Source organism: Amphibalanus amphitrite, unplaced genomic scaffold (assembly GCF_019059575.1).
Source record: "Amphibalanus amphitrite isolate SeventyFive unplaced genomic scaffold, NRLGWU_Aamphi_draft 000170F_arrow, whole genome shotgun sequence".
Classification (NCBI taxonomy): Eukaryota; Metazoa; Arthropoda; class Thecostraca; order Balanomorpha; family Balanidae; genus Amphibalanus; species Amphibalanus amphitrite.
Window position 1 is genome coordinate 45409 of NW_024881665.1, and position 139353 is coordinate 184761.

The window sequence follows — 139353 nt, forward strand, 5'->3', positions numbered from 1 at the left end:
GGGGGGTCGTAACAACCCCCCCCCCCCTGGTCGTTCGTGTTATGAGAAATGGCCTGGTCGTGCGAGGGTTAAAATTGTTGGAGCTATGCTTATGATGGTTTGTAGGTCATAGGCTGTTATAGCGTGATGCGTTCAACTGACTCACAAACAATCTGGGTATTTTATCGCTCAAGTAACCTTGTCTACTTATCCAAAACATTATCAATATCGCATCTTCGTATGGGAATTAGGGGAAGTTGAAGAACAGCTATATATGTACCTACTCAAACATCTCCCATCGCAGCTTCATAGATGGATGCCCATAGCCAGTATCGGACACATATCTCCGACCAAGCTTGATGCGCATCACATATTCATACCCCTTGGAAATTAGCTGACCACGCCGATCTTCGTTTCAGAGGAGCCCACTACCACCACGCGCAAGCCGGCCACCACAACGACAACCACGCAGGCACCGAATCCAGCCTTCCAGTGTCCGACCGGGGATGGCCTCTTCCCCAACCCAGCAGACTGCCACACCTTCTACCACTGCTCCAACGGACATGCCTACCTGAAGGATTGTCCGTCTGACCTCGAGTTCAACCCTGTCCTTCTAGTCTGCGACTGGCCCCAGAGCGCTGGATGCTCCGTCAAGCCCACTCCTGCGCCCCAGCCTAAACCTACCTCTCCCGCGGGTTTCGACTGTCCGACCAGTAATGGCCTCTTCCCCAACCCAGCAGACTGCCACTCCTTCTACCACTGCTCCAACGGACACGCCTATCTGAAGGATTGTCCGTCTGACCTCGAGTTCAACCCTGTCCTTCTAGTCTGCGACTGGCCCCAGAGCGCTGGATGCTCCGTCAAGCCCACTCCTGCGCCCAAGCCTAAACCTACCTCTCCCGCGGGTTTCGACTGTCCGACCAGTAATGGCCTCTTCCCCAACCCAGCAGACTGCCACTCCTTCTACCACTGCTCCAACGGGCACGCCTACCTGAAGGATTGTCCGTCTGACCTCGAGTTCAACCCGGTCCTTCTAGTCTGCGACTGGCCCCAGAGCGCTGGATGCTCCGTCAAGCCCACTCCTGCGCCCAAACCTAAACCGACCTCTCCCTCGGGTTTTGATTGCCCGACCAGTAATGGTCTTTTTCCTAACCCTACTGACTGCCACAGTTTTTACCAGTGCTCCAATGGAGATGAGTATTTGATGGATTGTCCCGCCAACCTCGAGTTCAATCCGGTCCTTCTGGTCTGTGACTGGCCCGAGAATGCCGGCTGTTCCATCAAGCCCACTCCTGCGCCCAAACCTAAGCCTACCTCACCCTCAGGTTTCGATTGTCCATCTGACAACGGCCTATTCCCCAACCCTGCCGATTGCCATTCCTTCTACCAGTGCTCCAACGGACATGAGTATCTGATGGATTGTCCCGCCAACCTGGAGTTCAATCCTGTCCTGCTGGTCTGCGACTGGCCTGAGAATGCCGGCTGCGGTAAAAAGCCAGCGCCCTCGCCTGTGCCGACGACTCCGAAGCCCAATCCGAAGCCTGATGGCATCTGCCCGAATGAGACGTGCGCCTGCAGGTTCGTATAGCTTGTGGACATATAAAAATTAAAGGCTTCCTCTGCGGTGTGTAATCAAAGTCGATATTACTAGCAATTAGCAAATAACTATGGAACAGAAGCATCGCAGTAGCAAATCTATTTTAACACCGATAGACAGTAGCAATAATGTCTGATGATTGTATGCATTGTTGCAGGGTTCCGGACCCCAAAGACTGCAACAAGTACTACCAGTGCAAGGACGGCAAGGCCTACCCCGAGTCCTGCCCTGCCGGCCTGGTCTTCAACCCCGAGACGGAGATGTGCGACTATCCTGAGGATGTTCCCGGCTGCCAGAACCCGACAACGCTGAAACCCACCACCAAACCGACCACGAGGCCGACGCCGAAACCCACCACCAGGCCCACGACGCCTAAACCCACCACCAAGCCGACGACTAAACCAACAACTAGGCCCACGACCAAGCCCACAACGAAACCTACCCCGAAGCCAACAACCAGGCCCACACCCAAACCCACAACAAAGCCCACCCCAAAGCCAACCACGAAACCGACGCCCAAGCCGACACCCAAGCCCAAGCCTCCCAAGCCGGACTCATCGAGCAGTGAAGAGTCGGATAGCAGCGAGAGTGGATCCAAATCCAAGCACAGCGGATCCAAATCTAAGCACAGCGGATCCAAGTCTAAACACAGCGGTTCGAAGTCCAAGCACAGCGGTTCGAAGTCCAAGCACAGCGGCTCGAAATCGAAGCACCACGACTCGAAGTCAAAACACAGTGGTTCCAAGTCAAAGCACCACAAGCACTCGTCCGAGCTGATGCAGTCTTCGGCACCGGCGAACTCTCGCCTGTACCGCAACCCGGACCAGGGCCGGATCGAGGACGACGACGGATTCCTGGGTGAGTGAAACATGCTTGATATTTGTGAAACAGTCAGTAGATGCGAGCCGAGCAGGCTGCTGAGCTGTTTTGATAGCTGTTGTTTCACAATTGTGTGCACGTTGAATGATACATAATACGTATAAAATAATTTTCACAAGTTGTGTCCTACTTTGAGCGTTTATCCATTTTCTTTTAAGCTCCTTAATCGACGCAATGCCTCACTTACTAATTACCTACATGAAACGTTCATTATCAATCGCTGCCCTTGACCGTGCCTCTGACCTCCAACAGAGGCGCAGTTCTGCCCGCGACCGACGGGCAAGTTCCCGTCCAGCCGGTGCCACTACTACTACCACTGCGTCGACGGCGTGCCCACGCTGAAGCGCTGTCTCCACGGCACGCGCTTCTACGCGCCCGATCAGCGCTGCATCCTGGGATCCTGCTGAGAGGCGCCACCGGCCGGCTCCAACGCCATCAGGACGAGCGTGTTTGTTGGGGTGTTGAATGGGGACATCCCATAGCAGAAACGATGTGGACTTCTCATTGTTAGCGTGTCTACCTTCCTGTGACTTCTGTATGACCTGAATACAAATGTTGTGCATGAATAAAGTATCTTACTCATACTTTCTGCACATGTTTTTCAAAGCACGGGGAGCCAGAGGCAACTCAGGAGGTTTCCAGGATACGATCAGACGACTATACTCGTTGGCAATGATTCGGCCCACATTGGCAGCCAATGAAGGACAGCTGCAGCAAAATATAAAACTGCTGACGGTTAACTATTTCCTCCATTTGAAACGTGTAGGCAATCGATGGACATGGGTCACGCTTTTTATAGATTCCGTGCTAGATAATATTTTAGTACGAGTCAACACATTTTTTTTTCTTTTCCGCTCACTTTTCAGATCTTTTTTATCATTAAATTTATAGGAAAAAGAAATAACTCGTACACATTGCCAGCGAAGCGCGCCACACTCAGCATTATAATGGCATGAGAATATTGAATCCATTACTTTCACCAAGTAAACGGACATTGACCTACAGCCATGCATTTTCGGTATTTGGTATAGCATAGACTTACCATTGACTTACTGGGACCACTTTCACTCTTGTTCTTGTGCATATATTATGCTTACCTACTTTGCAGAAATTTTGCTAATCAGGCAACCTTTTTAATGAATTTTAAAGATTGACAAAGACAAGTGGCCTATACCATGGTGTACCGAGCAGCAGAGGCAAAAACCATTCAAGTCCGAACTAAAATGACGTAAACTTACCTGATAATATTTTTCTTCAAACGCTACATAGACGACACAAATAAATTCATGATATACCTACCAACAATTATTTGATGTAAAAGAGATTTGGTTACATTTGTAAAGTGACATGAATTCGCCTGATAACTCGTCATAAAACGGCTAATAATTCCTATTGACTTCTCAAACACGCTCAGTGGAGGGATTCCGAGAACTGAGCGTGTGAGAACGCCAAGTGGAAGGGAGGGGGGACGAATGTCGCTCCCCCCTCTAAGATATCAGCTCCTATACGGAAGCTCAAAAGACGAAAATTGGAGGGTTGGTGCCGGGGCGGTGGGGAACACTTACTAACTAATGTGTGTTCATTTCATGATACTAGGTCAACATCTTCAAAGTCAAATGAGGTCAAATAGCGTCAACTTTGTCAAATGAGGATCTATTTTTAGTTCACACATCCTTACCTCAAAAAGTTACCCGCCAATTTTCGTATTTCTTTTATTATGCGGCGGCACATACACTTCTGAGATACCTATATTGAGAATCTCTAGTTAATCCAGCCATAAAATGCCAATAATAACGAGGCGGGCAACAGCTGACGCGGAAAGCGTGCTATTCCACACTCGTAGCTCAAAATGTTACCGGCTGATTTTCGTATTTATTTCACCGTAAGGCTACCACTGCATTGTTAACTCTTCACAGAGATTTTGACGCGAATCGATCATTAGCAGCGGTAAGCATCGCAATGCAAAGACGGAGCCATCCGGCGCTGGCCGCCGCGCAAAGAAGAGCTATTAATATTCTCCTTTTCAGGCTCCGGCAGTGGCGAGAGCCCGCCTTGCTCTTGGAGGCGCAGCTGGTGACGACGGTCCGAGGAACGGGCGGCACCGGAACTCGAATCCGGGTCCTCCCGAATTCCGAGACCACTTCGTATCAACTGCGTTACGAAAGCCGTTACGTTACGGCTTGCGTTACGGCTGGTGATTGGGTAAAGTTCAATACGAATTGCGCAATCAATTTGCATTGTGCAAGCTTTGCACATGAGAGTGGCACAATGGTTTCTGTAATATGGGCTCGAGTTGGAACGGGGAACAGGGAACCCTCCATTGAATAATGTTGAAGGAAGCTGCGCTGTCCATCTTGTCATTTTTTCGTTGCTTCGTCATAAATAGCCTTCTGCAACACAAAATTGTGCGACTAATGGGTACATTTTTGTGTTGAGCTGTTAGTGCGCTGTCATTTCCTCTGTTCCGCTCTCATCTTTTGCAGAGTCTCAGTAATTTGCATTACTCCGCGCCGTGCTGGTGGCCTGAGTTTTCGGTGACGTGCTGGGGGGAGCGTTTGCATGCCCCCCCCCCCACATCTAACTCGGCTCCTGGCCCACGTAGCGACACGCGGTAAGCGGCAATCGAAAGAGCGTCAAAAAGTAATGACAGGAACACAGAGGTCATCAAAGGTCGAATTAAGTCCATTTCAACAGTTTTTGGAAACTGCCAACGGCTAACTTGGGAACCAATAGAGCTACAGAGCCGCAAAAAGGGCATTCAATAGCCCTTTTACGGAGCTTTTTAAATATTGTTCTCCGATTTGACCTGAGGTCAACGGTTAAGCCTGCAGAGGGCAAAACTCTATACAAAATGGCCGTTTTCACGAAATATGTTTTTCAGTAAAAACTTTTGACTCAAGAAAGCCACTATATTAGGATCGTATTCCTCTCGCCGAGACGCGTCGAATAAACTATGCGTTGACCTTGAAGGACATTTGGAAAACTTGACCTCAGGTCAAGATCATGACCTGACCGGAAAGGGTCATATTGCATCAGTCGATCCGTATCGTCGACCTGAACACATCTGACGTGTTTTCACCGCTCTAGCACGTCTCTATCAAACGTTATGGAAAAAACTGCTGGTGATCTTTCATGAACTGAGGTGACCTCAGCAGCACACAGAGGGGTCACAGGTGCATTTTCCGATTCAGTGTGTCATGTTTATCTGCGAACCGATGTTTGAGAGGGTTTAAAACGGCATTCGTCTAAAAGAGGCGCATTTTAATCTCTCCCATTGACATGATGAAGAGGTCGCAAAATTGACCTGACCTTAGGTATTATAACAGATAATAAAATCCGAGATATACATTTTATGCATACTAGCCGTTTTCACGACGGGCTATCCGGCGAATGCACCTGACTTGACCAAATCTGCACCTAATTTCTTTTACAGCAAATATCTTCATTTTATGAAATTATTTCAGTGTTTTAATCGATGATGCTCTCTGATAATACGACAAAGCAAGCATATAAGCAATTAGTGCAACCCTAGCTGATAGCTGGGGCATTCCACGTCAAATCAAACACCGAAATCCGTCATCCCCTTCGATTTTTCTGAAAATTTGTAGGCAGACTGGGCATGGTTCAAAACTGAGTTACGTATAATATTTTCGAAATTTGATAACGTATCGCTGAGATATAGGTCATCGAATATAGCGAAAAATGCCACACATCAATTTTTTAAATGGCTATAACTCTGGTTCCTTTTCTGGTATCAAAATGATATTAACAGGGTCTTATAGGCAATTAATAAGACTTTGATTTTTAATTATAAAATTAAATTGAACTGACCTTGAAATGCATTTGACCTTGAATTAAAACAGAAAAATTTAAATAGCAAAAAACACGTCACCTTCGATTTGGGTAATTTTTACATATTATGTCCGTCACAATGTTGTTAACCATCTGTGAAAAAATTGGAGTGGGCCATTCATAACTTTCGCGGCAAACGCCGTTTTCATGCATCAACATCACGCAACCGCGCGTGACCTTGAAAGACAGAGTCAAGACATGCTTGCTTGTGTACACTTTCTGAAATGAATGATTGCTGATTAGTGATATCCCAAACTCTGCGAGAATGGAAATGCATAGTCATCGTAGTCAAGCATTCACGTTCCATAGTAAAAGTGTCTCAGGCAAACGGTATTTTGCGGTGAATTTTGAGCCATGTGGAAATGCATCATGAAGTAAATTCAACGAAAACATTATCACCCATCGATATCTTCACGTCTTTTGATCTTCACTATACGAAAGAACATACATTTTTTAAAGTATGTATGGGGAATTTCTAGTTAATCCAATAATAAATATGGCAGTTAGAGGCCTGCTAAGAGTAACATGTCGCCGGCTGAGGCGGGCTCGGCCGATGCGGGAAACGCAGCAATCACAATTTTGTGTTTACACGTTCATATTTCAATTGTTTACCAACCGATTTTCAAAATTCTTTCACCATAAGATTGCCTGTACATTTCTTAGTCTTCTCACAAAGGTTGACGCGAATCGAACGTAATCAGCGGTAGGGAGCGCGATGTAAAGACGGAACCGTTCCGTTCCGTCCCGGCACAGTCTACAATTCAGGCGGCGCGTAGCGGTCGGCGCCGGCTGCCGAGTCGCCGCGTCGCTGCGGCGACAGGATGTTCACTTTACACCGCTATTACTAGAACAGTTGTGAACCGATTTTCTTATTGCTTGCACGATTAGATGTCCAATTCAATTCTTGACAGGTAGCCATAATTAATTTCGCATTAATCTTATGAGATATTGGCGAAAAACAGGAGGGGTGGGCGAAATTCGCTCTTCCCCCTCCACTGCGCGTGCTAACATACGTTTGCATATGTACAATTTTCTTCAAAACTTATGAATGGCCCACTCTAATTTTTTCACAGGTTGTTAAGAATATGGTAGGCAATAAAATATATGAAAATGAGCCAAATCGAAGGTGACGTGTTTTTTGCTATTTCAATATTTGTGCTTAAGAACAGAGTTAAGCAAATTTCAAGGTCATATATTTAAGTAGGTGCAATTCTAAACAAATGCTTAAGAAATTACCTAAACAGTAAGGTTTATTTCATTCAAATCAAACAAGTACAACCAAAGTTATGGTCGTTCAAAAATATAAAGATGCAACATTTTGTAAAAATTTGATGCCCTATATTTAGAAGACCTGTGGTCAGAATGTGCAAAAAACATCAATGTAATGTCCGGGGCCACACAGGAACTCGCTCACAAATTTATAATGAAATCGCTGATGGTAAGGTGCAAAACAGCCGATTTTTGTTCGATTTGACGTGGAATGCCCCAGCTGCTAAGAGACTCACTGAACCTAATTTGACCAAATGTGCACCTAATCTGTACAGATGTGCACCAAATGTGTACCAGATGGCCGTCGTGAAAACGGCTACTGTAACTCTTATCAATCGCTGAAAGTTTGAAAGTAATCCTCCAGTCGGTGTAGCTACAGCGAGCCTTTGAACTTTTCTGAGGTTAGGTCACTTGACGTGACCCGACTTTAAACGACCGGGGTCTAAATTTTCATCATGTGTGCAAAAATGTATAACAGGTCTACCAAAAATGGCGGCGCTGCACGCCGCCGTTTTGGAGATATTTATGAAAAACCTGAAAGAGGGCGTCTCTTCTCTCCCCCCCCCCCCCCCCCCAGCACGGTGCGGGTAAAACAAAAATGTGGGAAGATTATAGTTTGATTTTTTAGCCTGTCTTATCGTTTAAAGCGTTCTAATGAAAATCACTCGTGAAACCTCCATACCTTTAGCGCTATTTAGCTGAAAATGTCATCTTTTTTTTTCTCGACCCCCTACTCATGGTAACAGCTCAACTCGTGCCTCACTTGTTTGTGCACATAAAGCGATCAGACAGGCTTAAAATCGGACTATACCCTCCATCGTGCGAGAGAGGGCCATTCGAAACGTTCCCGTCAAATTAATCGTAACTGCCTATTGATAAACTATCCAACATGCGCATCGCTAATATATTCAACAACAAATGGATCAGCAAAGCAGTTCATCAACAAAGACACAACTTACACTGCAGAATGGTGACAGAAATGAAAGGCGAGGTGAGAGGCTGTAACATCCATCTCGAAAAATACATCGCAAAGTAGCGAGGATCAGTCTTAGAGGGGTCAAAACGGTAGTAAGTTTTATATTCTGGCATTTACACCGAACGGCAGGGCAGCGAGTCCGCTCGAGCTCAGCAGGATCCCAGGATGCAGCGCTGGTCGGGCGCGTAGAAGCGCGTGCCGTGGAGACAGCGCTTCAGCGTGGGCACGCCGTCGACGCAGTGGTAGTAGTAGTGGCACCGGCTGGACGGGAACTTGCCCGTCGGTCGCGGGCAGAACTGCGCCTCTGTTGGAGGTGGGAGACACGGTCATGTCAGAAGTGTGTTGACAAACAACGACACGGTTTGCGTTGAGTTTCGATGTAGAGTCTGAGAGGAGCAGCGGTGACGCATATACCAGTTCATCTAAAAAAAACATTTAATATCATTTTATACCCAAGGTTATCGAATATGCCAAATATCGGCAGCTTTTGTCCTGAAGATACAAAAAAAAAACTTGCGAGACTTGTCCTTCTAATCCTATTAGACCAAGTAGCGCCCACTCACCCAGGAATCCGTCGTCGTCCTCGATCCGGCCCTGGTCCGGGTTGCGGTACAGGCGAGAGTTCGCCGGCGCCGACGACTGCACCGGCTCGGCCGAGCGCTTGAGGTGCTGCGACTTGGAACCACTGTGCTTCGATTTGGAGTCGTGGTGCTTCGACTTGGAGTCGTGGTGCTTCGATTTCGAGCCACTGTGCTTGGACTTCGAGCCGCTGTGCTTCGACTTCGACCCACTATGCTTGGACTTGGACCCACTATGCTTGGACTTGGACCCGCTCTTCTTGGATTTGGATCCGCTGTGCTTTGATTTGGATCCACTGTGCTTTGACTTGGATCCACTGTGCTTCGACTTGGATCCGCTCTCGTCGCTGTCACTGTCGCTGCTGTCGGATCCACTGCCGGACTCTTCGCTGCTCTCTGAATCGGGCTTAGGGGGCTTGGTCGGCTTGGGGGTGGGTTTTGTGGTGGGCTTGGGGGTAGTGGGTTTCGGAGTGGTGGGTTTCGGAGTGGTGGGGCTTGGGGCGGTGGGTCTGCAAGCTGGCACGTTTTCAGCGAAGTCGCACACCTCGGTGGCGGGGTTGAAGACCAGGCCGCCAGGGCAGGAGTCGGGGAAGGCCTTGCCGTCCTTGCACTGATAGAACTTGTTACAGTCAGTTGAGTCCGGAACCCTGCAAGAAACAAAGATAATGTCTCAGCCCCTAGGCACAATTAAAACCGGTGACAATACTGTTTTATGATAAAGTGTTTCATGCAGGAAATATTGCAGACATACAATTACCTTGAACTATGTAGGTAAGATTTTCATGTTTCATTCTGTCACAACCTTCGTGAGGTGTTGTTTACGGAAAAAGGCCTCGAGAAATGTTGGCCAAATGCATACGGCCGCTACCCTTCCTTTGGTTCTCAACCAAGCAAATAAAAAATCCTTATATACTGTCTCGTCCTAATTGTAACTAATCAATTATCACTTATCATCACTCATCATCAATTATCTCACCTGCAGGCACACGTGTCGTTCGGACAGATGACATCCGGGTTGGGCGTGGGCTTCGGCGTGGGACTGGACGTCGGCTTCGGAGGAGGCGTGGGCTTTCCACCGCAGCCGGCATCCTCGGGCCAGTCGCAGACCAACAGTGTGGGATTGAACTCCAGGTTGGCGGGACAATCCTTCAGGTAGGCGTGTCCGTTGGAGCAGTGGTAGAAGGTGTGGCAGTCGGCGGGGTTGGGGAAGAGTCCGTTGTCGGTCGGACAGTCGAAGTCAGACGGAGCCGGCTGTGTCGGCGCGGGAGCCGGTGGCTTCGTGGTGGGCCTCTGAGTCGTCGGTCGCGGGGTGGTGGGCTTGCAGCCCGGCACGTTTTCAGCCAAGTCGCACACCTCGGTGGCGGGGTTGAAGACCAGGCCGGCAGGGCAGGAGTCGGGGTAGGCCTTGCCGTCCTTGCACTGGTAGTACTTGTTGCAGTCGGTGGAGTCCGGAACCCTGGGGGCAGACACCTTACACTGCTTTAAACTTGTAGCATTATGGAGCAGGATGATTGCGGTTCATGAAATTCAGATCTTACCTCATTCGCAAATTGTGCCTTGAGTAAGCGGACACGGGCTTTTTATCTCTTTTGTTTGCACATTTTGGGTATTCGGTGGGCAAGACTTGAGAAATGCTAATTCAATATGAACAATATATACCTAAACGCAACAAGTTTCCACTTCTTACCAGACTGGTGAGCAAGACCCAGCGACTTTCAGTCTCCATCCATGAGCCAGCCCCCCGGTGTTCTTGCTCATCTTTAACTTTAAGAGCTGCTCTTGGTCGGGGAATGCTGATGCGGGACCTGCACACCGCACAAGTGCTGACAATTGTCTTTCATGATATGAAATATGAAGTTCGCTTCTAAATTAACAGTAGGTATTTAGAAGGGTACCTTACCGGGCCAAAATGTCCCCCCCCATCAGGGCGCGGGTTAAGGGAATCCTTTCGATACTAATGATGGTAAAAAGCATTCATTATTCACGTATAAGTCTCCAAACAACTCTTCACAATGGCTATCTACATAGCGTCCACAATAGTCACCTTCCGACAGTGCTCCCGAAGTTTCCCAGGAAAAAAGTGATGAAAGAAAAGGGAAAATTGAAAAATTGTTTCTATATAGTTGCCAAAAGTTTGCCGAGAGGAAAGCAGGAAGTTGAAAAGAAATAAAGAGACCAAAGTGTGTCAGCCACATTTCACGAAACGACAGATGTAGATGGAGTAGATTCTGAAAAGAGTGTCCAGAAAGTTGAGTTCAAACTTCTGGAACCTCACGACAGAAGAGTGTCGCCAAAAGCAGTGACGATGATAAGCCTCCCAAGCGAATAAATACAGCTGCTGATGGTAGAAGGCACATTTCACTGACCTATCTGCCGCATCCGTGTATGTAAGTACGCAGCAAGTAGTCGGTGCAGTTTCGTTGTCAAAAGGCTAGGGGATGGATGTTGTAGGATTTGTGTCGGTGGATGTGGTTTACAGTATGTCAATGGGTGAGCTAAAAAAGCTAAACATAGCACATGGATCAGTATATGTTCCTGTGTAAATAATGTAAATTACTCATAAGACATCATGTAACAAGTGGCGATGAACTAACGTAGTGTTGGCGGTATCTGGTCAAGTTCGGCGGAAGGTCGTGAGGGAGGCCGTGAGGGAGGCTGGGGCTCAGTGAGTTAGAGCTCACAGCACCCGGCCGTCTCAGGCGCATCGCAGGAGTTGGTGCCCGTGTTGAAGTGTTTATCGGACGGGCAGTAGCGGATGGTGGCCTGGCCGCCGGTGCACTCGAAATAGGTGCCGCAGTTGAGTGGGTTCCCGTATTGGCCGTCACTCTTGGTGCAAGGGAACGTGCAGGTCGGAGCCTCAGTGGGTGTGGGCTTTTGCGTGGTGGTGACTGGTGCCGGGACGGTAGTGGTAGTGGAGGGAGGCGCCGGGGTGACTGGGTCGCAGTCCACATTCTCGGGAAGGTCGCAGACTTCGGTGTCTTTGTTAAAGTGCAGGCCCGGCGAGCAGCACTCTTTGTAGGCATCGCCCCTCTGGCATTGATAGAAGCAGGCGCAGTCCTTGGGATCCGGCACCCTACGCAAACACGGCTGGTAAGCGACCCTAGAACATGCTAACCCGATTCGTGCGGTAACAACAGTGTCTAACTTGCTTGCAGTTGATATAAACACTTTAAAATTTCCTCCCAGTGGATTGCATTAATAAACTTTTTCAGTATGGCGCGTATTTCTGCATCATCCTTAGCATTATAACATTACATAGTTAGAAGCGATATTCTGACATGGAATGCCTGTGCCGCACTTATTTGTAAATAATCACGGAAACATATTTGGCCAACAAGACTCCTAAATGCAGCTCTTTTCAATGATCTCTTGAACTCTCTGGAATGGCAAATGCACTTAACTGAGTTTGACCTTTCATTTGTTACAGGTTATAGAGCTACAGGGTTAATTGCAATGTGAGAGTGACTTCTACATGTCAACGTCAATTTCTCTGCAAATAAGTAATGGATGCCTTTTTACGTACTTACGTAATAAATGATCCACACGAGGTGACGTCTTACCTGCAGACACAAGTCTCGTTCGGGCAAATGATGTCAGGGTTCGGCGTGGGCTTCGGCGTGGGACCTGAAGTCGGCTTCGGAGGAAGCGTCGTCTTTCCACCACAGCCAGCATTATCGGGCCAGTCGCAGACCAGCAGGTTAGGGTTGAACTCGAGGTTGGCGGGACAATCCTTCAGGTAGGCGTGTCCGTTGGAGCAGTGATAGAAGGTGTGGCAGTCGGCAGGATTGGGGAAGAGGCCATCGCTGGGACAATCAAAGTCCGGACCTGGCTTGGGCGTTGTGGGCTTTGCCGTCGTGGGCTTCAAGGTCGTCTTTCCACCACAGCCGGCATGTTCTGGCCAGTCGCAAACCAGCAGCGTAGGGTTAAACTCAAGGTTGGCGGGACAGTTCATCAGGTACGCATGTCCGTTGGAGCACTGGTAGAAGGAGTGGCAGTCGGCGGGGTTGGGGAAGAGGCCATTGTCGGTCGGACAATCGAAACCGGAGGGAGTGGTAGATTTAGGCTTGGGCGAAGAAGTAGGCTGGACGGAACATCCAGCGTCCTTGGGCCAGTCACAGACCAGAAGTTTCGGATTGAACTCCAGATTAGCTGGGCAGTCCTTCAGGTAAGAGTAACCGTTGGAACAGTGGTAGAAGGTATGACAGTCCAGGGGATTGGGGAACAGTCCGTTGCTGGTTGGGCAGTCGAAATCTGAAGGAGTAGGATTGGTAGGAGCAGGCTGTGGCGAAGTAGTCGGCTTTCCGTTACACCCGGAATTCTCGGGCCAGTCACAGACCAGCAGGGTAGGGTTGAACTCGAGGTTGGCGGGACAGTCCTTCAGGTAGGCGTGTCCGTTGGAGCAGTGATAGAAGGTATGGCAGTCGGCAGGATTGGGGAAGAGTCCATTGCTAGTCGGACAATCGAAACCGGAGGGAGTGGTAGATTTAGGCTTGGGCGAAGAAGTAGGCTGGACGGAACATCCAGCGTCCTTGGGCCAGTCACAGACCAGAAGTTTCGGATTGAACTCCAGATTAGCTGGGCAGTCCTTCAGGTAAGAGTAGCCGTTGGAACAGTGGTAGAAGGTATGGCAGTCCAGGGGATTGGGGAACAGTCCGTTGCTGGTTGGGCAGTCGAAATCTGAAGGAGTAGGATTGGTAGGAGCAGGCTGTGGCGAAGTAGTCGGCTTTCCGTTACAGCCGGAATTCTCGGGCCAGTCACAGACCAGCAGGGTAGGGTTGAACTCGAGGTTGGCGGGACAGTCCTTCAGGTAGGCGTGTCCGTTGGAGCAGTGGTAGAAGGTATGGCAGTCGGCAGGATTGGGGAAGAGTCCATTGCTAGTCGGACAATCGAAACCGGAGGGAGTGGTAGATTTAGGCTTGGGCGAAGAAGTAGGCTGGACGGAACATCCAGCGTCCTTGGGCCAGTCACAGACCAGAAGTTTCGGATTGAACTCCAGATTAGCTGGGCAGTCCTTCAGGTAAGAGTAGCCGTTGGAACAGTGGTAGAAGGTATGACAGTCCAGGGGATTGGGGAACAATCCGTTGCTGGTTGGGCAGTCGAAATCTGAAGGAGTAGGATTGGTAGGAGCAGGCGGCTGTGGCGAAGCAGTCGGCTTTCCGTTGCAGCCGGCATTCTCGGGCCAGTCGCAGACCAGCAGGGTAGGGTTGAACTCGAGGTTGGCGGGACAATCCTTCAGGTAGGCGTGTCCGTTGGAGCAGTGGTAGAAGGTGTGGCAGTCGGCAGGATTGGGGAAGAGTCCGTTGCTGGTCGGACAGTCGAAGTCGGGCTTGGGTGCGACGGTGGTAGTGGTGGTGGTGGTAGTGGTGGTGGTAGTGGTGGTGGTCGGCTTCGGGGTTGTCGGAGCCTTCGTAGTGACCGGCTTGGGCGTAGTGGATTTCACTTCTGAAAAGGGGAAGACAAGCATGATGACACAAGTGTGTCATGACATCGGAACAAAGCGGAAACAAAACCAAAAACGTTATCAGCTAGATGGATGCACCACTCTACTGGTTCCGGGAGTTCCTCAAGACGCCAAGGCTTTGGACGCCAAGGCGACATCTAAAAGTAGGAGTTCATTATTCAAGCATTTTGTGATTTCCGAAGGCAGATAAGGTTTCATAACTTTTCATCCAAATTGAACTTACCACACTTGTAGTTGGAAGCCAGATCGCAGTTATCAATGTTGGGGTTGAACACCAGACCTTGGGCACAGGAAGCCTTCCAGGCTTTGCCATCCTGGGGAAGAGAAGTGACTCTCTTACCATGGAATGCATGTCCATATGCATGCATGTAGTTTCCAAACTCTTGTGTAGTATGCCCTGGGGTGAAGTGCAAAAGTCTCAAGTGTTTCCAGATTTTGCATTGTTGAAATATTTGGACTATTGGAAAAGAGACTCAGGAAGTCCGCTGTTTTCCGTTCTACTGACCCATGCAACTCGATTGATGAATTTCCCCTCAAAGTGTTCACCCATGAACCAAAGCGCCGGATGCACTCCCGCTGTGCGAGTGACTGCCTGCTGGACCACCGCACCAGCACGCACCATGGTTACCGGACCCGGGACCAGCGCATCAGCACACACCTTGCAGATGTAGTAGGTGGTGCAGTCGTCGGCGTTGGGCTCCAGACAGCACTCGCAGTCGCACTCCATGCCCGGCTCGGGGTCGGTGTCAGGCGGCGGCGGGTCGGTGGGCGCGCCCCCCGTGCAGCCGGCGTTCTCGGGCCAGTCGCACACCTGGAGACGCGGGCCGCACCAAACGGCCGGGCGGGTCAGCGGGGACTTGGGCAACACCGGTACTGATGACCAGTGTGGAAGATTTACTGACTCTTACTGACCATGAGAGATGTTCCACGTGGAGCTATTTGATGTGACATGTTATAAAATCCATGCCGTGCGTTGGAAAGAGTAATATCTTAGTCCCTTCTGTGGAATTGATTTACCCTCAGTGGTGATTTTATCTCCGCGCATGGAAGCACTGAACGTAAATTTGTGTGCGCGATTTGAATAAGATTTTGTGCTGTAAATATTTCAAATTCAAGTGACCCAAAATAACGGAAATAACGCAGAAAAGCCAAGAAATTGATAATAGAAACAGAAATGTGAAAGGGAAAGAAGAGATAAATAACAGCAAGAAGAATTGATTGAAAAGAAGAGGAACATGAAGAAATGAAGTTGTAGTGATGAGAACATATACCGAGACAAGACGAGACAATTCACTCGAACGAAACAAACGAAGCGAAACGAATGAAAAGAACCAAACAAAATTGAGTTGAATCCCGCCACACCGAAACTGTAACGTCGAAAACTGTTCTTAACCATTATTGTTTGTTATTACTGCGAATATATTACTTAAATGCGTGAAGAAGTTTTCACTTAACTGACCTGTAATTTTGGCTGTGGCGACAGTTAAGAACAGTTCGAAAACCATGGAAGAACAGAAGATTGCAAAAATCAAGAAAATAAGAGGAAGGCATCGTGGTACTTTGACTCGGCTACGCAACCAGGCCCTTGCTATCATTGAAGGCAACGGTAACCACACGAAGCTCCTGAATCTGGTTGAAGAATCGGACAAGGCGCTACGATCTTTAATCGAGGTGAGTGACGAGTATGCGCTTTTGATCGGTGATGATGCGAGTTGTGAGATTGAAAGGTATATGGAGGAGGAGGAGACAAAGCATGTTGAGACAGTGATGCAAATACGAGAATATCTAAAGAGCCGACGAACCGCAGTTGAGCCCAGTAATGCTATTGATCATGAACCAGAGACCGAGACAGAAGTTGTCCAAGAACGATTCTGCAATTCTAAAGAAGCCGAGATTCAGGCGAAACTCAAGGAGCTACGGCTTCAACAGCTGGAACGCCAATTGGCGGAGCAGAGGAAAGAGCAAGAATTAGCACACCAGAGAAAACTGCAAGAAGCTAGAGACGCTGCACAGTTGGCTAGAATGGAGGCAGATTGGAGAAAGCAAGCTGACGGATCTGAATGTGACCATTCTGACTTCGGGACGCCTGTAGAACAGGCGGAATTACATGATTTACCGTCTTGGCCGAAGGCGTTGGGCGCAGAGGCGCAACAGACGAACAGAGGTAAGACCGAATATGAATCTGTCTCTAATTCTTTACATAAATTCGATCAGCATCGTGCATTGCCAGACATTGATGAACGGCAGGTAGAGGAGAATGAGCTCCACAGCACTTCCAAACCGGTTGATAGTGGAGCACTTGACCATTCGGGCCACAAAGCTACTAGCCATTCGCGTACTAGTGGTCATCTGCTACCTAACAGTATTCCTCGTTTGACCCTTCCTGTATTTGATGGCAATCCACTTGAATGGCCGCGATGGTTTAGCCTTTTCAAGCATCTAATAGACGACCAGCCAGATTTATCAAACACAGAAAAGATGGTTCATTTGCAGTCGGTTGTACAAGGGAGCGCAAAGCAAGCAATATCGGGACTCATTTTCGATCCTGAACTATATCCCCAGGCTATAGACGTGCTAAAGGCAAGATTTGGCAGGGAGCAGGACATAGTACAATCACATTTAGATGCAATGCTGTCGGCCCCCCCACCAACGTTGTTTGGTACAGCTGGCATGGAGCAGTTCTGCGGAGTTATTAACAACACGGTGACTGTGCTACAGAAGCTCGGTTTCGTTGGTGACCTCGAGAGTTACGAAAACCTTCGGCGAATGGTTGACAGATTACCGAGAGAGTTGCGACGGGAGTGGGGTAGGCATGTTGTTGAAAGGAACATTGATCGACCCACGCTCGTTGATTTCAATGCGTGGCTAGGAAAACAACTCAAAATAGCATTGAGCTGTTCTTCAAAGGGACAGGCAGTAAGACGAACAAATTTGGTGACAAACACATGGACTAGAGAATGTCCGTGTTGTGGAGATACCCATGACCTTCAGTCATGTGAATCGTATCAGCAGAAGACACCAGACGAGCGACTCCTATTTCTGACAGAAAATCGAATGTGCTTTGGATGTTTGCGCAGAAATCACCTGGCTCGAGATTGCCGGACAGCAAGAGTTTGCGGAATCGACGGATGCAGATTCAAACATCATGAAAGCCTGCACGGGGCACAAGTGAAAAGGAGCGAGTCAGCACCCGACCGAGAAGAAAGTCGGCAGGGCAAAACTGCACATCGTACGATAGCAACATCAGTTCAGGATCGTGCGGGAGCCGTTACGTTGCTGCAGATCGTTCCTATACGAGTCCATGGAGTCGGTGGGAGATTTAGAGACACGTATGGTTTGCTGGATCCTGGTTCAGAAACATCGCTTATCTCTGAAGATCTCATGCACTACTTGGGATTAAAGGGCCCTGAGCGAATACTACGCATTGATAACGTAGAAAGCAGTGGAGTTCCCCAAACATCAACTCGAGTTGCTTTCGATGTTAGCTCACGAACAGCTTCAGGCACAAAGGAATTGATACAGGTGCCTGAAGCTTTTGGTATCCCACGGATAAACGTTAACGCTCATCACATCTCAGAGGAGCAGCGAAACTCATGGACCCATCTCAACGGTCTGGACATTCCCCGCTGTGATGGCGACATTGAGGTGCTGTTAGGTGCCAATGTCGTAGAAGCGGTTCTACACCAAGACGTTCGAGTCGGTCGATCTGGTCAGCCAGTGGTGTTGAGGACGGCCTTTGGATGGACGCTGACCGGTTCAGTGAATGGGCTACCACGAGGCGCCAGACGGGTCATGTATGTCCACAACGCCTCCGCCGATGAAGAATCCAATGTTCTGTTGCAAGAATGGTGGACGACAGAGGCTTTTGGGACAAAATTTGACTACACACAACCGATATCACAGGAAGATAAAAGGGCAATCGAAATCATGGAAAACTCAACAAGAAAGATCGGATCTAGATACGAGACCGGCCTGTTATGGAAGAATGACTGTGTATCATTACCGGATAACAAGGGAATGGCATTACGTCGCCTAGAATCGCTTGAGAGAAGCTTGCTACAGAAACCAGAGAAGGCGGAGGCCTACCAGAAAATACTGAACGGGTATATTGAAAAGGGACATGCCAGGAAGGTAGACCAAGGAGAGGAGAATCGTCACGGCCCAAGGACGTGGTATTTACCACATCATGCGGTTATCCACCCCCACAAGCCTGGGAAGCTACGGGTCGTTTTTGATGCTGCTGCCCAATTCGCCGGAGTATCATTGAATAGCTACTTGCTCACTGGACCAGATCTACTACGAAATCTCACAGGGGTGCTTTTAAGGTTTAGACAGCAGGCTATAGCTATAACTGCAGACATAGAGGAAATGTATCATCAAGTTAAAGTCCGTGCCGAAGATCAAGAGGCTCTGCGATTTCTTTGGAGAGGTTTAGATTTACGAAAGAAACCAGAAGTCTATCAAATGACGGCTACGATTTTTGGGGCCAAGTGCAGCCCGGCGTCTGCCAACTTTGTGCTCCGACGCACTGGGGAAGACTATGCTGGAAGTCACCAACAAGGACGAGCAATGACAGAAGCTATCCGCAACAACTTTTACATGGACGATTTTTTGTATTCGTGTAGAAACGTTCACGAAGCAAAGACTATGCAAAATAACATCACACATCTGCTGGCAAAGGGAGGATTCCGCTTGACAAAGTGGAAGAGCAACAGCCCGGTCGTATTGGAAGCAATTCATCCTACAGAGCGCGCCCAAAAGGAAATCAACTTTACAGATGAAAGCGTTCTAGGCTGCATGTGGAACACATCTGTTGACACGCTAAGCCTTCGCCAGGTTGAAACATCTCCGCTGGAATCCAAACGAGGCATTGTTCAGGTAGTGGCCAGACTATTTGATCCTTTGGGGATGGCTCTACCGTTCGTGCTACAAGCTAAGCTGCTTGTACAGCGTCTCTGGCTACGGAAGTGCGCATGGGATGATCCGCTCCTCCAGGGAGAAAAGGGTGAATGGCGTGAATGGCTGAGCGGTTTGATGATCATACCAAGTTTGCAGATACCCCGAAACATCAAGCTCGGCACAGTCGCAGACGAATTCCATGAGCTACACGTATTCTGCGATGCATCGGAAACGGCGTTTGCGGCGGTGGTGTATCTACGCCTGGCCCAGGAGAACGGCACCGGCGAGTGTAACTTCTTGATGGCAAGGTCTAAAGTCGCGCCACTGCGACAACTCACTGTAGTTCGACTTGAACTGCAGGCGGCAGTACTGGCAATTCGTCTAGTGAGCACGATCAAGAAAGAACTAAACTGCTTGAATTCCGTGAAGACCACATTCTGGAGCGATAGCAAAGTCATTTTGCACTACATTCGAAACGATGAGAAAAGATTTCACACATTTGTAGCGAATCGAATTGCTGAGATCAGATGCTCTTCATCACCTGAACAGTGGCGATACGTACCGAGCGGACTGAATCCCGCCGATCTTGGCTCTCGCGGAACCTCAGCTGCAAATCTGTTGAAAAGGACGGACTGGCTCAGCGGCCCAGAATTTCTGAAGCAGCAAGAAGCTGGCTGGCCTCCGAACTCAATCACACAACAAGAAGATAGAGATGACCCAGAGGTCAGGGCGACCTTCCTCACACAGCGAGATACCACCGGCGGCCTGTCAGTGCTCCCTTCGCCAGAGAGATTCTCATCTTGGACACGGTACCGACGGATTGTTGCTTGGATGTTGAGATTCATACACAATCTGCAGTCAAGGAAGGTAGCAAACAGGCCATCTAGTTCTCGATCAGGCAACTTGACAGCGGACGAAATACACGGCGCGGAATTGAGCATTGTGAAAGATGCCCAGAAGCGGGCGTTTGCCGAAGAACTAGCCGCCCTCGAGGCCAATAAGCCAGTGGCACCAGACAGCAAGCTGCGGCCATTCTCGCCGTTCATTGATGACAGTGGCGTTATACGAGTGGGCGGCCGGATCGATCGTGCCCCAGTGTCCTACGATGTGAGACATCCAGTAGCGTTATCATCGGATGATGACGTCACAAGGCTCATCATCGTTTACTCTCACCACAGAGTGCTGCACTCTGGCATGGAGCGGACCCTGACTGACGTCAGACGGCAGTACTGGATACCGAAAGGAAGATCCCGTGTGAAACGAGTCATTCACAGTTGTCCGGTGTGTCGCAAGAGAAGAGCTCGCCCCACACCTCCGTACATGTCAGATCTTCCAGTAGAGCGCTTTGACATGACGCGGGCTTTCGCTACGGCTGGAATAGACTACTTTGGGCCACTGCTTGTGAAGAAAAACAGAAAAACAGAGAAGAGATACGGACTCCTAATCACATGCATGGCGACAAGAGCGGTCCACATTGAAGTTTCCCACGCTCTGGACACAGATAGTTTTATAATGGCGCTACGGCGTTTCATTGCAAGACGAGGGAAACCAGCGACGATCATGAGTGACAATGGTTCAAACTTCATTGGAGCGGAAAGAGAACTCAGAGAAGCAATGGCTGCGTGGAATCAAGCCCACATCCAAGATGAGTTGAGCCAGGACAACATTATCTGGAAGTTTTTGCCACCTACAGCCAGCCATATGGGCGGAGTATGGGAAAGGTTGGTAGGTACAGTAAAACGGGCCCTGAAGATCGTCATAGGAACACAGACATTGACAGATGAAGTTCTGCTCACTGCGCTTGTTGAAGTCGAAGGAATGGTCAACGGACGACCACTGACGTACGTCAGCTCAGATTCCGGTGATATGGAGCCGCTCACACCAAACCACCTTCTCCTCGGCTGCTCGCAGGTGCTGCTTTCTCCTGGTCAGTTTCAAGATCGGGAAATAAACAGTCGCCGTCGTTGGCGCCAAGCACAGGTCCTCGCTGACCAATTTTGGAAACGTTGGAGGAAGGAATATCTTCCCACCCTCATGAAGAGATGCAAGTGGCTGCAGGACCCGGCCAATCTCGAAGTCGGCCAAGTAGTCCTTATCGTCGATGACACAGCACCCAGAGGTTATTGGCCACTGGCACGGGTGACCAAGACATTTCCAGGACAAGACGGTCGAGTGCGCTCGGTGGAGGTGCAGGCAGCCGCTGGAGGCACCTATCAGCGACCAGTCACCAAGATATGCGGTTTAGAAGAATGTCCATGAAGACGTACCGCATGGTAGCAACAACCAGCAAGGACATGTTGTGCTGGCCGAGACATGATTGCGCGTGCAAGCCCCAATGCGCGGGGGGAGGGTGTGGAATTGATTTACCCTCAGTGGTGATTTTATCTCCGCGCATGGAAGCACTGAACGTAAATTTGTGTGCGCGATTTGAATAAGATTTTGTGCTGTAAATATTTCAAATTCAAGTGACCCAAAATAACGGAAATAACACAGAAAAGCCAAGAAATTGATAATAGAAACAGAAATGTGAATGGGAAAGAAGAGATAAATAACAGCAAGAAGAATTGATTGAAAAGAAGAGGAACATGAAGAAATGAAGTTGTAGTGATGAGAACATATACCGAGACAAGACGAGACAATTCACTCGAACGAAACAAACGAAGCGAAACGAATGAAAAGAACCAAACAAAATTGAGTTGAATCCCGCCACACCGAAACTGTAACGTCGAAAACTGTTCTTAACCATTATTGTTTGTTATTACTGCGAATATATTACTTAAATGCGTGAAGAAGTTTTCACTTAACTGACCTGTAATTTTGGCTGTGGCGACACCTTCAAAGGATAAAAGGCTCCTTGACCGAAGCATAAATCGAATATCCGAAACAGCCTGCAAGATGCCGATTTTTCGATAGCCCATAAATCGAATCTGTGACAAATTATTAAGTGACTCACCATCAGCTTGGCGTTAAAGTGGAGGTTGGCGGGGCACTCTTTGACGTAGGGGTGGTCATGGTCGCAGTGCAGGAACAGGTGGCAGTCGGTGGGGTGTGAGAACAGTCCCTGGGACCGCGGGCAGCTGAGACCGGCCTCCGGACGCTCAGGCGCCGCCAGCAGGCCTGCAACAATACAATACACACACGCAGTCAACGGACTGGATCAAGACTAATAGCCAATGACATCGGTCAAGCAGCTATCATATATAGATGTAATTCAGATGTTTTCCAGATGTCCAGGAATAAGAAAACAACATCACATACCGAATTTTCACGATGACATTGTGTCCAAATCATAACGAGACGGTAGCGATTGCATTATTGCAGCTTCACCCTAGGCTAGCCTACAGAGGAAGAATTTAAACAAGGTTGTATTTCGCAAACGATTCAATCGGTGTTCAGCCTCAAGTGCGGCGCCCATCGAGTACTCATATATGTACGTGGCGACATGCCGGACGTCGCAGAGTAGCGGTATCGGCATCTTAATCCGAGCCCACATCGGACTGACTCTTGACCCCGACGCCCCGACACGACGGCCCGACGCCCAGCGGCCGGGCGTGTGACCCCGGAGACGGGCCGCTATCAGCAGATCGCACACTATCCAGAACACGAAACGGTAGCGACCGCAGGACAATCGATAGCAGGCTGGCCTTGGTACGCATTTGTCAACGTTCGTTGGGAGGGTCTGGCGCGGAAGCCAAATGTCGTCTCCGTAACACTTGACAATGCCCAATCGGTACTTAACAGGGCCAATGAATGACACAATGCCGTTCAATTTTGGACTGGTATGCATAATGCATAAGCTTATAAGCATCTATCATGCAAGTCCGCCTTGCATCACGAACCAGACAGCCCAAGTTATGGCAATTCTTATCGAGTGTGATCCGGGCAATCCCATGGAAATATCCGAGATATTATCCGCCTCTACTGCAAAATATGACAAGTTTGTTTAGCGAAACATCCTCTTTATTTCAATTTTTAGTTTGCTATTTTCATTGGTCTTAATTATTTTGTGAAACTCTGCTTCTAAACGCTCTACCTGAAATGCCATTCGTGATAATTTGACTTCATCCAAACAAAAGTTTTCCATTCCACGCGCCTGGGAATGTTGAGCATGATGATGCCCAAGTTGTTTTTTTTGCGACCATTTGTTTACGAGCCTATTTTCACAAAAAACAAACCCCTACTTTGGGGTACTTGACCTGACCTCAGCGATCATCGGTTGACCTGAGACCTTACACTCGGGTACCAGTCACCTCGTCTCGTACTACGGCGTAGACGCTCGTTTTTCGGAGAGAAGCGCGGGCGATTAGGGGGCGAACTCACCAATCCCTAGGCAGGGTCGCATGTGGAAAACCGATAGGTTCGGCGAGAGGTAAAGCTGATTCGATAACGGTAATGGGAATGATCACGAAAACCGGACTGGGTTCTTGAAGAATCAATGACATGTAGGATGTCTTCTAACCATGCAGTTTTCACTCAAGGCCTTGCTAGTTGCCGACCAATTTGTCAACTAACTAGTTAGATCTTGCATTGCAAACTGTGCTATGCGTCGCAGCTTATCAGTGGACAGTGGAGCCGTGTGATAATTTATAAAAGTAAATTAGCATTTGACGGCTGGGGCTGAAAGGAGACTTATTTCAACTCCTTTGAAAGTTTTATTTGTGTGTGCAGAAAAGAAGATATGCTGCACAATGTGCATTAAGCATAGGTATCTCAAATGGGAGACTCGACTCATCAGCTTCTGAAAAACCATCGGGATCCGCCTGGACGCCACGAATAAAATGCCACCTTCAGGTGGCAGCATTTGGACTTACCGGTGGCCAGGCAGGCGAGAGTGACGAGGCGGGTCCACATGGCGAGGGCCTTCAATCGGCACAGTGTCGCCTACCTGCCGCTCCCACCGATTTATAGGGCGGCCATCAGCGGCAGATTACGAGTGCGAGTCAGTGCCGGCCGATAGCGAATCAGTGCAATAAGGCGACGACATGATTTGGAGAACGATCCGGTGAAATCTAGACGAAGCATGGTATTATGTTTATGGTAGCTGTAATTGTTTCTGATTGTGAAAGGCGCAAAAGATAGGAGCTCTCATTTAAGACATTTTCATTTCCATTTATGACATCTTATCGTCTTTGGCTTCAGCAACAGCAGGGCTTTAACCCGGCCGGGCCCGGGGGTAATCCCAACCACCGCAGCCCGGGGCCTGTCTAACTCCGTAAACAAGGGAGCTACGGAAACAAAAGCGATACCAAACGAAAGGTCCTTACGAGACAATTCTAAAGCACCTAAAATTTTTGACCTCAGGTCAATTTTCAAGGTCAGAGATCAAGGTCAAAGGCAAAAACCGGCACATGTGTACTGTGTAGTGATCTCAAAGTAAGCTTTCTATAGGACGGCAGGCTGCATCAAACCGGCAAAATTGGGTGTCAAACGAAAGAAGAGAATCTGAGGATTCCGAAAATGTGCTCAAAATCAAAGATCAAGGTCAAGGTCACGCTCAAAATTGACCTCAAACTTGGCACTTTTTCGCACATCTTACGTGCTAACTTCCAAGATGTTTTGAAATGTTTTGAGGCTTATCAGTTCCCTATTTGTGGTTCGTCTTACGATACAAGGCTGCGCAGAGGTCAAGGTCACAGAAGAGTATCCCTGCTAGAGGCTATTTCACTGATTCAAGTTAGTAATAATCAGGGCTGCGGAGTCGATGGATTTTAGGATGACATGACTCCGACTCCGACTCCGACTCCGGCTCCGGCTTCAAAAATTGACTCCGACTCCAACTCCAACTCCGACTCCGACTCCGGACGGTTGTATTAAAATCCATATCGTGATATTGAAGTTCATAACGGAGACGTTTTTATCTTGCCTGCAACGATCCCTTGCGCGTTCCAAGGCTTTGCGTTGCAAATAGGCTTTACAAATAACATGCAGAATTAAAAAGCAGGCTCTGGGGAATTCACAGTCTTCTGCTTCTTTCGCTGAAAACGTTTGTCCAAAACAGCAACATGGCCTTTTTTCGACAAAATCTCATTTCGAGCGCAGTATCGTCAATCAGAAAGGTGCAGTGCATTACGTTGAGACATGCAGCGTTAACTCCAACTACGGAGTCGGAGTCGGTAAGATTTTGGCGACTCCGACTCCGACTCCGACTCCGAGCAGAACTGTCGACTCCGACCGGCTCCAACTCCGACTCCGACTCCGACTCCGCAGCCCTGATTATAGGTATGTGCATTCCCATATTTTTAGATGAACATTCTCAGAAAAGGCACGAGCCTGAAAAATGATAAAATTCAAGCGATCCTCATTTTCATTATTCCTTGATTATTCCGGTTATATGGCCTTGGATTCTTTCCATTCCTTCTCAACGTTCCCAACAACGCTGCGCGCTTGAAGTTGACAATAATGACGGCATATGGTGCTGAATGATTTTCTAGCAATTTAAAAAAGCTTGTTTCGCATCGCAGTAATTCTTACCCCTTCATGGTGTCAATTTGGACGATGATTCGAAGGCGCAGCAGTGGACGGGCCATCCTGATATTTCTTCTTTTGGTATCGGTTGACAGAGCTGTACAAAGCCAGAGTCGAGTCAGAAAGAATGTAGGTGAAGAGAGCAGCCTCACAACAGACCAGCCTGAATCAGCTATTACTACGAAAGCGGAAGAAAAGCGAGTTACATGGGACCCGAATAACCCGGCCGACGGCACTGACCGACACTCTCGGGACCACCTGCACGACTTCGACCACTATGAGAAGGCACACGGACACGCAAAAGACCACGAGGGCCAGAGCATCATATACGATCATCCGCACCACGACGACGAGGAGGGCCACGACGACCTACACCATATGCCCTGGGTGATTACAAAGCCCGGCTACGACATCCGCCACCGGCCCGACAACGACGAGCCGACTAAAATCAACATCAGCCTGTTTCACGACTTCATAGAGTATGTTGACGAGCTCGGCGGTGAGATGGTGATAAAGTTATTCGTCGTGGCCTACTGGAAGGATCACCGAATGCGAAATGTGGATGAAGTTCTAAACGAGGTGGGTGGGACGAAGGAGTCTCGCTCTCTGCCGCTGCCGAGTGAGATGAAGTACCGGCTGTGGGTGCCGGACCTGTACCTGCCGATGGCCAGGCGGGTGCGTGTGCCGACAATCCACCAGCCGGCAGAGAGCGTCACACTCAAGGAGAACGGCACCATGAAGTACTCGTCCTTCTTCGTCATATCCTTCAAGTGCGAGATGCACTACCACAACTACCCGATGGACGTACAGCAGTGCGACCTGGACATTTTCAGCTACAAGTACGCCAGCAGCCATCTGCAGCTGCTCTGGCAGCGCCCCTACGGATTGGTGGGCGCGCTGCGCATCAACACCAAACATTTTGACGTCCGCGTCATGCGACCGAAAGGCAAGAGCTGGTTTCTGCTGCATGGGCCGGGCGGGAGCACCAAGGACGTGCTACGGATCACGTACGTGATGCGGCGGCACCTGTCGTTCCACCTGCTGCAGACCTACCTGCCGTCCATCATGCTGGTCTTCATCGGCTGGCTGTCGCTGCTGGTGCCACTCGACTTTGCCTACGGCCGCATGGTGCTGTCGGTCACCACGCTGCTGGTGCTGGTGTCGTTCTTCGTCACCACCAGCCAGACCACGCCGGGCACCAACGAGGTATGTACGTGCCTCACATGGCTACTCCTTTTGATTACCCGGAATATTTGTATCGGAAAGCAGAGATCAGGACCTAGGCAATGAGCTCTGCTAACCGTGTGCTCCGCAGACTGATCGTGTGTTTTCACCGACGCATTCGAATTAAATTCGAAAATTATGTACATTTAAACAATCATGAAAGAGGGCGACGGACACATATCATAATGTCGAGCCACTTTCATATAAAGAGCAACTCACGGGCTCTTTATATGAAGGTGGCTCGACAGTTATGTATTTTACCGTGTGCCTCAGGTGAAGGCGCTGGACATCTGGCTGTTCATCTGCATCTTCTTCGTGTTCTCTGCCATCGTGGACTGCATTGCCGATCTGCGCTTCCTCTCGATGGTGGAGAAGGAGTCGCAGATCGCCGGCGAGGAGGGCGTCCAGTCGGAGATGCCGCCGGTGGTGGACGAGCGCGTGCGCCGGCTCAGCCGGCCCGACGACGGCGGCCAGACGGCGGGGGAGGACTCGGACCGCGCCGACGCCACGCACAATGTCCAGTTCTTCGGCGACAACACGCCGTTTCAAGTAAGACGAGATGATCGACGGCGACAACACGCCATTCCATTGGCACAGACCGGCGCAGCCCACACATATCGGTCAACTTACCAGCAGGCTATCGGTCTACTTACCAACACCCATGTTTGTCACAGCTTGTAAATTGTATGCACCGCACTAACAAAAGCTAGAATTTCGACCGTTGCTCATCGAAGGTCACTGGTTACCAGGTCCTCCAAATGACCTCCTCTCAGGAAAACGGGGAAAAGGTCCCCAAGTTCCACGACTCGTCACTGGAGATTACTTTCCAAACTTTCAGCGATTGATAAGAGTTCCTTTATAATATAGTTATGTGTATAATAAAGGTCTCGGAGTTGCTTACCGGTAGACGGTTGTCAGGTTAATTTAGTGAACTTTTCATTGCTTACGTATATTTAGGTCAAAGGAGGGACATAAAATCTCGCATCTTTGCGATGACAGTCATTCTAAGCATGCCGAACACTCAACAACATCGTTTATTAGGTTTATGGATATTAAACAGCGCATGACTGGTCGCATGACGTTTTTCAGCAATATCTTCCAAACCGTTTGACGGATCAACACGAAACTTGCGGTACCCTCAGCTGCATCAATTTGACACCTTGTGCCCGGGGGTAATCCCAACCACCGCAGCCCTGGGGGGGGGCGTTTTTCGCCCCCCCCCCGTCTAACTCCGTAAATAAGGGAGCTACGGAAACAAAAGCAATACCAAACGAAAGGTCTTTACGAGACGATTCTAAAGCAACTAAAATGTTTGACCTCAGGTCAATTTTCAAGGTCAGAGGTTAAGGTCAAAGGCAAAAACCGGCACATGTGTAGTGATCTCAAAATAAGCGTTCTAGATGACGGCAGGATGCATACAACCGACAAAATTGTGTGTTAAACGAAAGAAGAGAATCTGAGGATTCCGAAAATGTGCTCAACATTAAAGGTCAAGGTCAAGGTCATGCTCAAATTGACCTCGAACTTTGCACTTTTTCGTGCATCTTGCGTGCTAACTTCCAAGATGTTTTGGTATGTTTTGAGGCTTATCAGGTCCCTATTTGTGGTTCATCTTACGATACAAGGCTGCTCAAAGGTCAAGGTCACAGAAGAGTATCCTTGCTAGAGGCTATTTCACCGATTCAAGTTAGTAATAGGTAATAAATAAGACAATTTTGTCATCCGGAGGCTCTGAATGAAGGATTAGAGGAAAATGGATGCCAGATTCGTGATCAGCGGGTACGAATCCATCTTAAACGACCTTTCATGTGTCAAAGTCAACCAAAGGTCATTCGAGGTCACATGAGGTCAACATAAGACTTGACCTTTTCCAAACAAAATATATATCATTCGACGCGGTTTGACAAGGCGAATGCGATGGTACCACTGCCATAGCTCTAGGGACATTTTTGTCGAAGTGATTTGCGAAAAACTAATATCACATTTCGGGGTCGTTGACCTGACCTCTGACCTCAGGTCACCAAAAATATTTTTTCTACTTTTCTCTAGGTCAAACGCTACACAACCGTGCTCGTAATTTGTATTTATCTCTAAAACTCTATTTTTAGCAGCTATTTGAAGTTCGCGTCTGTGACACCGAAGTTTGCCGTGCAGGGGTCTAGAAAAATCTATCCTGTGACGTCATCAAGGGGCTAGGTCCAAATTTTTTACTTCAGAAGATGTCAAATTGATGGGAGAAAAGGTACTGAAAGTTTCGTTTTCCTATCCCTAGGCGTTCGGGAGCTATCACAAATATTCGCCAGGGGGGGGGGGGCAAAAACGCCCCGGGGCCCGCGACGGTTAACCCACGCCCTGCTGGGGGGTGTTCGAACATCCGCGCAGTTTTTCGCGGATATCTCAAAAACGGCATGATACATATTTTCTGCAGATCCTATGAAAATTTCAGATCAAGATCACTCAAGGTTAGGTCATCAGGTCACGCCAAGTGCCCTCACCTCATAAAAAGTTTCAATGCCTGCCATAGGCATGTATGTATATATGTACATCGAGTGACCGATCATTTTGAAACGTTCAGAAATTGATAAAAGCAACAGTATGCATGTATGTATGCCTCATAGTTTTGATATCGGTGACCTAAGGTCAGGTCAATTTTGCGGCCTCACTATTAGAAGTCAATGGGAGAAAATTGAGAGGCGTCTGTTTTGGACGAAGGACATTTTAAACACTTTCAAACATCGAATTACAAGTAGACACACTGAACCGGAAAATGGCACCCGTGCCCTTGCCCGTGCCCCTCGTTATGTCCCTGAGGTCATCTTAGGTCTCAGGTCATCAACAGTTTTTCGCTAATGACTTTTGATAAAGACACGCTAGAGCGACGGTCGAAAACGCCTTAGATGTGTTCGGCTCGACGATACGGATCGACTGATATGCAACATGACCTTTTCCGGTCTGGTCATCACCTTGACCTGATATCAAATTTTCACGTAAGCCTTTCAAGGTCAAATTATAACTTATGCCATGCGTATAGTAAGCTCGTGCATGTTTTGGGTCAAAAGTTATTGCGGAAAAACTGCTCCGGCAAAAAAAACGTCTGTTTTGGTAGTTTGTGCCCCCTGGAGGCTACACCGTTGACCTTAGGTCAAATCTGAGATATTCAGAAAGACCGTTAAAAGAGCTATCGAATGTCCTTTCCGCGGCGCTGTAGCTCTATCCGTTCTAGCTATGCGCCGGTCGGTCGAAAATTATCGAACTTTGTCCTAACTCCTAATAGTGGCGAAATTTTATGTTCGGTGACCTGTGGTGACCTGGCCCAAAAGGTAACCAAAGTAAATTCTTCATTATTTTCGACGCGCTCCATTACCTAGGGGTTACACTGACCCTCCCCTGCGGTCCCCTCAGGCTGACAAGGAGGTGCTGATTGCCACGCCCAGTGTGATCAAGTGGCTTCGCCTGGCCGTGCTGCTGGAGCGCGGCATGACGGTGGCCTACCCGGCGCTGTTTGTCCTCTTCACGGCCGTCTACTGGGCCGTCTACATCACGGCGCGCAGCTCGCACATTGAGCCAGAGAGCGACGATTGATCGGCGCCGGGTTGTAGCTCGCAAATCGAGCCAGAGAGCGACGACTGAACGGAGCCGAGCTACAGCTCGCATATTGAGCCAGAGAGCGACGATTGAGCCCATAGCGGGAACACATCGAGCCAGAGGATGACGACTAAGGCGGACATACAGAGCCAGTGAGCGACGACTGAGACGAGACGGAGACATACAGAGCCAGAGTGACGATTGGACGACACAAAGAGCCAGAGAGTGACGACTGAGACGGACATATTGCACTCTCTGCAGATAGCAACAACTGAGACGGACATACAGAGCCAGAGCGACGACTGATCGGCACTAGCCACTCTCAGTAGCCCTGCCTCATGATGTGCATGTGAATATGACCTTTGTTCATCGGTTACGTAATAGTACTCGGCATACAGATTAGTGTACAGTAATGATGTGTGAAAACATGTTTTAACAAAAAAGTTCTTACTGGTTTTCAGTCATAACCCGTTGGGAAGTCCGAATGGGACATGAGCCTACATATGGCTGCATGCATAAACTTCCGAAATCGATGCTTAAAAAATGTCATTATCCAAGTAGATGAACGTAAACATGGCCCAGCCATGCGTGGGACACGTGGATAATACACGTTTCGGCCGATCCACGCATTCGCGTAAAAAAGACATAGGTATATGAGAAACGTTTATTGCGAAAATAGCAGACGCATCAACAACGAAAGCTTAGTGAGACTAGATTAGTACACAGTTGGTGACTGCTCGGCCGCGCAGTGCACAGAGCCTACGAGCCAGTGCGCCGGGCCCACACGCGGCTCCGCGTCACAGTGGCTGCACGTCAGCTACACTCAGAACGAGCCAGTGCGCCGGGCCCACACGCGGCTCCGCGTCACAGTGGCCGCACGTCAGCTACACTCAGATCTGGCCGCAGACCTATACAGACCGGTCTGTGATCTGGCACAAAGGCATACTGTTAGAACAGGAACTTCTCGTATCAGTACACATCAGCTACCGCGGCTCTTGGCCAACATATTTTAACGCCTACATCAAATACAGCCAAACGGTTCTGGCCTGGTTAGAAAGCTGTTATGATCACGCTTAACTCACGTATAATGCGTATCGACTGGGAATATCGTGAAACTAGCTGTGATAATTCCACTTTCAGCCTGTAATACAGCTGCCCAGCTATCGGGAAAAGGCAGTACAGGCACACGAAGGCTGAGCATCACTAAATGCAGCGAACTATCACATAGGGTCAGCCGTCCGGTAGTCCGCTATAATACTTGGCGACTACCCATCCCGCTCCCCTCCTTGCGTCACAAAGACCATGGGGGCTGCCTCCTACCTCCCCAGATCTCTCATCCCGGCGGTTACTTGGCTGGACGACGCGACACCGTCCGGGCTCTCATAGACCGGGCCGAATTCGGGCTGTCCAGGACGACCCCGGCCGGCCAAGGGTATCGTCTTCACCGGTGGCTTTCTCATGGGTATTCGGTACAGCCTCTCTTAACACAGTAGTTTTGCATAGAGTGTTCCACTGCAGCAGCTGAGGCAACCGGCACTGCCCGGCTCGGGGTCGGTTAGAATTCTGTATATCCCACGATCTAGCATGCTCACCTATCACCGCAGACTACACTGAGCCACCCCTAAACGGCAGCCAGTGTAGCGGAGATTCAGCCAGAGTGAGCGTCACACTGCGTCACCTTCCGAGCGTCACACGGACACCCTCACGGGCGTTACGCTGGTCACTAGGACCGTGACGAGGCCACGCTGCCGGAGCGGACGCTGGCGCTCTCCTCATCTGTGGAGAGCAGGACGCGCACCAGGTGGCAACCGCGGCTCGACTCCTGCTTCAGAAAGTCCTCCAGAATCTGACAGAGAATGGTACAGCGTCAGGAATTGTAGAGTGGGCCAGATAGCGTTATACATAGAACACCAGAAATAAAAATGGAAGAAGTTACGAATGTTAGAGAGCGTCAGAAAACTCAAGAAAAAAATATCCGAGGACAGAATGAGAAGGAGTCAGGGCCGAAAAGGAATAACTGCTTACGAACCACGGCAACCGGACTATCGGCGAGTTGGAAAGGAGTCTGCATAGCCCGGATACGGTGGGCACGTTGTGATATTGTTACAGCAGTGCATTACATATCATTAGAGCCAGAGTAAAAACGCCCCACGGTATGTAACAGCTTGAACCGGGTATGTTAATCTGTGTGCGCCGACCAGTACTACCGCCCCGTCCCCGGTACGGAAGGAGCGCCTCCCTGACCCTGAGCCGCCGCTATCGTCCTGTTTGGACAGCAGTGGTATGCGCTGCGAGCAGAGTGGACGCTCGCTTCCGATAATCGGCGGACACCGGGCGACTATCTGCGGTGGCGCCCGAGGGTGGGCGGAGCTGCCGGAAGGCGCCAAGTGCCACACAAACAGCAAATGACATAGGAAATCTTAGATACATCCTAGTCAACAAATATTTGTAAAGCACAATGTGAAAATAAAGAAGTGTGTGAAATGTGGTTTTCAAACTGAATGGGATCAAACTGAAATGGGAGATGACTAAATAACAGCATAATGATTTAAGGATATGAGTGATAATCGACAACACATGATAAGCAAAAAGCAAACAAGTTAACCTCTGTTTACAAAAAAATGACGTCAATGATATGTCAACGTAGAATCTACAATCATGCAATACACCACCGCAAGTTCAATACCTAACAATATTACAGGTTCTGTTCCCTGAATCACACAAAACATTCGAGATAGGAACACTGCAAACTGACCGCCCCACATGGCAGTGTGAAATCGGCGAGACTTCACCGATTAAAGTGATACGCTGGCGACAGTCTGCTCGGTTTCAGATGAAGGTGCCGACCACAGACCACAAAGCCAGCAAAGCATCGACGAAAGCAACAGCAAAGGATTTACACCTTCTGGGGATGTATGGTGACGAATATCAGGGCGGTCAGAGTCCCATCAGAGTAGTAACACATGTCATGACTACCTCTTTCATAGCTCGCCTTGAATAACTACAGCCGTCTCCCTACTTCACAGTTCACACCCAATTGTGTATTGCGTTTCTTTCTGCCTTTTAGAATAATTTTCTGTCACCGACAACAGAATATACCTCAACATAGACAGGGCAATTGGTAAAGCCATCCCCCGTCGTTGCCAGTCACATCGCTGCCAGACGCCACAGCCTTTTAGTCGTCACTTCAGCAAGGGATCCACCCGCCTCTCTAGACCGCCCCTGGTCCCATCGTCCTTGCTCGTCACTTTAGGGCGTCCTCGTCCCTTTAAGTCGCCCTTGTTCTACCGGCCGCCCCCGCCCCTTTTGACCAACCCTGTCCTTAAGTCCACCCTTGCCCCTCCGTCGTCGCCGTTACCTGGTAGCTGAGCTCCTGGTCGAGAATGGCGCGCGTCTGGGCGTTGTCCATGCAGCAGGCCAGCAGTGTGGGGAACAACACCACCGTCAGCTGCGGGTCGCTGAAGTGCGCGAACGGCAGCGTCAGCAGCTGCTGCAGCACCGTGGGCATGTTGCCCTTCTGCAGCACCATCTGTGACAGGAGAGACGGAGCGGCGCGTCAGCAGCTGCTGCAGCACCGTGGGCATGTTGCCCTTCTGCAGCACCATCTGTGACAGGAGAGACGGAGCGGCGCGTCAGCAGCTGCTGCAGCACCGTGGGCATGTTGCCCTTCTGCAGCACCATCTGTGACAGGAGAGACGGAGCGGGGTGTCAGCAGCTGCTGCAGCACCGTGGGCATGTTGCCCTTCTGCAGCACCATCTGTGACAGGAGAGACGGAGCGGCGCGTCAGCAGCTGCTGCAGCACCGTGGGCATGTTGCCCTTCTGCAGCACCATCTGTGTGAGGGAAGGCGTGTCAGAAAACAGACTGGGTATCGGGCTGAAACGGAACGGGAAGTGGACGATGATATTGGCCGGTCATGAGGACCAAGTACACTGTACTACTGGACCAAGTACTCCGATTATTTTCACTGAGTTTTGCAAGCGAACAACTGAGCCTAAAGCACGTGCCTTCTGCTCGGCGCCGATCGCGGCCCCACCACGTGCACACCGCTGAACCCACACCCTCGAAAATTTAATACGACAAATGAGTGCACACGTCCGACTTGGCGTGAAAATTTCACCCCAGTAGCCCTTACCGTTCCCGAGCAATAGCCTGTTGCCGATTCTAGTGTAAACCCTATGGCACACCACGTGAGCACGCGCCACGGGCGCACCCCCGGCCGCATCGTGCCCAAAATGTTTAACGACCTGTTGAATCACGTGACCCACGAGTCGTCAAAAGTTCACCCTCGTGCGTCAATCGACGGCGCCGCAATAAGCGTTTTAGGGCGTAACCCCGACGGCGGCGGACTTTTTAGAATTTATAACGCGCCGTCCACGCGTGGACCCGAGCAGTGTTACCCGAGCAGCCGCGCCGGCGGCCGCTCGTACCTTGTGGTAATTATGCTGGTTACTTGGGCATTACCATTCCGTCGACTGCAAGTCCATCTGGTGATCGTTGAGTTAGCTAGGCGGCATTTGGGATAATGCTCAACCAATATGTGGTTTCTCTTCAACAAACTTCAACAAACATGCATTTTTCTTCAAATTATGGCCTTCCGAGCAAGTCCCCTGCACTTACTCACGTCTGAAGGTAGCAGTCGTATTTCATTAACGTAAGTAAATGTTCTATATGTACAGAAGCACCAAAACAATATCTCAATACGACAGGCTTATCCCATCGATACGTATTCAAATTAATAAATGGCCCTTCAGATAAGAGTCATTACTTATCAGATCAATACGCATACGCATAATCTTCAGATTATACGTAATCCTAGCCAACAAGGACTTTTTGCAGCAGACCCTTGAGAGGTAGGTGTGAGATCTAAGTGCAGACGATCACCAATCAATTTCAATATATAGTTAGTGAGTACTACACTCACCCTAATATCGACGCTCAAGGGTACTCGTCATACCCATTGATTTGCCATTGATTGATATAGCGCACATGTCAACCCTCATTCACAGGTTCTGACCACACGACCACATAAGCGAAGGTAGCGTAGTGTGGCGGTCACAGTCTCCACTGGGAAGCTCCGACTGCACCCCAGCAGTGTCGTATGGGACAGAACGCCGGTCAATGGATAGTATAGCCCTCGTAGGGTTGTTCAACGCACTTCAAATGCACAATGGGGCTGATACGGGCGGGGGGGAGGGGGTCAACCGACCGTCTGGCCTACTCCACAGCAGTGACCAGCGCACTCAGTCTACGAACTCAGCGTCCCGCCGCTTCCCAGGGCTGACCGACATGCGGGTGCAAACACAGACTTTCGCAACAGAAAAGTTACATATCGGAACAGTTTTCAGAAGCACATTGGAGAGTATAGTATCAGTTGACACCAGATAACGTCAAACACAAAAATAAGGCTTTGCTGATTGACGATTGACAATTCTTGCAAAGATTTTCCGACGTCAAGTGACACGCGATTTCGTATTTGACAGCACGCATCGACGAGCATATTTGCGTTGTCGTCATCTTATTTCGACCGGGAAAAGACATCACGAGCCAATCAATGCGTGTGATAATATGTACATTAGTGAGCTCACACGACTGCATTTCAAACGAAACCATTGACGTCAAACTGAGCACCCCCAGGGCGTCAATCCTGACACCTCCACAGTCGAGTCCGAGTGTCGGAATGCGGCCATTTCCGCGATTGCACCACTCGAAGGCACCTATCCGCCGCCGGGGGACATTGCAGGGCCGGGGCCGGGGTGATAGCCAGAGCGACATGCAACAACTCCTATCAACGTGTCACACTATCGGTCTTTAATCCCGTCGGAGACAGACCAGGGGCGGGGGCGGGGGCGGGCCACTCAGGATGCATGTTATGGTGAGCACCGTCGTATCACACAATCAAGTGATCAGTCAATACAAGTGGTGGATCAAATGTGACAGGTTACAACGTACGGAAATCATTGGCGATGAAGTAATCGCATTGCGAAAAAGATATTGTAAAATTTGACTGAAGTGTGACAATGAATTAGGAAACAGAATGGTACATCTACCCGAAGAAAATATTGGAAAACAAAACTGGTGCAATTAATTCCGAAACCTTTAAATGACCCTGAAAGGTCAGCAACATACCATTGTTTACGTATGTAATTAGCACAGTGACTGATCAGTGATGAATGTTGTGTTGTGTCGAGGGCGTACAATTGTGGCCATAAGACGATGGGGTCAGCTGGTGAAGCCTGATGTGCGATATAGGTATTGATGAGGGCTGATGCCTCTGTCTAGTTAGCGGGGTCGGAATACCTGCCTGTATGTGTCAAACATGGACCCACCTTCCTGCCTTTTTGTCCAACAGGGACCACAGCTGTCTGGCTGTGTACAGCAAGGACCCGTTTGTCTGTCTGCCTATCAGTCTGAGCAGGAGCCTGCTCTGAATGTGGCTGTCTGTCCGTCTATCCGCTGTGACCGCTCTGGCTGGGACCTCACCTGGTTGTCGTAGCAACGTGCGGCGAAGTAGCCGGCCGTCTGGATGACCAGGCGCAGCAGGTTGGGCTGCTCGTGGTGCGAGCAGTACCACAGCAGGTAGCTGGTGACGTGACGAAACTCCACCGAGCGGCCCTCGAAGCCCAGACATAGCTGGAACAGAGGCATATACACATTATAACCATCAAACCCCAGACAAACCCAAAACAGATAGACAGACATACAGACACGGTCCCCGAATCCCAAGCACAGCTGAAACATACAGATATGCATAGAGACAGACAGATACGGCAGGAACAAACAGACAGGTAGACATAACACAAACACTGCCCTCGAAATCCATCAGCTTATCAAACACATCCTCATGACACATCACATAAAAATCCGACTTTTTGCATCTACGAGTATAGTCTACACGCTCGGAGCACAGTACCCGTCCCCCCTCCCGTACACCCACTCTCCGTGCAATGTCTGATCCCTACCCTGCCTCCCTTGTCTCACACGGTCCCTCTCCCTTACCGGGACTCTAACTTTCCCTCCCTACGTCCCGGCTAGCCTCTGACCTGTACTCATCCCTCTGCTCAGTTATTCCACCAGCTTCTGTCGAACCCTTCTCCTGCCAATCCCTCGCCTAGTCTCTCGTTTCATCTTAAGCTCCATTTCTTCACGAAGAAGTCGTTCTGCCAATGCTCACACCTCGTTCGTCCCGTCCGCCCCTACCCAGTCCCGCCCGTCCCTGTTCCGTCCTCTGTTCCCACCGTCCCCCCTCCCTCCCCCGCTCGTTACCGCACCTGGAACATGTGCAGGTCGAGCTGCGCCAGCTGCAGCAGAGTGGACAGCGCCTCGGCGGCCAGCAGCACGGTGGCCTGGTCCAGCGGCGGCGGCGGCGTGCTGCGCCGCTGCGCCGGCGAGTGGTGGCGCAGCAGCGCGTCGTACAGCAGAGACACCACCCCGCACAGCTGGGTCACCTGCAGTGTGGCGATCAGACCGGTCCGGTCCAGCGGCTCCTTGCTCTGTGTGCTCTGTGGGTGTCTGGGGGAGGAGAGGGGAAGGTTAGAGAGACCGGGGAGAAGGGGAGGCAGGGAGAAAGGGAGGTTTGATATACCTGGGAAAGAGGAGGGAAGAGGAGAGGCTCTCAGTCTGCCTTATTTTGGTCTACATGATTTTTTGTTGCGTTCTTCGGTAGGCAAGATGGGGTCGGGTGTTTCCGTGAAAAGGCAGGCTGAAGCAGCGCAGCAGTGCGCACTTTGTTCGGTAAATTGCCCAATATAACTGAATTCTCATAACTGATCCGGGATCCCATAAACTAATCCCCGCTGCCGGTGGGCCCGCCCCATGGCCACCAGTGTTGACGACGGTCAGATCATGCTCCGATAGGGACGCCTCATAAAACGGACTGGCTTGCGAAACGATTAGCAAGCCCTATCAACCAACTTATCCACGACTTTGATCTAATGGTAAACACTCAGACTGCAACGTCTGGGGCACTGAAATGATGAAATACAGAAAAGTCAGATGTGACACACAGACAGAATTATATTGCAATGAGCTCTAATTTAGATAGTGAAATTGGACGGAATTTAAATTCTAAGCGCTAAAGCTTCAATGATTTTCGTGAAGAGTTTGGCCGTAAACATGAGAAGGTTGCGCTTTATTTACATTCAAAAGAAAAGAGAGGAATAAAATTCATTAGTGCTACTGTAAAATCTGTTGCTCATGTTAATCACATGTTAGCATAACATCCGATTGATATGCAAGGTTCGTGCTAAGAGTAAGATGATTTATTGACGAGGCGGGACATCGAATTATTCAGCCACCTATCACGATACTTGCATTAAAATGGACATTCAATCACCCTCAGGCAAACATTACACAGCAATAAATAGCGCAACATTAGGACTGAGTAGGGTCCGGTCTGCAGTACGCGTAGAGAAGTATGAAACTCGTTAGTCGTTAGCAGCACCTAACCGAGGGGTAGAAGAGACGGGGCGGGGGGGGGGGGGGGGTTGCGGACGGAGGCTCGACGGTCACAGGTCGGGCGAGGCCGGAAAACACAGAATTGATACAGCTGCCCGTTGGCCAGTCTGTCTGCCGTCAGAACCGTCATAAAAAGGAGGCTCGCCCTCCGGCCCGTCGCCCGTCGCCGGCGCCCAGGGGTGGGTTTATGGTCTGTATCGCAGTGCGTCAGCGGGCCCTGTGCTGACGTCTCCGGGTCGCAGCAGCGCGAGGGAACACCGCGCGACCCCGCAGAGGACAGGCAGGTCAGGGTACGGCGGCACGGCGTACAAGTCATGGGGCACAGGTCACATAACGTACGTCAAAGGCGCACATTGGACGTCAAAGGTCATGAAGGCTGTGTATCGAGGATGGAGAATTTCGACAACAGACGCAGAAGAAAACAGTATATCGTCCGGTGGGTTTCATATTTAGGAGAATATCTTGAGACCAAATCAACTCGGTAGGTATTTACGACACATGCTATTCAATAACAATGCGTGCTGTAACTGGAAGAGTAACAGTTATGACGTGCTGTAACTGGAACTGTCGATCCAAGCAGATACTTTCAAAAACACCATCAGTTTAGCCAGCGACGGGCACGGAACATTATAGCCCCGAGAGACGTCCAACATTTCTGCCCCAGACGTCAGCATATGCCAATTAAGAACAAAGCGAACAGCCTCACCTTAAACTGTCACTGTCCCCATGCCTTACACACGTAAGACGGGACCCTCTCCCGTGGAAAGGGGTGTCCCACCCCGCCACCCGCCTGACCTAGCAGTGAGCAGGGCGGCCATGGCCCGCAGCAGGCGCAGACTCTGGGTCAGAAAGTCGGCCAGGTGCGGCTCAGAGTCCGGCCCGCCCTGGACGCAGCTGAAGAAGGACGAGATCTTGTCCACGGTGCCCACACACACCAGGTAGCTGCCGAGAGACCAGTGGAAGAGTGGAGGTCAGTCACGGAGACGGCGAGAACAAAACACTGCATTATGACTTCCTCTTACCGGCAGCGCTGAGCTAGCTGAGCAAGGAGCTATTCTAGGAGCTAAGAGCTATCGAGAAACTATTCTATGTATTTTATAGTTATGCATAATCACTATATATCCTAGCAGAGCAGTCATCTATACGCGGAGGAGTGAGCTTAAATTATTGTGGTCATGTCGCTGCGTTCCTCTTGCGTGAGTGAGTTCAATTTCATTACTTTATTTTGTATGCGCGCCCCATATATAACAGTTCGGCCTAAGGCCCACATAGTAACATCCGAACTACCTGGCAACAAGTTTGGCCTAGTTTGGACTCTTTGACCTAGACCCACCTCGCCAACACCCGTGATTCGGTCCTTTTAAGGCATGCTAGTAACAGATTTAAAACCGGTGCACGATAGCTCGGTGACTCAAGATGCCGCCGATTTCACGCCATAAACAACGCTAATAAACGAATAAAAACAGAGCCAGCCTATCAGTGAGCATACCGCCATCGAAAGACGCTGTTCCAAGAGTCTGACCTGTGCACACAGCTATTGTCAAGGGTTATTGGTACCTGAACTCTGGCTGAACGACTTCTCAGAGCCATCAGCTTTTAATTAGCGTCATTGGATAGTGCAAAACCGGCGGCCATTTCGATAAATGCTACAGACGGAACAAACAATCCGATATCGAATCAAATAAGCGCAAAATAAGCCGTTGCGGAATGTTCTGTAGCCCTTTCGTCGCTAAGCCCAGCAATATACAACTATCAGCTGAATGGGGGGCCCGGGCCGCGAGCCTTACACCAGAGCTGAATGGGGCACCCGGGCCCCGCAGCGGTGCCTGATTTATGGGTTAAATGCCATGTTTATCTACTAACCGGTATTTAACAACTTGATAGGTGCAGATAATTATTACAGCTTAACATGACAAAGCTGCTGGGTTTAAGGCCGACCCACCGACAGGATCAATTGCATCAGAAGAAAAACAACTATGAGGAAACAGCTAACGTCCAAATACCTCAACTAGACTGCATGAATCATTTCCAATGATATGATACAACTCGCCTCCCCTCGCCAAAATCCAGTCAACCAACTTATCCACGACTTTGAACTGATGGTTAACAGACTGCAAAGTGCAAGTCTGGGACACAGAAATGATGAAATACAGGAAAGTCAAAATCCAGCCAACAACAAATAATCCCGGGTACCCCAGTTAATCTAGAGCCACACCCCACTCTTGCGGCGGGGTGACACGGCCGAACTACGTCCCGGTCAGCTCAATCCCCCCCCCCCCGGAGGCAGCGGCGGGAGGGGGGCTGTCGACCCACCTGCAGACGTCCTGCAGCAGCGCCCAGCGCTGGTGGGACAGGTCCGGCCCGGTGAGCGCCGACAGAAGCGCAGAGGTGAGCTGCATCAGGGCGGCCGCGCCCGGGTCGCAGCGAACGCCGCCGGACGCCGCGCACGTGGACGACAGACGGGTCAGCCTGACGGGGAGGGGAAGGTAGGTCAGGTCAGGTCAGGCGAGGGCATGACACATGTAAGCGAAAGCCGAGTGAACCTGACGGAGGGGGAAGGTCAGGTCAGGTCAGATGTGGAGTCGCGATATTATAATAAGTATGGCAAGCGACAAGCCCGGAGCCTGGTCACTGAGCAGGAAGAGCAGTGCCATCTCGGCATAGGTCAGAGTCACAGATCCGTCCGATCAGGTCGTAGCAGGACAGTGTCAGCCCGATAGAGTCACAGGTGCTAGGTCGCGTCGAACGGCACCCGCACGGAAATCTGTAAGGCGAAGTTAACTGGATAGGGACACCACTGGTCATCACAGAATATCTGGCAACATCAGCCACGATCGATTGTGCTCCCCTTCCATCTCCAAAATCCAGCACAAAAATACAGTCGTGCACACATTCCCTCTAGCGTAGAACAATAGCTCCGACAGACATCCCATCGACCCCGCCCCCGGCCGCTGTCAGACCGCCCAGAGTCTCGCGCTCGCCCTCCGTCCCTCACCGTGTCATGAGCAGGTCGAGCGCAGCGCCCACCATGTTGCTGTTGATGACGTGAAGGCAGTTGTCGGCACTCTGACGGCAGGCGGCCGCCAGGGTTCGGCTCACGTTACTGACCGTCCTGTGAGGACGGAGGTCACGGGTCAGGGTGAGGGTCAGGGGGAGGTAAGGGTCAATCACTCCAGTGAGGGTCCCTGACCCCTAACAGTCAGTTCACGGTGAGGGGTCGGGTCAGGATGACGGTCAGGGAGAGTCGGAACAGAGCATCATTGGGTCAGGGTCAGGATCACAATATGAGGCGAGACTGGTTAGAAATTCCGAGGAGAATATAAGGCATCAAATCTAGAGGAGGAGCAGCTAATCATACAGTAAAAGGGTGAAAATATGGCACTGTAATAAGCTCGAGACATAATGAAGTATCAAGACAGCTCCAACATGCAGAGTCTGATGTTTAGCCATAGCACAGGCACCGGCACCGTCCTACCCAACATTCCTCGGGCTGCCGAGCCCGGCTCACTCACCGGGCGGGCACGATCTCGACGTCTTTGGCCAGCTCCTCCTGGATGAGCGCGATAATATCCGAGAGAACCTGGAGTCCGCCGGCGGCGCATAGCGAGAGCTGGTCGGCTGAGATCTGCCGCAGGGACAGGTAGGTGGGGGTCAGAGCACCGCGAGACCACCGGCGGCATACAGAAAGAGTTGGCCGGTAGCGATCTGCAACGGGGCAGGGGGTGGGTGGGAGGGGGGTTAGAACACAGAAAGGTGTGGTTAAAGCACTGTGAGACTGGGATTGGAACACTGGAGTTAGAGCATCGGAAGACCAGGAGCTGGTCGGCCGCAGTCTACCACAGGGGTTTGGAGACAGTTACAGGGAATCTAATGGCCGTATTCAGCTCCGTAAAAAATACAGCTCAAGCACTCTTTCCTATCCCCCTACTCCACACCACTTAATCCCCGGCGTCACGTCTTACCCCCTTGTCTAGGATGCGCAGCATTTCGCCGAGCGTGCGGTCGAGCGCCGAGACAGCTGCGTTGGGCCACGGCCCGCGGCCCTGGCCGGACACCACCTTACTCAGGTCCTTCACACACTTGGTGAGCTTGGCGCGGTGCGGAGACTCGACCGGCGCCGGGCGAGCCTGGCTGCTGCGGGTGTACTCCTGCTGTCTGCAGGAGGAGGGGAGGGGCGGCGGTCAGCGAAGGAGGAGAGGGTCTGACACCGAACAGGGAGAAAAGTCAGGGATGGGGTAAGCATGAGAGTGGGCGAGAGCGGACCTGAAACCGAGGGAAAGTGAGGGGAGGACTCTGTGGCAGGGACGGATTATCCAATCATAACCGAGGTACGGACGGATATATCATATATCCAGCGACTCTGGACTCGCTAGAATATCCATTGTTTATGGCATCGCTAGGGTTTTGGTCTGCCTCGCACCGATTCAACAGCAGACGTTTGACGCTCATTCATTATTCAATGTTGTTAATACACGTCGCGCCACAACACAATGTCGACAGCCCGGTTACAAACGACATCCCAGCTTTTGAAACCGCAGCTGTTATCCTGATAAAATGTTAACAAGTGGAGCAAAGCTGTGGGTCGGCATCAGCGGAGATGAGCAGTCCAAGCTATGCTCAAGCAGCAAGAGCAAACATGTCAGCATTGGAAACCAGACTGGAGGAACTGGCCGTGACTGTAAAGTCAAGCCTAGCCCGCGCCCTGCTGGGGGGGGGGGTGTTTGAACACCCCCCCCTTGTGGTTTTTCGCGAATATCTCAAAAACGGCGGCGCGGAGCGCCGCCGTTTTTGGTACACCTTATCATACATCAATTCTACACATGTTGTGAAAATTTCAGACCAAGGTCATTCAAGGTCAGGTCACCAGGTCACTTGAAGTGACCTCACCTCATAAAAACTTTCAATGTCTGTCATAGCTACACCGAGTGACCGATCGCTTTGAAACTTTCAGCGATTGCTAAGAGCAATAGCATGTACAAAATGTATATCTCAGAATTTTGATATCGATGACCTAAGGTCAGGTCAATTTTGCGACCTCCCCATTATAAGTCAATGGGAGAAAATTGAAATGCGCCTCTTTTGGATGAAAGACATTATAAACACTCCCAAACACCGAATTATAAGTGGTTTAGACACACTGAACTTGAAAATGGTGTCCGTGACCCTTGTTTATGCCCTGAGGTCATCTTAGGTCACGAATGGTATCTAACAGTTTTTCGCAAATAACTTTTGATAGAGGCATGCTAGAGCGATGAAAACGCCTTAGATGTGTTCAGCTCGACGATACGGATCGACTGATATGCAACATGACCCTTTCCGGTCAGGTCATGACCTTGACCTGAGGTCAAATTTTCAAGTTGACCTTTCAAGGTCAAGTTATAGTTCATTCGATGCGTCTTGACGAGAGGAACACGATGCCGGTAAAAATAAGCTCGTACAAGGCTTGGGTCAAAAGTTATTGCAGAAAAATTGTTTTCCAAAAAATCGGCTATTTTTGCAGTTTTTTCCCCCTGCAGGCAAAACCGTTGACGTTAGGTCAAATCTGAGACAATTACTCAGAAAGGGCGTTAATAGGGCTATCGAATGCGCTTTTCCGCGGCGCTGTAGCTCTATTGGTTCCCGAGTTATGCGTTGGCTTCTTGGAAATTTTCGACATTCGACCTGGAAATCGGCGAAATTTTGCCTTCAATGACCTCTGGTGACCTGACCTTTGACCTGACCAAAAAATTGACCGAAGTGATTTCGTCATTATTTTTGACGCTCTTTCGAACGCCGCCTTCCGCGTATCGCTACGTGGCCCAGGAGCCGAGTTACAAGGGGGGGGGTGTTCAAACACCCCCCCCCCCAGCAGGGCGTGGAAATCCAGGACCCCCAGCAGGGCGCGGGCTAGTAAAGAAGGACACAACCGATACCAGAGCCCTGAAGAAAGGACTGACTGAACTAGAAGACATTGAAAACAGAAAACTAAACTTGGTTGTTTTCAACCTCCCCGAGACCGGCAGCAGCGAGGGAGACATTGCAGCATTCAAAGAAATGATCAAGTCTGAGTTCAAGTTATCTGTGAAGTTACAGGAGGCCACAAGACTTGGAAAGATGAAAGACACAGGCTCCAGAATACTTAGAGTGAAACTCGAGGCACTGAGTGAAAAGAAGCTGATCTTGGCTAAAGCGAAGGATCTGCGAACAAGCCGTGATGAAACATATACTAGTGTCTTTATCCGTCCAGATCTTACAAAATGCCAACTTGAGGCTTCAAAAAACTTGCGAGCACTATTGCAGGAAAAACGCCTAGCTTTCCCAGAAAAGAAATGGATGATAAAACGGAACGAAGTGGTCATGGTTCCATCACTGCAAAGCTAAACATCCAAGATGGCACGAAAACAACCGGGCCCCCAGCACATTCAAGTGCGTTAAAAGTGTTTTATGCGAACATCGATAATTCTATCATGAGTAAATACGACTCTATTTTGGCACTCATTGCACTTGAGGACTACGATGTTCTTGCGTTATCAGAAATGAAGCCCAAAGTTGGATTGATACCTGAACATACTGTTATGGAAGTGCCTGGGTATGACCTTTTTACTAGCAAATTTTCTGCCGAAGGTACAAGGGGTACGGGAATTTACGTCAAGAAAAACTTACTGGCCAAGCAAGTGTATCCTACGGTGGGCGGCAACTTTCAAGATTGTACCTGGATTTCAATTGGTGCCCAGGCTGGGGTCAGTATGCTCGTTGGGGTGATCTATAGAAGTGGGTCACCAAATAGAGCTATTCCTTTGGATCATGATCTCCACAAAATGTTTGGTTGGGCGGCATCCTCAAATCATTCCCACAAAGTCATAGTTGGGGACTTCAACCACCCAGAAATATTTTGGACCCCGGACCCCGAAGTTCCAGAAGGTGTCAGCCAGAACAGCCCAGCCCGGAAGTTTATAGAATGCATACACGACACCTACCTTCTACAACATATAACGGAGCCAACAAGATACAGGGATGGACAGCGAGCTACTCTCGACGACCTACTATTTACAAATGAGCGGGAGTTGGTTGAGCAACTCAGCATTGGTGACCCGGTTGGAGCAAGCGACCATGTCAGCATCTCATTTGTTATGTCGTTTGCACCAAAGGCTCCAGCAAGAAAGAGTGCGGTGCTGAACTACCATAAAGCCAATTATGAAGATATGAGGGAAGCACTTAACATGGATTGGCAAGGATTGTTTGAAGGTAAATCTGTGCAGGAGATGGCAGATAAACTTGAACAAACGATCGCGGATCTGATAGAAGAGCATGTGCCCAAGGTTGATCCTAACAAAAAATCGAAAAGGGGATATCCCCTCTGGATGAATCGAAATGCTCTGAGAATGGTGAAGAAGAAACAGCACGCCTGGATTCGTTTTTTGAACACTAAAGATGTCTCTGATTACCAGAGCTATGTTAAGGCAAGAAACGAAGCTACTCACGCGACAAGGAAAGCAAGGCGGGAATTTGAGTCGAAACTGGCTAAAGAAGTAAAAGGTAACCATAAAGTGTTTTGGAACTACGTCAACCGCCGTAGGAAGTCGAGATGCGGTGTATCTGACTTACGCAGTGCTAATGGAGAACTCACGAGTAATGGCAAGCACAAAGCTGACATATTGAACCAGCAATACGCGAGCGTGTTTACAAAGGAGGACGTATCATCAATTCCAACAATAGCATCGAAGCCCTTGGAGTCAGAGATGGAAGTTACAATAACTGTTCAGAGAGTTAATGCCATGTTGAAGACACTTAAGGTCGATAAATCACCAGGCCCGGACAAGTTACACCCTCGTGTATTACAGGAACTTGCAGACCAGCTTGCGCCACCTATCACGGCATTATTTAGAAAAAGCGTTGAAACTGGGGAAATTCCCCTGCAGTGGAAGCTGGCGATCGTCACACCGATCTTTAAGAAGGGTGACAAAAGTGATCCTGCAAATTACCGACCAGTTTCATTGACATCAATACTATGTAAGCTTTTGGAGAGGATAATTGGCGAAGACATCATTACTCACCTGAAGGCAAATAACTTTATCGCTCATCAACAGCATGGCTTCATCACGGGAAAATCCACGGTCACAAACCTACTGGAAGCACTTGATGTTTGGACAGAAGCGCTTAGTCACAAGTTACCTGTGGATGTTGTATTTTTAGACTATGCCAAAGCCTTCGACACTGTGCCCCATGAACGGCTTCTGGCCCAGGTCAAGGCTCTGGGAGTCGATGACGTAACATGCCGATGGATAAGGAGCTTCCTCACTGGCAGACAGCAGAGGGTGAAAGTAAATGGATCGCTCTCAGATTGGGGGAATGTAACGAGCGGGGTGCCACAGGGCTCAGTCCTTGGACCTCTCTTGTTCTCTATGTTTGTTTGTGACATTCCCGACCTGTTAAATTGTTTCATTTCCATGTTTGCCGACGATACGAAAGTCTATCAAGTCGTCAACGAGTCTGATGATTCAAATGGCTTACAAGAGGACATAAACTCTATACAGGATTGGGCAAGAATAATGCAGATGCTATTCCATCCACTGAAGTGCAAGGTCATGCATCTAGGATCAACTAATCCTGAAAAAGAATATACTATGACTACTATAGACGGAGACAATCACACTCTGGAAGCAGTCAGTGAAGAAAAAGACCTAGGAGTTACTATTGACAAGAAACTATCATTCTCAAAACATGTCATGAACCAGGTTAACAAGGCCAATAGAATTCTCGGAGTCATCAAAACATACCTTTGCAAACATTGACAGTGATGTCTTTCAAGCCTTGTACAAGAGCATCGTGAGACCCCATCTTGAGTATGCCGCTGTTATATCGAGCCCCAAATTTAAGAAGGATAAAGACGCACTCGAGCAGGTGCAACGGCGGGCAACGAGACTGGTGAAGGGGCTGTCTCACCTGTCATACTCAGATCGTCTCAGAAGCCTCAATTTGCCTACCCTTGAATTCCGAAGGCAAAGATCAGATATTATCGAGACATTCAAAATCTTAAAAGGCTTCGACACGGTGAACTACCAAAGAGAGTGCTCGTGTTGTCGCAACAGCATGTTCAAGAACTCTCTTAGCCGTACCACCCGAAGTCATGGTCAAAAGCTGCAGGTTCAGCATCAGTTGGGACCTAGGAAAGCCTTCTTCGCGGCACGAGTGACTCGGGCGTGGAACAAGCTGTCTAGGAACACTATTGAAGCACCAAATGTCGATGTTTTTAAGTTCAGACTTGGGAAAGAATGGAAGGACCACCCCGACAAGTTTAACTACAACTTCTCCTACTAATGCTCAAGAGTGGCTACTCATCGTATTAACAACAGTAGCTACTGTCACTAACAACAGTGGTCGTCATTTTATGGCGACAACAAGCATGGCAGCCAACTCGTCTTCATCAGAAGAGGAGGAGGCGCCTCTTGAGTAAAGGGTCTTATTACTCGAAAGGGTATCTAATGACCTTTACTTAAGGTAAATACTTAAGGTAAATAAAACAGTATCAGTAGTCAGTACCGGCATTACGAATGAGCACAGAATGAAATAAAACAAGACATAATTGTCTTAATATTCAACATCCCTCCAACATCCCATCCGCGTCGGGCACCCACCTGGCCACCATGCGCGCCTTGATCTTCTTGCAGCGTTTGCGGAGCGCCTTGTGTCTCTCCTTGTCGAATGTCATGTTGATGATCTGGTGCGGCGCGGCGTCGGTGATGTGCCGCAGGTTGTAGAGGAGCAGTTCCTCGCCGGCCAGGTCGGAGCCGGCGGCGGCGCGCACCGCTTCCTGGTGCTGCCGGCCGCGCAGGTGGGTGAGCAGGTACACCTCCGAGCCGATCTGAAACAGACGGGGGAAAAGTAGTGTCAGCGGTACACCAGATACCAGGTGAGCAGATACACCTCCGAGCCGATCTGAAACAGACGGGGGAGAGGGACAGAGTCAGACCAGCCGCGGTCGTGGTTGAGCAGATACACCTCCGAGCCGATCTGAAACGGACGGGGGAGAGGGAGGGAGTCAGACCGGCCGCGGAGGTGAGTGAGCAGGTACACCTCCGAGCCTATCTGAAACAGACGGGAGAAGGTAGTCCTGGTAGTGTCAGCGGTATACAACCAGATACCAGGTGAGCAGGTACACCTCCGAGCCGATCTGAAACAGACGGCAGAAGGTAGTGTCAGCGGTACACCAGATACCAGGTGAGCAGGTACACCTCCGAGCCGATCTGAAACAGACGGCAGAAGGTAGTGTCAGCGGTACACCAGATACCAGGTGAGCAGGTACACCTCCGAGCCGATCTGAAACAGACGGGGGAGAGCGAGGGTGTCAGAACAGCAGGTACACCTCCGAGCAAATCTGAAATAGACAATGAGAAACGGGGTAGAACACTGTGTCAGAGCAGCCGGACAGGGAGAGAGGACAGTGCCAGGTTAACAGGAGTAACTCCAAGGCAGTTTGTGCGCTCAGCCGGGCAGGGACGGGGCAGGTCTAAGATAAACTGGGTTCGCTCAGTCATCACGCCACTTGACTGATCACATCCTGATTGTGCGCAGACGCAGGCTATCCCTATCCTCCATTCCCGCTCACTCCCCCTGACCTCCCCGTCCCCGTCGCCCCACTGACCAGCACGTTGCAGAGTGTGCACATTTTCTTGGTGTCGTAGGGCGCCAGCTGGGCGGCCGTGTCGTCTCCCCCGGCCGCGGCGCTGCGCACACTCAGCTCCAGGGCGCGCTGTCGGATCTGCACCATGTTCTCCTCGTGGCGCCGCGCCGACTCCTCCTGTTTTTGTTGGATGCGCCGCTGCAGCTCCTCCGTGTTGGCCTGCTGCGCGGCGTGCAGCGCCGAGCGGCGCTCGTCCCGGTCCCTGACGAGGAGCAGAGGAAAGCTCAGCCACTGCCATAACGGAGGGTGGTCAGTCAGCGTCTGCCGCGGGGAAAGACAGCACATCGGTCAGTTCATCAGTTGCTGCCTACCCGGTGTAGAGGCGGACGCTAATGCAACATATTCCAACGTCTTAGCTTCTTGCTTTTTTATGGCTAAACCTGACATGATAACAATCCTTATTCTTCCCATCCAGTAAGAGCAATCAAATGATTCCACATGCATCCTCCCCCCCCCCCTCCGCCTCTGGCACCCACCGCTGTTTCTCCCTGGCCATTTCGAGTCGCTCCTTCTCCTTGTCCCGCTGCTCGCGGTGGATCCGCTCCAGGCGCTCCTTGCGCTTCTGTCTGAGCTCCTCCAGTTTGACGCGCCGCTCCTCCTCCAGGGCACGGCGTTTCTCCTCCACGGCGGCCTCCTTGGCGGCCTTCTCCTCCTGCCGGCGCTGGCGTTCCTCCTGGATCCCGGCCAGACGCGCCTCCTGGGTCTGGGGGTGGACGGGGTATATGTGAACGTAAAGGACGGGGCGACGAGTCACCTACCCAGGTAACCTGGGTCTGAGGATTGGACGAACTACGTGAACGGGCGTGACGGTGCTGGCCCCTTCTGGATCTGAAGATGGGTACACGTGAGTCGTGCATAGGACTGCCACAGAGTGGTGTAAATAAGGTACTAAGGAACATACTGCGGTTGTGAGTGAGTTATAAAGTTAGATACGACCTTTTACTCCCTCCCCGCGGCCGCAGGCGCCCACCTGAATTTGCGAGTAGAACTCGTGTCGTTTGTTCTTGGCCTCGAGCTCGTTGATGAAGGCGATCTCCTTGGCCTTCTCCTCCTCGTCGTGGGCGCGGCGCACGATGTCCTGCAGGTGCTTACGGCGCTTCTCCTCGGCGCGGGCCATCTTCCGCTCCAGCATCAGCCGGCGCTGCTCGAGCAGCTGCTCCTTCTGCTGACGCACCTCCTCGATCTGACGGGTGAGGCCAGGGTAAGGGCGTGTGAGTGGTGCGGGGTGCGGGTGGTAAGGATGGCGGTAGGGGGGGGGGGGAGGCGCAGAGACCGAGCATATCAAATCGAGCATGGCTGTGCGACGGCAATGCACGATAGTTCTATCTAAAACAACACCGAAATGCGTAATGCAGCAGTCAAACAGGGTAACTTCAGCGCTCCTTGCGATTATCGGCAGCATCGCCTGTTCACCTAAACGGTTCAAGCCTAAGCAGCTCGTCCCCAGCCCAATCACCTGGCTGTCCCCAGCCCGATCACCAGCCCGCCGCCCCCCCCCCCCTACCCGATCACCGCCTTACCTTGATGCTGATTTCGCTGAGTTTCTGCGTCTTGCGGTCCATGAGTGTGCGTCTCATCCTACTGGCTTTCTGCTGTCGCTCCTGGTGCAGTCGAATGGTCTCCGAGAGCGCCTTCTTGCGGCTCGGCGAGGAGAGCTTCTCGTGCATCTGCAGGCCGCGGCCGGGCGTGCGGCTGGAGAGCTCCTCTAGTTCCTCCAGCAGGTCCATACGGTCACCCCAGGACAGACCTGGAGGGTGGGGTCAGAGGTCAAAACAGGTCCATCCAGTCATCCCAGGACAGACCTGAAGGGCAGAGGGTAGTGGTCAGGTCACAACGGGTCCATCCGGTTACCCCAAGACAGACCTGAAGGGTAAGAGATAGTGTCAGGTCACAATAGGTTCGTCCGGTCACCCCAGGACAAACCTGTCAGCGGCAGCGGCGGAATTAAGGTCTCAAACGCAGCACACCAGCAAACTGTCACTGATCTTGCTCACAGCTCACACCCACCCCAACACACCGAGTCAGAATCGTGCCAGCGACTGTCCGCTCCCATCCTCCCCCTCCACCCGGTACTCACTGTCGAGCTCTGGCGCGTACTGGTCCTCGATGAGACTGCGGCTGGGCGGCTCGGTCGGGCCGCCGTCCCCCTCACACTCTGTGTCGATCGAGGTCGAGTCGCCGTCCGTCTCAGTGTCCACCTGAGAGGGGTAGCGAGGGACGTGAGCGGAAGAGTCGGGAAAATGACATGGCAGGTGATTTGAATTCATGTGGCTAAGAAATGGTCCGTGACTGGTGACTTAATGTCGCACTGACCATAAGATACAATACAAATACTAGGTACGCGTATAATTCCTGATAGGCTACTGGACATGTTATTCCTATCGTCACTCTTCAGGAATGACTAAGTCATTTATAGCCCGCCGTACCGAGTATCCACTCTCTTCCCTCGTCCCGCACCCTCACCTCGATGACACAACTCTCCGTCTCGGCCAGCTGCTGCTCCAGGTGCCGTTCAGCCACAATGGCCGACTCGAGCGCCCGCTCCGCCTGTACCATCTCCTCGTCCACGCTGTCCTCATCCAGCTCCGGCGAGGTCAGGTCGCGCGCGGAGGTCAGGGGGGACACGACCGCTGCAGGGGACGGAGCAGAGGTGGGGGAGGGCTCGGTGGGGATAGAGATGGAGAGCGCGGTGGCAGCGGTGGTAGTGGCTGTTGTGTTGACTGTCGTATCGATGGCAGTGACGGTGGTGGTTTCGGTGACGGTAGCGTCCGTTATGGGTGCTGTGACCGTTATTCCTCTCTCTGTAGTAGTTGTGGGGTTCGTTGAGCCCTTATTGGCAGTAGAGGCAGCGACAGACACTGTTGTTGTTTCCGCCCCGCCAGCGGTGACCGTTGAAACAGCTGCCGGCGTGGGCTCTAGAGTCCCGGAAGATGGCGCCGACACGTCGCTCAAGTTCTGACGGACGTCGGAAGGTACTGTCGAGTCGCCACGACTGGCGTCCAGCATCCTGAAACCAAAACGAACCCAAATGACTGTTATACCTGTTCACATGTACATATTTTTTCTTATTATAATGGTAGCAGGGGATGTGATTCGAATTCTGCTTGGTGTAAATTCTTGAGTCGTTTTATAAGAATGCATGGCATACATAACTAATTGAAGCACCAATTCCAAAACCTTACTACACGAACACCGCTCCAACTTACCTTCGCTCGTCTGCGCTCGTTCCGTTCGACCCCGCCTTTCCCCCGGCCGCCACCGCCGGCGCGGGCGCCTCGCCTCCTCCGCCCGCGGTGCCGGGCACCCTCTCCCGGGACCTCCGGAGCGCCGGGCTGTCGGGAGGCGGCGGCGGCGGGGGCGCGGCGGCGCGGGCGGCGCCCCGTCCGACGGCCGCCCGGCGCGCCACCCGCTCACTGACGCCGCTGGGACGGCGCTCGGCCCGCTCCACCGCCGGCTGGCCGGCCGCGGCCGCCAGGGAGGGCAGCGACACGGCTGAGGTGGGCTGGTGGAACCGGGCGCGGGCGCTGTACGGCCGGCCGCCGCCGCCGCAGGCCGCCTCCGCCGAGCCCTTACGCTGCCGGCGACAGGGTATAGACGTGTTAAGACAGGAACACAACATAATGGGAGCTCGTAACAGCAAAGTCACCAGCCGAAAAAACGCCTAGAAATGACGCAGTGACTCGATCCAAAGCTCACCCACACCCTTTAGTACCTAATTAGTTAAGTGTGTAGTGTAATCTGGGTCTTACCTGTAGTGGCGCCCTGACCTGAACCTGGTTCAGGGAGGACAGCCGGGACCGGGACCGACTCTTGACCGTCTCCCAGCCCCCGCCGTCATCTGGAACACGCAGATCGGGCCATTATTTTGGGAAAGAGAGCCGGACCGGCGGAAGGGCGACGAGGTAGGTTTGAAAATAAGGTCTGATCGAAATAAGATCCGGCGTTTACGTGATGCACATTGGATATAAGCATTTCATGGCGTCGACGAAAACAGTGATTGAGGGCACAAGCATATTGATTGTAGCAGCATTTCCCATTGCGTATCACTATCGACATGAGAGCACTCTCCACCTCCCCAGCCCTCTGATCAGCTGACCCAAGGCTATAGCAGACCGTTGCACCTACCGTCGGAGGGCGCGGCGGGCACGGTACCGGAGGCCGGGTCAGCAGTCTCCACCGCGGCGGAGGCGGCCGCGGGCCCGGCCAGCGCGGCGTGCGGCGGCGGCCCGGCCGGGGCGGCCACCCCGCGCACCCGGTCCGCCCAGCTGTGTCCCGAGGAGGAGGCCGTCGAGCTCAGTGACGAGTTGGAGCGTGACTTGACGCAGCTCGAGTACAGCTGGGCAGGCGACGGGCGCGGCTCCGCGGAGCACACGGTGGCTGAGCGCTGCAGGGCGGCCGGCCCGCCGCGGCCCGGGCCGGCGGAGACGGGACGGCCGGCGGCGGCGGCAGCAGCGCGACCCACTGCCGCAGACCGCACCACGGGCGGCGGACCAGCGGCACGGGACGCTCCGCCGCGCGCCGCCCTCCGAGCGGCCAGCCCCGGCCGCTCCGGGCGGGTGGCGCTCACAGCGGAGGAGACCGCAGTGCCCCGGCCCGCCGGCTGAAGACAGAAGGCAAGGGTTACATAAGGAAAACGAAAATAGCTTTCACCGTCACACGATCCTGATAAAAAGCAGAATTTCATTATTTGGATAGCAGCCAGACACACGATCAACATAAAAAGGCAATTAACAAGCACAGGAACTATAAGAAACGATAAGCGATAAAAATATGAAGTCGCCTTTGCAGAATTATAACGTTATAACTGCAGACCAGGAGCAGTCCAGCAGCTAGCACATTTTCCCTCCCGCCGATCTCTGACCGCTGTTCCCGGTGTAAACCCCTGCTGCCGTCGCCGCTCTCACCTGAGTCGGTCCCGGTCGGGTGGGCGCCTTCTGTTCCGTCCTGCCCGCGGCGCCGGCCGCCGCTGAGGCCGGACGGGTCGCCGTCCCGCGCCCTCCGCCGCGGGGTGAGACCCCGGACCCGGTGCGGCTGGAGACGCCCACCGAGGCGGCGGCGCGCCCTCCCCGGGCCCGGGCCGCCGTCCGCGCGCGGGTCGGCTTCGGCGCGCCGTCCTGAGTCGTCTCCGACCCTGTCACCGGCTGAGACGGGGGCTGGGGCTGTCGAGGCGGTGGTGAGCCGCGGGAGGGCCTGTCTTCCACCCGCTCCGCCTCCGACTCGGCCGGCGGCGGGGGCGGGGCCGGGGGCGGGGGCGGTCGCGCGGTGTCCGCCGGCGTCTCCGGCGAGCCCATGGCCGATCGGAGCGCCTGCTCCAGGTAGCGGCCGACAGCGGCGTCCGGCTCGGCGCGTACGCTGCCGGACGACACCGAGTCGGGCCGCGAGTGACGCTCCTCGAACGCCAGCTGTTTGCGGCTCAGTTCCCCGACCAGCCGGCGCTCGACTAGCGCCATCGGCAACTGCTGCCGACAGCGGCCGGACGTCAGGTGGATAACCGGGGAATGTCAACGCCGTACCGTTACACGAGTGATTACCCGGGAGCATCAGCGACAGAGCCGACCGTCAGACGCGCTATAATTGGGAATCGTCAGCGGCAGCGGAGACATATTATTACACGGGGAGCTTCAGCGGTACCGGCGAACCGTCAGACATATAATAAATAGGGAGCGTCACGAGTAGACGTGGAGACACATAAAATAGAAAGCTCCTAGCAGTCGGTGTGGGGACAACCTTACATGATCGTCCTTGCGCACTATGTCGCTTCCATACATGTCGGTAACAGGCAGCCGCGTTGGGCGCGTGTCTAACCGACCTTGCCGGGCGACGTTTTTCGGATCTCCCAGGCCACCGAGGCGGGACGCTGCGGCTTCGGAGTGTGGTCGTACTCCCACTTGATCTTCAGCCACTCGATCAGATTTCGGAAGTCCTGGGTGCATCGCTCCAGGATCATTATCGTTTCCTGGAAATAAGCCAAACACACTGAATACGGGTCGGCGCGGCTGGTTTAAATTTTCGTAGATAGCCGCTCTCCGGGCCGATTTCATCAATCGGTGACATGACTAATGACGACAATTCCGACACCGGTGCAAGTTAGTGGAAAATGCCATAGGAGGGGTTCACAAGGCCAGGTGTAGTCGGATGAGGGAAATACGTATTTGTGGGAATGACGAATAGCGGAAGACAGAAGAACACATATGCCAATAAGGGTACGATGATTCGCCAGCGCGTGGAATAAAATTGATGGGGGAAAATATGCGTGGACGGTGAAAATGGAACTGCAGACGAAAAATTGCGAGGACCGGTTAATACGAGAAAAAATGCGGTAACGAAGAAGTGTCGATATGATAAACGATTTTGTGAAACAAAATGTGATACGGAGACATGCGGCTGCCGGCGTCAATTTTAGGTACATACGTGGTAGAAGCTTTCACGAAATGCGCCGATAACCTCGGTCCAGCTTTGCACACCCCATACCCCCCCCCCCACACACACACCAACTCCTACACACACATTAACGCAGTACTCACCTTACACTCGAGCACGCTGTCGTCAGTCTCACATGTCTGGTAGATCTCGTCCACAGCGCGGCGCAGGTTCTCAAACAGAAACGTCCAGTAGCGCGCGTGCAGGTCCTTGGCCGAGCCACGGCCGGCCGACACGGAGCGCGCGCGGCCGCGTTTGCGCGCGGCGCTGGCGGCGGCAGCGCGCGTCGGCGGCCGCTCCTCCTGGGTACCAGGACGGCCGGCGCGCGGCGAGGCCGCCGGCTGACGGCGAGCCGAGCGCAGCACTGCAGAACAGGGGTTAGGAGGAGTGTGAGGGGAGAGAGAAGAAAAGAGTCCTTATGGGAATGTAGAAAGAATGAAAAAACTTTCAATAGGTACAGCGGTACAGGATGCCATTTCATGGACGGTCAAATATCTTTCTATTTGAAAGATCTATTTTCTATTTCGCACACTGTATAAGAAAGAGAACTTCTGATGATCTTTTAAATATTCCTGACATTAGCTGATGCTAGCTCAGGGCATCGTCAAAGTGCAGCACCTACTTGCAGCAGCATAGAAGCATTACTAACACACCTGAACCAGGGCTTTTGTTGTCCACCAGGACATTGAAAACGAGCAGATTCCTAGCAGCGCGCCCCTCCTCCTGCACAAGCACACGGACGTCAGAGGCAGCAGAGGGCTCGGTGCGGGCCACTGGTATATTGGTGACGGTGTGGCCATCTCGCTTCTCCTCAAGGCCAGCTGATGGTGCTGGAGCGGTCGGTGGAGTCGCCATACCAGTGTCAGTCACTGATTGCTGTACTACTCCAGAGATGCTGAACTGTTGGAAAAAAGGGAACTTCAGATTAATGGACAACATAACATATCATGTCATTCAGCTATGCCCATAATCTGACCTGACTGTAGTCTGTGACTATGCCCACAAACACAACTTGTCTAAATCTCAGGAAAATGCTCAACTTTCAAAAAGAGTCCATGCCCACGGAGTTAAATAGGTACACACACTCTGTGAAATCGCACTCCAGAGTAAATCATCACAGGCATAATAATGCAAACTTGAACTGATGGCACAAATCAAAATATCCTTGATAGCATCAGCATTGTCCAAGGCTATGTCAATGTTGATATAAACCAACTGCACAGATAGCGTCTAGGTACACTATGAAACTAATATATTGATACCCACCCCTTGTTTGCCTTGTTTTCAGAACTTTTACATATACTGCCTCGATTATGCATAATAAACCGACGTATCTTGTAGCAATAGCTAAACAAGTAGCACGGTACATAGAGAACTACAAGTAGCATCGAGCAAAATGACTGTACCACGTACCCTAATTTCCAAATAAAACCTTTTAACTGGTCCTATTACGTCATTGCTTATTCACCAATGAACACCTTCCTTCAAGCTTTTAAAGAACGTAGTCCAGTGAAATCTCCATTACATTCCTATGACATCATACTTATACTTATACTTACTTATACTTATAAAATGCGGAATTTAGGAAGGCCTTTTGGCCTCTTGGATCCGGACGTGACGAGCTTTGTGTCAGTGTGTCACTGCATCAGTCGTTGGAATGTATGGTGTACTTGGCGTGAGCCCAGTGTTCGTCAAGCCTGGCCTTGAAGCTATTGACTGAGGGCGCATCGACGACAGCGGATGGCAGAGAGTTCCAGTCGTTCAGGACTCGTATGCTGAAGGCGTTCCGCCGCACTCTGGAGACAGCTCTTGGCTTGGACAGCTTCCACTCATGCCCTCGAGTTCTGGTCGTCGTCGCCGCAGTGAAGAACTGAGATGGGTCAACATCCACTCCCCGTCGAAGCACCTGGTAAACCGAGATCATGTCGCCTCGTCGGCGCCGATAGTAGAGCGATGGCAAATTCAGGCTCCGGAGTCTCTCCTCGTATGGCAGGTGGCGGATGCTGGCAACCAGTCTCGTGGCCCGTCGCTGTACCCGTTCAATGCGCTTCTGGTCTTCTCGGTTGAAGGGTCCCCAGACCGCGTTGGCGTATTCGAGATGGGGGCGAACCATGGTCCGGAAGAGTGTTGGAAGCGTAGTCTCATCAATTACTCCGAAGGATCGACGAATGACTGTCAGAATGTGTGACGCTTTGGCCACGACTGCGGCAGCCTGTTCCCGGAACTTGAGCTGGTTGTCTATCTTGACCCCCAGGTCCTTTTCCACCAACGTCTGATCTAACAGAGCGTCTCCCATTCGGTACAGGTGATTGGCGTTTCGAGGACCTAGGTGAAGAGACTTGCACTTCGACTGATTAAAAGGAAGTTGCCATTTCTCAGACCATCCGAGCAGGGCATCGAGGTCTCGTTGCAAAGCCTCCGACTCTGAAGCCTGGCCGACACTTCTGTACAGCTTCGTGTCGTCTGCGAATAACTTTAGCCCTGACGAGACACAAGCGGGCAGGTCATTGACAAAGACCAGGAACAGCAACGGGCCCAGGACCGTTCCCTGTGGTACGCCACTGGTGACAGGAACCCAGTCTGACTTTGCCCCATTTATCGACACACGCTGCTGTCGGTCAGTCAAGAAGGCCCTTATCCATTCGAGCGGCCGACCCCTAATGCCGCAGGATTGGAGCTTCAATAACAGGCGCTGGTGAGGCACAGAATTAAACGCCTTACTAAAGTCCAGGTACAGAGCATCCACAGGGTCACCTTCCTCCAGTGCACGGGTCCAGTCTTCGACAGTTTCGAGAAGCTGAGTGGAGCACGACCTCTTCTGTCTGAAGCCATGTTGCAGGTTGCTCAGCTGTTCCGTCTCGATCAAGTAGGACATCATCTGGTCACGGACCAATGACTCGAGGACCTTGCATGGGACGGCTGTCAACGTCACTGGTCGGTAGTTTGCAGGACTGTCCTTCACTCCCTTCTTGAAGATAGGGATGATCTCATCGTTGCGCCAGTCACTTGGTAAGGAGGAGTTGTCCAGAGAAGAACGAAAGAGACGCGCCCATGGCTCTGCCATAACCAAGGCCGTTTCCCGAAGGATGCGCGGGTGGAGTCCGTCTGGTCCCGGTGAGCTGTCTATCTTGAGTTTCAGCAACTTCTCCCTGACCGCGCCAGTGCTGATGTCAATGTTGTCCAGCAGGGGGCCAGGGTAAACAGGTGGTGGTGCTGGCAGGACGGGGTCCTCGACCGTAAATACACTCTGGAAGAAGTGATTGAGCAAGTTGGCTTTGTCGCGGTCCTCCCGAACCATCGTCCCGTCTTCAGCCTTCAAGTCCTCCACTCTTGTCTTGGTCCGCAGTCGAGTGCCTGCATAACGCCAGAAACCTTTGGCGTTCGTACGCAGATTCCTCACCAGATGTCTCTCGAAGTTCGCCCGAAGACTCCGAGTGAGTGACCGAAGCTTGTTGCGTGCACGACAGAAGCGGGCATAATCAAGCATATCTCTGGTTCGCATGTACTGTAACCACAGTGACCGTTTTTGCTTCTTTAGCCGAATGGCTTCGTGGTTGATGTAGATATTCTTATTATTTTGTTTGGACTTGGCAAGGGGTATACAAGTGGTCAAGTGCTCGGACAGTTTGGCCTTGATAAAAAGGTACATAGCATGTGTGTCCTGTGAAGTACTTGTTGGCCACTCTACATCAGACATGAGTTGGTTTAAGAGTGTGTAGTTGCCCTTGCTGAGATTGAGGTGTGGCTCCAATGGCTCAGTGGGAGGACAGTAGCATTTCACTTGGAACTGAAGCATGATATGGTCACTTGTGCCCAGGCCAGGCAAGTATTCCAGGTTCTTAACCATCGCCTCTTCAGAAGACAATATTAGATCAAGGGTATGAGGTGTTTCGCCAAGTCTGAATCTGGTAGGTCTGTCAACATGCTGGTACAGAAATGAGTCGTTCAACAGGTCAACAAACCCATGTGAACAGTGTGAGGGAGGTGCTGAAGAAAGACCCACTTGCCAGTTGATTTGCGGCAGATTGAAATCACCTCCAATAACCACATGTGTGTATCTAGAGTTGGTAGCCTGCTTGAATAAAGATCCAATCTTGTTTAGATCTTCTTCGGCAGAACCAGAGGGGCTTCGATAAATACAGCCAAGTAGAAGGACATCAGAGCTAGCCAGCGGCATTTCTATCCAAAGCTGCTCTCTGAATGTTGAATCCTTAAAAACAACTTCAGATACCCGGAGTGATGATTTGGCATAAATGCAGACACCTCTAATACCACTTGAGCCCAGTTTGGTTTCTGAGGGGTCGAAGTTCAGATACATGACGTAGCCAGGTACAGACAAAAGGGCTGGGGATATTGGGTGAAGTTGGGCTTTAGGTATGACTTCATTAAGTAAGATGAAGTCTGGTTCGTTTCCCGAAATGAACATGCAAAGGTCATCACGTTTCTTCACAAACTGGTCTGCATTTGCATACAGTACCTTGAGACCTTCTTCATATCTCGGTCCTGCCGGCCTGGATTGTCAGCACCTTTCCTGATCCGGGGTCTGACCCGTCTGGGCCGTCCCTGGGGTTGTCAAGGTCTGCCTCTGAGATGTAGCATGTTGCTGGGGTGCTACAGCACCTTGTGGCCTACCCCGAACAAGTTCAGCTTCCACTGTCCGAGTCAGGTCCAGTTTTCTTGTCACAAGCCGACCCTTCCTGATGGTGAGGTTCACTTCACCTGCATCTGTCCTCCTTCGTAGCTCCTCTCGGAGGCGTCTACCCTCTTCCCTCTCTTTCCAGGTAAGGTCAGGTGAAAGGTATACATTTTTCCAGAGATCTGTCGACCGTAGTTGAGGTGCCAGTTTTAGCACATCACTTTTAACCTCAGTGTTTTCAAGTCCCACTATCAACAGTCGTGGCTTCTCCTGACCCGGCTTGCCGACCCTGTATGCCTTTGTTACTCTCACATTGAGATGCATAGCATCGCGGATTACCTCCTTAAACTTTTCTTTGTCTGCTTCTACTCGTTCAGCATACAACTCACTTGTTGGCTCCGGGAGGTTATGCACTACCACATTCAGCTTGCGCTTCTCTTTTTCTAAGAAGTCATCAAAGACACCTGCTATTGCCTTCTCAGTGCAGAGGCTGGTATTCTCCTTCCCTTGGGATGGAATCGCTTCAAACTTTTTGGCTGCTTTTTGCATCACCTCAGCGCTGCCCTTGACGACCTCTGCGTAGGACGCCCTATCATCCTGGATTTTCTTGAAGGAGTGCTGTAACAGTGTCTCCTGATCCCCGATGAGTTTGGCATGAGCACGCATGACCTTCTCCACCTTTTCCATTCGTTCATTTACATGATCTTTCAGCTGTTTGACACCACTCTGTGTCTCACAGTGCTCGTTGTGACTGTTGGCATCAATCTTTGCAAATGCTGTTTGCATGAAATCAATCAATGCATCGAGCTTTGACTCCAGCTTAGAAAGCCTGTTGTCCTCGTCACTCTTCCCCTTAGTTTTGAGGGCTTGTTTACAGGCAGAACAATGCCAAGATAACACCTTGTGCTTCACAAGGGCATTGTAGCACTGCTTTGAAATGCCTTGACACTTAGAATGGAACCAGCGATCACACGTGCAGCACTGTACACCCATTTCCCCATCCTTCACATCAGTGTCACAGATTGGGTTGCTCGGACCACCCTTGCACGAGTTTCTGTCAAAGTTTGGTACATCCGGATCAGGGCTCGTGTTTGAAGACCTTGAGCCCCACAGTTTATAGGCGTCACTACTGAGCCTCCTAATTTTGGGAGCCTCATCCTCTGTGGAATCTGTTGCAAGTGAGCTCAGTTGGGGGGCTCGTGCGACAGCACCAGCCACTTCTTTTATTTTATCTGTCTGGTTTTCCTTGGAGCCTAGCTCAAATATTCCACACGGTTCAGAAATAGCACAGTTCCCTGCCTTACCTCCTTCAGCTCCTTCGGCAACAAAATCATTCACCTCGTTGCCGCCTCCACATTCGCCGCCGCCGGCCTCCACATTTGCATCCGACGGCGTCGATGGCGTCGCTGTAGATCCATTTGCGATCGTCGAATTGAGTGCATTTTCAGTTGCGGTCCGCTGTGGTTTCGACATTGGAGGTGACCTCTGGACTGGCATCTTCGCTCATGAAGATACGCCGAGACAGTTGAAATTGTGCCGTGGGTACCTAACTAATGTGTGCACTGATTGGGTCCTGTGAGAGTGAGAGCTCGATTTGACACCAAGATAGATCAATCAATCAATAAGATCAATCAATAAGATCATAGATCTTATTGATTTTTTCAATTGATGTAAATAATCATTTTCTAGCAAATTCGACCTGACGCGCACTCGCGTGGCTCGCGTGCACGGTCGCGTGGGCGCGCGCGTGGAGTGCGTGGTGCAGAGTGGTGAAAGCGTCGTGGGAAAATTTGCAGGTTATATAAATATTTGTTTGTTTGCTGACGCCGTGAAGGATCAAAGTACCGTGGACGTGGATCGTGGGTACCTTGAATTTCCATAGGTTTTTACTGAAATTGGGGCCCTAGTGAAACTCTTCAGGTTTTAAATTATAAATATAGCTGATGGGTAGTTTTACGTTAATGCCTACAAAGTTAGGGTAAGCTTGCTTTGCTTTAATTAAATAGGATACCACTCTATCAGTTTTACAACATTTTCTGTTTGTTTTGCAGCATGGGATTTCATTTAGGAAGGGTTTGACTCATGACTTTGACTGGAATGGTCCATGGCATAGGCTAATGGCTGGTTAATCAGAATAATATCAATATGTTTGGTTGAAGCAAGGCCATCTATAGAAGGTACAGTCACTCCCCCGCCGACCAATCAGAGACAGATCCAGAGTGACGTCACCCCTGATGCTCAAAAGGGGTACTCCGTTCCTTTACAACGTAAAAATGACTAACTTCATTTGAAGATTGTTGGTGACACTCTACACATATCGCTCAACGATTGATGTCATTAGAAAGTCCAAGTAATTTTCTAGCGATAAAAAGAGCAGCAATATGCTAAGAAATGGCCGGTTTTGAAGATATAGACGATTTAAAAAACCCTCTGCAGGTGCAGGAAAGCAACGTAAAAACGCATCGAGCTTATATTTTTACTATGAATAAATCATTTTTCAGTAAGTTTTTAGATATGGTATCGATTTATTCAACAACTTTATTACAATATTTCTATTACTTGTAACTTTATTTCAAAATAATATTTTCAAAAATGGCAACTGTTGGCAAGTAGCTTTGAAGCGATTGTGGCGCGCCGCGCCATTATTGTCCTGAGGCTCCCTTATGATGTCATCAAAAGTGGAGTGACATGGGCCTGGGTTGAAGCTGCAGTGACCAACGCAATTGATGTCATATTGGGATAAATAACAGGCCCATGAAACTTTGGCATTACAATTATCTTTATTCAACTGACATTGAATGGCATGGCCATAGGCCTCGTAAAGGAAAGGACGCCGGTGAAAACATGGCACCGGAGGGCATATTATTCACGTGACATTTGGAACTTCTCCCCCTCCGTGGGCCTTCAGCCATGCTAAACGTCACGTGTAAATTTCACAAACCTTGATCAAATCGCCCCAGGCGCCCTGTTTTCACCGTCGTCCCTCGTAAAGCCACAACACTTCCGTGGCGCTACCCAAGGCCCTAAAACATAAGGTTGGACGAAGTTTTCTACCAAAAATGTACTAGAATAGCGTACGAGTCAAAGCTATTTCCGTTGTTTCTTTACAAATATGTCGCTAACAAGCTTTTTCTGTAATAAATCATTATTTCGAAGTTAAGCAACCAGTTACTATAAATTCGATAAGCAAACACTTAATTTTTATATAAAAGCCTAGCTTATATAGTCCAATTCTAGTTGAATAATCAAGTAGCTACTAAATTTTCCAGATGTGACACATATTGCGCACTTCAGACAAATGCGTTGCTAAGGCGTTGCTAAGGACTCTTTCGCATGTTTTGCTGCGTGGTTTGTGTTTTTGTTATAAAGTGAGGGGAGTTAGATGGACAGGCTGTTTGATATTTTTTCTGGTTTTCTAGGACCGTCGCAATTACTTAACTTGACATACTTTTCTTGCTTTTTTATCCGAGGCTTTTTCAATAATTGGTAGATTCTATCGTGGAAATAAAAGGGCCAGCAGGCCACAGGGGTAAATGCAAGTCGACTGATAGTGAAATAAAAGGTAGAAGTGTCTGTTCCATTATAAATTTAATGTGATATGCTGGAACATGAAGCAACAGGATCAGACGCAAGAACCACCAATGAAGAGCCCAGAACCAGCAAGCGCCAATCGCCATGCCATCAAGAGCAGCCATGATAACGTTTGATTAGCTTTCAGAAAACCTTGGAACTATACGCCAGACGGTGAGCAATCAAGAGATCTTACAAGACCAGTAGTTACTTGAAAACGAGAGCCGCCAGGAAAATCAGCAGATTCTTCAATGGCAACACATTTCAACATCTATCTAGCAATGATTTGCACCAGCGAGGTGGCTATCATTGTGTTTTGTGTCTGTATCCCTAACTGCTCAAAAATATTTGTCAATAAATAAACAAACAAATAATGCGTCTTTTTCTACTGAAAGTAAGTTCTCCAAGTGGCAAGGGATAAATAATAGCTAGCAGGTACCTAATTAATTGCTATCTATTCATTCAATTCATAAATCATAGGCAATTCAGGGCATCGATCGGCAGCGCCCTTACTGCATGGTACTGCGGATCGTCCATGGATTTCTTGATGACTCCGACTCTGACTCAGACTTTCAAAAATAAACTCTGACTTTGATTTCAAATGTCGGCTCTGACCGACTCCGACTCCACAGCCCTAGCAGGTCTGCAGAGGCAATGAATTTTTGGTGACTCCGACTCCGACTCTGGCTTTCAAAATCGACTCTGACTCTGACTCTGGTCAGAACTGTCGACTCCGACCGACTACAACTCCGACTACGGAACCCTGAAAGGTCTGCGGAGGGGATCGAATTTCGGTGACTGACTCAGACTCCAGCTTTTAAAATCGACTCTGACTCCGACTCGACGACTCAGGTCAGAATTGTCAACTCCGACCGACTTCATGACTCCGACTCCGGAGCCGTACTGGCAGCTATCACGCCAGGGAGCTGCAAATCATATGTTCCGTGGCGGTTTATGGCATTAAAGTCGATAATGCGGCTGAATCGCACTATTAAACACCCTTATTGGCTGCAAGAACCACGAAAGTTAGCGCATCACCACTGGAAAACGTGACAAGATATCGATTAATTGGCCCTGGATTTGGATAAATAACATGTTGATGATCATATTAGCACACATTTACATTATCATCTATCTCAAGGTTGCCCTCCAGGCGGCTCTAAACTATGGCAATTTCCCTATCTTCAACATGTAAATGCCCTCGGGCGTCCTCGTGGTGACGTAGGCATGGGAGTGCCAGGTTGGTAGGAACTAGACTTCGACGCCCCCTGGCGCTACCCACTCTGACTGGCGACTGGTTTTGCTTGCAACGGCCAATGGCCCTTGACACATGGAGACTGCAACAACGAGAGCAAGGATATCAAGATATTTCAATCACTCTAAGGCAGCAAACCAAATTCTAATTTTTTGAAGAAAAAAAGTGATCCCATGTATGCAAGCACATGCACCACAAAGGGTACCATAGCCTAACTTAACATGGCCTTGCCTTGCATGCTGTGGTCTAAAGGTTGACCCAATGTAGAAGTTAAATTGTAAGGAACAAAGATTTGTGATAATGAAAATTTGCCTGGCAATGGTGTCACAATATACCACTGTCCTTTCATTAAAAAATAACCCCTTTGTTGACAAAGTCTATTGTGCAAGAAGCTGAGAAGGTCTGTTAATATGGGTTTGCTTGGCTCTGTAATTTATATATTGAGCAACCAATTCAAAAACATATCTCATAAGGCACCAAGATAGTGCAAAGCAGGCTGTTGTGTTTTTTTATAAATTTAGTCCGAACCTTTTGATGGGAAGGATTCACAAGGACAGAGCCACCGCTAAGCGAAGCTTGTTGCGATGACCCTGCCCTCTACCCTCCGATCGCGCAATTCCGATTCTATGGCAGAATTTAGAGTCCAAAGTTTAACGTGCGCACAAAGCCGCGCACGGCCGGTCCCCTCGCTGACTTCGCCTGGCTACGGCCTGCCACCAACCGCAACCATACCTGTCAGGAGGCCCATAAATGTCAAGCGCCCGTCGCGCTTCGAACCCGGACTGTCATAACCGGGAACGCGTGCTCTCACCACGCGGAGTCCAACGCTCTAACTAACTGAGCTACGGGACCGGTGTTTGCTCCCAAGTCCCAACTCAGCCCTAAATTTCCAACTCTACAAGGTTTCGACCAGAGTGAGAGGCTATATGTGTTCATTTGGCTTTGGCCTGCTGCAGTACCTACTGGTTGGGATGAATTAAGCCAGACCTCTATATATATAGAGAAGTTTGTGACTAAGCCAAACAGAATGCCTAGGTATGTGATGCATAAAATCTTGTTTGACATATCTTCTCCACTTAACCCTTCCCCACTTTATAATTCACAAGACTCAAATTTCCTCAATCAATGTCATAGGTGCAGGCAGACCTTTGCAGTAGTGTACCAACATGGATTGTCTACTTAAAGTAGAGTTCATGATTCCATAATCAAATCCATATATGAGAGCTCTGGCCACTGTATGCATGTGCAAAAGTGAGCCAATGCCAATGAGTAAATGTTTTGGCTCTCATTTCAGGGGGATTGATCATTGCTGTGCACTTATTTCTTCAGGACAATGGCTCTACCTCAGCTGATGTCCCCAAGTATTCTTAGAAGAGCGGACTCTGCAAAGAAGAGTCTGTCTGTGACATTTGAGGATTCAGTTCCCTTTGACCTGAAAAGTGTGCTACAAGAGGCAGATCAGGGAAACACTGGCCCATATGATGAACTATGTCAAGAAATCGCAAAGGGAATAATGCAGGTGAGTTGGGATGCAAAAAAGTACACGATAAGAAAACATAAGACAGCAAACGTAAGAAAACAACATCGTTTTGACAACGCTGTGTTGTTTCCCATCTTAGCCCTCTATGTGCACAACATTTCAGGTGTATTTTACTATCCATCTTTGCTGTAGTCCGCTGTCATTATCGATATTTGGCGTACCCCTCAGTGTCCCGTACCCTCCCCACTCCCCAGTTTGACCCTCCCGCCGTGCGCCGCTCGCAGCTGAGCCGTCTGTCGGAGGTGCTCGAGCAGCTGCACAGCTGCGCCGGCGAGCTGTGTGCCGAGCGGCACGTGCATCTGGTGCGCGCTGTGCTGGCCTGCAGCTGGCACCACCTGCCGGAGCCGGCGCTGCTGCGCTACTTCTCCGTGGTGGTGCTGCTGGCCACCAGCCAGCCGCACTCGGCCACCGACGCCATCAAGGTGCTGGTGCACGCGCTGCAGTTTGTCTCCGAGCCGGACCCGCTGCGCGAGGAGCCGTTCGCCGGCGACCTGACGGACGAGGAGCGGCGCATCCACACGCTCTCGGTGCAGTCGCTGGCCGCCATTCTCGGCGTCATCCCCATGGCGCAGGAGCCGCTGCTGCAGACCATCCAGCAGCGCACGCCCTACCTGAAGAAGTCGGCGCGCTCCCAGGCGGCGTTTTTCAGCAGCGTGCTGCGGCTGGCCGCCCTGCTACCGTCCGCCCGGCTGCCGCTGCTGCGGCTCGTCTACCAGCGGCTGGTGCGGCTCGATCTGCTGTGCCCGCGCGACCAGCTCGCGGCGGCGGCGGCAGAGGCGGCGGAGGACGCGCAGACGCCCGGGGAGGAGGGAGACGGTGAGGGAAAGGAAGAGGGCGGCGCGGCGGCGGCGGACGCGCCCGACGAGGCGGTGACGCTGGACGCCATTATGACGGTGACGCTGCGGCACATGGAGACGGTGTGCTACCCGGACGGCGCCGGGCAGCTCGACTGGCCGGCCACCAAACTGCTCTACGCAGACCTCATCAAGGTCAGTCGGTAGTCGCGGGCGCGGTTTGGAGGGATGGGCAGTCACGCTGGACAAGGTTGTCTAACTGAGGCAGGGAGTGTCGGACTGCTTATGAATGTGGACTCCCGTGTTTGAGGCATCTCTGAAATGAGACGACGTGTAATCGATGATTATTTTACGTTTCAATCGCTTAATAGAGTAAAGTTCAACAACATATCATTGACTACATTGTTTATTGACGAGATTCCCAATGTGTGTGCTGAGGCTGACGAGGTCGTCCCTGGCTGCGTCCACCGTCAGGTGTTTGAGGAGGTGGCGCTGCCGACACCGAGCACCGCGCACGCCCAGTTCGTGCTGTTCTGGCTGGCCGGCCGGCGGCTGGCGCTGGCCGAACACCTGATCGACTGGCTGTGGCGGCGCGTGCAGAACCCGCAGGCGGCCGCTGTGCTCCGACAGACGGCCGCCCTCTACCTGGGCTCCTTCCTGGCGCGCGCCAAAATCGTCAACATCAAGTGCGGACGAATGACCGTGTGTCGACGTAGGGGCAGTTGGCTGATTGGGGTGATGCTATTAGACTTGATGTCTTGGGTTGTTGTATATCGCTCATAATTTTATAACCTAACGGCATGATAAAGCCGGCGTGCCAGTCATAGTAACAGTTTCACTTTGATGCGGAAACCGATTTATGTAGCATATTATTCATTGCACGTCGGATTTCACTGGTATCCATTCGTGTTATGGTATTATATAATTTGTTTCACCAGTCTTCCGAATCATCGTCAAACTTGCCTCGTTCTCTCCCCCTCCCCTGACCACCCCTCCTGCTTTAGCCCGATGGTGCAGAGCTCCCTTCAGGTCAATACGTGCGGCTGGGTGCACCGTTACCTCACCTCCGCTCCTCCCTTCTCTTTTAGCCTGGTACGGAGCTCACTACAGGTCATGTGCGGCTGGGTACACCGGTACCTGAGTCCTGACCTCCCCTCCCTGCTCTTTCAGCCTGGTGCAGAGCTCGCTACAGGTCATGTGCGGCTGGGTACACCGGTACCTGAGTCCTGACCTCCCCTCCCTGCTCTTTCAGCCTGGTGCAGAGCTCGCTACAGGTCATGTGCGGCTGGGTACACCGGTACCTGAGTCCTGACCTCCCCTCCCTGCTCTTTCAGCCTGGTACAGAGCTCGCTACAGGTCATGTGCGGCTGGGTGCACCGGTACCTCACCCAGCAGGACAGCGCGGCTCGCGAGCGGGCCGACTTCTCCGTGCACCGGCCGTTCTACGCTGTTTGTCAGACGGTGTTCTACGTGTTCGCGTTCCGACACACGGAGATGCCGCCCAACGAGACATGTGAGTGGCCGCGGGGGACGGGGCGGGGTTCTTCAGAGGGGGGGGGGGTTCAACTGGACCCCATCCATATGTCAGCGGGCGTGCGGTGGAGAGGGGGATGGGAACGTCAGAGTGCTTCGGGTTTTCCATTCGGAGATTGTGTGCTTAGTTTTATAACTGTGCTAATAAGTGTCTGGTGACGATTTGTTATTCGTGGTAATCGGGCGATGTGCGATGAGCAACCGTTGGCAAATTACTCGCAACTGCGCCTCGCTGACACTGTTTCATCTCTGTGTGTGTGACTCGTCTCCAGACCTGCCGTTCCTGAGATCGCTCAACTACGAGCGCATGGTGACGTCACAGCTGAACCCGCTGCGGTTCTGTCTGCCGGCGGTGGTGCAGAACTTTGCCAACGTGGCGCGTCACTACCAGCTGGCCTACTGCTACACCGTCATCGAGAGGAACAACAGGTCAGCTGCGGTGGCGGTCGGGCTCGGCCCTCCTGGGGGGGGGGGGGGCTCACGGGCGGGGTCAGGGTCAGTTGCGGCGTGGGGTAGTCACAGGAGAGCTGCTGGCTGGCCAGGTTTGTTTGATGGTTAGAGAAACAAGAGGCAGTCACGCTACGGTGGATAATGAGTGTATGATGGACAATAGATAGTGTACTCGTATAATGTGTATTTGCCATGCACATAACGAAAAGCAATGACTGGAAATGTGGATACAACAACTCACACGTGTTTAGTATTGAGCCACACAGGTTTAAACAGCTGGAATTCCAAAGTGAGCTATCTTGCAGTCCCGGCTGCTCAGTTCACTTTGTGCGCGTTTATCGGCCGCTGTTTCCGCGTGTGTCGGGCCGGGCCGACCAGATGGAGTTAGTCTTTTCCTGTGTTCGCTGTCACATCTGCCGTCTAGTTCGGTAACAACTAACACCCCCCGCTCCCGGCAGGATCCGAATTCCCGTGGTAGTCAGCACGGCGTTCGGTCTGAAGCGTCTGAGCGCCGAGCAGTTATACAGCAGCTACTTCCCGTTCGACCCCTACCTGCTCAAACAGTGAGTAAAGACTGGGAGTAACTAGCTTCCCGTTCGACCCCTACCCCTTCAAACAGTGAGTATAGACTAGGAGCTTCCCGTTCGACCCCTGCCTTCTCAAACAGTGAGTATAGGCAGAGTCACTTCAAAATGGCGAGTGTCACTTAGACCAGCGAGTAGAACTTAACCAGTAGAACTGGAAAATAGGATGTCACACAGCGTTGCACTTTGAGTCGTGTCGAAAGCCCCGTACTCGTTAGTAATCTGGTTTTGTGTCGTGGTCCATCGCCTCTCCGTTCACTGTCTGACGCCTCCCCCCCCCCCTCCCCTCGACAGCTCGGCGTCCTTTATAAAGCCGTGCTACCGCGAGTACGAGGGCGATCCGATCGACTCTGACTCTGAGTCCGACTCGGAGGATGACGAGATGGAGGCCGACGCCGCGGCGGCAGCCGCCTCTCTAGAGTTCAGCTACGCCGTGTCGCCTGGCTTCAAACACTGACATCTGGTGGCCGCGAGAGGTAACTGTGCTTCCGTTGACCCCCGCTAGATGGCGACAGCGGGGCGGTCGCTGCCTAGGCGTGCGATGTTGGTGCAGGGAACTGGAGCGGGTGACCGGATCAGGTACCGTCTTGTGCGCGGAAAATGGATATGTTATTGCCTGATAAGCTGCCTGATAGGCTTGGTATGCCGCATTTGGCTTTATATGGATGTGTCGTTTTTGGTTTCTGCCTTCTTTCAGCTGTGGACGTCTCATGTGGCTGGACATTGGACAATGACATTTCTCTTGTGGCTGGACAGTGGACAATGACAATTCTCGTGTGGCTGGACATGAGACAATGTCTATGTGGAAGTTTTCGACTGTTGCGTTTGATAAAGCATTGTAAATATTTTCATATGCCCTGGAAGTGGAGCGTGCCCACTGCCCTCAGTCCCCGAGTGCCGGTAGACAGGCGGGGTCGTTTCGTGCTGTAGATGTGCGATATTATTATAGTAACATAATGCATCATATAATACATGCACGATATACTTATTTTTCGGCTTTTTAATATGCGTTCATCCTATAGTTCATTGCGTCCCCAGTTCGGGTTTGTTGACCTGACCTCTGATTTTAGATCAATAAAACTTTTTCCTATTTTTCTCTAGGTCAAATGCTTCACAACCGTGGTCGTAATTTGTCTTGATCTCTAAAACTATTTTTGGCAGCTATTTAAAGTTCACGTCTGTGACGCCAAAGTCTGCCGTGCTTAGGTCTAGACAACTCGACCCTGTGACGTCATCAAGGGGGCTAGGTCAAATTTTGTTTACTTCAGAAGATGTCGAATTGATAGGGGAGCAGGTACTACAAGTTTTGCTTTCCTATCATTAAGCGTTCGGGAGCTATCGCCAATATTCTCCAGGGGGGGGGGGATGAAAAACGCCCCCCCCCCCGGACCGCGAGGGTTAAAAAAGAAACTGGTCAGTCTATAGGTACTAGGCGAAGATACATACTGACATGGTGTGTAGTGACAATGGTGCTGTGACGGCCGTGCCGTGACCGCTGGGACGTGGCTGGACGTGGACCCAACTGTCAGGTGTTAGCTGTCAGTGTCCATGTGGCAGCTGTCCGGTGTCAGCCGTCAGTGTCAGCTGTCAGTGTCAGCTATCGGTGTCCATGTGGCAGCTGTCCGGTGTCAGCGCGGTGACGCCAGGGGAATGTCCACGGTTCACTAAACCCGTAGAGTGGCAAATGATATCATGTGCTCAGAAATAGAGATGGCATAACCGCATAATGGACCAGAAATTCATCTTTAAAGCTTTCTGATCGCACCAAACACTGGAGCAAGGAACTTTTGTGGTTAATTTGGTGAACCTGCGAGCGGCAGTGTAATAAAGTAGGTGTATGAGCGGAAAAACACAAAGGGTGGATACTTCCATTTCGCGTCTAGCTAGACGCGTCTAAGTCTTAGATACGTCTAGCTGGACGGGGGCTGCGTCTATCTGACGACAGCTAACTAAAGGCGCTTCTAGCTTGGAAGTCTCCGTGCGACAGTTAGACGCCAAATTGGACGTCTGCTCAGTTAGACGCCAGTTGGACGCCAGTGGGTGGAAGTCTCCGCCCAAAGGGACAGACAGTTTTTGGCTCTCTGTTTCGCAACTGCGCAGCGAGGAGACAAATTAATAATGACATTGATACGTTTATTTTAAAGACCAGCCGTGCCTAGTAATTCTATCGCAGAACTCCTTGATGCTCTTAGTTAGATACGCTACCGAAGAGTCAACTACGCATTTCATCTCACTCCTTTGAGAAGAGTCGCCAGGTCTTGCGACAGGTGTTTCTTAACCAGCTGATTTAAAAACTTCTTGGCCTTATTCTCCAAAATCGGTTTGTTTTTCGTCCACCACTCCTTTGTCAGTTTTTCAGCGTACTTGTCGGAAGGGTTACGGAGCATATTATCCAGAACTCCCAGAAAGCCGTTCAGATTGACGTTTATGTACAGTTTCTCGATGTCAAAGCCTACTTGCGTGTTCCTGGGCGTCACTTTGAGAGTTCCATTTCTCAATGACAGGTATAGTTCCGTCGCCAAACTGGCCACTGCACCTTTGACCCGAAGACGAGGCTTGGCGGTAAAGGAGAAACACTGCGGCTTGCCGAGCACCTTGGGGCAGGTGGAAAACCAGCCGGCGCCGGAGCCGGCCAGGCGCTGCCAGCCGAGCGCCGCCTGCACTGTGAGCGACAGATTTGCCGAGTGCTGCACCTCCAGGACGATAACCTGGAACTGACTCAGGCCGTGAAACTGCACACCGGTCAGAGTCCAGTTGATGGCGCCCGTGCCGCTGACGCCTCTGAATCGCAGCGGGTCGAAGCGTTTCTTCAGTGCCGGTCTGCTGGCGGACAGAATGCTCCCGACGCAGCTGGTCAGCGACGCCGCATCACGAAAGTTACAGGTGATGCCGGCTGCGGAGGTGACGATAGCCAGCAGCAGAAGAACGGCAGGCAGCAGGCCGCGGCCCATGGTGGTACACGGCGCTGAACGGGGGCCGCGCACCTCAGCTAGCTGAGAGGGGAACACCAATATCTCCAGCAGCGGCAGCGGCAGCGGACGGTGGCTGCCACTGGGAACTGAAGTCACCGTTGGAGCGCTACTGAGTCTGCAATCGCCACCGGTTAGAGCCACGTGGAGCGGCCCGCCACGACCCAGAACATTTACACACCTAAATGTCAACTTGACACTAAACCTGACATCTGTGAGAGGTCGCAACGTATACATACAGCTATGGCAAAAGTTAGCTATGCGCTATGTCTCCATGAACATGAAATATCTGCATTTTGAGTCACCGAGCGTCTGGCGTCATGTCCAGGAGTTACGTCCATGTCCCTATCTGACCCCGATCTCGATAAATGAGCAAATCTCAACTTCGACTGCAGAGCGCTTACTTTCGAAACAATCTTATCGCAGTTCTCATGTTTAGTTTTCAAAACTGATAACACCCGATCGCCGACGTAAGCATCGAGGGCCTTCTTTGCTGCTGTTCAGCTGGCATTTCGGTCTGTAAATGTTTGAGGTCGTGACGGGCCGCTTCAGGTGACTCACCCCCCGGTGGCGCCAGTACCACTCTGACACGGCGGTGTCAGTTCCCAGTGGCAGCCTCTGGCCGCTGCCGCGCCCGCTGTCGCTGCTGCCGCTGCCGCTACTGCTGCTGCTGCCGCTGCCGCTACTGCTGCTGCTGCCGCTGCCGCTGTTGCTACTGCTACTGCTGCTCCCCCTCCGCTGTGTGAGGTGCTCGGTCGACTCTGGGTGCCGTGTACCATCATGGGCCGCGGCCTGCTGCCGGCCATCCTGCTGCTGGCTGGGTGCGCGGCTACGGCCGGCTCCCCGGCCGGAATCACCTGCGATTTCCGCAGTGACCGGTCGCTCTCCAGCTGTATCCGAGGCCTTCTGGCGGCGGGACAGCCAGCGCTCCAGCGGTTTATCGACCCGCTGCCGCTGGCCGACTTCAGCGGCTCGGGGGCGCTCAACTGGACGCTGACGGGTGCGCAGCTGCACGGCCTCGGTGCGTTCGAGGTGCCGAAGCTGAGGATCCGCCACTCGGCGCCGCTGCTGCTCACCATCGTCTTCACCCTGCAGTGGCCACAGGTGACGGGCACGGCGGCCGGCTGGTTCGCCACCTGCCCCAAGGTGTTCGACAAGCCGCAGTGTTTCTCCTTTACCGCCAAGCCTCGTCTTCGGGTGATGGGCGCATCAGCCACCTTGGAGACGCACCTGCACCTGTCACGGAGAAATGGAACTCTCAAGGTGACGCCCACGCGGACGCACATAGGCTTTGACATCGAGAAACTGAACGTGAACGTCAATCTGGACGGCTTTCTGGGAGTTCTGGATAAAATGCTCCGTAACCCTTCCGACAAGTACGCGGAAAAACTGACAAAGGAGTGGTGGACGAAAAACAAGCCAATTTTGGAGAGTAAGGCCAAGAAATATCTGAATCAGCTGGTTGATACGCATTTATCGCCAAATTTAGGTACTCTTCTTAAAGGGGTAGGGCACTAACTAAACCTAATTTAGTGTCCGAAGTGCGGGTATTTATGAAAGAGGCATGAAGCCACTTACCTTTTAAGTGGGCCGCCTGTAAAATGAAATATGTCTATTCCCCTTTTCGCTGAATTTCTTTTCCTCAGTAACTTATTGAAGTTAATATCGTCATAGTTTTGTTTGCGATTAAAATCATTTTGTCACGTCGAGTCGCGGGCGTCACTGAGTCAGCGAGCTGTCAATAAATCCTCAATAACCGTTGAAATAAAGACAACGACGGATGCTCACCAGCGCTGTTATACAGATCCCACGAGCCGCTAGGGGAGGCAGTAAGTTCCCCCCCCCCCCTTTACGTTTTATGTAATATATCCGAAACCTACTAAACTGCCAACATGAAACTTGGCATACCTTCAAATGAATACCTAGGCCATATTTGAGGAAAGTTTGGTGGTTTTAGCACTTAACCCGCGCATGACTGGGGTATTTTCCATAACGCGAGTGACTGGGGGGGGGGCTCTCCAGAACCCCCCTGCTATCTCCAAAACTACTGGGCCGATCGTCAAAATTCAAACGGCGTCTGATATCCCTGGAAAAACTGTCGAGCGAAGGCTATTTTCATTGACCTCGAGGTCAACGATGACGACACAGGTCAGGTCAAAGAAAAAATTATCGGCATTTTTGCTTGTTCACAATTTAGGCTCTGGCCGCCAGCTGACAAATCCGATCAGGCTCATTTTTGGTCTACGCACTCCTTGATATATGCCTTAGATACCCTGAGGGTACCGAACTTCTACTTTGAATTTTTCAGGTCAAGGCCAGGTCATCCTAGGTCACGAAAATTGCATATATGTAATGTAGGTATCGGTCACGCATGTATTATGGTTCATTTTACTCGTATATTTCGAAAATAATGTCTGTGTCATTTGAGGTCATTTTCAGCTGAATTTACTGGAGGTCAGCTCACTTTCAGGTCAGAAAAGGTCAAATTTTACAAATGAAATGTTTTAACTAAAAAGGTGCTTATCAGATGCAGTTTGAGCTCAGGAACACGATGGTGCCATTTACATGATATATGGTATACATGGTATATATTAGATGGTATATTGTTGTACGATGTCAAAAACGTACTGAAAAAAATGGTTTTGAAAAATATAGGTATAATTGTAAAATTTTGACAATAATGCTAATAACTTGGCTATTTTTGGAGATATTGGGCTAAAACTTGTTAGAGTAGTTTTTCAGTGTGTGTTCTATCACATATATTCCGGTTTTTGCAAAAAAAAAACTTAAAAAAAATAGAAAGATATTGTTTTGTAATTGTTAAACATATTTTTAAACACTTTAAAATTTCGAAAATTTTAGATAGCAATTTGATAGCTAGGTGTATTTGTAGTCCACTGATGAAAAAATGGATCTAGCTTTAACCCGGCAGGCGGTGGGCCTCCCGGTCACCTTCCGCGCGGTGGGTGGGACAATTTTTGCCCCCCCCCCCGTATCTCCGAAACTACTGAACGGATCCGGAAAATTCAAACGGTGTTCGATAGCCCTGTCAAATTTGTCGAAGGACACCAAATTTCATTGACCTCGGGGTCACTGATGACGTCACAGGTCAGGTCAAAGATAAAATATTTCAGCTTTCACGGGACTTCTAGGGAAAGCGCTATAACACCGAGTAAAACGCATTTTGTCGAAAATCAGTGATAGGGCGTCAGTTGTCTAGTACATATGTTGTTATTAGAGGTCACTGGTCATACCAGGTCAGGTCACAGGTCAGGTCACCACTTGAACCCAACGTTACTAAGGTGCGATGTATGTTTTATGCCCAGTTTTCATTTCCAACTCAATGGTGTTGGTTATAAGACCATCAGGTACAGTTTAGGTCACTCTCTGGTGGAGGTCAGGTCAAGGTCAGGTCAAAAAAGGTCAAATTTCAAAGTTGATATTTTTGCATAAAATGGGTATTGATTCGATGCAGCTCGTCACGGGGAGTCTAATGGTGGTCTTTGTTTTGCGCTACGAGGTCTAGAATTGCTAAAAATTGAGTTTGAAAATTTGACGTCATCAATTTTGAACAGTTTTTTTCGCTACCTATAACTTGGCCAAAAAGAAGAGGTATCGATCTGAAATTTGGTATGTACCTAGATAGAAGACGGTAGGTTTTATCACATACCTATATTTCGTTTTTTTTTTTCAAAACTCAAAGAACTTTTTGGATTTTTCGCTATTTTTGATTTTTGGGGGTCGAAACTCAGTAATTTCACAAATCCGAGGTTTTGTAGCCCTGTCAATTCTACACCTTTTATGTCATGATCATTTTCCTGCATCTTCAAAACTGTAGGCCTGGCAGCTCTTCTCGCGAAGGTCTTTTTTTCGGTCGAAAATGGCAGAACATGACGTCATTCTGACGTCATTTGTGGCCAACCTATCATAGCCTCTGGAAAAAAATGGTCACAATGTGTAAAATTGATGCCCGGAGGGGTCCTAAAAGTTTGGTGGCGATATCTCAAGTCGTGTAGGAGATATCGACGGAAAAGGACAGGGGGGCGTTTCGCCCCCCCCCCCTACGGGGTGCGGGTTAATGATGCTTCCTTTTTATAGCGCCTGCATCGACGGTCACTAAGTTGTGTCCTGTTTTATGACCTTGACTGCAGGCTTTCTTACATCATTGATTTCTCAAGGTACGTAGATACCTACTACACTACATAGTACATACCTACGTACTAATCATCTATCTCAGAAAAAAAAACTTGAGATTCTCCGTTGAAAGGACGTTCCAATAGGAAATCATCATTCAGATCCTCAAAGCTCGTACGTGCATTGACCAATGACCATGATGGACGCTGGTTGGAGCTTGGAGAAACGGCCTGCAAACCCTTATACATGCAAAAGGCGTTTTGTTTCTGCTTTAAACGTTCGGTGACCTTACTGATATGACCCCGTAACCCTGGGAGTGACCTCGTGACCCGTTGCAGCGCGAGTGCGAGTAACCGGACCCGCTCCCACTCTCTCGCCCTGTCGCGCGTGTCAACGGCAGCCGCGCACCGGCCGCGTGAAATCCATTCGAACCACCGGTCATTGTGCGCGGCTGCAGCACGGCAGTCTCCGAGGAGCACAATGGACGGAGGGCCGTGTGGGGCCGGGACGCCGCGGGGCCGCGGAGGGCCTGCAGGGGAGGGAGGCTGCGGGTCAGTACCGAGCACCGGTGCATAGGTTTCCTGGGAGGTATGGGCGCACTTCACCCGCAGTGTCGACTGGAGGGTTGGAGAGGCAGGTGCTGCGTTCAGCTCTGAAGACATGCCAGGAGTTCGGCTTCTCGTTCTGTGGACCTCGGCGGTCACCGCCGCTCTGGCTGCTCGAGACCCTCGCTGTGAGTGCTGAGTTATGAGTAGCTTGACTTGTGCAGTGTAAGAAATAGAGCTGAAGCTCACTGAAACTTCGATAACTTTTCATATCACGTTCGTTCAGTTGCCTTGTTTGCAGCCTGCAGGATATTGCAAAATAAGTTTTAATTTATTGCACCCTCAATAGATGAAAACATCTGAATGAATAAATGTATCGAGGACATGAACATTCGCTAACTACACTTCTTTGCAATAAAATAGCTCATCGAGGGCAGCAAAGAAATTGACTCGTTGCAATATCGCAGGTGCATCGGTCTCAGTAGCCTCGGGTAGTTGTCTGTGCCGTATCATCCAGCGCGTTCTCTGTTGTCCGCCCCACCCATCCCTCCCCTGCTGACGTCTCGGTCTGTCGCTCCGGCTCGTGTTCGTGTTGCAGTTTTCAACGTGTTCTCGGTGACCCGCTTTGAGAACTCGCCCTGTTCGACTGAGAGCGGTCAGGGGATCTGCACCCTGCCCGACGGCTGCGGAGGTGACCAGCGCGGGCCCTGCGCCGGCGGACTGGGCGTCTGCTGCGTCGGTAAGTGCACGGCGCTCAACGAAACTGGCGGTCAGCGTGTTGAACGATACGACACTCAATGCTCGTTGGCTGATGCCGAGTGATTTTGTGTGGAGACGTTCAATGTCATGTAATGCATAGGTGTCTAACTGTCTATACCTAAATTCGTAGTCATGTTGTCATGATTGGCTGTCCTCATTTTCTTTTCGATATTGAAATGGTTGTGCTTATTAGCTGTGATTCTTTTGACCGGTATTTGCCGATGCCGATTGTCGTCGTATCTCGGTCGCGTTTATTTGCTTTATGGTATCCAGTAGTTGGACTGTGCCGCAATGCACAGGTGTAGTGCGGGTCAGTCTACCTACTCACTGCGTATTGGACTATGGTCCGCCAGAGATGAGCACTCAGAGCAGTGTTCTTGCCCTTCGTCCAATCGAATCAAGCATTTTGAATAGGATTTGCCAGCACTGGCTGAATCTTAGCTTGATAAAGGCATGCAAAAATAGTGACTACGGCTACGCTTGGCTAAGTGTCGTTTTTATTCATTTCATTTCAGTGGAGAAGTCGTGTCGGAACACCACCAGTCAGAAGATCGCCTACTTCGTCAACCCCAACTACCCGGAGACGGACTCTGCCGACCAGCTGTGCGACTTCCGACTGGAGGTCACTGACCCCGACATCTGCCAGGTCAGGTCAGTCCATTGACGGCGTTCAGACTGCTCCTGAGATAGGAACACGTTGCCTCGCTCGGTCCAGTCACAAGACGTACCTTGTAATTATTGCACAAAGTCATGCACCTATGCTTTTATTATAGCAACAATTTTCCACAACGACCATTCCCTTTTCTAGGTGGTGACGACTTGTTGAAATACAATTATAAAAAATACAATTCTATAGTTCTAAAAAATCATGCCTATCAACAAGACAGATGAACATAGATGTGTAGGATAAAAAGGTCAAAGGATGTGCTTTCTATGCGGTTGTGCGACTATCCCCTATCCAAATGGGCTGTTCCTGCTCCTAAACAGCATGACCTCCGCACCATCGTTATGAGGCAGTGAACCTGGCCCACCTCGAGGCTATCCCTCAGTACCTTTCTCTCTCCGGTGGCGGCGCAGTTGGAGCCGGTCCTCCAGTCTCCGTCCCCTCACGCACCGCCCGCTGACCCCATGGTGGCTGCGCCCGGGTCAGCCGGCGACTGACGCGACTCCAAGCCTCCTTCTGCGCGCGCCGGGAGCGCTGGTTCAGCACCAGCTCCAGGACGAACACGAGTGTGGCAGCGGCTCCCCCGACGGTGAGCACGAGCAGGGCGGCGGCCATGTCGCCGACGGTGAGCGCCCGCGGCGCCGCCGGCTCCGGTCGGTCGCGGATACGTGCCACACTCAGCCACAGCTCCACTATGCCCGACTGCAGCAGACGCATCACCGATGTGTTGAGCCGGCGCGCGAAACAGGCGCCCTTCCGCACCGGCCACGCCAGGCCCGTCTGGAAGAAGCGGGCGCGCGAGATGTAGTAGAGGTGCCGGTCCTTTCGGTCCTTCAGCGCGTGCTGCAGGTGACCCAGCTCGTTGACGTAGGCGGCCTTGTCGTCCAGCGGTGCGGTGCTGCTGGTGAGGTCCTCGATCGGGAACAGGGTCATCTTCTCCGGAAGCCGGGCGAACAGCGTGTCGGCGCCGCGGAACGACTCGAGGTAGACGGTGGCGGCCGTGCCGCTGGCTGACTTCACTTCGAACGGGGACAGCGCCAGGTCCTCCAGCGAGTTGACAGGCCGGCCGTACACCGGCACCGACAGCTTCGACACGAGCATCGTCTGGTAGTAGACGCCGATGATGACGGAGAAGACGACCCAGAGGAGGGCGACGCACCGTCCGAGGGCGTGCCGCGGGTCGGGCACCTGGTCCTGGCCGGTGATGCTCGCCCAGACCACGAAGCCGGCGTTGGTGAGCCGCGTCCACCTGCCAATGGCGGCCGGTCCTCCGGAGAGGGCCGGCACGGCGGCGAACAACAGCGTGGCAATGGTGAGCGCGGCGGCCAGCACACCCCAGGTGGTGGCGTCGAACGGCGCGGCAATGGCCACCCATCGCGGCAGCAGCGGCGGCCGGCGCAGCATGAACGACACCGGCTCCTGGTGGAACGGGTACGTCACGTCAATCACCCGGCTGCGCGCCAGCGTCACCGATATATCGCCGATCGCCATGTCGGCCGAGCCATTCAGGATCATCCCGATGACGCCCGTCCAGGTCCCGTTCTCCTCCTGTCCGAACAGACCGTGCAGGTCGGTCGGCTCCGTCAGCTCGTACTTGAAACCCAGCGCCTCCGACACCATCTTCAGCATGTTCACCTCCACGCCCACTGTGCGCCGAACGCCATTCTCCGTCACGAAGCGGGCGTAGATGGTGTCGACAGCGGCGGTGGTGGCTACGCGTAGCGTGTGCCCACGTAGTTCATCTCGTCCTTCGACAAACCATGTGGGACCCCGACCGCAGCCCCCTCGGCAGCCGGACGTGCGTCGCTCGGGGACTACAGCCACGTCTCCAGGAGTTCTGGCGGTGGCGTTGGCGACCAGGCTGGTCCCGAGTAGAGTCCTGTCCACACAGTCGATGGTATGAGCGAACACCTGCGCCGAGCGGAGGTCCTTGCTGATCATCACCACCGAGACCGTCTCCGCCTGGTCGAACCTTAGCAGCTTTCTACTCACCGACCGCTCGATATCCTTGGCCGACTCGACGACGAGCATTCGGCGGCAGCGGTTACCCCAGCGCCGCAGTAGGCGAGCCGGGCGGGTGGAGTGGATCCGCCTCCACGTAGCCTCGTGCAGCCAGAGGACACATGTCTTCGCGGGCGGCATGGTGGGCGCCCAGCGCAGCCGACCGACTGGCGCCGCCAGCTGGAGGGAGCGCGTGGCGGTGTGCAGCTGGCGCAGCGCCGAGCCCAGCAGAGGGTGCTCCTCGGCCAGTAGGACGACGTCGTCTCGGGAGGTCATCTGAGCCAGCACCGCCGGCAGGGGGGAGGGTGGGAGCGAGGTCGGCCAGGCGCGACGCCGCGCCGGCGTGGTCAGACGAGAGGAGGGCAGGAGAGGGTTGTGCACAGTGGTGAGTTGAGCGTGATCAGTTAGCGCTGAATTCCATATGGACTCGTTCGTGCCGTTCATGCCGGACGACTTAGCCGGATCCGGTAATGCCGAGGGCTCAGTGGCTTGGGCTGAAGATGACATGCTAATTGGTGAATGCGGTGACTGATTGGAGACTGTCCTGACTGAGGTCGCTGTAGGTTTTGATGGGACAGAATATGACGGAAGACTGGATGTAACAACAGAATTCAACGCCAAGTCATCAGTCACTTTACGTGACTCCAAAGCTGGGAACGACTGCCGTGTCGGATCAGGATGTAAGAAGGAGGGACCTGCCAGTTCGAAAGAAGGTGACAAGTGTTGCATTACGTCGGATGAGGTGATTTTAATTTGCTCGTCGGGTTCCGGGAATGGTTTGGGTCTACCGGAAGTGACGAACTTCTGGCGCAACTCCGGAGAAGGAGGCATTGAATGTACTGTTATATGGGCAACGACTGGAACCTTAGAGCTTAACAAGTATAATGAATTCCTTGGCGACTTAGGTTCATTTTTGACACCGTTCAAATATGTAGAGAGTGTAGTTGAAATAGAACTGGCAGGTGTAAGAGAACTAAGCTTAGATAGCAGAGAACCAGACATAGGCTTTTCCGGTGAGTTTACAGCCGTAATTGTTTCAGGTGACCTCTGGTCTGAAACTATTACAGAAGATGACGAAGGTGAAGCTATCTTTTGTAACAAATGGCCTGGGTCAGACAGCTCTATAACGGCCTTTGTAGATGCTAATTCGATGGACGGGGAAGTAGGTTGATCAATTGCTTCGGCTGTTTGGGTATCTGCAGGAGAGGTTGTTTCAGGAACGGAATCATCCAATGTCGTCAAAGGAGTCGGTGTATCGGTCGAACTAGCTCTAGGAATTGATGAAATTGTGAAACTCCCCTCTTTGGCTGGTGCACGAAGTGAAGCCGACCAAGTAAGTGATGTGTCAGATAACGTTACGTCGGGCGTCGAGGCAAACGAAGCAGTCTCAGGGATTGATCCATGAGAGGAAGTCAACTGAGCAGGAAAATCAGTCGGTGTCGTCTCGGGGCCTGGCATTTGAGATGGCGTCAGATCGGGCGTCGCGTCAGGTTCCGAGGTCTGAGGTGGAGTTAATCCACGAGTTGCTGCACCAGGTGGAGTGGATTGAGTGGATGGTGCGTCGTCCTGCGCCGGTTTAGAGGCCGGTGTTCCACCTTCGCTCACTTCAAACATCACTGCCCCACTTGGATTTGCGTCAGGTACCGCCGTAGCAAACGATATCGACCCTAAAGTTGATCCCGACTTGGCGGCTTCCTGTGCCGTCATAAATGGCTGATCAACCGTGTGAGTCGATGCTGTACTCAGCACTGCGGGAAGAACCGGAGCCGATGTCGCCTCAGGCGGTGGATGAAGTAACACCACTCCAGCCAGCTCTAGTTCAGCCGGAGGCTCCTGGGGAGCGGATGTCGCAGAATTAGTGACATCAGACCGCTGCTGATCATCCCGAGCTAGCTCTGTCGTCTGAGATCCGCCCGGCTCCAGCAACTGTCCGTCCAACGTCACACCGAGCAGCAGCACGAAAACCCAGAGCATCTCCCTCCAGGACGAGGTTCCCGTCTGACCACACACACTCCCGGAGAGTTGTACAGACCGTCTGACCACACACGGACAGAGACTGTCCGTCTGATCGTCTGACCGGCACCGACGGGAGCTGTCTTTCTGACCGTCTGACCGCGCACACGGACAGGAGCTACCCGTTTCTTCGTCTGACCGTCTGGATGTCTGACCGTCTATCCTTCTAACCGTCTGACCGGCACACACGGACCTAGGGGAGCTGTCTCTTCTATCTATCTGACTGTCTCACTGACCGTCTGACCGTCTGGCCGGCACACACGGACGGGAGCTGCTCCGACGCTCGACTGAATGGGAGTCAGTCGCGGAGCCGACGGAGATCGACTGCGGCAGCCGGCTCCGACGATCGACGACGGCGGGTAGCTGTCTTACCCAGTTGTAACCCTGTCGTTATGAGCTGCGAATGTTTTAACCCTTTTAGTTAAAGGCTCACGGTTGAAAGGTCGGACATGGAGCCAATAACAAGGACAGATATAGTTCGCCCCTTACTGAAGTCAAAACAAATAAAAACATAATGGCCATATAATTTTTTACATCCATCTTGATACGCGAATCTGTCATTTTTCTGTCCATACGTACTTGCCTACTGTTTTTATAGCGAAGAGGAAATTGGCTTTCCATGTGTCTAAATTCCATGTGTCTAAATTGCTAAGCGCTTATTAGTCTCGCAATATGCTGTCGTGCAATCATAAAAACGAGGTTGTGCTAACAGGTAATTGACAGTTTGTTCGTGTAAGTGTAACCATTTGTTCGTGTAAAACAAGAGACATATTGACCCTTCTATCTGTGACGATGATTACTGCCGTACATGTCTACAATAATCGTAGGCAATTACCAGCTTGGACGCTTTAAAGTTGAAATGTTCGTCTTACCAGATGTTTTGATTCCCAGGGACATAGACGTTTGGAAAGAAAAGAATGGTCTGCATTTGCGCTGAGCTCTATTCTACTCAGTAGTACTGAGACAATACGAATTTAAACAGATCAATGGCCGGGGCGCATTCGGCTTTATCACAGTGTCCGGCTCCTTATTCAGAAACTACCTTCAAAAGGCTAAGAACAAAGCAAGGAATATAGAGAGAAACGAACTAAGTGCAGGCATCAGTCGCAATTTATGCAGCCCGGTTCACGTTTTGTGCAATGTTGGAGGCTGATAAGCTGGTCAGAGAGGGCATAAGTTGCCGGATAGGTTTCCAGATGTTGATGGACAATGGCCTGCTTGCATCTGCCTCTTTCAGTTGTCAGTGAACTTTGGCCTTAAAACAACAAATATAATAGATACGAGCATATAAAGTATGTGAATTTGATATTTATCTGTAGCTTCGGTTCTTGCACTCACAGAATGCTCAACCAATGATGAAGTTCGATGCATCTCAGTCATGCCAGCAGACCGCACTGACCGTTCAAAATACACGTTATGATTATTCGAGCCCCATACATTGATTGACCACTGACCACCAGACACCGCAGTGTCTCAGAGCTGCACAAATGTTGACTTATTCCTCCGTCGATAACAATGTTTGACTACACCGCTGAACGGGTGGCTGTCGACCCAAATGGTCCCCGGGGGTGTCTGAGCGGTAGCCGGGGACGGCAAATGAGCACACAATGCGGGCAGAGTGCCCAATCAACAATCGGCCCGACATTACCACATACTGCGGGCCGAGTGTTCAGCCAACAGCTGGCCAGGTGGACCCTGAAAGGGGAGGATGGGGTGGGACAGAGATGGCGTGATAAAATGGCTCTGTAGCCGTAGCAGAAAAGCGATTTGTGTAAATCTGTTTTTGTAAATGATAATGTTTACGAATGTGGAAGTATGATATTTATAACACTGACTGATATATGCAGCTGCTTTATCAAATTGAATTGGTTAGTACCTATTCCACAGGTCAGTGTTAACTGTTGATATATCTATAGTGAGGCTCTAGCGAGCCGAGGGTATATGCGCGGGCTAACAACCGCCTGTAAAACGTGCCTAGCCTGGATGTTTTACGTAAAACCTAACCTTCGGTGGACGGTGCTGGCTACTTTACCGCTCCTAAATACTACGCAGCAAATGACCTATTCGAAAAGCAGCTCCTAAAAGGGAGTGAAGTGAACGTCATCCAATCACTATAGATAAGTTACGCAGGGATCCAAGCTGGTTACCACAAAATAAGTGTAATCGATTGTAAAACCTCGCAGAACGAACATTACGGTGAAATAGATGGCTAAGACATATAACAGCCGTCGGGCGAATTGTCTTCGGAAAATACATCATTTGCTGCACATTTCGTAAATTGTGTCGACTGAAATGTGCATTATAATCAACCGTTGATCCCAAAATAATTATCTGTCGAATGACATAAGTCAAATCGTTTCTAAAAACCCATGCCCTTATACCTGCTCATTATCCATATTTTGTGATCTAGCTTTCCCTCCTAATTGTTCGATGTGGTTCGATGCATGATAGGTTAGGCAAACTGTTCCTAATGTCTGTTCCATGTCAAGCTTGCGGCCGAAGTGCCCTGCTGAAAGCAATGCGTGATTTCTGTACACACAACTCTTACATTCAAAGGCGCAAATTATTGAACGGAGCAAGGAACGGAGGAGCGAACTGCCGATGGAACTCCGACCGCAAGTTTGATATGGAACAGACTATAGACGGATTACTTTTTATCCCGCCGTGATAGCCTTTCAATGTCTGTATGACAGATGACATGGCCGCAATCGAATACCTAATTGACTCGGAACCATCAAACGACGAGATCATAGCGAGTCCGATGCTCATGAGCCTGAAAAGACACCAGCGACTTGTAACTAGCCTACACATTTGTTACTACCAGTACTAATTTGTTGACCGCTAACAGCTCACAAGTGGCTCAATTTGTTGTTTATTGGTGTACCTCTAACTCTTTTTCAGAAGCAGCACACCACAATGGCAGCCTTTATGACTTTATAGCCAGGCCTGGACCCGTGCTGGTGACAGCTATCATTGAAAGCCACAGTTAGGGCAGGTCGACGTTGTTTTGTGTTAACTGTTACGGTTTTGGTGCTATACGTCCACATTGTTCGCCGTTCTTTGTCGATGCCGCTAACTACGGATCGATGATGTGATGGGCAGTCACTGCTTCGTATGTGGCTCAGAGACGGAATGCCAGCAGTTTAAAGGGACCCTCCCACCTTAACATTAGTTTTGAGTTGAGATAGCCAAGTTTGCGGCCAGGCTCAGAAACCACCATTTATCCTGGCCGCAACCCCCGCAGCTTTATGGTTTCAATAAATTTCTTCCCTTTACTTGCAGGGTGGGACCAGCGTGGTCCCTATCTCTTAACCATTACGGGAATCTGATGACGTCATCAGGCTTTCGAACGTCCGTCATTAAGTTTGACTAAAACGTTTTGTAGCACGCGATGGTATATGCTATTTGCGCGCAACATCTGCCGCAAACGCCGCACTTCTAAAATAAAGTCGCTAGAAACAGCGGAGATCCCAAAAAAGTAAACAAAAGTAAAAGTATAATATCTTGAAAACCGGTGAATATTTTTCGGTGAAATTTGGTAGATATTCGTTTTCGCTCTTTCTGAACCGAGCGACATCACTTTCATGCCAATTCATAAACTTTTTTGAAGGTGGGAGGGTCCCTTTAACCCTATTAGTGGCAGGCTCCTGGCTACCCCTATTAGTGGCAGGGGGGGCTGTTTACGACCCCCCCCCCCCTGATATCTCGAGATCTAACGGGCCGATTTTCAAAATTCAAACGGCATTCGATTTCGCTCAACGTGATCTACATTTCTAAAAAAAAAAAAATAAAAAATGTCAATAGGGGGGGGGAGTAGAGGGGGGTAAAAACGGGCAAATTGCAGATACTTTTTAGACTGTTTATCACGGCCAGGTTTCTGAACCAATCTTAACGCAACTTTTGCTGATCGATAGAGAATGAACCAGGAATTCACATGGATCCTAAAAATATGCATTTTCAAAAATCATAGGCGGATACAGATCATTGAGATTGGGGGTACACAAAAAGTATAGTAAATAAGGTTTTTGTTGGTACTGTTTCAAAAAAGGGTGGTAATGGTCTTGTTATGATACAATTTTCTTATGAGAGAACGACTACAATTGTATTGGTCATGCATAGGCGGTGTCAGGGCACCTATGTTGGGAGGTAAAACATAACCCCCCTTTTTGGACGCCTGGATCCGCCTATTATAGCAAAAACGTGTCAAAACAGGATGCACAATAACTGTATATGTTATCACATGATACCTTTCATTCACTGTTCGTAAAACTGGTGCAGCATCGTGATCTTCGCCCAAATGACTCGCTTCACGAATAGGACCCCCCAATTCCTAGTGCTCTGGAGCCGCCCCTGGTAAAGTTATGAACTTTGAAGTAACTATGAAGAACTATGAAGAAAACTATGAAGTTTTCAGGGAATGTGCCCAATTTAGTTTTAGGAAAAGTCAGAAAATTTCAGCATCGTAGCTTCAGCGGTTTCGGAGATATTCCCGAAAAACCTGAGGGGTGGATGAAAACAACCCCCCTGCCACTAATAGGGTTAAACAACTTTAGCAAATACGAGACGCATTTTTCAATCCTCATTTACATCTTAGAGCCACCGCCTTGGCCATTTGTACGAAAATTACTGCACTGACATCGCGCGTGCTGCATTCGTAGGCACTTTATCGATGAAACGCGACTATTCAGTAAAAACTAAAAAGTCCATCTTGTCTTTGAAGGTTTCAGAGTCGGTTGATTTTTTTTCGGGCCTAGATGATCGCAGATCCGGGAAGAAGAACGAACGTCTCGATATACATCACTTTCTATGACTTTCTTGGGGAAATATTCAAATAGTGTGATCGTTCAGACACCGCGGTCATATTTACAGCCCAGCGGTGCCGATGTTCACAACGCTGCCGCTAGGTGTCACTAGTGGTATGCGCCTGAATGCATACCTACTGTGCCGCACGACTTCCTGCAATAGCGTGCGCGCCGCGCCGCCGAATAAACGGACAGACGGAAAACTGGGTGAATAAACAAACTCTAAGTGGCCAACCCTCAACCATCAGAGCAGGCTTTTTCCGTCCTCTCCCCCACTCCAGTGATTCTGGAGAGCGCGATTTAACGGGGCTCTGTTGTGCGACAGGCTGGACTTTGACGAGTTCGAGACGCGCGGCCCGGAGACGACCGGTGCCGACGCGGGCACGTGCGACAGGTCCTACCTGGACCTGGCCGGATCGGGCTCCGACCTGCAGATCGGCACAGACAAACTCTGCGGCATGCTCAAAGGCCAGCACGGTGAGTCAGTTGGCTATACCAGATGGCGACAGCTTTGTGACCGCGGTAAATACATATGTATTTCAATTGGCACATTTTGTTTGCGATGATTCAAAAGCCGAAGAAGTGTATGAAATAGTATTTGCTTTAGTCCTTTATGACACTGAGAAAATAGCGACCGCCATGGGCGGTAATAAAATCTCAAGATTTCGTTCCCTCACATTTAGACCACCCCGGTGTCTGAAACCCCACGACGTTACCGTTACGGCCCCCTTCCCCGCAGTGTACGTTCACCTGAACCCGATGCGTCGCGGTACGGCGCACCTCTCGATGATGGTGAGGCTGGAGGACCAGACGACAGGGGCCAAGTGGCGGATCCGCGCCACTCAGGTGGACTGCAGCGAACGCAGCGACCTCATAGGTCAGTGTACCGGGACTGGGTGGCACGACTGTGCGCCTGATGCATGTATAAAAGTTGTAGCACGCGAATGACGCGGGAAGCTTTACAGGATAATTTAATCGTGTTTAGGATAAATATTTGCAATAAAGTACGTTTTTATTCCGTAGGAAACGTTTCCATTCCCTACAAGGAAGCATCTGTCTCGCATTGTCCCAGCAAGCTAATAAACTAAATAAATCAAGCGTCATTGATCGAGAAGCAAATGTTTCATCTTAGTTGATCGACGATCTCGTCTTCCACAGCGCCGACAGGCTGCACTCAGTACTACAACGAAACGAAAGGAACGTTCGAGAGCTTCAACTTCGCCGGGAATGCCTACACCCTCAACCAGGACTACAACATCTGCATCGGGTCCGCCTTCGGCACGTGCAAGGTGAGTGATTGTACATTGCAAGGTGATTTCGAGATTCCCAGAATAATCTGTACCTAGTCACATAAAGTCGGTCTATGTTGAGGTAGGTAGGGAAACCATACGCAACCCGCTGAGATATAAAGCATATTGCCTGAGCAACCTCAACTCGATGAGCTAACTGCTAAGCTTGTGGCCTCCAGAGTCTAGAGTGAAGTGAGTCAGTGACCCAACCGTGAGTTGACTGACGTGTTTCTGCTCTCGCCGGCAGACCACCTTCACGTCGTCCAGCTTCCAGCTGGACATGGTGACCGCCTCGGCGACCTCCGGGGTCGGCATGGCCGCCTGCGACGTCCAGACCTCCGGCACCGGCGGACTCCGGTGAGATAAGGGGTGGCTGGGCCCGGGACGGACTCCGGTGGGTCTAATGTGAATCTGAAATCTGAATCTGAGGCTGTCTTGACAGACGTTCTAGGTCTTGGAGTCCGGGCATGTGAAAGATGATACTGAATAAGATCCTTTACATAAGCTGAGCCGACAACTGTACCTAATTACCTGTAGCTGTATAGCCAGGCATGCTCAGACCGTTCTATGAAAGTATCGTCCATGACTAGACAACAGTCTAAGCACTCGATGGTACTACAGATAATATCGCCCTCTAACGGCCCCGTGTCTCGCTCTCTGTCCTTCCCCAGGTCGGACTACCTGTTCATCCCTGGAGGGTCTCAGACGGGCGAGTCGCCCACCAACGAGAAATACTGCGGCTCGCTGCTCCACTACATGACCGGAAAGTCCACGTCAGAACCCGTGGTGAGTGGCACTGGCGTGTGAGGTCCTGTGTATGGAATGTGGGTATAGGCGACAAATCAGCTGTGCTTGGTGTGAACGACGTTACTGGGGAGTGAGAACAAATTCCGAGCGAGGAGAGCATTTTGATTATATCCGATATGTAGGGAGTCGGCCGTTTCGTGAACGACACGGATCTCGGTGGTCGCTGCTACCTCAGCTATGTAGGTGAGCCTTCAGTTCATCACATCAAGCCGCCTGAAGTCCTGGTAGTCAGGAGGCTGAGTGTGAGGACAAACGTGAAAAATATTCACAGGCATCAGTGAACGAGAATCTACGCGGTTATCCCCGAGTACAATGGCACCAATCTTGTCATCGATTTGTGTTTTCAGGTCACCCGTGCTCCCGGTCCTCTGGTGGTCCGGTTCAAGACGGACGAGCACTTTAACGAGCCGCGAGAGCAGGGGTTCCGGATCGACTTTGAACAGTCTACCACCTGCTGAGCCGCGCTCCGCTGCCGCCAGGCGCTGCAGGCGCTGTTACGGTCACTTCGCGACGACATCGGATATTGGCGTCCGGTTTTTAGCCCAGTCTGATCGGCGGATAAGCCGGCTGTACTGCACGAATTGTTACGATTTGATTAGTTGTGAATTGTGATGGTTGTTTTTGTTAATTGTTACCCTAGTAATAAAGATGTGCACGAATATATTGATTAAGCCAACGTGTAGCGCGCCAGTAAATCCGAAACCCACCGGTTCACAGCTATTCGCTTCAACACCGCCCAACGTAATCGATGTAAACATAAATCGGTATAAGCTTCAACACCGTAATTGGTATAGACATCAACGTGCATATATTCAGCAATAATGTTCAAGATGCATAATACGTATATATTCATTACATAACCTATCATGAATATGATTTACAATCGTACACATATGCCTTACATCGCCGATAAAATTACTGGATGACAGCGCGAAAGCATACTGACTGAAAGCTCATCTGGACAAACGGACAAACACAGGGCAGCTGCGTTACCGGAACCAATCGTTTTGCCGTCTGAATATGCGGCTCTGCGGCCAGCTAACGTTCACAGCCATAGCGCCGCTACCGTCAACTGAACCGGGGGGGGGGGGGGGGCGGTAACACCGTCCCAACCGAGCTCAAAGGAGCGACAACTGCACCAGACGAGCCACTAGCATGGACCAGTGAAGGAATCAATCTGTTAAATACGGAGCAAGCGAGTTTCAATATGAAACTATGCCTGCATACACCTTGCCTTTCATATTGCGGTGGCACTATACATTAGTGACAATGCTACCATAACCGGACACCTTGAAGATCATATACGATGGGTATTTAGTGAGTAGCTTATGCGATAGCTGGCTAGCATCACGTCGCTGTACGGCACAAGCACACTTCCGCACTACGACAACTCCTGGATAAACATCACAGTCTCTGGCCTCCCACCCCGTCCCCGGAGAGGTACGAGAGACACCGCCGCTCCCGCCGTTACCGCCTGAGAGCTCCCTACTGGCCCACTGCGCCCCCGGCCCTCACCGCAGCCTCCCTGCCCCACCCGGCGACCACACACCCCACCACCCCCATCACTTCCACACCTTGACCACGCCGTCCCGGGAGGCAGTCACCGCGTACCACTGGGACGCCTTGGCCAGCACAATGTCACTGATGGTGTCCAGGTGTCCCGGCGGCGTGGGCTCGGGACCGCGCGGGCAGTCGTCGCGCGGCCGGCGCACCTTCTGACACACCTCCTGCACCACCTCTATGCCGTCCACCACCTGAGCGCGGTACGTGCCGGCCACCGGCACCGGCTGCTGCGCCGGCCAGGTGACCAGCTGTGAGGCGCGCGGCTCACCGAGCTCCCAGAGCCGCGTGCACTGGTCCGTCCCGCCGGTGAGCAGCGCCGGTCCCAGCGGACACAGGGCGGTCACCGAGTGGTGGTCCCGGAGCGTGGTGCTCAGCGCCGGGTGCTGGCTGGGCCACAGCGTCATCTGAGGGGGGAGCGGGGGAGGAGGGGTCAGACACGGACAACGGGAGGGGACGAAGAAAGATACTTGTTAGAGAAAAGAGAGCGGGGCGATAAATTCGTATAAAAATGCACGATGAAGCTTGTGAGATTTACCGACGACAAATGCTGTAAAATAATTAAACATACGTGTTCTTCGAAAGATCTGTACGAATCACAGGAATGATGATACAACTCGTCATGCACAGTGCACACGCCCTGGCTCTGAGACCCATCCATCAGCCATGACCGTCGGCCGTTCGTTCCCCGTCCCGCCGCTCACCTGCCGCTCGCCGGTCTCGATGTTCCACATGTTGACCTCCGAGTTACCGGAGACGGCGCTGACGAACCAGCTCGGCTGGCTCGGGTGGCCGCAGAGCCGGCGGACGCGCGACCCGGCCGGGTGAGCCAGCGTGGACACGGCCAGCTGGAAGCGCAGGTCCCAGCACACGTGCACGCCGCTGGAGGTGCCCACCACCAGCCAGCAGTGGGCCGGGTCGGCGCAGAGCGCCGTCACCAGGCCGCGGCGCGCCTTGTTGTCGAGCCGCCAGGCGGTGCCGGGCGCGCGCAGGTCCCAGCCCACCAGTTGGCCGAACATGGTGGCGTAGACCAGCACCGACCCGCCGGCAGAGCCGAAGTGGGTGAGCTCGACCACGCTGCCCTCGGCGGCGCTCAGCTGCCGGTAGTGCAGCGGGTGCGAGCGCGGCGTGCTCGTCTCCACGCTGAACGTCCACACGGCGTCCCCGTCGCCGGCGGTGGCCAGCGCCTGCTCGGCCTCGCAGTAGGTGAGCGCCGTCAGCGGACCGCTGCCCGGCCTGCCGTACGTCTGCCGCGAACGGTTGGCGATGTTCTTGCCCTCCATGCGCGCCACGTCCCAGACGCGCACCTGGCCGTCGGCGGCGGCGCTGGCCACCAGCGGCGAGTCGGCCACGGTGGCCAGCCGCACCACGGCGCCCTGGTGCTCGTGCAGGTGCGCCACCAGCTCACCCTTGGGCCGCCACGTGGACGGCGGCGCGCCGGCGCGGCCGCGCGGCTCGCGCCCCAGCCGGACGGCCAGCCGCTCGGCGCGCTGCCGCTCCAGCAGCCGCTGCAGCGCCGCCTGACAGGGCGACTCGAGCGCGCGCAGGCCCGGGTCGCGGCCGGCGGTGACCGCCGGCTCTGCGGGCTCGCCGCGCTCCACGTCTGACTCGACGGGAGGCGGATCCGAGAGGCGCGCAGCCGCCGCCGCCGCCGCCGCCTCGGCGTCCGAGTCTGAGCGCAGGTGGAGCACCCGGCCGCGACAGACGTCCACCGGCACCGAGGACACGCCCGTGTCGCCCACCGGCCGGCGCACCTCGGCCGCCAGCCGCTTGTGCTTGTGCACCTTGGAGAGGTGGCTGGCCAGTATGAGCAGGTGGTCCTCGACGGCAGCCGTCATCCCGTCCGCCACCAGTCGCCGGAACAGGTTACGCGCCGTGGTGCCGGCGCCGCTGTCGGGCAGGTGCAGCTGCCAGGCGGGGTCGGCGGCGCGCCGCAGTCGCTGCCGCTCGGCCAGCGTGGCCAGCAGCAGTTCCAGGTGGGAGGCGCGCGCCAGGTGGTCGTACACGTCTCGCGGCACGGGCGGACCGAGCGCGGCCAGCAGGGCGGCCGGGCTGTCCAGCGCCGCCACCGGGTGTGACAGGAACGGCTCCAGCCGCGGCAGCAGCCGACACTGCACGTCAATCACTCGCAGCTGGCCGGCGCAGGCGCAGATGAACCCGACGGCCGCCTGGCGCGCCCACAGACTCGGGTGGACCACCATGGGCACCACCTCGTCCAGCAGCTCGTACAGCGCCGGCTTGGAGAGCAGGCCCAGCGTGGCCAGGCCGTGCATCGCGTCCACGGCCTTCACGGCCACAAACTCCTCTGTATCGTTCAGCCCCTGCAGCAGCAGCGGGGTGAGCAGCGGCACGCAGTGGCGGCCGATAAACGACACCACGCCCTCCACGGCGTCAAAGAAGGCCGCGCGCAGGCTGCGGTCCACCTTATCGTTTAGGAATGTGATCATGTGCGAGAGCAACAGGTCGTTGGCCTTGTGCCGGCCGAAGAAGGCGCAGAGTCGCGAGAAGCCGCGCACCAGCAGCGTCCTCTTGACGGCGTTGTCTGAGTCTGTGAGCAGCAGCTGCACCTTCTGGTGCACCAAGTCGTGCAGCGTGTTCAGCTCGGCGGCCAGATGGGGCCGGGTGGCGCGCACGTGCGCCGCCTCGAGCAGCCGCAGCGCCGACTCTGCCAGCGGTGCCAGCTGGGCGGCGTAGCAGACGCGCACCGACACGGCCCGGTCCTGCGCCAGCGCCGCCAGGTTCGGCAGCACGTACTCGGGGAATATGTGCACGTCACTCTCCGGGAGAGAAGTGACTAGTGACAGCAGGCCCACAGTGGTCTCCAGAGCGGCGCAGCGCACGCGCGGGTACGCGTCCCGGCTCAGCGCCAGCACGTAAGGCAGCACACGGTCCAGGATGACATCACTAGCTACGTGACCGGCCAGCCGGAGCAGGAGGCGCAGCGCGCGCACCTTGGTAGCCAGCTGGGAGAGCTGGCGGACGCAGGAGGCCGCCACTCCGATCAGCAGTGTGATGTCCTCCTGCAGTGAGACCGGGTTAGCGGCGGCGAGCTGCGACACCAGCCGGTCGGCGTCGGCCGCCAGCCGCTCCATCTTCTCGTCGGCAGAGGTCAGCGCGCCGGCGGCCAGCTCGGCGCAGTAAGGGTGCAGCATGCCGGCGAACGTCGGCGGGAACACGGCCGGTGTGTGCGCGGCCAGCAGCTCGGCGGCGGCCGGACGCGCCGAGGGTTCCCGCTGCACCATGGCCTCGACCATCCGGCGGACGGCGGCGTCCTCGATCCGTGCGGTGACCTCGCGCGGGTCGTACTCGCCGGCCCGGTATAGCAGCAGGTGCGGCAGGTCGAACGGCACACCGCCCTCGGTCCACAGCTCGGCCAGGCAGCAGCCGGCCGCGAACACGTCCATCGGCGGCGTCAGTCGGCCCGGCGTCGGGTCGGCCAGGGGCAGCTGACCGCCGCTGGCGAACCGTTCCGGCGCCACGTAACACAGCCGCCGCCGGGACGTGTCGAAGAAGTAGCCAAAGTCGGCCGGGTTGTCCTCGGGCAGCAGGGCGGGTTTGAAGGAGGCCCAGTCGGCTACCAGCAGCCACAGGTAGGAGGTGACCAGCAGGTTTTCCAGCTTCAGGTCGCCGTGGCAGACGCCGAGCCGGTGGCAGGCGGCCAGCGCCGTCAGAAGCTGGAAGCTCAGCCAGCGCTTCTCGTGCTCCGTCAGGAACGGACGGGTCGACATACGGTCATAGAGGCTGTACCTGCCGAGAGGGAACGGAGAGAGACTTAGTCTGGGGCAGTCAGGGACATACAGGACGGGTCGACATACGGTCATAGAGGCTGTACCTGTGGAGCGGAAACGGAGAGAGACTTAGGACCAGCTGGGGACCGAAATCAGGGGTTCAGCTGATCAGGCAATTAAATCATCATAAAAAAGATGCCTGTTCGCCGCATTCAGAAAACTAGTCCAGATGCAGATTACTGAAGCGTGATTTCCCAAACCCACACTCAACAGAGCTTAGTGTGTAGATCCTGACCTGAATAACGATTACGACATAATTTATGGTCGAATGTTTTAAAATACATTCAACCTACGACATAGCTGAACACGGTCCATGAAACCAATTCCTGTCTCGTTATTCACGGTACCGCTGTTATGATATCAAAACAACTCAGACATCAAACACACCTTCACCTAGCAGGCGGCTGACCATCAATGCCCCGGCCCCTCTCCGCCACCCCACACCCACCTGATGTACTGTCTGACCAGCAGCGCCGAGCGCTCAGTCACGCTGGTGTAGCGGAACGGCAGGCAGTTGGGCACGCCGCGCAGCACGTGCTTCAGCTCGTCCACCTTCTTCTTGTGCTGCTCCAGCGGCAGCGTCGGGTCGTGCAGCACAAACACCTTGACCACCAGCGAGCCCTCGGCCGAGTGGGCGCGAGCCACCTTCATGAAGCGCGTGCTGCCCAGACTGGCAGAGCAGCGCAGGGAGAGCGGTCATGGATGGAGCATTGAAATGGAGTGGTCTGTGGCGGGTTGTCAGGTGGGAATTCGGGACCGTGTAGGAACCGTGCGTGTTTTATCAGCTAATTGGCTTCGCTCACGGACAACATATATTTGTTTTTATACAAATCTTCGGTACTATTCACTGGACATAAGACGATAATAAAGCAGTACTTATGGCGTCACCTAACTATTTCATAAACAGCCTTCAATTCAAAATCGAGTGATCATCACGTCAACCACACAATGGTCACGTCACAACACTCTACAATTTCAGGGTTTTTTTCAGCGAGGGTGACTTCTGCCACTGACCTGGCGCTGAATTCGACGAATGGCATATCGTTCAGATAGTACTCGACGGGGAAGATCTGCGAGGGCGCAATGCCCGCCAGCTGGTTCCCCATGGCGGCCTCAGCACTGTGGCCGGCTCAGAGCCAGGCTAATGCTGCCAGTCCCGGGAGAGAACTAGTGCTCGATCTGGAAGAGAGAGAATATGTCACAGGGTCATTGGAAATTTTCAGGGTAGGTGTAAAATTGAATAACGCGAAAGTATTGAAAGTTTTGTCGCAATCGGCCGCTTTTAACGCGAGTTATTGTCGAAAAACCGAGGGGGTCAGTTCGACCCCCCCCCCCTGATACAGCCGAGGGGTAAAATGAAAAAAAATATTCAGAGAGATAAAGGATGGATGACAGAAGGTTTCCCCATCCCCACTCCCAGTACAGGAGCTTGGCCTGCATCAGCCTGCCACCTTGCTCAGTGCCCTGGACAGAGAACATCTGAAAGAGATCAACATACTGGAGAATCTCTTCAACCACAGGCCAGAATGTTAGGCACCAAGTTACTGAAAAAATTGTCTGTCATCATTTTTTTTTTTCTCAAGGTCCATGATGGGTCATAGTATTACTTATGCACTTGTGAGCATTTCAGTATTTTCAGGTTCTCCAGAGTTCTGATACAGAGTTCCACAAACTGGAAAACAAGCTCAAATGATCAGATCATAGATGGCACATAGGTGTACGTTTTGAGAGAACAATAGCATAAACTCTGCTAAATGGCTAGCTATTTATTTGAGCATGGTGTGTCAAAAGTGGAAATAGCCGCCCGGCTTTAGTTCGCCAGCCTTGTCAATAGATGGCAGTACCACAATTTGGGCAGCGGATCATGCAATTGACGTCAAATTTTCGTTATCTGCTAAGGATTGAATGGCGGATCTTTTCATGCAAGAATCAAGTAAATCGGTCCACAACTTTTCTAGCAACAGAGATATGAAATCAAACACTCTGCCAGAGCGGCGGCGCGGCGGCTGGCGGCAGTCGTTACGCACCGCCTGGGAGACTGGCGGCGCTGAACGGTTCCGAATTGGCACTGCACTAAAACCTGTTAACTGCTTGGAATAGTTATTATAGCAAAATTTTCATTCAAGTGAGGAATAACCAAGGGCACGAAGTATGTATGCTTGTGTGCGTACTATGTAAGCCAAGAAACTGCATTAGGAGATACTCGCTAATATTAGATCCAGCCAAGTCCAAACGCATTCCAAGTGATGTGTTTCTGATCGGTCAACAATATTTATCGTTCGAGGGCGGATACAGTTTTAACAATACAAAAAATATTTTTGCACAGCTCTATTCCTTGCATAATTCTCTTCAACGCCTCATTCCTAGTTAAGCGAATTAGCCCACCCTGGTTGAATAAATAAAGCGATTTCGCCACAAGGTCGGGGAAGACCGACCGAAAACGGCCGCGCTCAACGTTAATTTGGGCATGCAGACCCTTAAAAGCTCGCATTGGGCGGGTAGGGTTTCCCAGGTATTGGCTCCAAAACACCGTATTCGGCTCCCGAATACGTCCAAGTGACCCGCCTCGTTCCTAGTTAAGCTCTAATTAGATCAAGTGACTCATAGGGAGCGAAAAAGCGACAAAAAGCATGAATTTCCCTATCGCGGTGGGCTGCCGGGTTGCCAGACGGCGCACCAGCTATTTCCACTTTTGACACACTATGGAAATATCTGGTAGGGGCCTCACTTTTGAACTATGTAACTACCCATGTCATGTTACAAAGTAAGCAATGAAATAAAGGTGTGAATCTGCAGCCCTGAATGTCACAGCACTGTGGGATGTGCGTCACACAATAACACATTGACTGATCAAGACATAACATAAGCATTACACAAGGAAGGTGAAGGCCTAATTTGGATTGAAATAACAACACTTTGTGACTTCAAAATTCAAATGTCCCCAAAAATGTGCAGCACCATGAAGCTGGAAATCATATGAATGATGTCATTCCGAACTCCGAAGTGTGTAAACAATGGTCAGAGGGCTGTTCACGGGCCCTGTGTGCGGTCGGACCGCACACAGCCTCCAAGCTCCGCCCACTGCGTCCCTACGTCAGCCTTCCGTCACCGCACACAGCGATCGCTGTGGCCGGTCGGGACTGGCCACAGCGGACCGTCCACCGCACGCAGCCGTGACGTCAGAGCCGCCTACCCATCCCCTACCCCCACGCCTGCTGGACGCACCGCACACACCGCACGCAGCAGTGTGCGGTGCCCGTGAACACCCCTCAGGTGTGCCCTAGTTCTAACCTCTTGGCTCTCAGAGACAGCAAATGTTTCATAGATCAACATAGCTAACCATACCATACATTTCTCTTCAGGTCATCAGCATTTTTAATAGCACATGGGTGAAACACAAAACACTGCTTTATCTTATTTAATAGAAAAAGCAACTGCAATGCCTCAAACAAATAACAATGGCCAGGCCAAGGCCTGGGGGCTGGGAATATTGATATCTTCTCACTCAGTACGATCCCAATCCACAGATGAAACCGTACCATGCTATTCCAGTAATACTTATTTTTTCACCTTTATAGTCTGAATCAGATTTATGAAATGCAGCAACGATAACCCGGTTTACATAGCATATTTGACGAGGCTCTAGCTCGTTAATTTGGCGATAATTTCGATGCAGTGTTCTTCAAATATTTAGAGGGGATCATTTTGTAAATTGTTATGCACCATTGGCATCTTTTGCAACATCACGGACGGAGATATAAGCTTGCAACAAACCCTATGTAAACCGGGTTAATTCATCGATATCCTTTGTCGTACAAAATAAATAAAAATAACACCATTTTTTGTCAGATCCAAAAAGTGTAAAAATGCACCAAATCTTGTAAATATTCATCAAATGTGACATCTTAAACCAATATTGGTAAGTTAGCACCAAACCAGGAATTTGTTTTACCAAAATAAGTAAAATTTATCACCAAAATAGGAATTTTCAGGCAACTCGACCATTTTTAGGGAAAACCCTACCAAATATTACCAATATTAATTACCGTCGTTATTGGAAAGACGTGTAATCATTTAATCAATTAGTGCGGCGAAATTACATTTGGTGCATTGTTACGCTTTTTGGTGCAGATATCCACACATAAACGTAAATACCTGGCAACCTTCCAGAATTTAGTAGAAAAGACTAGATTGGTGCAGAAATTCTGGTTTTGGTTCAAATAACCTGTGATTTATTTGGTGCAAGACATACCGATGAGACAGCAATCACAGATTTGGTGTAGAAACCCCGGTTTTGGTCTGCCAAAGTATTAGTCCCCTTGAGTGAGGATGATGATTGAAGAATATTAGAACGTCACCTACCATGCACTAAAATGACGTCACAAAACTTTGAAATTTTATCATAAATGCCGAAAAAAAGTGAAGCAGTCTCGGAATCAAACAGTGTTTGATGAAGCAATTTTACCAATTTTAACGAATTTTAGTAAAATTGTTCCAAGAACATAAAAACGAAATTGATTAACAAACCAAATGCAAACTAGCTCCCTACTCGAAATGTGAAGCTTGTGATGTCATATTTACCTAATGACTTATACAAAAATTGGGCAGTGTATGATGTACATTTCGTTTGGCGCATGAGTGACAATTGAATATTATGGGAAGCAGTGTTAGATCCCCTTTATTATTGTTGTTATAATTGAATATAAATAATTCTGGGTCGGTAAGATATGCTTGCCCAAGCGCTTGCCGGCTAACGCCTGCCTCTGTATTTTATTTTTTGGTTTTCTACTGAGCTAGCGGCATGGCAGTCACTGGACCTGTACAAGCTTACTTTTTGAACTGGAACCAGTTCAAGTCAAAGTTGTCGTCGCAAGCTTTTCACGATATATGATTTAAATCATCAATTTTAGATCCTTTTAGCGTCCTGAGCTGGACATACGCAGCTTCAGAAATGGCATTTCAGCAACTAGCAACTTTACCTGTTCCGCGGTGGTAAAGATTGTCTTACAGCAACTAATCGCCCGTTTCACCTGCAGGTGGAGGTGGTCCGAATACCGGTGCTCGAAGGCTTAGAATGGAGCTGCTCTCCGACTCCAGCGTCACCTCGATGGAGGTAGCAGCCGAGCACACCGGGCCCGTCGACTCGCCCGACGCCGTCGCCATCGAATCCATGGGTACGTCCTAATTGGCCTATCCTCTGCAGCCCCTGCTTACAGCTCCAAACGTGCCGGCTCTCGTTATTCCTAGGAGTCGATGATTTTTATCGCACGTCCGTAACAACAACAATCCCCGCTGCAAGAAGTGTTTTGTCAGGTACCGCATAAGACTCCTATCATTATAGCTCAAAATCCGATCGGTTCTACTCTGAAGTGCATCCACATCCCGGTAAATGTGTGGAGGAATGACCGGTCGCCGTCTCACCAATAACCGCTGCCGTCTCCGGTCCGGCAGGTCGCCTCCTGGGCCAGCGGATCCACGCTGAGGTTCAGGAGTATACAGCCGTGCTCAGCAAACTCGTGCTGGCCATGCAGCGGGCCAGCACTGACGAGGCTTCCGATCCGACCGGGGCCAGGTAAGGCCAAAGGGGTAACGCTGAGGGGGAGAGGGCTGGGGAACCGTACGGACGGTGGGCAGGACTTCAGTATCGCGGAGACCTGATAGGACCAGGCAATGTCTCCGGGTCTGATGTGTCTAGGACATTATCATGGAACAATAACAGAGATTCGCTATGCTAGACAATTAGATTCGCCTAGGATTTCGATGAAATGGGACGAATGCGGACGGCCGGCGCCGTTCAGCCGGCTCAGTTTGGGTAGGTCCCGAGCTGTCCCCTAGGTGCCGCGCTCGGTGGTGGCGAATATTGTAGATGTCGCCACAGGACAGGATATAGTGTAAGCTGCGGGCGGCAACACCATACCGGTAGGGGACAGCAGCCGGTTCGCGTTGGCGCACTAAGGCCCTAGTGCCACTTGATTTCAAGTCTCACTAGGCGATTTCGGTTCGCGCTGAGCCACTAGCCGATTGGTGTAAAATGCCGCTTAGTGTCACTACCTTCAAGTGTCACTTGGCCACCTAGTCTTACTAGCTTCCTAGTGCGCCATCTCGAATCGACCCCTGGTCACCGGCCCGTCATTTCCCCCCCCCCCCCAATTATTAAGTTATATATGACTTGCGCCTTGGTTAAAACGATTGTGGTTTCCAATTTAATCGGAATGTATGAAATGACACGCACACGGCCATACCAGCCCAAAGGGCAGACTTGGACCGTCTAAAATTGCCACCTCTAGGCTTAAATTACCGTTTCCGGTTCGAAGTATCCCGTATCCAAGGTAACAAACTTCATTAGCTACTGGAATCCAGGATGTCTGATTAACCTCACTAGTGGAAGTTTCTCATAAAAAGCTTCGTCAGCCCCTACATCCAATAATACATGGCGTAAAGTGTGTTACTTCTGCATTATGTACATATTACTGAAGCTGTTCTTATACCTCGCCCGGGTAGGTGTTTCTTATAGCCCCACCATCCTATCCCAGCTCCCTATCCCTCCTCCCACCCTGCCACCGCCCACCGGGACAGTCTCCGCGGAACGCCGGCCCATCCACACCGGCCGATATCGACCATCGCCGGCGGCTGCGTGCACGGCCCGTGCACAGCGGGCTGTGTGCACTGTGCACGGTAAAAACTGGCCGCCGGCGCCGGATGCCGGTCGCCGCGCTGCCAGGCTGTTGCACCGCGGCGCCGTCAAGGCCAGCCGGCCACGCACCGCCGCCGGCGGACGCAGAAGGTGCGCCGTTTGCGGTCGCCCCGGGAGGGGTGGGTGCCAGGATGGTGGGGAACGGGTCCTCCCGGGACGTCAGGGACCGGGCTCCTCCCTGGATGGCACGACGTCCTTCTATGAGCGGAGTTCTCCCTGAATGACAAGGCGTCCCTTCTCTCTGTCGCTGGGTCCTCCCTGGACGGCAGGGCGTCCCTTCTGGCGATGCCTCGGTCCGATCTGTTCCTCTCCTTTCTGACGGCTCCGCCGGGCACAGGTACCGCCTGGATGTCGTCCTGTTTGTTTAACATCAGTCCCGGTAATGTCTCCGGACCGGGCTCCGTCCCGGTGCCAACACTGCGGTCGACAGCCGGCGCCAGGCCCGGTTAGCTGCTGAATTAACCGTGACTGAGACAGCACGCGGGTGTCCAGGCTCCGCGGCGAGTCGCCAGGCTAACAGTGGTGTCAATGATACTAGCTTCTTATGACATCAACAATATAGACCTCTGTATACGGCTGTATAGCATCGATAGACCTCGGTATGCAGAGGTCTATCTATGCAGCAACTGATGACTAATATGCCTCTGACCGCTGACTTCTGGCCTTCTGATGACCGTTGACCTTTGACTAACTACTGACCCACTGGTGACCATTGACCTCTAGTTACTGACCCTCGGATGACCTCTTATCCCTTCTTACTGACCCTCTGCTGACCACTGACCTCCCAGCCAGCCAAACAGCTTCCCACCGACATCCGGGTCGTCCTGGGCCGCTGGCCGTCCCATCCGCCCTGGGACGCTCCTTACAACCCACCGCCCTGAACCCGCGGCCAGCGACTCCCAGCGACATCGGCCAGCGGCGCCGGGGTTGCGCAAGAAGTCGCTGACTTGCAGGGAGCGTCTAGCGGGTCGCTGCGGAGGCGGAGGCGGTACTGTGGCGGCCACTGGCCCGTGAACGGACAGGATGGGGGCGGGAGATTGGAGGGGAGGGGAGAGGACAGGTGGGAGATGGGACTGTGGTCGGCGGAGGACAGGGCAGAGACAGACTGTGGAGGAGTGGAGGCCGGCAGGTGAAGCGATGTCTTAATTTCATGTGATCTTAATTATGTAACATTGTGGGCTAAGGGCTGTAATTTGAGGAAAAGAGTGTCCAATTGCAAAATATTGGACACAATCGAAGTAGTGTAGTAACTATTTCGGTAGATAGCGCTCGGTAGACTGCCTCTGCAATGGTTCTTTTACCAAACCTCTGCTCTATTCTTCTGAACTGCACTGTTCGTGTCCAGCAGAGTCGGTGCCTCTTGACGCTCTCCTCAGCCCAATATAGGCCGTCGTTTCAGTAATCGGCGCCGACAACTGCTTGTTTTGCACGTCGGGCCGCTCCGGCCGTCTGACTGCTCTGCTTAACTGACTCATGTTGTGAGAGGCCGGAGACGCCTGATCCAGTCAACCGACTGACCCGAGGCGGGGTGTTCACCACTCTGGTAAAACTGTGCCTTGGCAATCAGGGGCGGACATATCTAAGTGTGGACGCAGGAGCAACAAATACGGGAATGAAAGTCAAAGCTAGACAATCACTGACCGACAGACAGACGCATAAGCAGACGGCAATGCGACAGGTCGCAAAGAATTGAGTGAATTACGCAGCAGAATATACGGGTTTTGAGGTGACCAATCCTGCAAATCGCTACGGAATGCAAAGCATGCATATTGCATAGCCGCACTAACGAATTCGGCTCAGATCGGTGAAAATATGCTGATATTGTCAAATTTCAACGCTTAGTGAGTTGTGCTAACAATAGGATATAGGGAAGCGCTATACATTCTAATGTATCGCTGAAGCATGGCATTCTTTGTACCTAACCGAAAATGGGAACATTATTCCGTCGAGCTTTGCATCGTTCGTCCTCTAGGACATATTTTACCGTTTTCCGTGAATAGTGGATAGGAGACGTGGAATATGTTACAGTTCATGTTTATTATAGGCATGTAAATGGGCAGTGGTGGGATGAATGTTTTTGGAATCTCGTAGACAGTGGACATTGGCGATTGTGAAGGCAATGAAAGAAGTAAACGCCCTTCCTAACTCTGATTTGAAATAGAAATCGAAGGATTCGCTACCAATCGAGAGCAATTTTTTAAACGTCTCCTGAGAAGAGTTGAGCAGATCGTGCCTGGTTGTTGTTTTGGTTTCCACTTTCCATCATATCACTTTGCACCCTCAGTCAACATGAATTTAGTTGCGTATAATAGCCATCATTGAATGTCTGCTAGAGCTATACCTTAGTGTGCGATCCTACCCAACTTATTCGGGGTAGGTAACCCTCCCTCCGCTCGTGTGCCGTTCACGGGCCTTTACCCAGGTCCCGCCCGGTCAGCCGGCTCTCCTCTGCAATGTCAGAGAGGTCGGCAGGGAGTGCCGGCTGCACAGTGCACGGGATGGGCGCGGCGACCGGTCCGTGGCAGCGCGGCAGACCGCGGACCGGCCGGCCGCCCGCCGTGCCCAGGGGCGGCCATGACGTCAGCGCGGCGAGTTGGGCAATCGCGGGGTGTCTGAACTGGCGGCCCGCCCCTCCGGCAGCCAGCACGTCACGGCCGCGGCGCCGCCTGCGCTGCACGAGCGATGCTGCGCCGCCAAACTGCTGCGGATGCACGCGCTGACGGCCGCCATCGGACGGGCGCTGGACGGGGCCGGCGCCGACCAGTGAGCGGCCGCCACGTCACGGGCCCACCGGCGCCCGGTGCCGGTGCCATCAGCGGGGCAGGTCAGCGCCGGGCGGACGGTGCTGCCGACTGGCGGTCGATTGGCGAACTACCGCGGCAAGATTGCAACCGATAGGACTGCGGACGGTGTCCGAACCGGCTCGGTAGGTAGGTATGGCGTCCTGCTGCCAGCTCCACAGCTGCTGAATAATGAATATCGACCGCTCACAGGGTGATGGGGGGGCTGGAAGGATGTTCACCGGTAATGGTGCTGGTTGAGGATCCTTACTTAAGTCCTTGTTCAAACGAGTGTTCGTATTTGTTCGTTGTCTGTTACATGTTCCAATCACCGATGCTGGGTAGACTTGTGTCTGACACTGGGACTAGACGGTCAAGGAAATATGTAATGCGCACCTCAACCTGGATTAAAATGTTGTCGACTGTAGGACTCGTTCGAAGGCACCAGAAAGGTATAATGATTTATGGATGCCTATCAATTAGCAGATAGTTACACTCACCGTGTAATCCAGATTCAGATATTGATTTCAGATTCAAAAGATGCCAACGCTGCACGCTGTACCTGGTGCGGCGAGCTAATCTCAGTTTTAATTGCTGTTCCTTTCACAGAATCCCGATACCGTGCTGGTTCGCTGTAAATACCTACCCGCCATCTCATTTGTGAGTGCTTCTTCGTACCGTTGTTCTCAGTTCGCATATTCAGCTACACTCGCTCCCACTGAGTCGTTTATCTGAACGCCAGCATCTCCCAGTGTTGCGGCGGTCAGCGATTGCGCGAGCAGCGTCCGCGCGGCGCGGTGACCGTTTTTGCGCCACTCATCCGTCCCACAACATTGTCGCGCTGGCCCTCTTCGATAACCGGCGGCGGCCACTGTTTTGCGGCCGCCGCAAGAAGTCTCCGGGTGTTGACGCGCTCATGAGCCTGTGAACTGAGGACTCTGGCCACTATCTGACCCGGTTACACTTGTTTGTCGTGTTGACACTCTGTTTTCGCTGAGGTGCGAACAAGGGTAACGCTGGCTTTGTGTGATGTTTTGTGTGTTGTAGTTCAGTGTGAACTATGTGGCTATCTCGTCAAACTGACCATTGATTAGGCACTTGTGTTGTAGATAGTGTGAATGAAATTGATCTGTATTGGCTTACTTGCTGCTCTGCTGTAGGTATAGTATATAATTGTGTGGTCTAGATCCGCCTGAACTAGGAGTTCATGGAGGGCACGAACACAAGACAAAAGAAGCGAAGCGACCTTATGTGCATTGTGCGTTGTTGGTTTTGTGCTTTGTGATAACTTGTTTGTTTCTTTCCATCTTTGTGTCACTGGAATCACAATCAGTTTATGTTTGTTTGACTTTGTTATCGACTGTGATCTTGGTATGTTTAAAATAAATAGCCTAACTGCCAGTATAACATTTTTATGGACAATGAACGAAGGAGCGGCTAGCTCGCTTTTTTTTCTCTATAGAGTCATCTTTTTTCGCTTCTGTTCTCCCGGGATGTAGGAGCTAGCCCGCAAGTGGAAAGTGAGACCCCATCTGACTTTTACACCATGCAGATAACCTTGTCCCTTTCAACCGGTAGGTGGTCTGTACGGTTTCAAACATCCACCTGATAGCGATTGTTAGTTGTTACGCTCGATGGACAAACTGAAACAATGTAGGCGAGGCAATGACGTTTCCATTTTTCAGCCCAGTTGAGTTAAAAGTGCTGGAAATTTCTCTCCATTTGCCCCTTGGATGCATTGTCCCGAACAATCATCCAAATGACCCGAATAGCATGAGGAAACATTGAGTCACGAGCTTACACTCACGAGTCACGACCAACTTCATTCTTGTGATTGTTGTTATCCATGTAAGGTAGGTATGATGACGAGCTCACTGTTTTATCTCTATCCCATTGCAACACCACAAAATACTGCAGCAAAGGAAGCCCCTTCGATGAAAACTCTCTAACAATAAGTATATGTTTTGCTAGCCCGCTGGCCGCTGCTCCTTGTTCTACCATTTTATCAGCTGTGCACGCCGTCAGTCGGGTGGGGGCGCCTTGGGGCGGCCGGTCGGATCACCTGCCGCCTTACCCAGTTTTCCTTCCGGCGGATATAGGGTGTGCACTGCAGTTGCAGTGCTGCTTCCTGCTGACAAACAGTCTCCCTCACTTCCGCCCCCCCCCCCCCCGCTCCCCTGCGGTTCCTCATAAACACGTCCGCATGGTGCGCCAGAAACAGTGCGCGTGCATTCGTTGCAGAATGATTAGACGCATCCTTGACAACAGATAAAATAGACGCTATCCTAGAAACCAGCCATTGATGAAATGTCAAGATTGTTTTAGCATTGGAGCGAAGGCGGATGGATGCTGACCACTTCATCGCTTTTTCTATGCTTGCTGTGCAATGTTGCTATAGCAATTGCAGATCCTTTGTTGCGCTCCTCATCCTGGCGTGGTCTGTGCTGTGGGGTCGCGTGCTTCCTGGAGCGCCAGCAATCGACCATAATTCGGAGCTCAAAAGGTTTTCTGTTTACGGACCTCCGTCCCAATTATTTAGTGCAACTGACTTGCTGGTGCTTTGTTCCTGGCTGGGAAACGAGGCCACCTCCACTAATCCCCCCTGTGTCCGGCTCTGGGGGGGAGGGGGGCTGACCAGCGCATCGCTGGCCGCACCGGGCCCAGTAAAAACACTCTGGCTTTGTCCGTCCAACATGACACTGCAGCCGGCGGCCGGCGGAGCGAGGGCGATCAATGGCGACCCCATTGGCGGCGGCTCGGCTCCTCTGCCGTCCTCGCGGCGGCTCAGAGCGAGCTCAGGGGCCGCCACTGTGGGCGTGACGTGTGTTGCAGAGCAGCCGGGGAGCGATGGGGAACTCCTGTCGAAAGGTGGGCGGGGATTCGCCAGAAATAGCCCGATACAGTGTAATGAATGCCATCAGCGCGCTGCTGTGGTTTGCACCTTTGATTTGTGAGTCCTGAACAATGAACATGAGCGCAAGTCACGACTAATATTGACAACGATGGTCTTAGGATGCCGTTGTAGGTATACCTAATTTGCTTACATTTGATTATGATTGCGCCTCTAATTGATATTGATAGCTGCATTCCTATTAACTAAAAATCACGCAATATTTTAAAATTCATGGCTAAGAATCACACCTTTGCCAATTGCCTAGGTAGACATTGTTGAGTTTCATGTTCAATCTCTGACTCTCATAATAATGCACCGGAGAGCGGGGAGGTGGTCGTCCCTGACGCCACCCGCGCCGCCACTGCGCCATGACCGCCGCCGCTGCCGCCGCCGACGGTCGGTGCCGCCACGCCGAGCTGTTTTTGGGGAGCCGGCCCCGCTCGATACGGCTCAGAGCGCTGCAATGGGGCGGCCCCTGGCGCGCGCTGCTGGCAGCGGGATGGTGCTGCGGGCCAGCGGCAGGGGCACATACCCGCCCCCGGCTCCTGAGGTACGGGGACGGCGTCGATCATGGCTCGTCCATGTGATTCTTCGTTCGCGGCACTATGGTCTCTCAGTCCGCACTTCGACAACCCCCCTTCTCGGTCAGTTCAAAATTCCGCCCTTTCGTCCCGCATTATTCAAAATTCCTTCCGCCCCATCGTCCCGCATTATCTTCAACCCTCCATCCCATCATTGATGTTGTCCCACCATTCCTCCATATGCTTTTCCGTCAGCCCTCTGTACCAGCGTCCTCCGTCCCGTTCAGCCTTCGTCCCACCGTCCCACCGTCCCATCATCCCTCCCTTCCCTCTGTCCTCAACTCGGCCGCTGCCTCCCCGGCTGCCGTCGCTGGCGCCGCCGCTGCCGGTGCCCCGTATCAGGGGCGTTTTTGTTGCTCTCGGATGGCATGGCTCGGCCCATGACGACACCCAGTGCCCCCCCCCTGCCCCCTCCCCTGTCCGAGTGACCCAGATCCCCGGCGGCAAGAAGAGCGCGCAATACACGAGCTCAGGCGGCCACAAAAACGGCCGAGTTTTTGCTGTGGGGCGCGGTAACAGGCGGAATGGCAGGACCGATAGTGGGGTGGTGGTGCCTCCCAGAGCCCCACTACCCGGCAAATCTGCCCTTCACTGCCGACTGAATTCGCCGGCACTGCCGCTTAAAGGTAGTGTGCCACCTTCCAATGATTTCCCATTTTATTTTTCCTAGGATAAGAAGCTTCTGTTTTTACCTAATATCGCAAAAAAAATCAAAAGTGGGCCTGGAATAGTGCCTTTTTCGCCTAAAAGTTTATCGGTTTTTCGATATGTATAACCATGGGCGTAGGAACGGCTGGAACATTGTGGGTGCATGGGTGCAGAAATCCAGCCATGGCCGGTGAAGCGGGGGGGGGGGGGGGGCGACACCCGAGCGAAGGCTCGTTACGAGCTTTGAGGGTGTACCATGTCGAAAAGGTACCAACCGATAAGTGCATTTGGAAGCATTGACCCTCGCATGTGTAGGGGGGTCGGATGAACCCCCCCCCCCCATGGTTGTTCGCAAATAACTCGCGCAAAAAGCGGCCGATCGCGACGAAACTTTTAGTACCCTCGAGTTGATCAGTTTTACACCTACTCTAAAAATTTCATGACCCTGACCCAAAAGACCTTTGACCTGTGACCTGATTCTCGAGACCATGTTCGGCCGGAATCGCGATTTGGCGTATGTCGGCTCACATTATCCGCGCGTTTCCAGTCTTTTTGTGATTGTAGACGTCCAAACATGTGAAATGATGTTCTTCCCATGCATCACGGTGGGTGTGAAGATAACCTGAAGGTCAGGTCAGGTCACTGACCTTTGATGACCTCGGTTCACTTTTTCGAGTTTTACATGTTTCTAGGGTAGTTTATAGGGCTGATTTCGAATTTACCATCCATTTGAACGTTTACGAAGTAGTTTTAGTGCTTTCGTGACATGCTACGACGCCGTCAGTGGTAGTTGAACCTACTATGGATAGCCGGTAGGACGCCTAATGGTTGACCTGACCTGACCTGACCCGATCTGGCCTAAATGCATGAAGAAATCATCTGTGATCAAAACTAACATCAGATATTTGTGATCAGCACCCCGAAAAACCCGATAACAGCTTCACTTTACGCAGTTCTAGCAGGTCCCGATTTTCCCGACTTTTGGAATATTGACCTGACCTGGAAGGTCAACCAATGAAGTAGGACCTTAAACTTGGGTATCATCGGCTTCCTCTCGTCACGGGCAACACCCTCGTTTTTTTTTTCGCGAAGCTCTAGCTCGATCAGGGGCCGAACGGCAGGGGGTCCGACCGACCCCCTCACCCTCTCCCTACACAATAGAAGCTGGAAAACGCTGCACACATTCGAGGGCTAATATTGTCAATATTGACTACCGCAAAAAGTAAAAGCGGCCAACTTAGCCATTTTCGAAGATATCGGGCTAAAATTTTTGACAGTGGGTCATCGGTTCGGTATGTGTTCAATCACATGCTCCATTTCCCTTTTTCAGCACAAATGTAAGTTTTGAAGACCATCACTGATCACAGTAGCAAATGCTTCGAAAGATGGATAGTAGGCAACATATCCTGAATTTGCCGTGCTGCATGGGAAGTAGGGGAGATCCGTGTAAGACGCCCAGGGTCGGTAAGAGGCCCCATCGCTTTTTTTACCAAACCAATAATGTTATTTATTTTTTAATGTTCTTGTAAAGCAGAAGCCCTCTTGAAACAACAACTCACGAAACCTGAGGTATCAGGTGCGTCGCAGCGACTTTTGGTAAGCCTGTTTCTGTTTTTGCCCCTTTACTTGCTAGATATATGCATCTTTATCACCCTTATATATCTGAAAAAACAATGACTATCAAATGCAATCTTATCTCATCGAAATTGTCACATGTTAGCTTCAGAATAGACCATGTTCTGGTGCGCTGCAAATGTCTCATAAACCATAAATATTGTGACGTTAAAACACTGCATTTTTTTAAGAGGCCCTCCCTTCGAGGATTATAAAACGCCCCCCCCCCCCCCGATAAAAAACGCCCCCGATGCTAAAACGCCTGCACCTGCGGCAGGCGTGGCATTCTTTTTTCAAGGAGTGTGTTTTTGTTTCTTTTTTCTGTTTCTTTTTCTAGAGGTAATAGGTACCTACAATTTTCGTTGGTCATCAGCGTTTGGTTGTGCTAGTTTTCGCATTGTTCGAGCACTTTGGAAGTGTTATTGGTTTCGATAACACCGTATTTGCTTAGCTTTTCGAAATAAAAGGCCTTGCAGCTGTGTTCGCAAAACGTCTTTTACAAGTCGACTTGCCTTGTTAAACGCCCGAGGGGGGGGGCGTCTTACCATACCCATAGTGTAAGAGGCCCTTTTGCAACTTTTTCCAAAATGTTAAAGTTTACGGTTTGTGTACCCCCTAGATTCATTTTGAATGCAAATATGTATGGGAAAATGATGCATGCTCACAGCGCATGCACACGTTAGCTCTTAAATATTATCAGTTGTCTAAAAATAGCAACTGAGCTTAAGGGGGGGCCTCCTGCACCACTCTCCCCTAGTGTTGATGAAAAAGGGGTTTTTGGTTCAGATTATTGTGGGTGCAGAATACATTGTCTGCACCCACTGGATAAATATTGTGGGTGCAGCTGCACCCTTGCACCCATGGTTCCTACGCTTATGTGTATAACAACTGTAGTGGGCTGACCTGCAAACAGGCGTCGGCAACAATCGCGAATGCGGCGCACATGTGACAATAAGCAAAGGTCATTAAAGAGTTACGACGTACGGGAATGAGTTATCAGCTGTCTAATCGTAGACAACACTATGTCGAACCTTAAACTGTAAGCCTGTATTGGTATTGTTTCTTTTATTTGGCTGTCGAACATTATTTATGGTTTGAAATATGATTTTATGTAAAATAATTGATATGAAAAAGCCGTCTCTTAAGTTATGACCCCATTTCACCACACGAAAGTGGCAGAAATGACAATGATCAGCTGACGCATTTTTCTTGGCCGAAGTCAGAGCGCGCGGCCCGACGCACCACCACCGCACCACAAAGTATGAGCAGAAGCCGCGCCCAAAGCCAGGGCCCCGGTAACGTGAGGTAGCCGAGTCGGGGCAGCGTGCGCTGACCCAAGCCGGGGCCGCGGCTTTGGGCGCGGTCTACCGCATCCCCGCGGGCAGCCCCGGGCTATCACATGACACCGGGAGGACGCGCGGCCCCGGTACCTCACGTTACCGGGGCCCTGGCTTTGGGCGCGGTCTACCGCACCACCTAACAGGCGTGTTCGAAACCGCAGGAGATGATGATGAACGGGTTTATCGAAACTTGATTGGATGAGCCTATCGGTAATAGCGATTTCAGTGTGTGCATTTATTGTTCATAGTGGTGTGAAATGTGGTTGGGGTACGACCGACAACCCGTCGGGGCGAATTTCGCACTGGGGTACTCAAAATTTGAAGAATTTAAGACGTTTTCATGAGTTTTGAAGGTATGGATAAGTTCTAAAAATCCGGTTCTCCTTATCTTGGCCATTAACTCCATACGGTCCAGGAAAGCTGGCACACTACCTTTAATAATCCTAATTTTTTGACACTTTTATATCTTGTCATGGAGTAAGGGAAGCTACGCTGTATTTATGGACTCTATATAAGTGGTCTCGTATTGAGATTCCGTTTAGGCTGTCATTTTTTTTTCGGGGACTAAGACATACTTGTATTGCATGTTGGCGCAATTATGTCGTTTAATTCCTAAAGGCTCTTACGTCATTTGAATTCATGAATAAAAGTGAGCTACCTGTAAAATGGCATCCAATCAGGGCAGATAAAGATGGTGGCTTAGTGATGTTACTTAATACTTTCTAAGCGACGACAAAACTGAGTCTGGCCCGTCCCAGTCGAAGTCTGGTCTGACATCTGTCAGAATTTAGTCTGTCTGCCAGTCGGATCTTCTGTCAAAGTCTGGTCCGCCCCTGCTGCGCAGACTGTAGGTAAAGTCTGTTCCATATCTGTCAGAGTCTGCTCAGCCTCTATCAGAATCTGATCCGTCTCGACCAGTCTGTTTTGTCACTGAATGTGGTCCGGCTGTCACCTGTCGCAGTTTGGTCCGTCGCCAGCCTGTTCCGTCTCTCTGACAGCGTGTGGTTCGTGTCTCTCAGTGTCAGGCCCGTCTCTGTCTGCAGACTTTTATCGGTCTCTGTCAGAGTGTGGTCCGTCTCTGTCTGCTGACAGACTCTGGTCCGTCTCTGTCAGAGTCTGGTCTGTCTCTTCGGCGGACAGGCTCTGGTCCGTCTCTTTCGGAGTGTGGTCCGTCTCTCTCGGTGTCAGACCCTGGTCCATCTCTGTCTGCTGACAGACCCTCGTCTGTCTGTGTCTGCGGACGGTGACGTGTCCCGCGCACTAATAGCGTATCTCCCAGCTGCCCAGCCTGCAGCAGGCAGGGTCAGCTTTGTTCCAGTCAGAGAGTCAACACAACCGGGTCAAGGTGATCGGAGAATTACCCCGTGCGCCAGGGATGCCTCTGTTGACGTATTCGATGCAGCGGACTTCCTCGTTCCTCGTATAGACTGACCTCATGAGTAGGTGAAAAAAGCCGGCGCGCTGCAAAAAAAAAAAACAAGAACTATGTGCTAGTCATTAGTGTGATAGCCGATGGGACAAGAAGCCATAGCGCTGCATTATGTTGAGATGGTGCATATCTACATTCATTTGGTTTGCTTGTGTGCATATTTTTTGTCTATGTCAGTGACATGGTCATGTCATGCTGCATTTTATTTTTCAGCGTTCTCGTGTTTTTAGTTAATTAGTTAATCTTAGTCCTACGGTACCAAGAACTGTTTTGACGAATATGTTTTTCCTTAGCTCGTCTTGATGAAATCGAAGGGTGCAGTATCTTTCACACTCTTCTTTTCGTTGTCCTCACACCATCCGTAAGAGCACTTGTCGATTGAGGAGTGTCACCTTTTTGCGGCGATCGCTTCTGTGTTTGATAGGCCTACCAACACTTGAAATGACAAACGATGCTACTTACTTTCTAACACAGCAGGTGTCACAAGCTGGTGACTAAATGTCCGACTATGCCTTAACCCTCAACCTGATAGAGGGTTGATGTTTTGGGGTCTTAGGTTTTTTTCGCTGATCAGGAAGAAACGACGGTGCATAGTGCCGTCAAATTTATTGACCATAGTTATGAGGCATCATGGTGGTGACACGTTTTCGGAAAATTTCGAGACATCTAGGGTCTTATAGGTCACTATAATGACCTCATATCAAGTCACCAGGTCACGAAAATCCTACATAGTCAAGGCAGAATTTGATGATTTTTATGTAACTGCCCAGTCCCCAGTTTCGCATGGATTTGGTACCTATGCACATTGCACATACTTGCAGTCTTTCAGGATAAGCGAGGCGTTCATAATTTATCGCTGCCCAGTGAAGCTCCTTGGTTCTAGCCTAACGGCCTGCCATGCCAGAATACTGTAACTGCAAAGTGATGTAGTGATGACCTCTGCACTCCTGTGAATCAGAAGTAAGTCGAATTCTTAGTTTGTACCTCTTGTTTGTGAGAACGTCAAAGTTTATGTGTGCCCAACGCCAACATACGTGCATTGCAATTGCCTATGTGCGCGTTAACGTATGGTCGTGCTCGCGTGGAATGCGCTGGTTGCGTCATTCATTGCGTTTAAAGGCGCCGTTCATCTTTAAACAGTGCCGGTGCATACCAGCCGAATCCGTTGCACGATTTCCCCACCATTATGAGCCGCGGGTGGGGTGAGTGCCCTCGTCAGAGGTGGTCCTGCTCACACCGGGCCGTGCTGCGCCCACCGCCGCGACGGCCGCAGGCACCCGGACCGCCTCCGCTGCACCCGCCTGTGTGTCTGTGTGCGGTACGAGGCGCTGTTGGTGTCAGTCCGGAGTTCCACACTCTCCTGAATGCTGCAGACCCATCAGGCTCCTGTATACCGTCAGTCCCCGCTCTACGCCACTCTCCAATCATTGTCCACCACCGTTCACCGTCCACCGCGTCCACTGTCCACCGTCTATCCCCGCCCTGTTCACCGTCCATCCCTACCACCGTCCACAGTCTACTCCGCCCCTGTCCACCGTCCACTCCGCCCCCGTCCACCATCCACAATCTGTCCTCCACCCACCATCGAAACCGTCCCTGTCCACCTTTGTCCACCGTCCACCCCGCCCCTCTCCACCTTTGTCCACCGTTCGGCCGCCCCTGTCCACCTGTGTCCACCTGTGTCCACCCCGCCCCTGTCCCTCACCCGTCCGGTTCAGCTCACCGTCCCTCACCCGTCCGGTTCAGCTCGCCGGTCGGACGGGCCGGAGCAGCGGCGGCCGGAGAGGAGGCGCGCCGGGCGCGGCCGCTCCCGCAGCCGTCAGTCGCCCCTCTCCCCGCCTGTTTACCGCCCAAACCGCGCTCTCCAAGGCCAAAGATCCATAAATTCTGGACATGCAGCATAAAAACTGGACACAATGCATCTCCGCTGCATAAAATGGCCGCGCGCAAGGTGTGTAAACTTGAACTGGCGACTGGCCACGCCTCTGACCAAGGCCGGGGCCCGGACGGCTGGGCGGCCGTCAGCGCGCCTCCTGACGCCGCCGGCACCCAGGGGGCTCTGCCGTCGGCCGCGCGCCGCCGCTGCACTGTTGCACGGCAGCGCCGCCATGTTGCAGTGATGCCCGCCTGTCACCGCGCCGTAGCAGAGCCGGTTCAAGGCCTTCAGAGTGGCCGGTCGCGTCAACACGCCGCCGACCGCCGCGCGCGGCTGCATGGGGAGGCCGCACGGCCCCCGCTGCGGATGGCCCGCCTGCACGCACTGCCGGCGTTCTGCCCCGCCCCTCTGCCAGCCCCTGTCCCTGCAACCCCCACTGCGGCCATGCCAGCGCGGCCGAGCCCGTCGCTGGCGGCCGTCCTCTCTCGGCTCCGCCGCGGCCGACAGCGGCCTCCGGCAACATTTATACGGCTGCGCCACGGTTGCAAAACAAAACTATAAAACACGTCCAGCGGGGGCTGCGGGCGGCGCCACAAGGCCAGAGGCGCACATGGCGGGCGGTGGCGGAACTGCGCTCCGCCGGCTGGCCACCGGATGTTGCTGCGCCGCCGCCCCCCGGACCGGCCCCGGCAGCACCTGTTTGTCACAGAAGGCATGACAGCTCTTTGAATTCGGAAAACCGGACCACACTGCAGCGCGAAGTTCACGTCTATATTTGGAGGAGCCGACATCCTCATCAGCTCTAATATTGGCCAAAATGTAAGACGTAGTGAGTAGTGACCCCTAATTGCGTCCCTTCTGATCACCTTGTATGCATAGTTGATGCATAGCTAGACAAAACCTACATCTTTATCAAATATTTTATTGCGTTGTTACACTGGCTCCGATTTTTGGGAAGTGTTGTGAAAGGAGCAGCCTCTGTTGGTTTCAGCCCACCCACTTTGTAACCACAATAAACTTATATTAGGCGTAGGTAGTCCTACATAATGAATGGTATGTCGCCGCGGAGTACGGACACGTTAGGCGGCTAATAACGATTCCTATGCGGGCATCCCGCTTAAATGTATCTAATGCCTCCATAAAGTTATATTAGTATGTCTCCGCGCAGCGTCAATATGCTCGGTCATTATTAAATTACTCAATCTGCATCCCGCTCTTGGTCTCGGTCCGGTTTTGCTCCGCAGCTCTATATCATATGCCATCGCCCGCTCTATAAGTAGCAGCGCTATGTGCTCCGTCCCACATGCGGCTGCGTCTGGGGCGCGGGCATGTTGTTGGCCAGGGACGCCGACGCTCGGTGACGTCCGTCGACAGGCTGACCTTGGCTCTGGGAGCGGACGCCGGCCGCGGCGCTTGAACCCGGTCGCTGCTGACCTTGGTCAATGTGCAGGGTGCAGCGCGCTCACGGCTCGCTCGGTCTATGACGAGCGCGCGCCGTCCGCGCCGCCGCCGCCGCCGCCGGGGACGTGTCACAGGCACAATGGCACGCCGACGAGACGTCTGTCTGCCGCAGCTATAACGAGCCGAGAAGCCAGCCCCGCCGAGACGGGCGGCGCGGCCGGCTGTTGCAATCAATTAGTGCAGGAGGCGAGGATATCGGCTATTGCCCTGTTAGCTACTGTGTGGGACGGCGCACAGCTGGCGAGCCAATACAGCCGGCTCAGTGTGTTTCCTCATATTCCGGCCCTTTGTGGCGCTCGCTACTGAAGGTCGACATGCATCGCGCAGCTGCCATGCTAATGAAACGTCCGGCCCCCGCCTTTGAACGGGTGTTTGTGCGGCCAGCTCGGCGTCTGAAGTGCGCAGTGCGCCGTACGGATTCCCGCCCTTCCAGTCAGTGGCGGAGCGTCTCAGGACGGGTCGCCTCTCTCCCTCTCTCCCTCTCCTCCCGCCGCTCCCCGCTGACCCCGCTCTGCAGCACAAGGATTAGCCGGCCACCGCGCTGGCCAGAGCCACCGCCGCTGCTGCGTCAACACGCACAGAAAAACGCGCATGCTGTGCGTAGGCAAGATTCAATGAGATAGCGCGTCCGGCAGTGTCGCAACAGCTCGCAGGCGGCGCTCCGCGGCGGAGGGCCGCGCGCGCTGCGCCGCGCAGCAGCTCGCGCTGCCGTCGGCCGGACATGATCCATAATGTGGCCTTGGTCGCCTTCCAGCCGGCACAAAAACCGCTCAACAAATAGGCCGTTTTTGTGGGTGGCCCGGCCGGCTGGTGCACCGTTGCAGGCGTCCAAGGCCATGCGCCGGCCGGCCGGCGGCGCTGCGCCGCGGAGGGTCGGAGCGGCTGAGCGCCGCGCGCCTGACCTACCTCACTGCCTTTCATGGAGGCCCAGCCGCGGCGGGCAGACAGCGCAGCCGCCGCCTCCGCCGCCGCCCTGGCGTTGCAGCCGCCCCTGGTCGGTGCCGCCGGCGGTGAGCGCGGTCCGAAATTATCGAATGACGACCGTCCGCCGCCGCCGGATTGCAGAGTCGGAGCCGGTGTATTTTTACCGTGCAACCTTGAGCGCCCGACGCGGCGCGGCCGCCATTTTTCATGAGGCGAGAGAGACTGAGCTGGCAAACAGCGTGCGGCGCTCAGCATTTTCGGAACGAGGTGGCGGCTGAGGCAGCGGCGCTGCTGACGTCAACTGCAGAGTTGGACAGCACAGCGCTCCGCGGCTCCGCCTCCCCCTACCACACCCTCCCTGCGTCAGAGGGGACGGAGGAGCGGGTAACGCATCACCGCCTGATCGCACGGGACGACAGCTCGTCCATCTCTAAGAACAGATCATCTGATCTGTAGCGTTTTACATAAAAATAACGAGCTGTCTCCGTTTTTATTGTTCCGTTCCTATGATCCGAAGCTCTGCAGCCTCAGCTACAACGGTACTACCATGGAAACTCATATAATGCGGGATATGGTGGATCAACATTCCCCAGAAATAATAATACAGGATGTAGGTTTGTAGGTCAGCCTCTGGTCTCAAAACACGACAGAAAAAGCAGGACGAACATAAAAAGTTACTCGCTCAGGTGACGAAGCTCTGGAAGCTCTTAGAGAACAGAAAAAGATGACTTTTTGTAAGCAGGATGAAGGATCAGGCGGCGCCGTGAGCAGTGAGTTCACATGAAGCCAGCAACGAGCCTTTGTCGGGGTTATTGCTAATAATCAACACAATAGGTACCCGTATTGAAATCAGAACTCAGCTCTCGAAGTTTCCTGTCATGTCCATGACTCAATGACCTGGTGGTTTAGTGACCCGGTGACCTGAGCAATAAATCCTCCCTCGCGCACGCGCGGCTCACGCGCGCCGCCCTTTCCCTTTCTGGCGTTTTTGCTGGTCGCCCGTCTCGCCCGTGACCCAGCGCGCGTGGTGAGCGCGGCGCCGGCTCGTATGAACGCCGCTCAAGTTCAAGTGCGCCTGACGCACTGGGCAGGTAATGCGGCATAGGGTGTGTGTGGTGTGGAGGATGCGAATAAGACGTGAGGGCCACACATGCTATCACAGAGAATAGTGGGGGCATAAAGGGACTAAAAAACGCTTTAACGTTGTTTAATGCCCCTACTTTGAAGCATATTTCCTAATACCGTATAATCATTTAGGTTTTTCTTTATGTTGTAGGTCCATGAAATTTGTTGGAAAGAAATATATGCTTGCACGGTGAATACTCAATGCGTATCGCCTCATAAAACGTTTCTACTTCCTTTACCTTTTTCCATTTTCACTAGGTACCTTGAAAGAGTCCACCTACCTACCCACGTCTTCCCCTTCTTTACCGGACGGCCGACCTTGTGGCGTGACCTCTGTTGGTTCGTCCATGACCTCGACTGGAGCCTGCACGGGTCCCCACGTGTAAGAACGACCCGACGCCAGAGTGCACGTGCAGCCGGAGTGCGCGTGCGCCGGCGCATTCAGCCCGGGGCGGTATGGGTGCAGCAGAATGCACCGAAGCGTGTCGGCCCGGGGCGGATGACCACCAAACTAATTATGAAGGAGGATATGTTTTACGTTTGACGTGTTTATGACTTGTAATTGACTTTTTCTTTTTATGTACTTTTCTGCGACGGAATATGATGCTAAATTTTAGTGATACGGCGTCGTCGGATTGCTGGCAGTTGATTGGGACTTCTTTTGTCTTTGGAGTTTGAGTCATTTTTCAAGACAGGAGCATTGACAATATTGGCTGTAGTTACCTACATTTGATTGCTTTATATGAATACCGTGACTAAAAGGTTGCAAAAGTATCTTTGGTGTTTCATCTCTTGTGATGTTTCACGAACAGCGTTTGCTGTTTGCCATAATTGGTTTCAAAAGCGAAATTAACACGTTTGGTGAAATCCGGCGAAACGGATTTCAAGCGGTTCTTCGAACCTCGCCCGCATAGAATTTCTAAGATAATTATTCGATCGGGCTTGTTATTCTCCCATCGTTTCTCGCTTCCACCCTCTTCCAAAGCCACCCATCTCCTGCGTCTCCCATCTCGGAGCTGAGCTGCGAACTGAACCGTCTCGGTCCTCCGGAGACCGCCCGCGCTGCTGGTCCGTCTCCCGGGTCCCTCCTTAGGCTCTGCGGCCTTCCATCCCTCCCGTCAGCCTCTCGGGGTTAATGAAACCGGCGGCGTCTGCTCCACAGCCTCCGCTCGCCGCCAGACGAGCCCGGCTCGATCGATCCACGGCCGCTGGCGGAGGGTGTTTGAACCAAACTGACGCACACCGTCCCAGGAGAATCTGCATAACAGTTAGGGTGTCAACTCCACTCCCCGGCAGAAGGGTCGGCCGAGGAGCGAAACGATGGGCTCGGGCGGGGAGAGGATGGCCTGATTGCGCCAGGCGATGGACTGAGGTGGCTAGACCAAAGACTGATGGAGGTGGGTGGTTGGAGGCGGTGGCTGATGGTGAGAGAGTTTGAGAGACGGTGGGGAAAGTCGCAACTTTTTATAGTTTTTGCTCTGTATGTGTTATGACTTATGAACCTGCGATAGTCTTTGTCATCACATTTGGATAAAAACAAAGATGTAATAGTTTGTATTTAACCAATTACCAAAGTGTAGTTTTCTACGGCATCATAGCCTATAGATAACCTCGGGTCGGCGAAATAAAAAAAATCTTGGATGCTTGTTATTATTACCTATGACGCTTTGTGAACTTGCACGCTTCGCAAGTTTGAATGAAATCGATGCAAAACTCTGGATTTTGCATTGATATAAGTAACATCACTGCTGTTTTAACGATATACCGGTTTTCGTGACCTGGCGGCCTGATCTGAGGTCACTGGGACTTGAAATTGTCAGTGCTATTGTCAGTGTCATAAAGATGCCCAAAGTTGGTCCTGAATTTCCCAAATTTAGTTATCCCAAATTTTGCTACACTACGTTCCAGCTTTATGCTGTCTTCTCGGAGGCTCAGTAATAAGATATTCCGATATAAGATATTCCTATTCCGATGTAAGATTTCCCCATTTTGCATAGTCTATATTTCAGTTTTTCACTTGATGACCTTACCTGAGATGCCCAGAACTTAACATTTTTAGAAAATATGCCAATAAGATGCACGACAGAGTACCTATGCCAAATTTGGCGGCGCTGTGCGCTGTCTTTTTCACGCTATCCGCGAAAAACCGTAGAGAGGAAGTTGCATCAACCCTCCCTGGCCTGACAAGGGTTGAAGATGAGTTTACTCACTCAGTCAAGTTTAGAGCAGGTTGAACTGCAGTCTTGCAGTTCACGGCGATATCACGGCCAGCCACGACCCTCTAAGGTGTTGACTGTTGATACACTCTGGCATATAGCTGTGGTGGAGCTGCATGCTATTTATTTTGGTCATTATTTTTCCCTGAGCTGACGCTCTAGCAACACGGAAATTGGTGTCGAAGAGCACAACAAAGCCACTTATTGCCGTTACCTTTCTCTCTCCCTAGCAACTGGTCCGCTATAAGCCCTCCTCAGCCGAGAGGGTGCCGCCCCATGCCGGTTTTTCGCGGTAGCCGAACACGCCGGCAATAGAAAGCTGAAGATTGGCATACCTAACAAGCCGGGTTTTTGACGCCAACTGGACTTTTAGGTCAGCTCAGCTCACTTACCTATGGCATCATAAGTGAACTTCCGTACGGTCTTAAAATGTTTCAACTTTGCATCACTCTCAGTAAATACCAAGATATCTTTTTCAGCGAGATGAAACTTATGGGACTTGCTAACCCTCCAATCCCTCAGAACTGTTATGTATTTCGGATTTTTCTACGCTTCAACTGAGGTCAGGTCGGGCACTTGACCTTACCAACTGATCATTAACCCGCGCCCCAGTGGCGGTCTCAGCCAACTTCGCCCTAGTGGGGGGGGGCATATGTTACCACCCACCTCTAACTCAAAAACTAAGAGGGATAGAAAGACGCGGTAAAAAGCAGTCGATAGCTCTCAATGCGTACGTTTGAAAGTATTTCGGTCATTTTTCACCTTTGAGCAATATTGGGGTCACCAGAGGTCATCAAAGGTCAAAATTTGCCAACTGTCATTACATTTTTCAGAAAACATGCCGCTATCTCAGCAACTATGGTAGCTAGAAAAACGCATTGAAGAGCAAACGATAGCTTTTGAGCTCTTCTTTTGAAAAGGTCATTATCAATATTGACCTCAGGTCAACGGTTTAGCCTCCAGAGGGCAAAAACTCCAAAAATAGCTGTTTTTACGAAAAGTGTTTTTCGACAATAACTTTTGACTACAAAAAGCCACGGCATTTCTATTGCCAGAATCGTGTTCCCCTCGCCGAGACGCGTCGAATGAACTATAATTTGACCTTGAAAGGTCAACTTGAAAATTTGACCTCAGGTCAAGGTCATGACCTGACCTGAAAAGGTCATGTTGCATATCAGTCAATGCGTCTCAACAAGACAAACACAATGAGACCATCCCCAGCGTTCTATCTCTTTCCAATCGCGAGTTATTGGCAAAAAACTGTTTGTAGCCTCAAGTGACCTCAGATGACCTGTCTAGAGGCTATCAGCAAAAATGACACCTTGGTCATCACGAGTGGACTGAATCATTGTGATTCTGAAATATTTGGACTGTTCCCATGCGTACACACGGATCTAGAGGCATTTTCATTTTTCTCCATTGCCTTATAATGGTAAGGTCACGCCACTGACCTGACCTTAGGTCACGGATATGAAAAATCCGAGATATACAAATTGTAGGCGCCCATAACATCATGCAATCCACCAAGTTTGAAACCTTTCTGACAAACACTGCAGGCTGGACATGATTGCAAACTTTTTTTTTAGGCTTGGTCAGTTAACTTGACCTGGTGACCTGGCCTGACATGACCTGGGGTCAAAAATTTCACACATTGTCCAAAATTGATGTACAAAAAGCTACCCCAAGCGGCGCGGCGCTACGCGCCGCGCTTTTTTATTTACACGCGAAAAACGCGACAGGGTGGTAACATATGCCCCCCCCACTGGGGCGAAGGTTAAAGTAGCTAAATTTAGGAAAAAGAGAAACTGTTACTCCGACGCCGGAAGTTATCTAAGACTATATCAAGCACATATACATAACTAAACGTGTTTCGTACCCTTTTTGCAAGGTCCGTTGCTTTACTTTTGCATTGTCGACCTCGCATGAAATCACAGAAGACGTCACAAGGTCACCAACGTTTTTCGTCATACAATCCCTATCCAATTGAGCTAGCGAATCAGAAGATCCCCCCTTGGCCTCAGCAACACCTGCCGAATCGGATGATATGTGAGTTGACCTCCTCCGACCAACTTCGTGACCTGAGAGGCCGTGACCCGACATTGCCCTGAGATCAACACCCTATTTAAGTTGATCTTCCCCAAACAAAAAGTGTATCACTCTAGGTGCTTGATCATGATAAATACGATTGTGCTAAAATCGTGACTTTGTGACTATTTTTGATTATGTCATTTACCGGCATATGATTCTGGATTGTGCCGTATTAAAAGTCGATCATCTAGTTTAATAAATAGCCTACATAGACACAATCCGCCTAAGTTTAGTGACGTTTCTGACAAAAAAAGCGATGTGAAGTTTTCATCTAAACTCTACCTACGCAGAATCGCGAAGATCGGCATGGTCCCGAGGTCTGGGCTGTCTTCATATGAAGTTTTATCGTCTCGCCTTGTTTTTTAAGTTTGCATATTTTATCAAATTTTGTATTTGTTGCTATTATGCATGCTACTATAAAGCGCACAACACCACCATTGAGCAGCCGTGTCGGTCAACTACTGAGTGGGTGTATGCGAGAAACGGCGCTCGATTTTTCTGCAGTGCCGCCCTCGCTCTGCTGTCCGGTTCAGCTGCACGGTATGCAGGCGGCTGGCGGTCGGCCATGTGACGACGCGACCCTCCGGTCACCATGGCAACGCCGCCGTCGCGTCGATGGTAGGGTTGGCCATTAGAGGGGACTGACCAGCGCGCCGTGGGGTGGACATAGGGGACCGGTACCTGTCGATTGGAGGGGAGGGGCCGGGAGCAGGAGGTAGGTGCGCCGCGGGTCTACATGAAGAGAAATGGATGAGTGCTGCTTAGGATTTGTATTTTCCCGTCAGTATGGAAACATACAGGATCCACAGGACTAATGGACCTTAGTCGGCATATGGTTCTACTGGTTCTCCGTCATAGAGTATCACCCCTCACATTGAGCCGCGTCAGCACCTACATCGCTGTCGGAAGTCCGCCCTCGACTTCCGTTCCGTGTCTGGGCGGCTGCCACTGCCTGCGCCGCCTCTAAATCTGGCCCGTCGCCGGAGGCGGTGGCGCGGCTCGACCGACCTCTCGCCGTCACCGGTCCCAGATCGTTACCGGAGAGCCGAGAGGAGAGGAGAGCGGAGTCGGTCCACCGCGCCGTCTCGGTCCGTTCCACCGCCGCTGGCCAGCTGACCACGCCGGCGGCGGACGCGGCGCCAGGCCTGGACCGACGGGCCGACGATCAATACGCACCATGCCCACGGCGTCGGCGGTGCCCCGGCCCCGTCGGCGGCGACACTCGACCGACAGAGGTCGGACAGAGTCCTCGCCCGCCGGGGTACCCCGGAGAGGTGTCGGGCCGAGCGGACAGCAGAGCGCAGGTGCCGGGACACGGATACCCAGCAGCTCGGGTCTTAAACATGTTGTCAAATATATATTGTTAAGCCCATTTTAACAAAATCTGATTTGGTCCAATCACAACAATCTGGAGCGCCCTAATCCTGGAGCGATTTTGATCCTGAATCATACTGTGACAAACAGTGAGTAAGCGATGTTCGTAAGGTCGTCAAAAATCACTAGACAAATACTTACGTGGGTCATTTTTAGGCCAAGTGAAACGTCAAATCCACGAATGTCAATACAGATAATTTTGCGAAAATGGAAACAACCTGTCTGCAATATTTTTTGCTTGTATGATTTAATTGCAATCAGTGTCGCGTTTGTCTTTTCGAGACGCGTCGAATAAGCTATGAGTTGTCCTTCAATATCAATTTGAAAACGTGACATCAACTCAAGATCGTGACCTGACCTGAAAAGGCCATGCTACTTCTCAGTTGATTTATATATGTAGAGGATCATCGCACTCACTCAAGCTGACATTTTATTCAACTTATCTGAATGAGAAGTGATTTTTAGAAGTGTTGGTAACCTTTTCGTGACCTTCAAAGGGCCATGTATCGATAGGCTGCATGACAAGTGTAGGTACGGGTGGTAACGAATGTAATGACAATAAAGAAAATATACTTATAATCTGTTTGAGCCCGAATATGTCACGAAGATAAAAAGTGACAAAGATAGAGCCGTGAGCGTAGAGTCAGTGGTTTCTGACGTCTCCCGGCTGCGCCATTTTGCCGTTCCATTATCAGCTGGCCGGCCAGTCCTGTGCACGGCCACTGTTTGCACTGGGCTCGGGCAGCGGTGCAGCGTGCACCTCCGGTCCACTGGCCACTGGCATGTGTGTATGTCTGTGTGCGTGTGTGTGCCTGTGTCGCAATGGCTTGGTCAGCCTGCCACGTATGCGGCTCAGCAGCAATGGAGCCCTCCTTCCCATATACCGGTTTGGGCTGCTGGGAACTTGGAAAGCTGAAGCGGCTTTCGATGAACAAAGGAGTGTGCTAATAAACTTCAGGAACTTTCCTGTAAGCATTTAGTCTAGCGATCTAGTTGTAAATGTTGTTGTTTAGCTGCTAGCGATATGTCCGTTTTATGTTCGTTAGTTGTTTTCTTTTATTGATTCTCTGGTAGTGATGACATTGAATATAATAAAAACTTTCCGGCTCGCGCTGTTTTTAGTGTAAGTGACAACTGTCTGCCTTCTGATCGCAAAGGAAATACGGACTCATATTTATACAAATAAGGTCTGGTGTTTCATCTCTCCATTCAGCTAAAGACGCACGAGCGAATAAGACACTCGGTTTTGCACGGGGTGTTGTATTTATTACATAGGTTTGGCACGAGCACGCCTATAAAACCACACAGACCGCTGGATGCGACAGGGACCTACGATCGCGCACAGCAATATACAGGCCAAGCAGTCTGGTGTCCTCCCGCCCCCACCCAGCCCACGGCGCTTCAAGCGGCTAGGCACGTCTTTCCCGGCGGCACCCGCCTACAAAGGCCGGGACATCAACGGGCGAGCGGAGAGCACACACACGGTCTCTCTCTCTCTCTCTCTCTCTCTCTCTCTCTCTCTCTCTCTCTCTCTCTCTCTCTCTCCCGAACACACCTACAAACCTATTCGCACGCGCGCCAGAAGAGGCTAGCGGTGGGGAAGGCGAGGCTGTGGGACAGCGCCGACTGCGCGGGCAGGACGGCCCCTGTGGGACACCACGCCCGGCCTGGGGCCGAGCGACCTGCCTCACGCCGGAAAACCTTAGCCGAAGGCGCTGCGGAGCTGCGTCGTAAAACGACCAACGGTCAGCGGCGGCGGCGGCGGCGGCGGTCCTCCCTCACATGGAGGGAGCGTGAAGGGTCCGCCGCCGCCGCCGCCGCCGCCGTAATGATCGGGCTGACAAAATCAATAGGCGCCAGTTTAGCCACGCGCGGCGTGGTTCATGAGAGAGCCTCCCCAAGTTGGACTTGTAAGACGGCTGGGATCAATACGCGGGGTAGGCGGCGGGCGGGCGGCGCCAGCTCGGCTGGGCGCGGCCGCAGGCGGAGAGTGGAAGGGGCGCGCTGGACCTAGGGTCCAGCGGCCGGCGACCTAAGGAGCCGCTCAGAGCGAGGCCGGCGGGCGGTACAGCCAGTTCATAGCGCGTGCACTTGGGTGACTCGTGCCTGGAGGGAGCCGATATTTTGATTGAACGCCTCTCACTCAGCATACCCCGTGCATCACGATACACTTGATAGCTACAACCAATGCAACATAGAGACGCGAGAGAGCTCACGACACTTCGTCAGTCCCGAACAAGACGCGGTATTAGTGAAAGCGATATAGATGATTGAAATCGACTAAAAGTGATACTTCCCTAAAAATTTAGATCAAATTATTATAGAGCATTATGCTTAGAAATATTTACCAAAAAGGTACCAAAAAGGTCGGATCTAAATGAAGTCGAACATCGGATCGCGGCGCGGGAGTCTATGAATTGTACACGGGAACAACACGCTACCACCCGACACACGCACATTGCGTAATACAAATGTTCACTACACTTAAAGTGCTGCCTTAGACATAACGAGCCTAGCCAATATCGTTCCGTTTCGCGGACGCTGGGCAGTCCCATGGACAGATCCTCACTCACACAAAGACTCACGCAGACACACACACTCACGCAGTGATGCTAACAGATGACCCGCGGCTCGCCGCTGGCTCACTGCACCGGCGCGACTCGAGATAAGCAATGTTCCCCACATCATCACCGACACCGCGCCAGGAAAAAAAAAAAAACAGAACACACCGGCAACCATGAGGCCGCCCCAACAACTAGGCGAGCCGCGGCGAGACCGAACCCGGCGCCGCTCGCCTGTCCGTTATACGGCGCTGTGCAGCCAGAGCGCACGGCGCCCGGCCGCTAACCTAGCACAACAAACAAAGGAATGCCACGAGACTAGACCTAGCAACAAACATGCCCTATCATAAGCTTCATAGATGCGCCGCCGTCCGCACGTCATCCGACGCCAATCGGCGGCGCCGCGGCGCGAGGAAATAACACGGGGGCGTCGCCGGCTGCCGGTCTCTCACGGCTGAGTGATACGCTGCTATTGAGAGGCGAGCAGCAGAGGGCTAAAGCCTTGCTGGCGACGCCTCGTCTACTATTGCGCCGCTGCCACAGAAAGCCACTTGTGTTCACCATTGACTACTCTAGTCTACAGCGCCCGGTGGGCTAGTGAACGGACCGGTATGGGTTGTGGGGGTGCCCGGATTACTCTCAGGCGGCACTCGGGGCCTATATCTGCTGCCGGCGGCGGCGGCGGCGGGGGACGAGGCCGGGGGTGGCCCCCGCCCTCGCCCCGCCCCCGCCGCCGGCCGCTCGCCAAAGGCTACACGGTGCACGGCATGTAACTGATGTGCGGTGGCAGGCGGCCCGCTCCATGAATCATGCGATTTATTGCAGCCGGGCCGCTGCCAGCGCCGGCCGCCAACTCTATTCTGGGCGGCCTGCCTCAATAACAATGCCGTTGCAGCGGTGGCGGCGGCGGCGGCGGGCGGCATGGCGCGGCCGGCGCCGATCAATGCCAGGGGCCGCCGCCGCCGCCGCCGCCGCCACCGCCGCGGGCGACTGTCAGGGGCGGCGGCGGCTGGTGGGCCGTCCGGTAACAGTGATACTGTGATACTGTGATACTGTGATATGGTAACAGGGCGGTGTGGAACTGGTGTGAGGTAGATCGTTGATCTGCTGATGGTCTATGGTTGTACTGTTCGGTGGGGAGGGGCGGCGCGGCCGGTGGCGGCGCGCGCCCTATGGAGATGGCTATTGCGACAACAACGGACACGACTTCTCACACGCACACACATTCACGGATTATCATCCCATCACACACGCTCGCAGAGAGGCACGCCTGTAGCGCACTTCTCACACCTCTGGGGGCGCTTCAGAAGCCACCGCGGGGCACTGAGTGCCCGCGAGCCCCACTTAGCCTAGCGCCGATCTGTCGGCCTCGGGGAGCGCCAGGTGGCTCCGCGGCATCAGTAAGTACCGAGTCTGGCGGCGGGGAGCGCCGCTGGCCGACCACCGTTGGCACCGGACTGCAGGCCGACAGACGCGCCCCGGTATTGCACGGAAGGAGGTGGGTGACTGAGGAGGGATAGGGAGGATAGGGGACGGCTAGAAAACCTCGGCGCCCAGCCGGCCGCGCTTCAGAGGCGCGCCGTGCACGACCACCTCGTGTCGGCGCCGGTACCACTTGTTCTTGCACACCTTCTTGCAGAGGGTGCACTCGACGCCGGCCGAGCTGGTGTGCACGTTCACTATGTGCTGTTTGAGGTTGAACTTGTTGGAAAAGAGTCCGTTACAAATGGGGCAGACGCGCGGCTGGCGCGAGCTCCACAGGCGACTGCGGCGCTCCTCGGCACCTCCTGCCGACGCTGAAAGAGCGGGGTGGCCACCGGTAGTGCGTCTCCTTATAGTTATCGCCTTTTCAACATACTTTTATCAACTTTTTTTGCAACAAATCAGCGAATTTTTTTACCTTTTTTATCGTAATTTTTTACGTAGTTTTATAGCCTTGAGCTCTTGTTACTTTTTTTTAATCATTTCCTTTACTTTATCAGTGAAATTTCATTCCGCATTCACCAAAATCTATTTTCGACATTCGCACAATACTCAAACCTTTTTTTCTCCAAAAACTCAACTGAAATTCGGGTACTATAAAGTCGACTTGAATGAAAATCGCAGACCATGCCAAAACTACTGAAGAAGGGTCGTGGAACTAGCTAAGTTCTAGCTTTCCAACATCCATGCCGGACGATCGACAGGCTGGTCGGACGGGCGGATCGCTCTCATAGCACGGCCTACGGGCGGGGCCGGGTCGGGGCGGGGCGGAGAGCGGGCAGGACCGGAGGAGCGAGGGGAGGGCGGCTGGCCGGGGCGCGCTGCGCCGTCACCTCAGCCGGAGCTCAGCGGCGCCGGCAGTCATTCTGTGTTGACCATGCTGCCGTCGGGCAGCTTAACGCGCCGCAGCGGGGCGTTGTGCGACTTGACCATGTGTTTGCGCAGGTACCACTTGTTCTTCTGCACCTTACCGCACACCTCGCACTTGAGCTCGTTTCCGAACGTGTGCACGTTGATGATGTGCTGTTTGAGGTTGAAGGCGTTGGAGAAGGTGCGCAGACAGTGGGGACAAACCGAGGGCTGCATGCAGCGCCAGCGCTGCCGGAACCGCGGCGAGCCCGTGCTCGTGCGCAGCAGCATCTGCGCATCTGCAACGACAGAGCAGGGCACGTGTCACTGGCGGCTCGCACGGCGGCGGCGGCGGCACGGACGGCGGCGGCTGAGGCCCGACTGAACCAGTCACCGCGACGCCAAATTTAGATGCATTTCTAATGATTTCTTCCAAGACTTTTCAAAATTAAATTATTAAACTTAATTAATTGTTCTGTGATGATTACCGTGCCAGTTTTTTTTTTTGCCAGACGTCTCCAGAGCCGCCGCATTGTGCCACGCATCGGCTCTCTGTCATTGATCTACCTCTGTCTAAGTCATACAGCATGCGCGGGCCGCATACGCGGCGGGCATGCGAGCGGCCCTGGGTCTCGGGCGGGGGTGGGGGCGGGGGCGTGCGGCTCACCGTAGGACATGGCCGGCGGCGTCTGTTGATCCTCCTGTCCGATGGACGTCGGCAGGGTGGTGGTGGTGGTCGCGAGCAGCGAGCTGGTACCCGGCTGGGAGAGGAACGGAAACCCTGCGGAACGCGGCGTGAGTCAGCGGGTCAGACCGCGGCCTCAAACCACCGCCAGGGTCGCGGACAGGGTCACGGGCACTACCACGGCCAGGGTCACGGGTCACGGTCACGGAACGACCATGTGGTAAACTCGGCACGGTGACACACAGTTTGACGTCACAGGAAACTGCGTGACTCTCTCGGAACGCTTCTCCAGCGAATGTCAATCAATCAGGATTTCCTCAGCGGGTGATTGACGGTGAGGTTTCGACATCGGAAAACAGCCCGTGCCGGGAGGTCGGAGCAGGGACCATTGGATCCGGTGCCAAATAAAGCCCATCACTATTAGTCATGTCATGTGACGAATCCCTCGGTATTGGTGGTCTCGGAATATATCATTGACTAAATAAAGAACGCCCTGAAATTGCGTGACACGTGCACCTTATTCCGGGTGGGCTATAACGTAAACGTAAAAGATATGCTGAATAAATATCACAAATTTCGATATCTAGTTTAGAATTGGATTACTCATGACAAAGGAATTGAACGAATCCTAAATATTTTCTACCAATGACTATTATTTCATCGGCATACTGAATGGCTGATGCCTTTCCAACTCAACCCTATTCAATAAACCATTGCCTGCTCGTCGTCTGAACTCACCGAGCGACTCTCTGCCGACCATGCTGAGGGCGTTCGGGTCCATGATGAGCGGCCTGGGCGACAGTTTGGCGTGCTCGACCAGCGCCGGGCTGTGCGGCCCGTTGGTCTCCACCTTGACGGGCTGCTCGATCTCGGCGCGGCCGCCCTCGATTCGCTGTCGCAGGATGGACGTCTCGCTGACCAGACTGAGCGCCTCCTCCTGGGTGGTCTCCGAGGAGCCCTCCGGCGGCAGTCCGGTCGGCACCTCGGTCCCGTTGGGCTGCGCGCCCTCCGTCGGCGACGACTGGGAGGGCCGCGACGGGGACACCGAGGTACCCGGCAGCTCGCCCACACAGGCCGTCGAGCTCGGCGCCGGCGTGTGCAGAGGGTAGAGCGGCTTACGGCGCTTGGCCGGCGGCAGCGGCGCCAGCGGCGGTGCCGACGACTGGCTGGGCCGCGGCGCCTCGCGGAACGACGGCGACGGCGACGGCGTGCCCGAGCGCGGCTGGGGCGACGGCGGCGCGGCGGCCGACGCCGACTGGCTCGGCGACGACTGGGTAGCCGGCTGCTGGCGCGCGAACGGCTCGCCGATGCAGTGCTCCGACAGGCCCTTGATCTGGAGGAACTCAGCCGTGCGCAGGAACTGCGTCAGCCGCTCCTGGCCGATGTAGACGACGCCCTGGTAGACGAAGCACATGAGCGACAGCAGGTCGTCGTACGACACGTCCTTGAGGACGATGATGGGATGCGAGCACGGTGTCGTCTGGAAAACGGGCGGCCGCTGCGGTTAGATAGGAAACCTAAAGCTGATGACGTGCTGAACATCGAACATGAGACTAATGTCTGTCAGCCTGCGATATAATAGTTATGTTTCTGTTACATCGTGATCCTATTTTTGTGTTCTATACCAATGAAACATGACACTAGAAACCAAAGAATTGCTTGAGCTGGGAATACCCATGTGTCAGTTGATCATTATTTTAAAAATAGATAGCATCAGCTAACAACAAAGCTCTATTTGTAAATGCATAAACGAGAGACCTGTAGGCGTGGAAGATACCTGCGGCGTTTGACCGGGACTGCGGGGAGATAACTCGCGGTGAAATGGCGTAACGGAGGATTAATCACTGGGAATTATCCAGGCAGACTCGCCGCGGAAAGTTTTTTCAGTAATAATGAGACTTAGTTACCTACTAGCACGTACAAACTCATCACAGATTTCCCGCAGCCGCTGAGCGGAGCGACCATCTACCGCTTGTTTCGAGACTCGCGCCGGCCAGCCGCCTGGATTGGAGCCTTGCGGGACAGCATACCTACAGGCGCTTGACGCTGGCGCCATCTATGGACTGGAATATCGTAACTCGGGCGGCACCGCCGAGCGGAGAGTCTTTCACGAAAGGCCGGACTTGATTATTTTCTTTATGTTAATTTTCAATAAATTTGCGTTAGGTGCCTTCACTGTAACCTTCAATAAAGTGCAGGGAAGTGGAGGACATGTTAGTTATTCCAGATTTCGAAGCATTGCCTTATGGCTGGTGCAGGTGCACATGTTCCGTACTTCCGTGAGGCAGGCTCTTATTTCCATACTTCCGTGAGGCAGGCTCTTATTTTTCATGATTCATGAGACGTCTATCGGCGTTCGTAAATTGTGCATGTCTCATCTATTGATAATTCAGTCTTATATCGTTGATGCGTCAAACCCAGTTGCGCCTGTCCTGTAACTATCGGCCAACTTTTAATTTGCCCCAGACCCAATGCAAGTTTCAAGTCAACATCCGTTTCCGCCGGGATTTTGCAGCTGTTATTTACTCAAGATGGTCTAGATTCCGGAGCATAGCCTCTCTGCAGCGCTGGTGCGCTTATTCAGTTCGTAAACTTCCCGTCCCCAGTGAGGGCCTGCAGCGCCGCTCCTGCCCTGCCTCACGGCCAGTGACGGGCCGCCCCTGTCCTGCCTCACCGCCTATGTCCGTGCGCCGCTCTGCAGCGCTACACCCTGCAGCCAGTGCCAGCCGGCCCGACCACTCGCACTGCGCCGCGGCCCCGTCCGGCGGATTCCAAACAAAATGGACGGCGCCCGGACCGGTCCGCCGGCGCAGGATTGCCGGCTGGGAGGTTCAGCGGCAAACGGGGGGTGGGGGGGGGGGGCTATTCGCTGACCACTGCAGCTGACCGTCGGACCGACCGACTCTGGTCTCAGGACCAAACAGGTGCGCTCGTAAACGGGGCACACGGCGGCAAACTGCGCCCACTGGTGTCTGCGCTCCCCGGCCCTGGCCCGGCTGCCAAGGTTTATGGCTGTGACCGTGACCTGACCCGACCCCACGCACAGGGACTGCTTCCGTGACACCACTGCTGGCCTCTGGTCCGAGATCTACCGAGGGCGCAGCCACTGGAGCACCTCCGGCCGACAGTGACCCCAGGGCACACATCCGGGAAACCCTGCAGTGTCCCCGATCACCCCTCAGCCAGTGCGCCGGGGGCGGCGGGCGGGCCGCGGCGCCTCGCCGGCCGGCCGGCCGGCCGGGCATGGCGCCGCGGTCGTTTGTGTGCGTGGCTGCGCGCGCGGGCGTGCGACATTCCAAGGTCAGCGCTCCGGCGTGTTGCAACCGTGCAGCGGCGGCAGGGGCGGCGCTCGGCACACAGGATGCAGCCGATAGCGAGCGGCGATGGCGCTGCTGGCTCCGCCGCGACAGAGCCAAACAAGGCCAGCCGGCCCGGCGCACACAGAGCGCCAGCGCGGTCCCGCGGCCGGTCCCAGCAACGGCCGGTGCCCGGTACAGAGGGCACTTGGGGGGGGGGGGGTCAGTGTATGGGGAGGGAGAGAATCCAAGAACAATCGTCGTGGTGAAAACTTAGCAAGATGGTTACTCATAAGTGGGCTTTTTTGTACATCGGTAAAGGTAGAAAGCCGATTCCATTCCTCTTATCCATACGACTAAAAGGGAAATTGTCAAACTGGAAGTTGATCAGGGAAATCATTCAGCGGCTATAGCGCTGGAGAATTCGCCAGACATACTATGCGTGCCGTGAACATGATCGAATATTGCGCTAAGGACATATGAGGTGATGAGTACGCTATGAGCGCAGCTGTGTGAGTATTGATGCAGCTGTATGAGAGGTAAAACGACACGTCGCCATGCATCGGGCCAATTTCAGCCCAGCGTGACAGGTGTGCAATGACTCAGAGAGGGCAGCAGCCTTTGTGACTTACGGCGTGGTGACTGAATGACTGGGCGAGGACTGACAAGAAGATGACTGCCGGCCGTGACGGGACTGAAGTCGGCAGATTTCACCGGATGCATCGGTGCACTGTTTGTTTCTATGTTGACGAACTTTGGCGTCACCCTCTAGTGAGTTCGGAATATAATTATAATTCACCGTCTCTTACATTGTTTCTTCATTAAATAAAACAATGTCTATCGATTATGGTGTAGACGGTACAGAGCTTCTCGCCTCTGCGGCCGCCCCAAGAGTCGCTCGACTCGCCAGTTGCCCTCATTTCTGTCGGCGTGCGTCAGCGCCCGGTCACGGCTCGGCGACGTGGCCGCCCTACCAAGAACACCACCTGCAGCGAGCGCGCCGGCCGGTCAGGCCTGTCGGGTTCATCAGCCGCCGTATACCCGGTACGTTTTCGCAACACGTCGTAAAGCACGGTAACCGGGCGGCGCCAGCGGCGGCGGCGGCGGCGCGGCGCACTGTCCGGCGTGCCATTGGTCGCTGGAGACGGGACGATCGGCCCCGGCTCCGGCGGCGCCGCGGCGCGGCTGTTTATTCCGCTCTGTGGCTCTCTGCAGCGACACTGGCCTGGCCAAGGTCAAACGCGACATGCAGAGGTCAGGGCGGCCGCCGCCGCGCGCCGCTGCAGCCATACTTGGGAGCCGGCCGAGGGGGTCTGCAGGGGGGGTGCGTCCTTGGACCGTGCAGCCGGCCACAGGGACCGGCTGGCTGCTGTTGGTTGGTTGGTGGGCTGTTTGGCCGCTACTGACGGATGCACTGTGGCGTGGCACTCGACAGAGCCGATCCAATGCAGACGCGCACTTCAGACAAACGATTTCCAGCGGAATCTGCGGCTGGCTGACTGGGTACGGCGAGAGGCAACTGTATTGACCGGGACGGTGATGTTTCAAGAATGAATCATGTTTTTATGTCTCGTAAAAACTTATGACATTAATACCAACGTGTGATGCATCGGGTATCAATGTTATAAAGTGTAACAATATGTGGACAGTGACTTCAAAACATATAACAATAGCATAAGACTGCACATGTTTTGAGTCTGCAGTCTTCTACAGCCCTCACTAAGGCTCAGTTCACCCCGGTTGAAGGTCTCGGAAGTGGAGCACCGTGCGTCTGTCGGCGCTCATGCGCTGCGCTGAGCCGTCGGTAAAAACTGGATGACATTGACATGAGCGTCAGACATGATAGCGCTGTTGCCAGTGTGGTACAGGAAGCCAGCGAGCAGATGCCAAGGGTGATGCAACCGGCACGCTGGCTAGATGAGCGTGACAGGGGTGTGTGTAAAGATAGAGAGCGCGACATGCCAAGGCTGCTCGGAAGGAAGTGTATTAAATATTAATTTGAATACAGATTGATGTCCATATCATGGATAAGTAGGAGAGAGAGAGAGAGAGAGAGAGAGAGAGAGAGAGAGAGAGAGAGAGAGAGTGAGAGAGAGAGAGAGAAAGAGAGCGAGAGAGAGAGAGAGAGAGAGAGAGAGAGAGAGAGAGAGAGAGAGAGAGAGAGAGAGAGAGAGAGAGAGAGAGAGAGAGAGAGAGAAGGAGATTAAGTAAAAACATGGATGCAGCCCAAAGATCATTTGACCGCACATAAGTCGGCGGCACTTACCTTTAGAAGATCACGGAAGTACGTGCTGCATGCCGACAAGATCACTTTGTGTGCCTTGAGGCTTTTGCCTTCGCAGGCGAGGGTCACGTCGACGAAGTCCTCCTCTGATCGGAGGTACTCGAACGACGAGATGATATTGTTCTGGAAGTTATTCCAGCGCAGGCAAAACTGCTGGTCCGCCATATTGAATCTGAAAACAAATGATAGACAATAGATTGTCATGAAGTATTTCAAAGTGAAGAAGACCATGCTATGCTTAGAACTAGCAATGCTTAGCGCTGAAGCATAACACAAATGCGTATATGAATGAATGAATTCATTTATGATTTCGAACAACGAGATGGCTGACAGAATCGATGTGCCTTTTTGAAAACAATTATAATCGAATATTTCAACTGTGAATATTTTTAATCGCATATTTATTGTTTGTGAATTAAATATACCTTGTGACCTGACTTTGTCCACTCAAGTACGGCTACTCCACTCACAGAACACAGAAGGTCCTGAGGTGTCCGTGATCTATCCAGAGCCCAACTGAGAGACGCTTCATTACCAGCGCGAGAGGAAAACTAGCCGACCCAGACGAACGCAGTTCCCCTGGAACCTTCTCTGGACCCCCTCCCCCCAGCCCCCTCCCCTATCTTATCTTCATACGTCAAAAGCACCAGCATCTCGGGGAGGGAGGAGGGAAAACCGATAAGGACTCGTGTTGTTTTCGCGCATGGCCCTTGCTTTTCGCAACCTTGTCCAGAGGTCTTCGCTCCTATCTGGGGATGGAATGTCGAAAAATCACATGGCAGATAGCAGAGGTTAAAAAATGCGAGTGTTGGGAGGCTGTCTTGAGGCTAGCTAGAATCAGACCTTTTTTAGCCGGTCTTCATAACCCATCCGGTGACATTTATCTGTACCCTCTCAGATGACCGTATGGTATAACCGCCTCATCACATGATAACCCTGGTGTAAGAGTACCTCTGCAGCCGGCACGGCGGTGACAGTCCCCACAACCCACTGCGAGAGTGGCCAGCCAAGGTCTGCCGAGCGGGCCCTCGGACCGGCATCCAGCTCTGTCACCACCAGAGACACACAATGAGACAAGTCGGCGACCTTCGGTTGATGGGATCGATGTTCCAAACAACCTCTCGACTTGCCGACGAACAGGGACGGGTCTGCAAGATACTGGACTCTTCTGCTAACGAGGAGACTGGGCGGGAACGGCTGCTGGGGGCCTTACAGGACGCCTCCTGGGGACCTCAGAGGGCGGGCTGACGGGCCGCTGAGCTGATAGGCTGCTGGGCTGCTGGGCTGATGGTTATAGCAGACAGCTTAGGCCCAGACTGCCGATGGTAAACTACGATAACTGATCATCCTTTTTATGCAAAGTGATATTGTTTTATGCATCAAACTGATGATCACTTGCTGACCGTCGCTGAAGCTAGCGATAATAGCGCTGAAGATAGCTTCGGTTACTTTTTTCCTCGGATCTTATTTCTTTCTCCTGGTTCTTGCTTCGTGTCAGCTGTTTCTAGCTCACTCTATTAATTTCACGCTCGTAACCACCTTAGCCTTTGTCTCTGCAAGAGTTAATTGTTGCGTTTAATACGTCATGGTGTATGGCGTTAATATAAAAATGGAAAGTTTGTGAATGTAGTCATCAGGTAAAAAAGCCTCAGACTTGGGAAGCTTGAAGCCTGCAGCAAGCATAGCTGGTTTTAGAATTAAAGATAAAAATCAGAGAATCATATGCATGTAATTAAATTTTAAAACCTGGAATCGGCGCTGGATATTTGTCTCATGATAACAGGAGTTTCGAACTACCCACACCACCCCTGATAGCCACATACGTCATAAAGGAGTTACGAGCCATGGTAGGTATATAAAGGTAACTGAGCCACTCGGTTTACGTGTACATCGCATGACGAATGTATTTGAACAGCTGGTGCATTGTAAAAACGAAAAGTAGCAAGAAGAGTGTGTTGCACACAGCTGCAGCATCAACGCGAAAGGATACACCCGTTCTTTTCTGCTGGATCAATATCACTCTCTCCAAAGAACAGAAGTTGATACGGCTTGTTACGGTGACTCAGTGATCTTTTTATCCTGAACGTACCTACCCGAACACCAAATTGACTTTTTTGTCCCCTACAGGAGACATGCAGCTGTATTCCACTACAAAAAGTCGTCTCTCGTCTTTCCATGATTGATTTTTAGAGCATATCTACGTCTTCGCATGTTCCGAAACAAATACTTACTCACTTCGTTTATGTTTAACAACAATGGAAATCTGCAAAACCGCCTCACTTGAAAAACGGCGACTTGTTTTGAGAACTTATTGCATGATGAAGAGATAAAAATAGCCAAGAAATATGTCCCATCTCAAATAACACATGTCGAAACAGTGTGGCCAGAACAAGGCAGGAGGCGATATTACACAAGCTAAGGAAAAAAATGAAATATAGCATATGCACGTTACTTTAGTGAGAAAACGTCTAATTCGTGGTAAATAAGGCATCGCATGGGCTTATGCTGTCAATAAAAAGAGATTTAACATTGGCTGATCGGCAAGCAGAATTAAATCAAAATCATTTATTTGATATTGTTAACTACAACGAAGTTTTTCAGGCTTTCGTGTTTAAAAGGGCAAATGAAAGGGCAGATGCTGACTGTATAAAGCTTGTCTTTATAAGTTCCGTTGACGGTAACACCACTCACCATAATCGATGGCACATTCATTAATCATGACACCGGACATAATTGATTCCATCACACATGACACCAGTCCACGCGCTAGTCACCACGCTTACCCCAACCCCGCTCTCTCCTTTCTCCCTCCCTGACCCGTGCTCTCTCCCGGCGGGCGCTGCGGACCCCATGACCTGCGGCGCAGTACGGGCAGACATGACCACTCCAATACCACTACCACCAGCAGCGGAGGCGGCGGCGGCGGCGGTGGCCCGTGCAGCGCCGCACCGCTCACACTGCAGGACGGCCATGGTGGGGCAGGTCAGTCCTCCGCGCCGCCGCCGCCGCCGCGCCACCATGGGCGGCAGTGGGGCAGGTCATGTCCCGCCGCTCCGCCGCCGGCGGGTGGCCGCCGCTCACAGTGCGCCGTCCGGCCGCCCCTGACTCACCGTGTGTCCGTCTGCGGGCCGGGGTGTGCGTGCGTGCGCTGCGGGCCGG

At 52.0% G+C, this 139353-nt stretch overlaps 10 protein-coding genes across 27 annotated transcripts in view; 5 read left to right on the plus strand and 5 right to left on the minus strand.

Annotated features, from left to right (window-relative positions):
• The window catches only part of LOC122383673 (flocculation protein FLO11-like), an 11774-nt gene extending 8730 nt beyond the window's left edge, over positions 1 to 3044 (plus strand). Inside the window, exons 5-7 of the mRNA XM_043370337.1 lie at positions 399 to 1557; positions 1734 to 2434; positions 2708 to 3044. Coding sequence (XP_043226272.1) covers positions 399 to 1557; positions 1734 to 2434; positions 2708 to 2862 — 2015 coding nt within the window. The 3' untranslated portion in view covers positions 2863 to 3044. The remainder of the gene's footprint in view (positions 1 to 398; positions 1558 to 1733; positions 2435 to 2707) is intronic.
• A 5420-nt stretch (positions 3045 to 8464) lies between these two features.
• Positions 8465 to 24383, minus strand: LOC122383672 (cell surface glycoprotein 1-like). The gene is made up of 8 exons (XM_043370335.1): positions 24302 to 24383; positions 22444 to 22607; positions 15250 to 15402; positions 14815 to 14905; positions 12691 to 14572; positions 10107 to 10586; positions 9116 to 9777; positions 8465 to 8856 (listed from the first exon to the last, which is right to left on the minus strand). The coding sequence occupies exons 1-8, from the start codon at positions 24339 to 24341 to the stop codon at positions 8702 to 8704; spliced, it is 3627 nt and encodes a 1208-aa protein (XP_043226270.1). The 5' UTR covers positions 24342 to 24383; the 3' UTR covers positions 8465 to 8701.
• A 1413-nt stretch (positions 24384 to 25796) lies between these two features.
• Positions 25797 to 31389, plus strand: LOC122383675 (gamma-aminobutyric acid receptor subunit beta-like). The gene is made up of 3 exons (XM_043370341.1): positions 25797 to 27161; positions 27453 to 27728; positions 30582 to 31389. Exons 1-3 carry the CDS (start codon positions 25968 to 25970, stop codon positions 30759 to 30761), a joined length of 1650 nt encoding a protein of 549 aa, XP_043226276.1. The 5' UTR covers positions 25797 to 25967; the 3' UTR covers positions 30762 to 31389.
• Positions 31390 to 31414: 25 nt separating this feature from the next.
• On the minus strand, positions 31415 to 53455 carry LOC122383674 (S phase cyclin A-associated protein in the endoplasmic reticulum-like). Of its 3 annotated transcripts, none has more exons than XM_043370339.1 (17): positions 53088 to 53455; positions 52345 to 52888; positions 51959 to 52079; positions 51402 to 51628; positions 50852 to 51064; positions 50358 to 50584; positions 49843 to 50083; positions 48836 to 49062; positions 43184 to 43376; positions 42734 to 42846; positions 42217 to 42333; positions 41535 to 41690; positions 40017 to 40163; positions 38044 to 38276; positions 37248 to 37405; positions 34123 to 34293; positions 31415 to 32610 (listed from the first exon to the last, which is right to left on the minus strand). In XM_043370339.1, the coding sequence occupies exons 2-17, from the start codon at positions 52885 to 52887 to the stop codon at positions 32488 to 32490; spliced, it is 3210 nt and encodes a 1069-aa protein (XP_043226274.1). In that variant the 5' UTR covers position 52888; positions 53088 to 53455; the 3' UTR covers positions 31415 to 32487. The 3 variants fall into 3 exon arrangements, with proteins under 3 accessions (XP_043226274.1, XP_043226273.1, XP_043226275.1); XM_043370338.1 differs by having other exon boundaries at positions 37248 to 37397; positions 38036 to 38276; positions 53088 to 53454; XM_043370340.1 differs by lacking the exon at positions 40017 to 40163 and having other exon boundaries at positions 37248 to 37397; positions 38036 to 38276.
• On the minus strand, positions 52917 to 57657 carry LOC122383684 (S phase cyclin A-associated protein in the endoplasmic reticulum-like). Its single transcript, XM_043370363.1, has 8 exons — positions 57568 to 57657; positions 56955 to 57201; positions 56406 to 56665; positions 55691 to 55837; positions 54786 to 55337; positions 54134 to 54217; positions 53300 to 53455; positions 52917 to 52922 (listed from the first exon to the last, which is right to left on the minus strand). Exons 2-8 carry the CDS (start codon positions 57154 to 57156, stop codon positions 52917 to 52919), a joined length of 1407 nt encoding a protein of 468 aa, XP_043226298.1. The 5' UTR covers positions 57157 to 57201; positions 57568 to 57657.
• Positions 57658 to 62342: 4685 nt separating this feature from the next.
• LOC122383678 (RNA polymerase I-specific transcription initiation factor RRN3-like) lies at positions 62343 to 71651 on the plus strand. 12 transcript variants are annotated; one of them, XM_043370349.1, is made up of 9 exons: positions 65823 to 65891; positions 66631 to 66797; positions 67092 to 67281; positions 67527 to 68291; positions 68571 to 68782; positions 69431 to 69609; positions 69902 to 70058; positions 70538 to 70642; positions 70958 to 71651. In XM_043370349.1, exons 1-9 carry the CDS (start codon positions 65838 to 65840, stop codon positions 71118 to 71120), a joined length of 1992 nt encoding a protein of 663 aa, XP_043226284.1. In that variant the 5' UTR covers positions 65823 to 65837; the 3' UTR covers positions 71121 to 71651. The 12 variants fall into 12 exon arrangements, with proteins under 12 accessions (XP_043226280.1, XP_043226287.1, XP_043226282.1 ...); XM_043370354.1 differs by lacking the exon at positions 65823 to 65891 and adding an exon at positions 66217 to 66263 and having other exon boundaries at positions 66616 to 66797; XM_043370345.1 differs by lacking the exons at positions 65823 to 65891; positions 66631 to 66797 and adding an exon at positions 62343 to 62475.
• A 5853-nt stretch (positions 71652 to 77504) lies between these two features.
• Positions 77505 to 91320, plus strand: LOC122383680. The gene is made up of 9 exons (XM_043370356.1): positions 77505 to 78499; positions 78910 to 79050; positions 79586 to 79721; positions 88876 to 89027; positions 89290 to 89427; positions 89709 to 89839; positions 90087 to 90196; positions 90511 to 90625; positions 90994 to 91320. Exons 1-9 carry the CDS (start codon positions 78427 to 78429, stop codon positions 91102 to 91104), a joined length of 1107 nt encoding a protein of 368 aa, XP_043226291.1. The 5' UTR covers positions 77505 to 78426; the 3' UTR covers positions 91105 to 91320.
• A 111-nt stretch (positions 91321 to 91431) lies between these two features.
• Positions 91432 to 97180, minus strand: LOC122383679 (phosphoinositide 3-kinase regulatory subunit 4-like). Its single transcript, XM_043370355.1, has 4 exons — positions 97009 to 97180; positions 96443 to 96664; positions 92911 to 95953; positions 91432 to 92613 (listed from the first exon to the last, which is right to left on the minus strand). Exons 1-4 carry the CDS (start codon positions 97098 to 97100, stop codon positions 92209 to 92211), a joined length of 3762 nt encoding a protein of 1253 aa, XP_043226290.1. The 5' UTR covers positions 97101 to 97180; the 3' UTR covers positions 91432 to 92208.
• A 3361-nt stretch (positions 97181 to 100541) lies between these two features.
• LOC122383681 lies at positions 100542 to 106875 on the plus strand. 4 transcript variants are annotated; one of them, XM_043370357.1, is made up of 4 exons: positions 100542 to 100710; positions 101031 to 101168; positions 101446 to 101566; positions 105329 to 106875. In XM_043370357.1, the coding sequence occupies exons 2-4, from the start codon at positions 101069 to 101071 to the stop codon at positions 105453 to 105455; spliced, it is 348 nt and encodes a 115-aa protein (XP_043226292.1). In that variant the 5' UTR covers positions 100542 to 100710; positions 101031 to 101068; the 3' UTR covers positions 105456 to 106875. The 4 variants fall into 4 exon arrangements, with proteins under 4 accessions (XP_043226292.1, XP_043226295.1, XP_043226294.1 ...); XM_043370360.1 differs by having other exon boundaries at positions 100602 to 100714; XM_043370359.1 differs by having other exon boundaries at positions 100640 to 100660.
• A 19406-nt stretch (positions 106876 to 126281) lies between these two features.
• Positions 126282 to 139353, minus strand: part of LOC122383682 (broad-complex core protein isoforms 1/2/3/4/5-like) — a 13169-nt gene continuing 97 nt past the window's right edge. The window contains exons 1-5 of one of the 2 annotated variants that reach the window (XM_043370362.1): positions 139305 to 139353; positions 136177 to 136366; positions 131353 to 132094; positions 130597 to 130710; positions 126282 to 130228 (exon numbers count right to left, since the gene is read on the minus strand). The exon at positions 139305 to 139353 is cut by the window's right edge and continues 97 nt beyond it. In XM_043370362.1, coding sequence (XP_043226297.1) covers positions 129942 to 130228; positions 130597 to 130710; positions 131353 to 132094; positions 136177 to 136359 — 1326 coding nt within the window. In that variant the 5' untranslated portion in view covers positions 136360 to 136366; positions 139305 to 139353 and the 3' untranslated portion in view covers positions 126282 to 129941. Of the gene's footprint in view, positions 130229 to 130596; positions 130711 to 131352; positions 132095 to 136176; positions 136367 to 136664; positions 136824 to 139304 lie in introns of those variants that run through there. The other variant, XM_043370361.1, reaches the window with a different exon arrangement.

Bases quoted from the DNA above. Each gene is read 5' to 3' on its own strand.
- LOC122383672 (XM_043370335.1), bottom strand. From the start codon at position 24,341: ATGTGGACCCGCCTCGTCACTCTCGCCTGCCTGGCCACCG. The intron at 15,403-22,443 runs GTGAGTCACTTA...CCGCGTCTCCAG, and splicing joins ACTTTAACGCCAAGCTGATG to GTGTGCGACTGGCCCGAGAA. The intron at 14,573-14,814 runs GTAAGTTCAATT...TCCCCTTTTCAG, and splicing joins GGCTTCCAACTACAAGTGTG to AAGTGAAATCCACTACGCCC.
- LOC122383675 (XM_043370341.1), top strand. From the start codon at position 25,968: ATGGTGTCAATTTGGACGATGATTCGAAGGCGCAGCAGTGGACGGGCC. The intron at 27,162-27,452 runs GTATGTACGTGC...CGTGTGCCTCAG, and splicing joins CCACGCCGGGCACCAACGAG to GTGAAGGCGCTGGACATCTG. The intron at 27,729-30,581 runs GTAAGACGAGAT...CGGTCCCCTCAG, and splicing joins GCGACAACACGCCGTTTCAA to GCTGACAAGGAGGTGCTGAT.
- LOC122383674 (XM_043370339.1), bottom strand. From the start codon at position 52,887: ATGCTGGACGCCAGTCGTGGCGACTCGACAGTACCTTCCGACGTCCGT. The intron at 52,080-52,344 runs GTGAGGGTGCGG...TACCCCTCTCAG, and splicing joins CGGAGAGTTGTGTCATCGAG to GTGGACACTGAGACGGACGG. The intron at 50,084-50,357 runs GTGGGTGCCAGA...GCTCCTCGTCAG, and splicing joins ATGGCCAGGGAGAAACAGCG to GGACCGGGACGAGCGCCGCT.
- LOC122383684 (XM_043370363.1), bottom strand. From the start codon at position 57,156: ATGGCGACTCCACCGACCGCTCCAGCACCATCAGCTGGCCTTGAGGAG. The intron at 56,666-56,954 runs GTGTGTTAGTAA...CCTGTTCTGCAG, and splicing joins CAACAAAAGCCCTGGTTCAG to TGCTGCGCTCGGCTCGCCGT. The intron at 55,338-55,690 runs GTCGGTTAGACA...TGTCGGCAGCAG, and splicing joins GAAAAACGTCGCCCGGCAAG to TTGCCGATGGCGCTAGTCGA.
- LOC122383678 (XM_043370349.1), top strand. From the start codon at position 65,838: ATGGAGACTGCAACAACGAGAGCAAGGATATCAAGATATTTCAATCAC. The intron at 66,798-67,091 runs GTATGTGATGCA...TTATTTCTTCAG, and splicing joins AAGCCAAACAGAATGCCTAG to GACAATGGCTCTACCTCAGC. The intron at 67,282-67,526 runs GTGAGTTGGGAT...CGCCGCTCGCAG, and splicing joins TCGCAAAGGGAATAATGCAG to CTGAGCCGTCTGTCGGAGGT.
- LOC122383680 (XM_043370356.1), top strand. From the start codon at position 78,427: ATGCCAGGAGTTCGGCTTCTCGTTCTGTGGACCTCGGCGGTCACCGCC. The intron at 89,428-89,708 runs GTCAGTGTACCG...CGTCTTCCACAG, and splicing joins CGAACGCAGCGACCTCATAG to CGCCGACAGGCTGCACTCAG. The intron at 90,626-90,993 runs GTGAGTGGCACT...TTGTGTTTTCAG, and splicing joins AGTCCACGTCAGAACCCGTG to GTCACCCGTGCTCCCGGTCC.
- LOC122383679 (XM_043370355.1), bottom strand. From the start codon at position 97,100: ATGGGGAACCAGCTGGCGGGCATTGCGCCCTCGCAGATCTTCCCCGTC. The intron at 96,665-97,008 runs GTCAGTGGCAGA...CTGCTCTGCCAG, and splicing joins TTCGTCGAATTCAGCGCCAG to TCTGGGCAGCACGCGCTTCA. The intron at 95,954-96,442 runs GTGGGTGTGGGG...CCCTCTCGGCAG, and splicing joins CTGGTCAGACAGTACATCAG to GTACAGCCTCTATGACCGTA.
- LOC122383681 (XM_043370357.1), top strand. From the start codon at position 101,069: ATGGAGCTGCTCTCCGACTCCAGCGTCACCTCGATGGAGGTAGCAGCC. The intron at 101,169-101,445 runs GTACGTCCTAAT...CCGGTCCGGCAG, and splicing joins CGTCGCCATCGAATCCATGG to GTCGCCTCCTGGGCCAGCGG. The intron at 101,567-105,328 runs GTAAGGCCAAAG...CCCCTCCGGCAG, and splicing joins TCCGATCCGACCGGGGCCAG to CCAGCACGTCACGGCCGCGG.